This window comes from Aplidium turbinatum, chromosome 14 (assembly GCF_918807975.1).
Source record: "Aplidium turbinatum chromosome 14, kaAplTurb1.1, whole genome shotgun sequence".
NCBI classification, from domain to species: domain Eukaryota; kingdom Metazoa; phylum Chordata; class Ascidiacea; order Aplousobranchia; family Polyclinidae; genus Aplidium; species Aplidium turbinatum.
In genome coordinates, this window is record NC_137485.1 from 2,177,951 (window position 1) to 2,322,129 (window position 144,179).

Genomic DNA, 144,179 nt, shown 5'->3' on the forward strand with positions numbered 1-144,179 from the left:
TCTCTTCTAGCCAATTATTTAATTTCGCAATAGAATGATCGTGGATTAACTGTCGAACATTATGTAGTATCAAAGAGTGATGCAAAATTAGGTCAGCGCGTCATAATCGCCACTGTTGCATTGTGCGGGGAATATTTGTTATTGATGGAATATATCCATCATCCATCTGCGATCGCCAGCGCTGTAAGTCTTGTTTGTAATTCCCGACGTTTATTTTAACAAAGTCTTAATCCGAAGTGCTAATTTACATCGACTGGCAATATTGTCGTTTTTATGTCGATTCGATGTTGTCGGACATTGAACCGTTGTTAAAAAGGAGAACTTCACCCTCGATTTTAAACAATTAGTTCATTATACAATGACATTCATTGATGTATTCAAATAAACAGTGCAAATAACTTTTTTGTAAGGAATTGAAAATATAAATCATAGCGCACCATCGAAAAATTTTTTAAGGGGGGCGGCACTTTTCGTATCTACCTAGGGCAGCGCTTAGGCTAAAGCCGGCCCTGTGTTTTGAACGTTGCCATTCTGTTTGCTTTTATTTTTCGTGTACTTTTGCATTATCAAAAAAAAAAACGTCCTGTCTGAAAGTGCCGCCCCCCAGACGTGCCGCCCGGGGCGGTCCGCCCCCCCCGCCCCCCCCTAGCTACGCCACTGGTTACACGATCTAGATTCTAGACACTGCGTACATTCAATGAAAGGGTACCTAAAGCTCCAAAACCACAGTGAGTTGTCATTTGCAGCTTTTACGTTTTGTGTTGCTACCAAATAGTGATTGATTGATGGATACCACTGATCACGCCACCGAAAAAATTTATCTATTAATTTTATTCCCCAATGTTGTTAAAAGCCATTATTCCCTTTTACCTTTTTGTACACCCAGCCGCCGAGTATCATTTTAATTTCTCTTGAAAACTCTGTACTCGTGAAAAAACACTTTTCTGTAAAGAACAACTTAACCATCTGCACATCATTCTTCACTGTCTTTGTTTTAACCTACACAGACATAAGAGTTTTGTTATTTCTAATTACGTTTTTATCATAATGATTTTGGTCCTATAAATAAAAAGAAAATGTAACAAATGTTGTCTATTTGGTAGAGAATGAAAAGAAATTGTTAGCGTAGATATGGCAGTTCCAAGTCATCAGTTAGCTATGACAAAATTATTAGTAAGTTCTTGCTCATTTCAATGAACATTTGTAATTTTACCCAAGCACGGCCAGCAATAGACCTTTCCCGCAGCCAACCAATGAAGCGTGACGTTGAAAACAAACCACTATTAAGAACTGAAATCGTCTTCTTCGTCTTCGTTTGAACTTTCTTCGCCACTCCAGGGGTCGAGGGGCTCTGCCTTTTACCACCCTTGAGCAATGGCGGCGACTCGGTCTAGATGTTAGTACTAGTAAAGCACAGTTTTTGAACGTTTTGATCGAACCATCGCTCATTTTAGTCGTACATTTTGTACTAAAAGTACTTTTTTGACTGAGTATTACAATTAAGTTATGTATTTTCAGAAATAATTTAAATTTACTATAGGGCCTTAGCCCACACTGTAAACGAAAAAGGCTCGAAAAAGAACCTATAAGGGAGCTACTGCGAATGGGGTTCTTTTTAAGAAAAGAACCCTTTAGGGGGTTCTTGAAAGAACCAATGCAGGGTTCTTTCATTAAACTCCAAAGGGTTTTTTTCTTAAAAAGAACCTTTTTGAGGTACTATAAGCAGATACGCAACCGACATTTCGTTCACATTGTGCAAACACGTGGATCGAGTGCGCAACATTCGGTCGCGAATCAAGCCGTTGTTGCGACGGCTCTCCCCCTTCGCCATCTCCCCTCTCAATTGCTTCAAATGACGCTCAATGCTGAAAGCAGTTTCTACCTCGCCAACCAACTGTAAAACACAACAATTAGTACGCACACAACCATAGATACAAGGTTTGCAGTAATAATGTTTATAGTAGAGTAGACATTGACAGTTGACGGGTATCCAGATGCGACAGTTTCTGAAGACAATATTATAAATTGTAAATAGAAACAGAGAATTAACTGTTGTTTTACATGTATAAAGAAGACCACGTTGCGTAATCACAAAACAATAGACGAGAACATTAATCTAACGTGAGAGGATACTTAGAATACAAACTTTTAACCAGTATATCGCCAAAGTACGACATAATTAATAATATAAAGAACAGTATCTTACCAACTAATTGTAGCATACAGATCTTCACGAGTTCATTTCTGCACTTCGATAGCTGGCATAATTACTGATACTATCTTATATACGCAGCAGCAGATGTCTTGACTCTATGTCTATACACTAATCTAACTATCGTAAACTGTGAAATGCGTTGTAGTCACCACATGCACTGGTTTGACCCGTAAACGTAAGATAACTAGTAGAAATTAGGGGAAAGTAACCATAGTTGAGCCAAATTTTACATTTTTGGCGATAAATTCTAACCGGTAATGTTTTCACTAAAAACAAATGAATACCGTAAACGAAACTCTTTAAACTAGCGATTTGTGTTTTTACATACCTCGTAAGTAACTTAGTTGTAGCATTTTTTTCACGTATAAGTAGGCTACTCATTTGGCTCAGCTATGGAATCGCAGCGCCATAGTTGATCCACCCAGTGTCTTTAGTTGAGCCACTGTATTGTAGAAAAGGGAATTGATAAACTGATGAACCTGTGCGTTTTATAGCTTAAAACAAACATTGAGATTAAGTGGTTTCATTAAAGGTGTATTGACAATGAGCAATATGAAAGAAAGAACGAATACAAATAGTCAGAGAGTGTCATTAAAACTTATGTCAATTATTCAAAAAAATCAGTTTTTCAAATGCTTTAGTCAGTTATTGGCAATACTGGCATATGAAAATAGCTGTATCATCAGTACAAGCTTCATGTGCCCAGCTCTTACATGGACCTGCACTGCTGCAGCTGCTTACCTTATTCTATTTGAATAAGGTAAGTCTCACGAGCCTTATTCAAAGTGCGAACGATTATTTGCGACCTGGTGGCCAGTGGCGTAGCTAGGGAATGTGCCGCCCGGGGCGGATTCAGATTTTGCCGCCCCTTCAAGAAAAAGCATGTGAAAATGAAATGCGTTTTCTTATCAGCACTGCAATACGCAACGTGCTATTTTCAATTTGCGGTGTAAAGTCAGACGAACGTACCATTATCAGTAGCGTAGCCAGGAATTGTAAAAGGGAGAGGTTTTATTCCTTGTCTAGGTCTTCGGCGGGCGAAGCCCGACGGCGTACTCGCCGAAGGACACTAATCGGCGGGGGGTCTGGGGGGCCTCCCCCAGAAAATTTTGAAAAATTACTTTGAATTTGGTGCATTCTGAGAGCATTTTCAACAAAAATGTGGGTATGAATATTCCTGTAAAATGGTGCTGTCCGGTGGCATAGCAAAAGAATAAGATCATGTTTTCTTCGGCATTTTTCGAAAATAAAGCTGAAGTCTTTATGTTTTCTTGTTGCTAATTCCTGACTGAGATATTTAAATGTTTGGTATTGGCAAAACTAGCTCTTTTAATGCAGATTCGTTTAAAATTAGGCAAACTTTTTTTTTAGAGACATAGGTTGATTGCTTTTTTTTGCGAAGTTATTACAGTTTTATTATTTATCAATTTTCTCCTTAGTTGATCCAAAAAACGATCTTATTACTTTTATGTTTTAAAGTTAACCCGAAGTTTAAAAAATGTAACGTCATAGACGTCATACATCTTAATGAGTGTCAGACAAAAAGCTTTGAGACAAAGAAGTTACTTTATTTCTGATATATTCAAGTTTTGTATAACGAATCACTGGAATCGGGTATAGGCTGTAAAAGGTTAGTGCAATTTTTCACAGCTGTAGATATTGCGGTGTTTCCATCGACTGCACGAATTAACTGGATACCATGGATACTGAACAGTTGTAGAGCGGTCACACCCTGCTATATGAATTATGAAAGGTCATTCGAATTATAAAGCATAATATGACACACAAGTTCTTACTCATTTTAAAAGATAAAGCACCAGAATTGCTTTAACATGTCGAATTAGTAGAATCATGCTTACAGCTAACAGCTATGAAAAATTCATCGACACAAGCAATAAGAATGCAAAAAATCATTGATACTGATGAAACTAAAGGGAAAAAGGAAGTCGACGAACCTTTTCACACATCTTGTTAATGACATCCTCAACAGTTGGGACCAATTTTCTATACAGATTAAGCAAAGCCAAACCGTTTAATCGGTTTTCAGAGGTTGAATTTCTTAAATAAGGTTAAGTCTTCGAAGAGCAGAAAAAGATCTTTCATTGGTGCAAGTGGTAGGCTAACTGGAAGAGTAGCCAGAATGCGGAGTAAAATATTAATGTTTGGAAACGTTGACTGCGGGCAAAATGGCAATGCACTTACAGCACTTTTTGGCAAGCTGGTTCGGGAAGAATTGAAAAGACATCGATACCACATATACGCAGTTCAGATATAATAGCAAGGGCGTTTATACACGGCAGATCTGCTTCGTAAAATTCAAAGAGTGATTCAGTTTTCTCCATTTAGTTTTTCTCAAAAGGGGGGGTTGAAACCCCCAACCCTCCCCCCCTTTGGCTACGCCACTGACCACTATAATTTTGTAAAATACTGAATGCAAAAGCACAAAAACTGCTGCAGAATTAAAATAATCAATTTGTAACCTTTTACAAGGCTACCCAAATTTGAAGAGCATGTTTCCGCCTCTGCTTAATAAAGGCTAGTAGGAATTTTGTAACGTATTAAAAATATAACAGCAGAAAAATTCATGAAAATTTGAAACGTTTTTAGATATTTAAGATGTCTTGACAGGGCCGGATTTAGCAGTAGGCAGAGTCAGGGGCGCCGGAACGATTTTTGACTGGGGGGGGCAAGATTACGAAAAAAGGGCACTTTTGTTTACTAAAAAGGCATTTTTTTTTTCAAGTTTTAAGATAAAATATAGCGATAATGATAATCCGGTGTACAAAGAAGGGCACCATGCTATGTTATAGTGATGTAACCTACTGTCAAGCCTTAAAGCAGCCTGCGGCCATGGCCGCTAAGTAGTGCTTGATTGAACCGCCGGTGCTACCTCCTCAATCGGCCAAGTTTGGCCGCCGGTCTCTTCTAGCCAATTATTTAATTTCGCAATAGAATGATCGTGGATTAACTGTCGAACATTATGTAGTATCAAAGAGTGATGCAAAATTAGGTCAGCGCGTCATAATCGCCACTGTTGCATTGTGCGGGGAATATTTGTTATTGATGGAATATATCCATCATCCATCTGCGATCGCCAGCGCTGTAAGTCTTGTTTGTAATTCCCGACGTTTATTTTAACACTTTGCTCCTCAAAGGGGGGCCAGATTTGGCCCCCCCCTCATATTTCCTTTGATTATTTGAAGCACAGTAACGCCATGCACTTGGTTTTTCTTGACTTTTCCTAAAATTGCCAGGCGGATCTGATGATATTAAATTTAATGCTAAAAGTTGTGTAGTTTTCTTGTAAATTCAAGATTTTGGTGAAGTTTTGCTATTTCTAGCTCACTTCCAGCAAAGCGTGAAATGGATTACATTGCGATAACAAGCCATAAGCTCATAATTGCTTCGTGCATCGATATGCGCGAGCAGAGAGAAACATCCTCTTGTTTTCCTTTGTTTGGTTTGACATCAATAATACAAAGCGCGTTATTTCTTTTGCCACAAAAGAAAAGCCAGTGATCACAAAGCTGTTAATTAGAAACAATAATAGCAAACGTTTTTTGCGTTATCAGCTCTACAAAGAAGAATAGCAATCCACGATCAAAATAGTAGGCTATGTAGGCCACAAACTATTCAAAACAGTTGTTTCAAGCAGATAATATTCATTGACGAATAAAAAACGTTACAATAAGAAATCTTCTCTTGGGTAAATGCACGAAAACCTGGTTTCGAAATAAACGTTCTATGGAAATGCTCTCATTGACAAAACTTGCAATTGAGGAAATGTATCACTGCAAATGCTTTTGGGAGAGGCCGAAGAAATGGCGTTTTTGCAAACAGTAATTGTGAGATACACTCAAAATTATGAGATAGGCTCCATTTATACGTAGCAGCTAACTCGATGGCTACATGTCCCTTCCCTGCTTTATGTTGCCTACTTCTTGTTATGTCCTGCATTTTTGTTTCACAGCGCACTGTGTGTTGTTCCAAAGAGCGCAAAATAAAGATGATAATGCCTCATCTACATTACAAAATATTTAGTAATGTAGATGAGGCATTATCATCTTTATTTTGCGCTCTTTGGAACATAAAGCTAGGCGTCACATCAGACAAACAACAAATCAGCTTTTTTCATCATTGATTCAACATCTGAATACGTTGCGCCAATGTATAAGAGGCCGGCTATTGTAAAGACCCGCCATTTATAAACGATCCGATTGTACCAAAAGTGGGACAAACTAGTGGATCAAAGAATGAATAAACAATGCTGAGAAAACTAAATCTAAGTGACCAACAATACCGATGTCTTCATTTATCTTTGAAAAATGCTGCCTAAACTTATCAACAAAAAATACCGTAAATAACGGCAAGGATCCCGAAAGCAGAATTTGCTCGACTTTCAGACATCTACAGTAATAATTCCACACATACAATAACGGGCTCTCAACGGCTGTAAGATACATAATAATCACTCTGGTTCTGGGCGGTTTGTGTAACAGCTTAGGCGAAGACACTACTTGAAATGATGCACCACACAAAAGATTTTCAATGAAGACTGAGTCTAAAAACCGATGTGGATTGTGCTGCACATTGACTTCAAGTTTAGGACAGAAAAGGCACAAAAATATCATGATAAAAATAAAGACCTTGTGGGAAATTTTCGAGAATCATAACACGATGCAAATACCATAAACGCGTAGTTTGCATGCTGCTCTAAGCTGGCCGGCAACCACAAAGGTAGACAATACAGGCAGTTTATAATTAGAACAGCGCAATAAACATTATAAATACGTAAATCGACAATTTTCTTTTACAAACGTTTTACGTCTAATAGTAAATTTTCCCCCAACAATTTTTTGTGAAGCGCTTGCAAACCACGGTTTTGTAAAATAATTCATCATTATTATTTTTTACTTCTCGGATATTGTAAAACGTCATCAGCAAAATCACAAAAAAAAATTTCATTACTTCAATGCAGTAGGCCTAAGAATTTTTTATAGAATTGTAGCCACGTTGTTTCAACAAAGAAGCCATTTTTTGGCAATATAAAGTTATAGAAAATAATTTGCAATCCTGCAAAAATGTTTGGAAAGAATCTAGGAAATCTTCTCACAATCTGGCACAAAATGATTATGTTTATTGTATCTCTGCAATATTTTTTACGACAACATTTGAAGCTTCGTTATAATCATTTTTATCTTTGAAGTCAAAAGTTAATTTTTTTTGGGCCAGAAACATAATCGCTGCCTTGCTGATGTTGTCGCCTTTACGCGTATTTTTTGTGTTTCAAACAATGACGACCCAGTCAGCAAACCAGTCCTTTTACATGAATTCAACATTTGTAAACGTTAAATTTATGTAGCTTTGCTGACTGTGGGTTATTTCACATTTCCTTTGTTTACGCATGTTGATCAATTCGCTGTTCCATTGTTTCGACGCTGGCGGACTAAAAATGTATTTTCAAATTGATTGACACAATCTTCAATAAAAAGTTTAGCTTCGAACTTAGCTTTGTTGATGTAAATGCTGTATTGTTTGTGGATGTAATTTATGAGTCATGTTTATAAACACCCGTAAGCGAAATGACTTATGATGTAGCCTGCATGATATTTGTGATGCGACTTGACACAAATCCACAGTTTCAAAAGCATCTAATTTGAACTTAAAAATTTCAGATAATTTCAACAACTTGTTCAATTGTCCTCTCTCAACTAAAAATATTCATACTACAAACTCAATTGTAGACCTAAAATACACAAACGAAGATGTAAACAGCTATTCAAGCAGGCTAAGGTGTTACTTATGAGAAATTTGGTTCCATAAAACTAGAAGCTAGCCATGAGTTTGGAAATGCATTAGTTTAGGACAAAAATGTAAGACAACAAACGCAGTTTTGTTTTTTTTCAAATTCGTGTAACAATATTACTCTGATTGTAACTATTTTAGAATCAGCGAGTAGCTTACAATAAGATTTGCTTGCAAGTCGTAAGTAAATCTTTATCAATGCAATGATTCGGCACACCGCACACACACTTCGTGCCTTCGATCGAGCTCATTGTTTTTCAGAACTTTGCATGAAATCGGATTAGCACGGTAATTAAATAGCGGCAAGATAAATCAAAATTGTCGTTTTTGGGTACCTTTGCAAAAATTGAAATATCAAGTTTAACATATAAAATTTTAAAATAATGACTTTTCAAACTTATAGACAAATGATTTTTTTTCACACCAGTGCAACTTCTGTTGAAATAGCACCAGCGGATAACACGTAACAGCTGATTGAATCTGATCCAAAAACGGCCCCCCCTTGAGCAGTTAACTTCCCAAAAAACGTTGAAAAGCAAAGGGTTAACAAAGTCTTAATCCGAAGTGCTAATTTACATCGACTGGCAATATTGTCGTTTTTATGTCGATTCGATGTTGTCGGACATTGAACCGTTGTTAAAAAGGAGAACTTCACCCTCGATTTTAAACAATTAGTTCATTATACAATGACATTCATTGATGTATTCAAATAAACAGTGCAAATAACTTTTTTGTAAGGAATTGAAAATATAAATCATAGCGCACCATCGAAAAATTTTTTAAGGGGGGCGGCACTTTTCGTATCTACCTAGGGCAGCGCTTAGGCTAAAGCCGGCCCTGTGTTTTGAACGTTGCCATTCTGTTTGCTTTTATTTTTCGTGTACTTTTGCATTATCAAAAAAAAAAACGTCCTGTCTGAAAGTGCCGCCCCCCAGACGTGCCGCCCGGGGCGGTCCGCCCCCCCCGCCCCCCCTAGCTACGCCACTGCTGGTGGCATTGGAGACAGTGCTGCCAAAAGCGATTAACAGCAAGCCTTGCTTTCCTCGCTAGAGCGAGCAAGTGAAAGCGACACCGGCCTAACTTTTACCAGCCTTTTTAGATTTTTTTAAAAAGTCAGCTAGATAAATAAATAACTAGAAAGTTTAGAAAATAGCCTAAGTCAGCTAGATCAGTGGCCCCCTGCTGGGAACCACTGATCTAGGCGAGTAGTTAGCTTTTTTTCCCTCCCTAAATTTTTTTTTGGTATCAGCCCTTTCCCCTTAAGGGAATTAGCTGATTACCACGTAGAAAGGTCAGGTGAGAATAGCCAGTTAGCTACAGCGAGTCTAGACAGTACGTGACCAGCTGTTAGGGTGTGGTCAAGCCAGAATTAGCTAAATTTTCCTTCAGAAGGAAAATTTGAAACTTTAAAAGCTTGAATTACGGTAAGTCCGTTTGAATTTATTTCTTACTTACCTTAACTAACATCTCTACACTATACTTACTTCATGATGGGCAATTCTAAGGCCAATGAGTTTAAGTATCAAAGAACCTTGGTTGTGCAAGCATCAAGCCAGTCCTGGCTTGATGTAAGCACTTTCATAGGTTTCTTTATGGAAAGCGGTTTCCTTGCCAAATATGGAAAGGAGCTAAAAGCTGTGCGTGCCAAGAGCCTGCGGCAGCACATTTTCACCGTCACGTTCTCAGCTTCTGAGAACGAAACAAAATCCTTGCTGATGGAACAGCTGGCGCTAGACCATCAGTCACCCTTGACCTACAAGTACAAGGAAACTGATTATGTAATCAAAGGATGGCGCCCTATGCCACCATGCGACGTGATTACTTTATACCCAGTGCCAGACGAGTGGCATCTGGACTTAATCAACGAGTTTGCTTGCTGGGGAAAAGTCTATCAGATGACCAAAGGTAGACATAAGCAGCACCCCACCATCTGCAACGAGTTTCTGCATGTCTACCTGCAGAACACTCAACTGAATAACATCCCAGAAAAGGTGCAGATGTTTGGTGAATGGATATCCATCACCAAGCCTGGGGAAGGACATTTGCCTCTCTGCCAAATTTGCAAAGTCCGGGGCCACTTAGCTTCCAAATGCCCCACGAAGCCGAAGAAGACCCAGACCAACCCACCTCGAGACCCGGCGCCCAAGGCCGATCCACCTCGAGATCGAACGTCCAAGACGACCAGAAATCGGACGCCAAAAAGAAAATCAAAACGCTCTCGGGACAGGAGCGAAAGAGTCTTATATCAGGAAACCGGTTTCCTTGTAAGACGAGTAAAGAACACATCAAACAAAAAATATGTGCCAGATTCGCCGTCGACCAGGCAGATTGCCTGTCCTGTATGCCGATCAACAGGCTGCCAACACAAACCGGACTGCAATGCAAGAGAAAAGTTCCGGGAAAACAGTAGGAAGCGAAAGAACCCCCTACGAGCGACGATGGCTTTACCACCGTGGGCAAAGGAGGGAAACACAACCCCAAAACTCCCGTGCGCAGCATCTTCTCACCAGATGCTGAGATAATGGATAAGCCCAGGTCCAACATAGAGTCCAAGACATGGACTCCAAAAGAACCATTGCACAAGCGGAGATCGGTTCCCCAACCAGCATCTCCCAGGACGACGAATCCTACAGACCACGACACATCCTACGCCAGCTCCAAGGATGCGTCGGTCTCAGTTGACAATGACAACTCGTCAACTGACTCGGAGTCCGCTTCTTCGAGAGAGTCTCCGCGGGCTGGACTGCCCGGGACCTCTCCTCCCCATCGAAATGTCTTCAGTTCGATGGGTAAGTTCACGGACTCAGACGGCGACGACCCAGCCATCTACACGGTCTAGTCCAACCTCTTTAACTTTAACCTGCTTTTTCTCTATCTATAATCATGTTCGCAGATACGGAGAGTGACGATTCGGACGCCGGACTGGGCAACCTTAAGGTTGGCTCAATGAACATCAACGGAATATCCAAGAAATTGCGAGATGTCAAAAACTTCTTTACATCTCACAGACTCTCTGTACTGGCAATTCAGGAAACACACAGAATCCCCACCGATCAACTCGAGACGTGGGCTCAACATAACAATTACATAACATACAACAACATAGAACCTGACAGAACCCCCTTCTATGCAGGGACAATGTTCATCGTAAAGAAAGACATACACGACAGGTCCGAAATCACACATCACAACATACTACAAAATCGAATACACCACCTTAACATCAAATGTGGTAAAAATAACATAAACATATTCAATGCATACCTTCCGCAGAGCAACGGAGAGAGAAAGTCATGTTTTGAACTGCTCTCCGAGGCTATGCTGGAATATGAACATCAACATGTGGTCTTACTTGGTGATTTTAACGTGACCTTTGATCCGTTAGACACTGCTAAGCCGCAATTTGTTTTCACTAGACCGGATAAAACAGCACTTAGAACACTAATACGTCATAACCAACTGACAGACATATTCAGACAAGAACATCCATACAAACGACTGTTCACGCACAAAAACCACAACTCTAAGAGCAGGATAGACAGAATATACATAAATAAACATACACATGAAAATTACCATAACATAACACATGAATACTTCACATCATCCGACCACTGTACATTACCGATAATTCATCTCCAATATCAACAACATACCAAATGGGGTGAATATTCATACAAAATTAATAACAGCATATAAATGCTGTTATTAATTTTGTATGAAATAATATTGAATTAATATTAATTTTGTTATTAATTTTGTATTAATTAATCTCAACAGCATATAAATAGCATATATGCACCATCATAACAGAGCTCGAAACGGCTTGGGAAAACTGGACTATAAACGTACCACAAATGGAACCACCAAACATGCTTACATGGTGGGATCAAGGCAAACAAATGCTGAAAAATCGTCTGATCGAACTCTCGCAAGATGTCGCACTCAAGCGTAGAGAAGACTACAATCAGGCTAAAAATATGCTCCTCACTCTGGACGCTCATCCAAACCACGTCTTGGAAAAACGTCGACCGGAATTCTTGGAGAAAATCCAAAATTTCTACGATTACAAAGCAATCGGATCTCAAATCAGATCCAGAACAACTCCAACAAGCGATGAAAAGCCCTCCAAAAGCTTCTTCAAAGCAGAAGAAAAAAATTGTAAAAGTAGCTCTATCACTGAGATACATGGCACAAACAACACAACTCTAACCAAAAAAGAAGACATTCTCAAAGAAGTACACAGCTTCTATCACTCCCTATGGGGTGTGGAAGATGACATCAACCCTCAAGAACAAGACAACTACCTGAACATTCTTGGAGAGGCCAAAATTGAGGAAGACGCAGCTGAACAAGCGGAACAGCTGATCAGTCTAAAAGAAGTAAAAACCGCCATCGATTCTCTTAACAAGGATTCTGCACCTGGATCAGATGGTCTCGGCTCATTATTCTACCAAAAATGCTGGCATTTCCTGAAACACGACATTCTAGAGATGCTTACAAATTGCTACTTGAAAAAAAAAATGACTCCCTCAATGAGAGAAGCAAAAGTGAAATTAATCTTTAAAAAAGGTGAAAAAGAAAAGCTCAAAAATTGGAGACCGATCTCTCTGCTCAACACAGACTACAAGATCTTGAGTAAAATCCTCTCCAACAGACTCACACCCATGATCACAAACCTGATTTGTCCGAATCAGAAATGTGGACTGCCAAACCGCAGAATAGAGCATGTTATAATGAATACACAAGCTGCCCTGGAAGCTTCTCAAACACAACACAGGGACTTGTACATCATGATAACAGACTTTGAAAAAGCTTTCGATAGAGTTAGTCACTCCTTCCTCTATGGAATCCTGAAGAAACTCGGAGTAAAACCAATAATGATGAACTACCTGTCTTTGGTTTACAACAAAACAAAAAGCAAAATAGAAATCAACGGAGCTTTAACAAAACGAATCAACGTCAAAAGGGGCATTCGACAAGGTTGTCCCCTCAGCATGCTCTATTTCATAATCTGTGCCGACGTGTTGACCCGTCGCATAGAGAAAAACCATCTTATCAACGGTTTTCGCTTTTCCAAGCTGACAATCAAAATCCAGCAATATGCGGACGACACTACATTCATCACAAGAGATATTCCATCTCTCAAAGAAATCAACAGAGAACTAGCCATCTACCAGACGATGTCCGGCCAAAAAGTGAACCAGGGAAAGACCCAGATCCTGGCGTCCAAACCTGACCTGGCCCAAAGAGCTCAGCAGCTCTTTCCAGAAGCTGCGATCTTGAACAACGTCAAGATCCTGGGCATCTGGCTAAGAACAAACAAAGCAGAACTCGACAAGATGAACTGGCAGACCGCCATCAAGAAAACTCAAATGATCGCCAACATCCACAAACCACGAAGACTCTCCCTCTATGGAAAGATCTCGATCATCAACACTCTCTTGGTACCCGTCACTTTGCATCTCAGTAGAGTGCTGATGCCAACGAAACAACACATCAAAGAACTAAACAAAACCCTCTTCGGCTTCCTCTGGCATCCTTCACCATTTGAACAACTCCAGAGAAGCAAGACACTTCCTCCTGTCAAAGATGGAGGCATCAACATGGTGGACATCCAATCAAAATTCCAAACTAGTCGAATCGACAGAATTCGGCACCTCTTCCCACTAGAAGACGCCACCGAAATCTGGCACGAATGGGCCATGTTCAATTTGAGCTACAGAATGAGACACATCAATCCTCATCTGTTCTCCAACAGCATTCCGCATGCCCCGATTCCAAACGAAATGTATGCGGACATCTTCAAGTCCTTTTGCAAACTCAAAGGCTTGAAACACGGCTGGGAAAATACTTCCTACAAAAACATCTATATCAATCTGAAAACGCAAAATGAAAAGAAGATTGACAAGATTGATCAAAACGGAAAGAAAATTCCTTGGAATGAGATCCTCTTGAAAAACAAGGGAATCAAACTCCTCTTTCCGCCGTACCTATCCTCCATGTCCTTTCGGATTGCACATGGAGGATACAAATGGGGAGAATTTCAAAGAAGACTACAATCTGACAGAAAAACAAATTGCAAATTCTGCAGAAAAACTGAAGACAATGTGACCCACGTCCTCACCGAGTGCTCCTTTGCACAAGGAATATGGAAGCGCCTGAAACAACAATATTTTGACCTAACCAAGGAAGACATAGAAATAACAAAGGACATCATCCTCTACAACCAACTCCCTGGAGGACAAAAGAACAACCTGATCTTTCTGACCATGATGAATATCGCCAAGCACACCATCATCCAAAAGAAGATATCTCTGGACATAGGCGACACATATATACAGGACACAAAACGGTCCACCATTCAAGCCCTGTGGGTCATCATGACAAAAACGAAAGACATAACACAAAAGCATAACATTCCTTTGTCATCTGACATTTCTACTCCTTTCAAACCTCCTCCTACGGTCAGAAGAAAGAAGAACCAGTCGAGATCCACTCTTCAACCGCCCTCTCAGTCGTCCTCGGTGGTAGGGATGACTGATTGCAGCGGTGGGTCTCACTAGCACAGTACGGTCGTAGATCATCTTTGAAGAAGTTTGGACAGTCAAGGGCGTAACAACCCACCTTTAACCCGTCCCTCTCACTCATCTACAACGGCCTGATGCCGGAAGAGTGATTTCAGCGGGAGATCTTTAACCGCCCCTCTCCGTTGTCCCACTCGCCCTGGGATGACAGGATTGCAGCGGCCCATTCCAAGACGACTCTGGGGTCAGCGAAAGCTACCCTCCATCTGGCCGCTCCTCTCTGGCATCTCCGCCAAATGAGGTGTCAGACTGCAGTGGCCCGTCTCCCACAAGCAGGTGCCCTTCTTCAAGCGGGCAACAAGAAGATACATGCACACAAACAATTTCAAATAAAATTAAAATTAACTCTCTACCAAAAATGCGCTAGTTCTTGAGCTTGATCCGCCATCTCCTAGACTGCTCCAAGATCAGCAAGAGAAAGTTGAGACAGGCAGATAAGCTTGAGGCAGCCACTAACCAAACATTTACATCCACAGATTACCATCTACCGCGGTGGGTCCCTTCGGTCGTAGTGAGTCCCTCGCCTCCCTGGTAGGTATCTCCCATGTAAGTATGGTGTGCCTGCTGAGTGTTTGGGTGTGTGGACGGCTCCCGGAGCGGACGCACTAATGATGAGACAGGAAACAAATCCATTCCATATGGACAATTTGTAAACCTGCAAGATGTAGTGGTATCCATCTTGAACTCTGAGCGTTGCGCGAATAATAAAAAGAAGAAAAAAAAAAATGCAGCTGACAGCTGATGGATTGCAATGAACACAGCTCGAACAAAGGCATTTAACCCATTCCTCCACATTTTTAACGTATACTTCAGAGCAAATGCAACAGATGTTTTCATCTTCAACTTCATCAAAATCAGAGCTATCATGCAGGCTCATAGTATCAGATTCTTCTGAGGAACTCTCGAAGATGATTGATTTCTTTGCCTTCTTTGTGTTTGCTTGTGAAAGTGTTTTATTTTTCTGTTGAGCCCGTGTCATCTTGGGTTGACTGCTTTTCTTTGCCATTCTGTCAGAATGCCTCCTTCGTTTCTTATCTATAATAGCTTTTGCTTCTCCATGAGGCGATTTTTCTCTGGTGTAGCCTACTTGTTATAACAGCTGATTTCATTTTATTTTTTGATTGACTGAAACGCTTTCGAGGCAAGGCTTTTGGAAAAGGAAAGATATCGGCAGGTGAAACATAATTAGAATTGGGAAAATCATGTTCACTTCGAATCGGTGTCTGGTAAATTGACGTTCCTTCACTTCTACCCATTTCAGAAGCATTTTCCTGCACAGAGGGAACATCCTGATGCACATTTTGCATTTGTAAAGAAGAATCGAGTTCTTGAAGTATGTTACCAGTCACTGAGGGATCAGCACAATGTACATTGTACAGTTTCTTCAATGAGCTGCTGTTCTGTAGCGGCAGGGTAGGGTCTATCAGTAAGATCTGATGGCAAAAAATCTTCGTCTGTGTAGATATCTCTGTTAAGTGGAAAAACTCCAGTTGCTTTGAAAGCAGATTCAATGTTGTTTTTGCTAAATGAAACGTTGTATGCTTCCTTAGCAATGCCAGCAACACCGTAAATGGTGCAAGGGATTCCAGGGTGCGATTTCATCCAGCTGTCCAGAAACTTGTTGTAATATTGTTTGAAGGGTCCAAAAACGGCTTTATCTAGTGGTTGAAGTTTATGCGAAGTGTGTGGATGAAACGTGAGCATAACAATCCTATGCTCTCTGGCTCTTTCTACGGCTGTTAAGGAGACATGTGAATGTGATACATGATTGTCAAGAATAAGCAGCACGGGGTTTTCCATCGAACATTTAGTATGTTTTATAAAATGATCTAACTAATGGACAAATAATTCTGTGGTCATCCATCCGGATGGGTTTGCGACACCCAAGGAACCAACTGGATCATTTTTGAGCATGTACAATTTGTATCGTTTACGAGGAAAGACAAACATCGGTGGAATATCGTTATTTAGTAAATAGCCATAGTTCAGCCACAGTTCAGCCACTTGGCTCAACTAAGGGTCGGTGAAGTGGCTCAACTATGGAGCAGCGCTCAGTTTGAACACAACACGAAAATTTTGTCAGTTTCTTTTGATCCAGCAGTTTAAATTCTACGCAAATTAAAACTTGAAGCTTTGGTACATACATACAAAAACTTTCGCCTTTCCAACTGCTATACTTCCTGAACAGGGCCGTTGACAGGATTTCTCGGGCCCGGTACCAATTTATTTTTGGGCCCCTTTTATCGACAATGTTATGAATATAAAGGTTGCTCTTAAAATGGGGATGACACATGCCGTTCAAAGTAAAAAAATTAAGAGGAATAGATCAAACCCGATATGCCAAAAGCATGGTTGTTTAACACAGGGGTCCGCAAATAGTGGGTCGCGACCCAAATTTGGGTCGCGAGACCATCCACAGTGGGTCGCAAAACGGTTTTAACTTACCATAAATATAACTTGTATGGCAAAAATAAATACAATCATATAGTCTTTGATGTGCTGAGTTTCGTACAATTTGGTAGGCTACAAGAAAATTTATACTTTGGATTGTAGTAGGCCTACAGTAGTTAAGCCCACGGTTATATAGCCTGGAAGACAGCTTGAGCTAGGGCATGAAAACCATCTCAGCTTATCTCCAGAACTGGCGACAAACTCAGCGAAACCAAAATTTGCGGCAGCTTTCCACCTACACAATCGGGAAGCTGATCGTGAGCTACATATTCAGAACAATGGAAAACCTCTGTACTTCTGCCCCGAACCAAAATACCTTGGGGTGACACTACACAGATCGTACACATACCGCCACCATTTGGTGTCACTGCGCAAGAAAATGACATCCCACGCTGTACTACTCAAGCGCCTGGCAGGCTCCAGCTTGGAGCGAGGGCTGACACTTTGCGTATAGCAGCCTTAGCCCTTGTCTACTCTTCAGCAGAGTACTGTGCACCTGTTTGGTGTTGCAGTGCTCACTGTCATAACATCGACACTGCCATAAACAGCGCCCTGCGCACAGTTACCGTATACATGCTTCCCATACCATTGGACAATTTTGCCATTCTCGCTGGCATCCAACCTGCTGAGCTTCGTCGTGAAGAAGCCACTCTGTCTCTCGGTCGTCGGGCACTGGAGCCTAACTATCTTCCCCACCACAAGAACTCTGCTCCTCCAAACCAGCACCCCGTCGACTAAAATCAAGACACCCATTTGTGCCAGCCGCTCAACTTCTGATCAACGAAGCAAATGAACTTCATCTCTGCGGCTACTTGGGCGGACTATAAATGAAATTCTGAATGGAAGTCAAGTACCACCAGACTCCATTCGTTCATCCCCAACGCCGACACATGCCCCATCGGCTTGACACTACAAAGACAAGCGTGGGTGCGCCTCAACCGTCTTCGTACGGACGTCGGGCTTTTCCGCTCAATTATGCGCCATTGAGGAATTGGCCTCTTCCTCCTCCCATCAATGCGGTGCCGAGGAACAGACCGCAGACCACATCATCAATGACTGTACCATCTTTAAGCCACCTAACGAAGTGGAAGGTCTGCGTGTCATGGATGAAGAAACTAAAGACTGGCTGCTCTTTAGTAGCCTTCCAGTGTAGTCCGGGAACATCTTGAGTCTGGAGTGATAAAAGCATAGAGTAGACCCTCGGCCCCAGAGGCTTGCACGACGACGAAGCCCACGGTTAATAGGTCCACCCGCTTATTAAGCCCAATTTGGTCCATTCCGGAATTACTGAAGGTATTGGAGCGGTAGAAAATTGTCCCCCGCTTAATAAGCCAAAATCGTCCGGTCCTGATGTGGCCTTAATAAGTGGGGACGACCGTATTGGAATTGATATTAATTTGCAAAGTGTTTTGCGCAAAACTATATACTTCCTAAACGTTTGGGTCGCGAAGATTTCGAACGATTGCTTTTTGGGTCGCACCAAAAAGTATTTGCGGACCCCTGGTTAACAGATCTTGCACAATCTTAAAATTTCCCGAACAGCGAAACTTACTATCTCTATTTAGCGATTGTTTTTTTTTAACTTTTATTTGTCACATGGCGCTAGATTATTACTTTCCGATTCCATTGATGTTTCACTGGTCATTCTAGGCTCACCAGAAGAGAATTTACAGCAAAGTTAGTGCAGACGATCAGAAAGTTTTCAATTTGATTTGGGAAAGGTTGGGCCGAACTCAAACATTTGATGATTGCTGCAATCTGAAAAGCCATTTTGGTCTAATTTTTAGTCCATAAATAGGGATGGCAATTAATCTTCTTACTTGTGCCATTTCAGTTTTTGAGTTTAAACAAACATTAGTTTATATAATTATTTTGAAATTCGTGTTTTGGGTTAATATTATTCGTGGTTTGGGAAATCACTATACAGTACTAGACTAAACTAAATTCTTATTTTACTGTTAAGTGGCTGAAGTGGCTATTTTAGCACCACAGAGCTGAAGTGGGCCCGGTACTCAGAAGGGGGCCCGGTACTTTACCATCTGACGGTTTAAGGGGCTGTTAGTGTTTTAACCTCTGATGCCAATTCCTTTAGATCTTGATAATGTTTAAAGTCGCGACAAATCTTTTAAATCCGGGCCCCTTAAATATTTCGGGCCCGGGTCCAAAAGTACCATTTAGACCCCCCTGTCAACGCCCCTGTTCCTGAATGAGCTAAGCTGACTTTTTCTCAAGAAAAAACGGTTTTTAGTGAGAAAAATACATAATCTGAGCTAGCGAACTCATTTTTCGCAAGAACCGCTTGAAACTAACAAGGAAGAACAGCCATTTTACTGCAAACACTTTGATGTGGTCACGGTGCAATGATTTTGAACAAATCGATAAAAAATCCTGGTGGATCAACTAAGGAACCGGCTCAACTGTGGTTACTTTCCCTTACGTCAAGAGACGCACAAATGCTTCCTTCAGCTTTACAAAGACGAAAAAAAAAGTTTTCTAAAGGACAATTTCAAGCTTGACTGAACAGCAACACAAAACGATAAAAACACAAGGTTACATATACAAGACGTAGTATAATATAAACGAATTGTAACATAGCCTACCCCTACAAATATATGAATTCAAATTAATTTATTTTAAAACTTCAATATAGGGGGAAAGCGGGGCAAAACGGACATACGGGGCAAAACGGACACCCCGTTATTTTTATACTGAAAGGATTGATGGTTCCGTTTTGTTTTGCGCAACAGCTGGAATTAAGTCCAATAAATCGTGTGTAAATGTTTAGCAACAGTGCTGCCAGTTTTAAGCAACTGATAGTCCGAAGCTCGTTTTGCATTGGTTTTTCAAAAAGAAGTACGTTAGGTTGAGGAGATTTGTATACCGTTTGGATTTTTTTTTAATTTGGTCAAACTAGCATTAATTCTGCGTGTGTGTAGCAAAAAAATATTGTTTTAAGTTTATTAGTAATGCCAGAAGAACCATTTTTTTTTTTTGCTGACTTCATTGGGGCAAAACGGACATGTGCTGCTTGGGGCAAAACGGACACACTCAGCAAGTTCTTGGTTTTTAGAATGCCGGTTTAAAACACGTGATATCTCATGTTTGATTGCATATTTTATCAATAAAGCCTGAAAATTTGCACATGTAATGCACATGCAATCATGATGACCTTGTTTTTTTCTTATTGACAATTTTATTGTTTGCTAAATATGGTTCATAAAAATTAGCCGTCATTCGCGTTTCTTCTTTGCAGGTAAAAACAAATTTTAGTCAGAAAAGCATGCTAAGAGTGAGATTCATTTGCTAAGAACCAGCCTTTTATACTAAAAACATAATAAAAACTAAAAACATCACACCCTGACCGTTTTGCCCCATGGCTGGGGCAAAACGGTCACCAACGCAAAAATAAAGAATTGCAAATAATTATTGATCTGAATAAATAATCATGTTTTAAACATTGCAAATGTGTTCTTGTTTGGTGCCTCAATGTACCTAACGCATTAAACGCAAAATATTGTAAACAGAAATTAAATTAAAGAACTTTAAAATAAACATGTCCGTTTTGCCCCGCCTTCCCTAAGTTAGGCTACATCGAGTGCACAACTGTTTGACCTGTTGAAAGGTTCACTTAACCTTTTATTCACCAATAGGCCTACCATCTAGATCAGGGCTTCCCAAACTTTTTTGCTCGCGACCCCTTTTAATCTCCTAAAATTTTCCGCGACCCCCTTTACGGTTAAAGAAATAAACAATGCGAAATATACGTTTGTGACAGGGTTATCGGTATTTTACCCGACCTAAAAAAACCGGGTGGTTTTTTTTGAAAAAACCCAGAGCATCATATTTGTCCAGTTTTTATTAGAAAATTAAAAAAATGAACAAAAACATTACAAGGCACTTAAAACAAACTTTAAATTAGGACTTAAGGATGTGATTGTAAAGTAAATTTCCAAGAATAAACTGAAAACGCAGTGGATATTGTACAGTACACAAAAATCAAGTAATGCCACTGTTTGTATACTACAAACTTATTCATGCAAGAACGCCTTATAGTTAAACTGGTGAAAGTACTACTCTACTGTAGACTGTATGATGTGAAATGCAATTTAGGAGGCTATTTACCAATTACAGATTCTGGATTCTAACGCATGGCTGTTTCAGAGCATTTGCCTAAATGGCCACGCAATCGCTCAATTGCTCATCCATTACTATATATAATGTATATATATAAATGATAAAAAATATTTAAACATGATGGCATAAATGCTCCTTGCCTTCAAATCTAAAGCAAATGATGCAATAATGTGATTCTACCACGGTAGCATCAACTTGGTATAGAAATCAGTGGATGATGCAACATCCAACTTAATCTTGAAATTAATGGATGATGCAACATTCATGCAACAACAGCCCTATAGTGCATTATTTTATTGAGTTATGCAAGCATGTACTGTGAGTGAAAGGCACTTCATTTGTAAAAAGTAGCTTTGAGGTGAAATAAGCATGAATCTACCTTTTTTTGCATCTTTTTAAAAAAAACCCAATAAAACCTAAAAAAAAACCGGGCTTTTTAAAAAAAACCCAGGCGGGTTGGGCTTTTTTAAAAAAACCCGGGTTTTTCTCAACCCTGGTTTGTGATATATATTGAAAGGTTTAATTTGAACGAAAACTAAAAGCAAGCTTTCCGTACGCGAAGCCTACTACTTCACTAGGCCTTGTAGCCTGCTGGAAACAAAACCAAACAACAGTAAACACATTTATTCAGTGTGATGGGTGCGACTGCTCTCTGCGACAAAGCAAGTCTAGCCGTCGCTCGATGTTTGTCAATGCTGGTCTCAAGGCAGCTTCAACGTTATTTGCGCTGAAACGGTATTTTATCCACATTGAAAACACTGACACGCACATATACGTGGAGACAAACAGCAGGAGTGCGGTTACTGCTAAGCCATATAAGCCTAATGGTGAATATTCCAGTCTAACGTTGGGCTAAGCCAAAAAGTGTGAAACTTTTTTCCAGAAAATTCAAGCCACAACTTAGTTAAAAGATAGATCTGCAAATTTTTCTTGAGATTTGAAAGAGAGGTAATCGGTACTTTGTTTTTGCATGATCCGCCCCGTTAGCTCAGTGGTTACGCGCCCAGCTCAAGATCACGCGGCGCAAGTTCGACTCTCGGGGTGTGCGCTTGAGCAACGCATTTCAGGACAGCTCTCCATTAAACGGCATCTAGTGAATGGAATAATTCTTCGGCAACAATCGGAAAACTTCACTCTGCCAATCTCGGTAACCGGCCCTGTGTCAAGAGCCTCTGCAAGTATGCGAAACTACCAGGAATAACACATCAAGGCTTTGTCAGTCCGAGGATAAAGATTCAAAACCAACCAACCAAATGGGTTTTGGATCGAATCTAAAAGTATTGTCCAATTCTGGAAGAAAATACTTTTAAGCTCTTTCAACAGTCTTGAGAAGTGTCGATAACCAGAGAGGTTTAATATAATGTTTGATTCCATGCCATTGTTAGCCAAAAAACTTTTCAGTAAATGAGATTATTTCAAATAAATCATTTTCAATGTTTTGTTTCTAAATGTTTAATTTTTTGATGAACGCTCCAACTTTAGGTTTCCATGTAAAAACATAAATGTTTTCTCCTTGGAAGGGCAAATTAAATTCGTACCTGTTTTTCAGGCAAACCTGACAAATAACATAATTTGAAAAGCCTTTCCAAAAACGTCTTTACAAACACAGTGGACAAAGGCTACACTTTTTCCGTTGGAAAATTCACGACTTAATTTTTTAACACTAATAATTTGTTAAAGCATTGGCTTTAGTTTTGAAATCCACATTTACAATGCATAAAAGAGGATTTTAAACTCCTATTCCATATTTCAATAGGTTATATAAATTTAAAAAATACGGGTAGCCTATTGAGTGCACGACTCTTAATAGTTAATAACTTTCACAGCATTTTGCGTATAAGTGATAATATGCAGTGCTTTGTGTAAAATTTGTATACTTTCTGCGACCCCCGAAGTTCGTTACGCGCCATTTGTTTTTCTAACTCTTGGCCTTTTTTATACGCGCATGTCTTGTGTAATGTGAATGGCATAATTTAAACCAGCAACAAGTTGTTTTGATAATTTTACGTTAGTTTTTTGTTTCGCCTACTTGTGTTCCTTTATTTCGTCATGCGTTCTTTACTGTTTTGCACTCTCTTGCACTGATCGCTAAAAGATAAAAGGATTCGTAACTGGTAAGTCGATGTGTATTCGTTCTAAAATTGCTTATTTCAATATTTCATAATTTCAAAGGCAGTCACAAATCGAAAGCTCAAAAGTTACAGCGCAAGTGAAACTGTCTAACACGCACATTAAAGTAGCCTAAGTTAATGCACATCAAGCATATTAAACGCACAAACAATAACCAAATCAAAAATCGTGTGTCGTTTCATCTCATTTTACAAATGTTGTAGAGTAAGTAGACTATGTTTTAATCATCATCATCATTCGTTCAGTCGATTGGAATTGTCGGTCACTCAATATGCCTTCTCTCTTCACAGCTGTACAGTTTTGCGTTTATCAAACAATACTGTATCAATATAGGATTGCCCATGCACAAACTGTGCAGTCTTGCCTTTACCAAAATGTAATGCACCAATATCAGAATCAACATATCCGGTTATACGGTTTGTAGAAGAAGATGGCTTCCCTGTCACGGTCGACGGGTGTCAAGTAATTGGCATGGATAATTTAGTGGATGCTGTGGCCGTGCTGTTGAGTACTTACTGGGTGTTTAACATCCAGTACCCCAAATCCATTAAGCATACCTTGTCTTTTTTGTCTACCCACATTTTACATTTAGATGTGGAGGTAACAAGCAAGGTATTGCGTTTTGTGAATAAATTGTAATGGGCAGTGATTATACAGGATGCTCGGAAGATTTTTAGGAGATCAGAAAACGTGTACCGGTATCTCGTTGTTACAAGCACGTTTTCTGTGCTTTTTAAACGCTATCGATCATCCTATGTAATTTTTGTAGTTGTTGTGGTCTGTATTTTTTTATCGTCCTATGTAAAGAATAAAGATGCTTCATCGTTTTTCGTTTTCTAAGATTGGTACCTCAAAAAGATACTAAATACGAAAAAACCTTGAAAGGTATTTTATCGAAAGTTCATAATAGTACCTCAAAAAGGTAGCCTACTAAATAAGAAAAAAACCCTGAAAGGTATTTTATCGAAGGTTCATAATAGTAGGCTACCTCAAAAAGGTACTAAATAAGAAAAAGCCCTGAAAGGTATTTCATCGAACCTTCAGAAGGTTCATTGTAGTACCTCAAAAACGTTCTTTTTAAGAACCCCCATTCCCAGTAGCTCCCTTATAGGTTCTTTTTCGAGCCTTTTTCGTTTACAGTGTTGTTGCTAAAAGAATCTCAAAGAAAGGTTAAAAAAAACCTTTTCGAAAAGAACCTTTCTGCAGGGTTCTTTTCGAAACAAGTTCCGAAAAAGAACCCTAGGCTTAGGGTTCTTTTGGCACACAAAGGGTTCTTTTTGCAATAAGGAACGTTAAAAGAACCCTAAGCCTAGGGTTTTTCTCGAAAAAAGAACCCTAAACGAACCTTTTTCATTTACAGTGCATGGGCCTAACTACCGCCGGCACAGCGCTATAGCCTACTGCACGGGACCACTGAACGAAAGGACCTCGCATTGATAGTTTTATTTCAAAAATATTTGAGTTAACAACTAAAGTAGGTAGCCTAATCGTGTTATCATTTCATTTAGAATCTACACTTATATCTTTTTTCGTGCAGCATTTCCGTTTATTACTTGATGTTTTTGTCCTAGCTTAGGCTACCCTATGCTTTGGTCACTTCATGTTTCTAGCCACCTAATGTTTGTGTTTGGTTCCTTTTATTCTTATGGAACTAATATATTGACACAGAATGAGACAGCATAGGCCTATGTATTTTTGGCAATTATTACTTTCTGTCGAAATAGGAATAATCACATCACAAGTTTGCAATTGCAACACACAAGCATTTATTTTAAATTGGACTACAGCGCAAATGGAATCCCAATACCATACTTTGTGGTTAGGCTAGTACAATTTTATTAAATTATTAGCCTACTAACTGTTGTCTAAAATCTTAGTAAACTTTTTAACATTATAAAACTCTAATTAAGTACAAACAATTTATAGTAGGCCTTAATGTAGCAACTGCATGGCTGAGGGATGAAAACGTTTGCGCGACGTTTGCAAAGGACGTCGGTTCGACACCGCTCCAGAGTTTGCGGCTGTGTCTCGGCAAAGACACTTTAAGGATAGCAGCTGACTCGACAACTAGGCTATATATCTTTTTGTTGCTTCTTATTGTGTTGCATTTGTGATCGCAGTGAAGGCTACGTAGGCTATTTTATACGTTGTTGCAATGGGAGCAAAAAAACGTGATTAGCCTATTACTGGAGTTCATGTCAACTTTACTGGGTGGCTTATATGAAACTGGGTAGGCTAAACAAACAAATCATTGAAATCCTTCGGTGGTCGGACAAGAAGAATCAAACGTAGCTTCGATTTCATATCTAAAGTAATCACCAAACTTAGTTTTTCTGCAGCTCGTGCGAGCTTTAGCCTACATATGTCATGTCTACGTTCTATAATAAGCACAGAAACAAATGGAGGCCTCATAATTGTATCGAAACCCCAACTGACGAAGTTAGGCTACGCCCTGATTGAATGGCAATCCAGCTTATTAGCCTACTTCAGTTGGTTCATATTCAGTGCAAGTAGATCATAAGTGATAGGCTGCATTGCTTTCACAAGTAAAGAAGCAAAAAAGGGCTACAAACTGAAGCCCACTTAGCCTACTTATTGTAGCAAATAAGACAGTAATTCTCACTTATCATTATAAAGACATAGTAACTAAAGCAGAAAGAAATTTTAAGTCTATCAAAATTGCAGACCAACAGCGTTTTGCTTAGACATTAACACCAGCAATTCCTTCAAGCGCCATAGCTTATGCGCAGTTAGGCTACTAGAGCCCATTAAATAAGTGGCGTATCATTGTATCACTTGACTTGTTTTTCATAAAAAAGTAACTTGAATAAAATTTAACAGTCAGATCCTTGTTTTTTAACGTTGATTCCATGTTTTTACGAAGATTCTACTAACTACTCAACGAGTTATCCAGTATTCATAAGCAATTTGGTGCTTGCCTATGAAGCAGCCAGTGTGATTGCTTTCAACGTCACGCTTCATTGCACAGAGCTAAATATTTTAAAAGGGGAACAAAGAATCTATTTACACTGGTGATTCACCGCTAAAGTTTAATGGAATTCATTCTCTTTGCGGTGTTTCAATATCTTTTGACGTAAACTTTATCAGATTTCTTGTCTCGTTAAAGAACCAATTTCCTTACAAGAGAAATTCTTTGTAGTGTTTGCACATAAAGCTGATGTAACGTCAGTGCGCCTGTAGAAGTGGCTCTTGGATTGTAGGCTACAGTTGGCTGTTGTAGATAACTAACAATCATTAACTTTAGGCAACCACTGTAGGCCTACCTGTAAGTAGGCTACTTATAGAGCTTCGGTAGAGAGTTTGCCTTGTTGAACTATAGGCATACGAAGCCAAGCAACGTGATCAAGTTTAACATCTTCAAGTTTAATACATTTACATAAACATAAAACTACGCAACAAATTAAGTATCGTATCAAACGTTTTCGACATCACAAGATGTCCTCTTTAGGAATAATATACATACAAATTAACTACATCTGAAAAAAATACAATGGTTAACTAAATCTATAAACAGAAAAAGACAAAAACTGCACAGTACTTCTGACTAGCTCAAACTCAACGATATAGGCTCCACGAGAATCAAAGGTAACTGCATCAAAAGGTGTTAAACAGATCACATGATATCAGTGGCGCGGGAACTATTTTTCTCTAGGGGGGGCTGAAGCTTCCGTAGTGTTGTTAGCTTCTGGGGGGCTTCGCCCCCCAGACCCCCCTTATGCAGGTGAACTTTAAGAGCGGGTTGTAAGAATTCGGTCCACTCCTGTGCAAAAAACGACGCCAAATCACACACTTTGTTATTGTAACAAATGAAGAACGGTAACAACAAAGCAGCTGTTCAGGAAATCAATATGAAATACGCTTCCGAAGAGTGCTTTTCGCTCAAGTGTTTTTTCTATAAACTGTGTCATGAGTTCTTTGACATCGACAGTGTTTTGGTGGACATAATCATGTTTTTATTTGCGCCCATTGCGATAACATACAGTACTGCGATCACAGATGCGATACGACAGGAAGCAGCGAAGTGACATATAGTTTTCGAGTTAGCTGCTCCCCTTATTTTGGCTTGCCTTTAAGTGTCTTTCGCCGAGACACAGCCGCGTGCTCTGGAGCGGTGCCGAACCCACGTCCTTTCGAACGTCGCGCAGACGTTCTCACCACTCGGCTACGCAGCCGACGAACGCCGACGACTACGCAGCCGGACATGCATCAACGCAAGATGAGTAAGTCTTTTTTGTGTCATTGAGCTTCTCAAGCATGTTTTCAGGCGTTTAGAGCAGAAAAAGAACGTTCTGATGATGCAGCTGAAATCGGGAGGCAAAGACAGAGCTCCACGAATTTCCGCGTTTGTTTGAAAAGATCTAGTGCTTGGAGGTTTAGTTGCGATAGTATCTCAGCAACCTTTTTAACGGAGTTTGCGATTTTTCCACTTACAACATCGCTGAGCAAGGTAAGTTGCGTTTTTAGGAGATTATTCTGATGGCATCGGGTAAGCTGATCTCAGTATCAGACCTTTCTTCACCGTTTGCACAGCTCAGAAGGGCCTTCTCTCTGTTGGCTGCTGTAAGCAGATCCGCCTGATTGAATCTTCGATCAAGCTCAGCTTGAACCAAATTAAGGGCTTTAGTGTATTGCCGTTTCCACGCTCCTTCTCTCGCAGACGACTAAGCATCCGATTCCTCTGTGTTTCGAAATCTTACTGGAGTTTTGCTCACTCCGGGATCTTTTGGCGTCTTTAGGTTATTAGCAGACGTACAGACGTTCGCTGCTTCCATAGGCTTGTAAATGGATTCATATTTTCTGAGATTTTTGATCCGTTTGTGGAGAATGGTGATGGATTCTAAAGCTGTAGAAGCAGAGATCTTCTTGTTTTGGAGCTATCTTGCGACGGCTTCTGCAGGCTGAAAAACTTTACCCCTGCAGGTAATCGCAAAATAAGGTAGCATCGTGCGTGCTTGTTTTACCAAGCCGAATATTTTTGTACGTGCGTCTCCTCTCATTGCACTATCTTCTGTCATGTCTGTCAGACATTGCAACAGGAGAGGGTAGCGCTCAACAACACGAGCGAGGGCAGAAGCACGAACGCACCAACGAGTAGGACACAAACCCAGCAAATTGCAGGCAACTTTATCGGAACCAAAAAGCGACATGAATAAATATTTACGTTTAGACGATTCACGAATTACAACTGCAACTGTTTAAACGAAGTGGGCATCGGCAACAAGCCTCACCTCCTTTACAACGTTATGTACCTTAAATTGTCAGAATTTTCTAGGGGGAGCTGAAGCAATTATCGAAAATTCCAGGGGGGGCTGAATTAGCTCTAGGGGGGGCTGCAGCCCCTTGAGCACCCCTACTTCCCGCGCCCTTGCATGATATGGTAGAAAGGCAAGGTGCGAAAAAAATAATTTTAAAATACAGAGAGCAAGAAAGACGAGCCGCAAGCATACAATTATCTGTTCAAAAGTGGATTGTGACGTTTTATGTAGGTACAAGGCTTCCAAGATCTTAGTTTGATACTCAGACCTGCCTCTAGACATGATCTCAAACTGCTTGATAGAAACGTTATTTTGGCATTCTGTACATGTAAAATGTGATCTTTAATTGCGCTTTCCAGTATAGAATTCAAATTCAGGTGTTCCCCAGCTCTAGTCGATAAATGTCTTGTTGACATACCAATGTATGTCAGGCTTGCATCACGCAAACAACTGAATTTATAAACGACATTAGAACATAGAGCAAAGGGCGTAGGCGACTTCAGCTGAAAATATCTGCCTACTTTAAACGTTCTATATACAGGGTAAAATACAGGGTTCTATATACAGGTGTTAAACAGATCACCATATCATGTGATCTGTTTAACACCTTTTGATGCAGTTACCTTTGATTCTCGTGGAGCCTATATCGTTGAGTTTGAGCTAGTCAGAAGTACTGTGCAGTTTTTGTCTTTTTCTGTTTATAGATTTAGTTAACCATTGTATTTTTTTCAGATGTAGTTAATTTGTATGTATGTTATTCCTGAAGAGGACATCTTGTGATGTCGAAAACGTTCGATACTTAATTTGTTGCGTAGTTTTATGTTTATGTAAATGTAATAAACTTGAAGATGTTAAACTTGATCACGTTGCTAGGCTACTTATGTTTAAAGCGGATTTAGTGGCTAGCGTAGTTCAATTTAGTTTACACTTTATTGTCGGAATGCAGGAAAGAAGCAGATGCTGTAATTACTGACATATTAGAACAAAACGAAAAGATGGTGAAAGCACAATCATGACGTACTAAAACACGGCCAAATATGTTGCTATAAGAGGAAATTTCTAAGAGTCTGAATTGTTACAATCATAGCTATGACCAACCTGTCATCTTTCCATTTCCAGAAGTAAGTATAATAAGCAATATTTGTACCTAGACACATGTTTGGCTTGTTTAACCGGAGATTAGGTATGAACGTTGAGCACAGTTTACACAATAATAATGTAATATGTAAGACTTTCCAACTGCACCCTGTCGGTAGTATGGTTTGGTGTATTGCTTTTGGTACAATTGCATGATCCACTTAAAATATCAAGGATTGTTTGTAGATTCTATGTTAGAAGCTGTTCATTTGATGAGCCAATTTAAATTTTAGTTCGTTTTGTTTTTGTCCAAGTTTAATATTATTTCCAAGTAAAATATGGCCATATTTGGCGAAAGATCCTGCTATACAAAAAGCTATTCTAGCATATTATCGTAAGAAGAAGAAGAAGATCGTCTTGTTCTTCTGTAATTTCCGTAGAGACTTCATATATAGGTTTTGTCTTCAACAACCTATATAACAATTATTTAATTCTTCATGGGCGTCATGTGATATTTGAACAGCTCCTACTGCAATGTCCAATCTTGTTCGAACAGTCAAACTAGGCTCAATACTTGGTATTGTGGTTGTTTCTTGCAGGGTAACAATCAGTTTTTCTATGAAGGCGTTTCAAGGTATCAGAAACCGATTTAACAAAATAAACTCCATTGCACCATTTGGACAAGTCTTAATTAGGTTACAAAACGTAATGTTTCAGTATTTAAGTAATATCTACTTTTCTATGTCGATCAATTTCCTTCTGGAGCTGGTTGAACATATGATGAAATGTCAAGTAATTTAGTGGGAAACTTATTCACTTTTAAGTCTACGAAATAATATTAGTGCCAATAAAAATGAGAAGAAGTCGAAAATGTTCACTAAGTCTAAGTCTAGCGGTGACACTTCAGCTACAACAAATTACTTTAAATCTTAGTGGTGAGAACCAAAACTGGGTGTGGCCCTTTTATGACAAAAGAAAGGATTCAAAACGAGCACGTGACTGAGTGCATAGCAAGACACGTAATAGGCACATGAAGGTAGACAGGACTTTGCCGTGTCATTAATTTAATGTTACCAGGGCTGTGGAGTTGGGCGAAACATTTAGAATTCCGACTCCTCAATTTATAACTGGCCAACTTCAGTGTTGCCAGATTTTGAGCGTGGCCATCTTTTTTTTGTACTTTTTCATTATTTGTTTGAAATTTTATTTCACTGAAGTTATGATTGAAATTAAATTGACGACTATTACAAAAACTGACAGGAACAAACGCTTCTATTTTTCATTTAGAGCACAATAATAGCAAAAAATAATATATTTAAAAAAGCTGCAAACATAAATTTTATTGTTCATCGTTTTGTATCAAACTGGAGTCAGCGTCGGCCCTGTGTTTAACGGCTCCGACTCCAGACACGCCAAAATCACTCTGACTCCGTGATTAGCCTACTGTGATAACATGTGAGGGTTAGGATTTGATATCATGTTATTTTAATTATTGAAGTCTTGAGAAACAAATAATGCAGCTCACGCCATAGTGGCAACAGGGGATAGGTAGGCTATACGCTATAGTAACACCCATACCTTTTATGTTGATATAAACATGTAATAGATTCGTAGGTTAGAGGAGGGTAGCAAAGCCCTTTAATTTTCTTTGATATTTTTGACAGCCATACTGAAACTTCACAACATACCACGGCTAGATAGGAAGAGACTATAATTGTGCCATGACAATTTTTTTACGCGACTGCCCATGATAAATCTGAGCCAACATTTTATCGTGTTTGGAAACCTAAGTTGAACCAATTATTTTGCGTGGATTCGCTGCTATTTATGTGGGATATTTATATACAGCAGTTATACATCAGTAATAAGCTGCTGTGATTGCTGCTGTTGCTTTCATTGTTATTGTTGCAGTTGTTTCTTCTTGTTGTTATTATCGTCGTCACAATGAGCATCATTGTGATCACTCCGATGACAACCAATCTGCCACCCTTGATGATCATGAAAATAAACCTTTTCACCCAAACCGCGTGGCAAGCAATCACAGCAATGGTCTTCCAAAAGATGCAAATGGAGTCAATTCATTGATCAGTAGCAACGGAGTTGATACCGCTGACAACATCTTCAGTGGAAGTACAACAGATCAACATCATTCCTCTTCTGAGGAAGATCATGATCACTCATCTTCAAGTTCTGCAAGAGACAAACTCAATGCAAATGATAATGACTCTTTGAGCTCTAGCCAAGGAGGCCCTGCTACTAGCGGGTATAGTGATAGTAACTTGTGATTTTTTAAGAATAAGCTGCTTTAGCTGAATTTATTTAGCAATCGCTGTGTTATGCAAAGAGTAGCAACAATATTGTTTGTAATATTGTGTTGCCACAAGACAGTGCATCTCAACTCCGCAAGGATACTGCGCAAGACATCCATCAGTTTGGACAATGACGCATTTGTGGGACGCTAGAAAGAAATAACCAGAAATTATTTTGGTCGGCATTAGTACAAGCAATCTTGTTAAAAAAAAGTTGTTTCAATGTTGTAGTTTGCATTATGCCTATTTTTTAGGGTGGTCCTTAAAAATCATTTTTTTGAAATTTACTGCTCCTAACCGTTAAAAAGTTTCGTCCTTACAAAAAATGAGGTCTTGCAAAATTTTTTTAAATTTGAAGATAATTTAGAGGGTGCACAAGACCCCTCAAGTTCCGCATCTCCCTAAAAATGCAAAATTTGGATATCTCGAAAACCGCTTGAGCTAGAGGTGTGCTTTTGGTGTCTAAAGATGCAGAAGACAAGGTTTTCTATATGCTTTCTGAACATTGAATATGCCTATCTTGAGTAGAAAAGCAGTTATTTTGAAAAAACTACTTTTTAAGGGTTTTGCGTGTAAGATTCTTAGTTAAACAATAGTGTAGACCAAAAAAACACAATTCTACAATTTACCTTTCTAACCTGTTAAATTGTGATGTTACAAGTAAACAAATAGAACTTTGCAAACATGTGTTGTAGGGTAATAGGGTGGTCCTTGCACAAATAACAGGGTTGGGTAAGGTGGTCCTTACGAGAAAATTCACTTAAATTCTAAGACTCGATAATTTGTTTTTGAAAAAAGCTACAAAATCACTTCTTGTAATCAAAAATAGGAAAAAATGCGCAATAAACTATATTATACAAAGCATAAGCTTAGCATTATGACAAATTATTGGGCTTTATCAGAATATCACTGACAGCAAAATTAACTAGCTTTTCGCATTGGTTTGGTGTAAAAATCACATAGTTTTTCTGTCCGCATTGTTAATTGTTTGCCAACACATGCTTGTCAGCTAAAGTGGCTTTATTGCAGTTTGGAAATCGTTTCGGAAGGTCTGCAACCACCTGCATCAGATACTGAACCTGTTCTTCATTGTGAGTGAGGATGCGGTCACGATTTCTTTCTATCTCTTACCAGGAAAAAGACTTGGAAAGATTCAATGACGTAGTTTAATGGGTCAACCGAAAAGCAGTCAATTAAATGTCGAATAATTCTACTAGCGAAATGATAATCTGACTTCTTGAAGAACTTTAACGAACGGCTTCTCAAATAACTCTAATTTCTGCATCAACTACCAATCCACAACTCATAGCACAACTCTCATAACCAACTCATAATAATCACCATAATAATCACCATAATAATCATCTCAGAATAATCAGAATGCAAATTACACCACTATTTATAGAAGGTGGCTTCGGTCTGGTAACATCGAGAAGGTTACGTAATGTCACATTGTTCTGTCAAGTTGCAATAAATGTCAACAAGCAGAAGCTTATAGAAGTCTAAAGAATGTCACGTTCGCAAGAAGATTCTTACATAATAACGATTTCGCAATCGGACATTTACTGATAAACAACCTTATGACGTCATGACAAACGACGCTCAGAAATCATGAAAAACAACAGAACCTTCTAGATTTGCATGCTTACAGATGATTCTAGAAATACGTTACATAACACAAATTTCTCAATCAGAGGCTACTTCAGGTCACAACCGACAATAACACAACGCACCAGAATTCCATAATGAAAACAGCACATTCGTTGAAGATACAAAGCAAGCCATCGCGAGGCATTGCACCTTGATTGTGACATCCCTCTTATGAGAGCTACACCTCGCTCAGTGTGGTCATCTGTGACAGTTAGAGTGTCTACTACCTTTGATGCCTCACAGTAAGCATCACAGATTGCCTAGGTTTCTGGATCCTGTTCCATAACCTCAGTTGATATGTCCAGTTCTTTGAACAGTGACAATGACCCCTTATTAACCTGGTCAGACAAATCCAGTCGATCAATCATTGCAGAATTGATTGTCAGTCGTTAAGGGGCATCCTCAGTTTCTTCCCGCTTTTGTATTGCTTTAACCATGAGTCTTTTGGTTTGGGCCGACACAGAATGATTAAAAAAGGCAAGAGCAGCTACTGTTTCAGACAGATACCACAGGTGGGAGGAAAACGTGGATGATACAGCATTCGACACTGCAGTGTTAATACTGGAATATGCTTTAAAAGACTTTAAAAGATCTAGACCGTTATTCGGGGCTGCAGCAGGAGATTCTATCCATGCCTTAAGGTACAATTTTGTAGCAAAAATACACATTTGCAAGAGCCCACTCCTTTCTCTTTCTGTAAGTTTAAACTGGTCATAAAACATCTAAACTTTTAATGAGTACAAAATCTTTGACATTTCTTTATGCATTGGGCCAGGAGTCATAAAATGAACACTCCTCGGAGAAATAGTAAATCGTAACTCTTTTCTTTCCTTCAAAGATTTTTCAGCCCAAGCTATTAAATCCACATCGATGACTGTAGCAGCTATTTGTTTGTTTTCAGCTATTGGGGTGAACCTTGTCGTGTCTATAAACTCCCAGCGTGTTTGAAATCTTTTAAATACTAGAACATCTGGTGAAGAAATGCTTCCCATGATTGTGGTAAAAGCTGTTTGTACTAGCAGCTCATGAATATGATGGCGGCATGCTAGATACAATAGGTCTTTTTGCAGCTCTTGTTCAATGAGAACACATGAGCCAAGCTTTCGCCCTGTGTTGGAAGCAGTAGTGTCAAATGATAGCGCAATCACTTGTTCTTTTTAGGCCCCATTCATTGAGAGCTTCTACAGCAGCTTTTGCTTGTTTTGATCCCGTTCCGTTTGGCAATTTTGCTACTTGCAGCAGCTGAGAAACCCCATTACCAGTTACAATAATCTGCAAAGTGCAAGCGGTCGACATGCTGTTTGGTTGTCAAGTCTCTGAGAAGCTTTCCATCCCAATTGACAACCACAGGAACATTAGCTCAGAACTCAGCTTTAAGTTTTACATGAATTTCATGAAGTTTTACATTAGCTCGGAACTCAGCTAGACTTAGGGACATGAAAACAGTACTTACAGGTTGTTAAAGATTATGAACATTGTGTATCTGCTGCCCAGGTCGCTGGATTTCTAGTCACTTTAAACAGTGTTTTTTGTTTACTTGTAACATCACAATTTAACAGGTTAGAAAAGTAAATTGCAGAATTGTGTTTTTTGGTCTACACTATTGTTTAACTGAGAATCTTACACGCAAAACCCTTAAAAAGTAGTTTTTTCAAAATAACTGTTTTTCTACTTTAGATAGGCATATTCAATGTTCAAAAAGCATATAGAAAACCTTGTTTTCTGCATCTTTAGACACCAAAAGCACATCTCTAGCTCAAGCGGTTTTCGAGATATCCAAATTTTGCATTTTTAGGGGAATGTTTTTTGTAAAACAATCCAATTTTACCGATTGTGGCACACAATCGGTCACTGTGAAGCAGATAAACTGGGCCTGTTGTTATATAGATTGTTGATGTTATGTATTAATTTCAAGACACTGTGTGCATTCAATAAAAGAGTACCTGAAGCTCGAAAACCACAATGAGTTGTTATTTGCAGTTTTTACGTTTTGCGTTGTTACCAAATAGTGATTGAATGATGGATACCACTGTTTACGCCAACGAAAGAATTTATTTGCGGGTTTTTCTCCCAATGTTGTAAAAAGCCAATATCCCTTTAAACGATATGAATACGGGTTACATGTGAGACTGGCTGGACAAATAAGGGAACAAAGAGTGTGGTTTACGTGCGCGTTGTGCCGCTGAAAATAATGACATTCACTCTCATTGTGATGTTTCAATGTTATTTAACGTAAAAACAATAAATGTTTTTTCGCCATAAATGCTGTAAATGATTTGCTAGCAAGAAAAGGCCTTGTCGTGTTGACAACTAGCTACTGAATCTGTAGGTAGATTATTTATTTTTAAAAAGAGCACAATGACTAGCAGTAGTTCAATTTAGTTTATACTTTATTATCAGAATACAGGAAACAAGCAAATGCTGTGATTACAAAACATATTAGAACAAAAAGAAAAGGTGGTAAAACCACAACATGTTTAAAATATGCTTACGATCTAGACCAAGAAGTTATAAAAAATGGTTGAAATTTAGTGAAACCACCAAACCAATTTTAGTTAAATGGACACTATGCCAGTATGATTTGATCCCAAAAAAGCTTTTGTACTTCTAATTTTAAGCAGCTGTTTTAGCATAATGATAATATCGTCTTGTTCTTCTGTAATTTCCGTAGTGACGTCAGATATGACGTTTTGTCTTCAACAACCTGTGTTACACCGTTATCTAATTCCTCATGTGCGTCATGTGATATTTGTAGTTTTGAACAGCTCCCACTGCAATGTCCAATCTTGTTAAAACGGCCAAACTGGGCTCAAATACGTGGTATTGCGGCTGTTTCTTGAAGGATAACCATCATTTTTTCAGGTTATCAGAAACCAATTTAGCAAAATAAACTCCATTGCATCATTTGGACAAGTCTTAATTAGGTTACAAAACGTAATGTTTCAGTATTTAAGTAATATCTACTTTTCTATGTCGATCAATTTCCTTCTGGAACTGGTTGAGCATATAATGAAATGTCATGAGTAATTTAGTTGGGAATTTATTCACTTTTTAGATAATATGAAACCAAGGAAGTTTCCAGAAATATTTAATAAAACTACTATTTAACGTTTTATAGGCAGAGAAAGCTTTTTCTCTCTACATTAAGAAATTCCTAGTCTGACTACTTAGATTGCTGGTTTACGAAATAATATTAGTGCCAATAAAAATGAGAAGATGTCAAAAATGTTCACTATGTCTAAGTTCAGCAGTGACACTTAAGCGACAACAAATTACTATAAATCTTATTTAATAGTCTAATTAGGTCAAGCTGTGCTGGTTCGAGTCTGGGATGTGCGCTTGAGCAACGCATTAAGGACTGCTCTCCATTCAGCGGCACCTAATGGGTGGATAATTCACAGACAACACTTCAACAATCGGAAAACTTCACTCTGCCAATCTCGGTAACCTTGCGTCAAGAGCTATATAAGTATGCGAAACTATCAGGAATAATCTATCAAAGCTTTGTCAGTCCGAGAATAAAGATTCAAGACCAAACCAACCATACGAGAAAAGAAAGCAGTGATTAACCGAACGTCGTCACACCACTCGGCAATCGGCATGCGACAACTCAAGTACATTTCAGCTACTGCCAAGTCAGCAAATGAAATTTATGTGACCACGTCGGACTTGCTTCGTTTTGACTTGCGTCGGACATCGCTTGTCAAACTCATTTTGATGACTTGTGACATTCCAAGTTTCGGCTTGCTCAGTTGTTAGGCTACTTGCTCAGTTTCATCATTTGCTAACTTCAGCCACTTGCTGAAATATTGTTAGTTCGGCTGTCACTTGCTCAGTTGCCGCTTGCTCAGTTCACAACTGCTAACTTGCAGGAGACTCCAACCGACTGACTGTTAAACCTATTTCAGGCCTATTGGGTCTTTACATCAACTCCTTCACAGCGCGCTCAGCAAACTCAATCGCCAGTATTCCGTTTCTGCAAATGCCATCGCTTCCCAGCTAGTGCAGAACGAGTTGTACAAGACAAAGAACCGCAAGGCATCTCGCCTTGTCGGTAAAGAAGTATCCCGTGTTCCTTTTAAAATCCTCGAAACAACGATCTATGCCCGCGTCAACGCAATCACCGACCTGCTTCTTTCAAAAGAGCAAGCTGGGTTTTGGCGCGGAAAATCCACCGTGGATCAGGTCGCACTTTTGACCCAAGAAATCGAGGACTGCTTTGAGGCAAAAAAGAAGGCCGGCGCTGTCTTTCTAGATCTCACAGCTGCCTATGACATCGTATGGAACCGCGGCCTTACTCGCAAGCTGCTTCGCCTGCTTCCTGACCAACATATGGTTCATATGATTATGGAACTTGTCAGGAATCGAAGCTTCACCCTCATCACTGGCAAATCAAGGCGAAGCAGACTGAGATGCCTGAAAAACAGCGTCTCACAGGAATCGATCCTGGTTCCATCTACATCTCTTTAACATCTACACGCACGACCTGCCGAGCATGGTCTCCGAAAAATACGCATATGCAGACGACCTGGCAATTCTCCACTCCACAAAGTCGTTAGAAAACCTGGAAGACACCTTGAGCCAGGACATGAAAACACTCTCACTTTATGTTCAGAACTGGCGACTGAAACTCAGCGAAACCAAAACTGTGACAGCAGCTTTACATCTACACAATCAAGAAGCTGATCGAGAGCTGAATGTCCATAATAATGGAAAACCTCTGTTCTTCTGCCCCGAACCAAGGTATCTTGGCGTGACACTGGACAGATCGCTCAAGTACCGCCACCATTTGGTGTCACTGCGCAAGAAACTGACTTACTGTCACAACATTGGCACTGCCATAAACAGCGCCCTGGCACAGTGATCGGATACCTGCGTCCCACACCATTAGACAAACTCCCCATTCTCGCTGGCATCCAACCAAGCCACTCTGTCTCTTGGCCGACGGGCACTGGAGCTTAACCATTTTCTCCACCACAAGATCTCTGCTCTCTCAAACGAGCATCCCGTCGACTGAAATCTAGACACCCATTCGTGCCAGCAGTTCAACTTCTGATCAACGAAGCTGATAAACAAGACATCTCTGCGGCTAACTGGGCGGACCATCGCTTAAATGGAATTCTGAATGGAAGTCAAGTACCACCAGACTCTATTCGTTCATCTCCGACGCCGACACACGCCACATCGGCCTGACACTACAAAGACAGGCGTGGGTGCGCCTCAACCGTCTCCGTACGGGCGTCGGGCTTTTCCGCTCAACCATGCACCAATGGAGAAATGCCTCTTCCTCCTCTTGTGAATGTGGTGCCGAGGAACAAACCGCAGACCATCATCAATGACTGTACCATCTTCAAGCCACCTAACGGAGTGGAAGGTCTGCGTGTCATGGATGATGAAACTAAAGACTGGCTGCTTTCTAGTAGCCTCCCAGTGTAGTCCAAGAACATCGTGAATCTGGGGTGGTAAAAGGATAGACCCTCGGCCCCAAAGGCTCACACGACGACGACGATTAACCAGTTTTAAATGCAATAAATAACTTTGATACATATTGACATTTGTCGCCGCATACGAGAAAATTTATAACATTTCACAAAAAACAAGCCAACATTGTTTGGATTTTACGGGGAGCATGCTCTCCAATCCTTAATTCTAAAGCTAGACTTCCTTTCAGCTGGTTATTTTTTTATTTTATCCCGTTTGGCAACCTAAGTTGAATCAGTCATTTTGTGTAGATTTGCTGATATTTATACACAGCAGTGATACCTAACTGTTCTTATATGTTTCATGTTGTAGGCACAGCCTAATTATACTAGATTTGTGAGTAATTTACAAATTTGTATAGTTAAAATGAAATTCGCTATGAAGATGATCACTTTGCTAGTTTTTGCAATGATGCTTGCACTGCTCTGCCACCTGCTAACTACGGATGCCACATCAATAAGAAACATAAGGGTAAGCAATAATTTATTTAGTAGGATTAGCAACTATTGTCACGATGAGCACCAACCTGATGCCAATATACCTTAACGTTGAAACAACAGCAGTGTTCGACAAATATACAAGGTATATCGTGTAAAATGCGAAACGGGTTATTGTAGAAATTCTAACCTAATTTATTAAAAACGGTATTAGTAATTGTGTCATAATTGGTATGCACGTTAAAGTAACAATCGTAATAAAAATGGGTGTCATATGCCATTGAACCAATTGCGGTCATTTGTTATTTTCAGCATTTTTAACCTTTAAACTTGAGCAATAAATCACCTTATTTGTCTTGGCTTCTGCTTTCACTTTCATCAGATGAACGTTGCAACTATAGCGCTAGAAACGATAATTATTCTGATAAACATCCCAACTTTTCAGTATTCTATCAAGCTTTTGTGGTCATTGTCGAATTTAGTTTTGAATTTTGAAATTGGTTGTTATAGGCCGTTGGATGCAACATGGACTGCAAGGCTAAGGGAAACAAGGCGGAGATGAAGAAGCCATATTGTCATTGCGATTACTGCAACAACACTCAGTATTATGACGACTTCCAGTGCAAATCTTTTTTGCCAGTGTACTACAAAGAATTGTGTTCATATAATCATACCTTCGGAGAGAAAGATTGGGTTTTTTATTGGTCTTGCGATATAGGAAAGTGTAAAACATATGGAGAGAAAGGTGCTCTAGGGTGAGCCAACTAAGGCTGAAAAATGTTGACTTATGTTGTTGATGCTTGATTTGCATATTTACGCTAGGCTATTATTGGAATTAAAAGTAACCTGCGTTTAATTTTACCTTGTAAAGTCTAAAATCAAATAAAAAATAATGGAAAATTCATTGTTGCAAGTGTGTAGGCCTAAGCTTCTAACTTACATCTCTGCCAAAGCATAGCAAAACCTAGTTTAAATATAGCTTATTTTATGTATGGAACGTTCGAATCATGCTGTGTATTGCAATGCAGCTCGATCGATTACCAGAAAATTGAAACATGTTCTGCATACCAACACCACTAATTAAGCTTCAACACATATGAACAATAAACCAACCGCTCAAAAAATAAAAAGAACGAATGATAGAAAGAGTTCAGCAGAAACGGTTCGTCCTTCTAATATCTACAAGTTAAGCCAGCTGGTTTATTCCTGTTAAAATGCTTTTAGGATATGTTGTGATGGTAGGAATAACAATCCTTCTTGTTCAACCAAACCAATCAATCCAACTTTGAAGCCAGTACCATCAGCCACCACTGAAGGAACGCCAACCACTGAGCCATTCACACAACCAGTGGTCAACAGAATAAATCCAACGCCCCCGTCTATCAACGCAACAGGGAATGATACTTCAGTGCTAGGACAAGGTAATCACAATTTATGCGCTAACGTACAGAAATTGAAAGTTTAATTTTATTTTCATATTCCATTATTTGAGTTGACTTGAGCATGTCAACATTCAAGCAGCATTATTGTTTAGCCTCTTGTATTGACGGCCTGTAAAATTTGAAGCTTACCTTTGTTCTAGTGACCATAGCGAAGTTAGAGAGTAGGCCTCTAACTGATCATACCTCTAACCAGCATCCTCCTCTTCATACCCCATGCAATTGAGTATGGGGTATGAAGAGGAGGAAGCATGAGCAGTTTACATGTTGATTCACTAATAGCGTCAATGCTTACTATAAAGGTGGCAGCATCAATAAAGAGATTCTATTTCAGCTGATGATGCCACAATGGTGATCGTTGCTGTCATCATCGCTGTGATCGCCGGAATTGGAGGAGCTGCCGTTTTGTTATATTGTATCTGTTGCAAAAAATCCAAACTAAATTGTTGCAACACAAATGCAAATTTTCAATCTCCATATCTACCGAGAGAAGACGAAACACCCGATGGCGATGAAGCTGGGTCGTTGGTGCAAAGTCATGAAGATGACGTCGCCTACAATTATGATGACACAAGCGTGTGATGGAAACTGCCTGTTATTTCTAACAAGGCAAATGTTTGTAAAAAATAACGAGTTTGCTTGTGGAGAAGCAGTGTTGTTCCTGGTGGTCAGCACAAAGCTGAGTACTCACTACAACAGCCAGTTACTTGCAGTTCGCTAATCATCACGGTACCAGATAGTAAAATCCATCATTTTACATTAATTCAACGTCTGAAGACGTTATTTTTGACGGATGACGAAACTGATGGATGACTGAATGATGGATTTTGCTATCTAGGGTGTAACTTCTATGCTTGCCACTAAGACCAGGAAAAACTATTTGGAGCCTTGTTTCACCGTTATTGAGATCATCAGATGGTTCTCATTCAAATAGAATTCTCGATTTTTATATGGAATATATCCAATTTCTTTGGTTGATTGTGAGCTAAACCACAGAACTCAAATTCTATTGGAGCGCAAAACCAGTGACTTAACTGATGTATAACGTATCTTTGAAATCCAGATTTCCTAACCTCGAAGTAGTATCTCTGTCCGAGAAGTTTCCACAATCACTTTACTCGTTAATAAGCTCGCCACGTTTATTTTTAGTTGTTAATATCATGAATGGTTTACCATGTTAGGAGCAAAATGGTTTCAACGCCTGGTTAATCAAAAATAAAGAGCCAAATTAAACTTATGTTTTGAAAACTATACTGTATAGCACTGAAGATGAAGTTGTTTGAAGATGAAGACAGTGTTGTTTTCTAAACGTTTGCTAAACACGAGTCTAGTATCTACAAAATTTGAGTTTTTTATTTTTTGACTAGGTTTACAATGATCTTGTCTTTGTTGGTATTGTGACTGCGGTGACATTATTTTAATTTACACTACACCACGTCTTGGTTTGTCGCGAATTGATGTATAAGACCGAGGCCACTGTGACGCTGCCATTGTGAGTTGTAGCTACTGCACCATACGTTTCACTTGAAGATCCCAAACACTGTGCACACTGAACGAGACATGTTGTAGCCTACAATCACAAGATCTTTTGACCCACAACTTTGTCAATTTTTTTGTGAGTCTTTGTTATCAAACACAATTGCAATTCGTCGAAGCTATATTACAGCGGTCAATAATTGTTTGTCTTCGTGTAAACTTGCCAGTGTTATCTTTTTCCAAATGTTTCCTTCAGTGCAACCATTTAGTTTTGTAACGTTCAATCCAGTATATATTTTAGGTCTATTGATATTTTATAGGAAGTTATTAAACCCAGATTATCTTATTGGCTGAGAAAAGTCTTATAAAATTTAGCCATCTGATTTCAAACGTTTTCCACATAGTCTATTGCTATTTTAGCCTAATTGTATTAGTTTTTCAGAAGGTATTCGCAAATTTGTAGGTTTAACGAAATGAATTTAAGTATTGTATTATAACAAAAGTAATTTTTATTCACTGAAAATTGCAGATCCGATGAAAGCGTTCAACAAATTTTAATTACAACAATTTTTGTCGCTTCTACCCTTTTCTAGATCTCTGCTATGTTTGGCATATATTGTGTTTCGTTGTGATGGTCAGAAATAAAAACAAAGTGAAGCAATCAATACATAGTGTATTACGTATAATATGAATTATGACGATGAGGAACGTACAGTTGCCCAGCTATCAGGTAACAATGGAACGGAGTGGCATTGCACAATTGTGGTTCGTTGAAATGATCAGAAATAAAAACAAACTGAAGTAATGCTGCTGATGTTGTCATAAAAAGAAAGAGCTTTTCGATGTTATTAAGAAAAATATTGCGGTAAAAGAACTCAACACATCAAATTAGAGTAGAAATCTACGTAGCCTAGTCACTTGTGTGTGCTTTATTGCCATCGCAAAAGGATCCGTTGGGAGAAGATGGATCGAGTGGCAAATGCACTTTTAATAAAAATGTTTAGAAAAGTGGATCGTCGTTTGAACCTCTGGGGCGAGGCCCGAGGGTCTATCATTTTACCACCCCAAATTCACGATGTTCCCGGACTACACTGGAAGGCTACTAGAGAGCAGCCAGTCTTTGGTTTCATCATCCAAGACACTCAGACCTTCCACTCCACTAGGCGGGCTGAAAATGTTGCAGTCGTTGATGATGTGGTCTGCAGTCTGTTCCTCAGCATTACACTCACAAGTAGAGAAAGAGGCTCTTCTCCATTGGTGCATGGTTGAGCGGAAAAGCCCGAGGCCCGTATGGAGACGGTTGAGGCGCATCCACGTTTGTCATGGTAGCGTCAGGTCGGTGGGACGGGTGTCGGCATCGGGGATGAATGAGTGGAGTCTGGTGGTGCTAGACTTCCATTCAGAATTCTATTTATTGTCCGCCCAAGTAGCCGCAGAAACATCTTGTTCGTCAGCTTCGTTAAGCAGAAGTTGAGCGGCTGGCACGAATGGGTGTCTTGATTTCAGTCGATGGGGGTGCTCGTTTAAGTGAGCAGACCCCTTGGAGTGGAGAAGGTGATTGCGCTCTAATGCTCGTCGACCGAGGGAGAATGGATTCTTCACGACGAAGCTCAGCGGGTTGGATGCCAGCAAGAATGAGGAGATTGTTCAATGGTGTGGGACGCAGGTATACGGTCACTGTGCGCAGGGCGCTGTTTATGGCAGTAGGCTATCGATATTGCGGCAGTGAGCACTGCGGCACCAAATAAGTACACAACAATCTGCTGAAAAGTAGACAAGGGCTAGCGCTGCTACACGCAAAGTATCAACTCTCGCTCCCCAGCTGGAGCCTGCCAGGCGCTTGAGTAGCGCAGCGCAGGATGAAAGTTTCTTGCGCAGTTACACCAAATGGCGGCGGTACGTGAGCGATCTGTGCAATGTCACCCCAAGGCACAATTACACCAAATGCACTGGTACATTACATAAAAGTGAAAGAGGAAGGAAGCGAAAGACCTTGTGAGGTCACCAAGTCAGCTTCCACCCCGGCGATCCTACAAGGCAAAACATAATTACCACTTGGTGAAAGTGTTAAAATGTTGTTTGTTAAAGCATTTGTGAATTCACTTTTTTTTGCACTTCTAAACTGTTTTGCTATGTTATGGCTATAGGCATTTAAAACTAATAGGTTAGTGAAATTTCAAATGCCAATTGTAATTTTTGGAAAAAATTGCTTCCAAATGTAACTAACCAATTTAAAATTCTCATAATTTTGTCAATTCTTGTTCGATGTAAAAAATTGTATGAACTCAATGTGATAAGCATGTCAAATTTTTATGCTAACTTCTACTGTGTGATATAAGATCTGGGTTGAATGACCCCTACGCTTCATGACCGTTGCCAGTATGTTTAGAAATCGTTAACACTTTTGGCTTTCATTGCAAGCAAAGGTGTAGCTATGACTTGATAGACCTGTGTTTGCTCTTATTTACATTTGTATTGTTTTCTTAACTGGTGAGAAAGTCTAGTGAAATAAACCACCTTTCCATATCAGTGCAGTTAACATATCCACTATATTATCATAAGTCTGCTTGCCGATAAGGGGCCCAAAATTATTTTGGTCCCAGGGCCCACCAAGGGCTTAACACAGCACTGCCCCAAGGTATTTTGGTTCGGGGCAGAGGAACAGAAGTTTTCCTTTATTATGGACATTCAGCTTCCTGATTGTGTAGTTGGAAAGCTGCTGCCACAGTAGTGATTTCTGGAGATTAGCTTGGAGGGTTTTGTGTCCTGGCTCAAGGTGTCTTCTAGGCTTTCCAACGACTTTGAGAATTGCCAAGTCGTCCGCATAGGCGTATTTTTGCGGAGACAGTGTTTGGCAGGTCGTGTGTGTAGATGCTGAAAAGAAAAGGAGTCAGGACAGATCCCTGTGGGACACCGTTTTTCAGGCGCCTCAGTCTGCTTCGCCATGAGTTGCCAGTGGTGAGGGTGAAGCTTCGATTCCTGGCTAGTCCCATGATCATATGTCGGTCTGGTCTTTCTATTGATAAAAGCTAACGACTCAACTTTAAAATCAATAAATTAGTTCGCCAACTTAGCATTTTTGTTACCGTATTTGGATAGGCGGCGACTTGAACAAAGCATCGTTAATCGTTTAAAGTCTAAATATTTCACTCCCCGCAACATTTTGGGCTGATTGCGCCAACAGGTCATTCTTCTAAAAGCAATTTTTACTGGATATTGGTATGAAGTCTTCTATGAATTGAAGACATAAATATATCAAGAAGTAATTTAAAGGGGTGTTGTGGGGGTTTGGGGTGGAAAAAGGCTCTTCACCTATCATAAAGACGGGAGATTGTTTTCAAATTAAATCTAAGGGAGCGGTTCCATCAACTCCGCCACGTTTGTACATTCCCTTCCGTAGCCAGGACCGCACCAGATGGGACTTGGCCACGACCGCACCAGATGGGACTTGGCCAGGACCACACCAGATGCGACTTGGCCAGGGTCGCATCAGATGGGACTTGGCCAGGACCGCACCAGGACCTTCTGTAGCGATAACTCCTCAGCACAGCAACTCACAAAGTTTTCCACAATTCCTGATTTATTTAAATAATTCTAAGGGCAAATATAGTAAATTTACGTCGATCTAAGGTTATCACACGTTAACTTAACATAGAAACTCTTGTATTTCGTTACGATGTTACAACTACGGTATGGCCTAAAAAAATCAAACCTGGAACTGAAAAAAAAAACTGTTTCCATCATGGTGGTTTGACACTTTCCAAAACCATTCGGATAATTTTTTGTTGATTTCGCGTTAAATGACGGTAAATCTAAGAAAAAAACGACCACAATGGTGAACTTGGCGTAAGATAATTGCGACATAAATAGCTTTTATGACGACAGGGATTGCCGCTAGTAACGTAATAGATAGCCTTATGACGACATAAAATTGTCACTAACGACACAATAGAAAGAGCGACAGAAACAAAAAAACACAAATTTGAACAAGATGCTTGGCGAATAAAACGAGACATGATCAAAAGTTTGGAACTTGTAGCAAAACAAAACGTCGATGAAGATAATAATGCACCTGGCAGATGAAATCATTTTGTAGCAAAATAACGAATATTCAAATAACTTCTTAGGGTCAATCAAGATGAAATAGTTTGCTTTTCCATGGCTACCTGGAGATGCGGCTTGATTTGTCACATTTTGTTGACTCGTAATCATATAAAGGCTTTTAGTTGCCTTGGTGAAGCAGTTAAAATGAGAAAAAGGTGAAAATACGCTTCATCAGACTGTGAGCAAGCGAATTTCAGTCTGACTGAAATATTCAAAATCAAACTGTCTTTGTTTTCCAACGCCTAGTGATGTTAAAACCCAGTTTGTCACCTGGGGAAGACAGTTAAAAATACGTTAAAATACTATTTTTAGAAAATTCATTCAGACATTTATCAGAAGTTGGCAAAATCTGAAAAAGTTCAGAGAGAGTAACAAATCAGGCCGTAGTAGATAGCCATCGCTCTTAAGCATTTGCGGGATTGTGATAAATTGCATCATAGGTTGCTATATAGTCACACGAACCACACTAACTTTTCGTATATTACATCCATTCGCATCCTCAAAGCGCCTAATGTGGTGTCTGAGGCATTTAATGAATAGATCTAACACAACTTGTAACAGCCATTTGATTTGAGAGAGGTAATAGGGGAAAGGTGTGTATTTTGAACCCCTTAAAGAAAAATAAGCACAACTCAGCCAACTTCCGGTCAATGTGTATTATTTTTCACCCAGATACAGTCTAGGTACTTGCAAACCATTGTAGAAAATATAAATCACATACAATAAAAAAATACAGAATAATTAAGCAATAAAAAATGTTCAAAAATGGTCCAAATTACACATATGGTGTGTATTTTGGACCATTGGGGTGTGTATTTTGGACCATTGGAGTATGTAATTTCAACTGAAGTTGCTTTAGGTCTTCGAAATGAAATTTCTGGATGACGGTTCAAGAATTCCTTAAGACAATTTTTTTCAGCCAGACCCTTTTCACTGTTGAAGCGGGTATTGATATTATTGGAAAACGCAATGTCATATGCAAGCTTTCTTAAATCTATGGCCACTAAACCATAAAATCTTCACTCCATTTCCAAAACATTTTTGACCAGTTGATCTTCAATATTTTCGGGAAGATCAAGTTGTCGCCAATGGTTTTTGACACTTGTGTAGCATATTTATTGGTAGCCTGTTATGGACATGTTTTAACACTACAGCTTTGGGAATTTTGAACTGACGCGATGCTGCATAGGTGAGATGACTGGTCCAAATTACACACTGTCATGCACTGTTAAAAATTACCAACTATGACTTCCACACTTGGTTACAAGTCTTGTAATTGATCACAACATCTCCTTATAGGTTAAAGATAATACCAACATCATATCAGACTCAAACGTCATGCAAATAACGTCTCAGCGCTTAGCAATCAACTCCCCAAAATAACATCAGCATACCCAAAACCACAAATTCCAATCTCCCGTCCACGTTTCTAAACCTAATGAGCTGAGTTTTTCACATCCGGGCTATTATTATTTTTTCTTTCAAGCTGTTCAAAAATACTGACAAAACGATTTTTATTTTTTGAGTTAGGGGACTGGTCCAAATTACACACTGGTCCACGTTACACCACTTTCCCCTAATAAAAACGTTGATAATTAAGTAAGGGCAATCCAATCTGCTCCATATTTGTTACATCCCAGACAGCAAAATCCATCATTTTTACATTGGTTCGACGTCTGCAGACGTTGAATCAATGCAAAACGGACTGATTTGCTGTCTGGGATGAGCACTGTTAGAAAAGAAAAGTTATTCAGGTTAAGAAAATATAGTCTCTAGCGCTAAAAGTGTCAAAAAGTTGAACTTATTGCGCTTGCTGTGGAAACGGGGAGTTTATGAACTAAGAAAGTAAATTGAGATGAGAACTATCTGGCTTCTCCAACAATAAAAATTAAGTGACACTATGCTGGAAACTTGTCACGTTGAATTGATGTCAAACGACGCAACCGCGACGCGTCTAAAACAACAATCTATGCAATCTATTCAATACGATAGATTGTGACATCATATAATCGTAGATAGTTGGTCGCCTGTGATTGGACGAAACGAAGGGTGTGTCTTGCGCCCCATCCAGGGCCGCAATTCAATTTCATTCATAAAGTTTGTTCAAGCCAAGTTCGCGGTTCATCCTTCAACCAGGCACGGCCTCCGCTGTCGGCGTGTGATTGGCTGATTACGCATTCGAACGGGCGCCGTCTATGATATGTCATCCGACCCTTTCTAACGATGCACACCAGGTGCTTCAAGCTAACTTCTCCTTCACCCTTTCCCGCTCTTATTGGCCTTCATATCGGGAAACCCTCGCTTGAGTTGCTCCTTCTCTCTTTCAATCCTCATCTTCTCAAGAGCTCCCGTCTTCTCTTTATCCAGCGTCACATACTCCACAGCGCCTTCCGGTCTCGGTAGCCTGCAACAACATCGTGTACTTTCGCTGGTGCTTTTTTAGATGCGTTTATGACAAACAATCAATAAAGAAGGTGTGATGCTGTGTCAGCAAATTCTCCTCCTCCGACAGACAGACAATTGGAAATAAGAAATGCTAAATCAATGCCGCCGCACAATATCAATTGGGGACTGATCGCAACAAATAAATATTCATTTAGATCAATGAGTCACTCCAATGAGATTTAAAACAAAGTGCATTTTGCGCGGCTTCTACTCCTTGTTCAAAAAAAACAAACTGCATCCGAAGCTTGCAAGCTTGAAACAAAAAAGGTGTGACGTCATAGTCACGTGACTTACTTTTCAAAGTTCCCTGAGATGCCGTCAGCATGGCCGCCCGATGTCGCGTCGCCATGAGAGATGAGGGTGCTGTCGATCTCAACGTACTTCAGCTCCTTCTCCACCTGCTCGATGGGAGGAGGAGGAACAACAGAAGATCTTGGGAAGAGAGAGCCGTTCCCATGCTCCGGAAGCTGGAGGAAGAGATGATTAGTACATCAAACGTGGTAGAGCTTTGCTAAGTTTATTGTGACATGAACAATCAGCAGACCTTCGCATTATTTACCAACAAACTTTATTGAAATTTCTTTTACAGCCATTTCATGTGAACCAATGTTGCTTACCTCACAATGTAGATATTTCATGTGAACCAATGTTGCTTACCTCACAATGTAGATATTTCATGTGAACCAATGTTGCTTACTTCACAATGTAGATATTCCATGTGAACCAATGTTGCTTACTTCACAATGTAGATATTTCATGTGAACCAATGTTGCTTACTTCACAATGTAGATATTTCATGTGAACCAATGTTGCTTACTTCACAATGTAGATATTTCATGTGAACCAATGTTGCTTACTTCACAATGTAGATATTTCATGTGAACCAATGTTGCTTACCTCACAATGTAGATATTTCATGTGAACCAATGTTGCTTACTTCACAATGTAGATATTTCATGTGAACCAATGTTGCTTACTTCACAATGTAGATATTTCATGTGAACCAATGTTGCTTACTTCACAATGTAGATATTTCATGTGAACCAATGTTGCTTACCTCACAATGTAGATATTTCATGTGAACCAATGTTGCTTACTTCACAATGTAGATATTTCATGTGAACCAATGTTGCTTACCTCACAATGTAGATATTAACGACCTGTTTTAGCCTGATGCTGCGAGTTCGCTGTGGTAATAGCGAATTGCGCTAGCTTTCACAAGTAGACAGAATCCAAAATCAACAACCGTGCCAAAAGGAAGAACTACGTCACCTAATCTATTAATTAACTGATTCAACAAAACTTTACAGCAATAACGCTTAACAACACAGAAACTCAACTGCCAGCAGCATCAAGCCAAACACTAAAGCCTCATAAACAACGACCCACTGACTTCAACACCATCCGTCTTAGCACATGACAAGGAAACTGTATTCCGAAAGCTAGTGTAATTTGATATTACCACAGCGAACTCGCAGCATCAGGTTAAAAAAGGTCGTTAACATCTACATTGTGAAGTAAGCAACGAGCATGCTGCTAAAAGCGAAACTCAACGTATTGCAATGTTGAAACGATGCAACAAAACTTACCAAAGGATTCAATCGGATAGATCGCGAAGAAATGTTTCCAAAATCTCTCACGTGTCTCCCAGGAAACTCCTCTCTCAACCCGGAACTGGGTGGGGTTCCCTGGATCATGCTCATGGGTTTCGGGGGGCGACCAGGGACCGGATTGGGGGCACTTCTCTGTCTCGGACCTTGATGAGTTAATAAGGGGCTATGGGACACTTGGTTGTCATATACAGCTTTGTAGGAGCGATCGGCCCCATACGAAGGGGGGTAAGGTCTCCCAGGAAGATGAGAGGCCGCGGCTACAGATGGGGGAGTACGAGGGGACAGACTTGACTGACTTGTATGTTTAGGGGGTCGTTCAGGGGGCATGAGGCGATCGTGGGACCTCATTGAATACATGGAATCGACAGGGCGTTGGCCCGAGACAGGGGTAGTCGGCATGGTGTGAAGGATCGTGGTATGAGGGGGAGACAGCGGTCCGTCAGGGGTTTGCGACTGAATGGATGAAAGGTCGCTAAACGCATCATCATAACTTCCCTTTGGCATGTGCGGTTTGCTGAAACAATGAAACAAACAATGACGACTTTACAATCTCTTTCACGCAACGATTCAAACAACAATAATGTCACATCTGCATTGTGAGGTCACAAAGTGATAGCGTTATGTCGCTTACCTTGAATCGGAATCCGACCCGATGCTTCTTCTACCGGGCTTCAGGTCGCGTTTCACAGGTGGGGGCTCGGATGTGGCAGGGGGGCGCCCAACGGGACTGAGGGCTTTGTTCTTGGTGAATACAGGGGTGCTAGCCATTGCGGAGGTACCAGCCATGCACGTGTACAGCTGTACATCGTCAATGCCTGGAGAATGGTATTAAACAATCACAACTTAGAACAGTGGTCGTCAAAGTTTTAAACGCTTCAAAACCTCAAAATTTCCGTTAATGTGGGCACTCCTTCAAAAACACGTCAATCTAGGGATTCTTGGGCGGTTGAGATAAACTTTAAGAACCCCTGACTTAGATGTTCCCACACACAAATGACGACGTGGTGCCAGTTTTGCAAACAAGTAGATAACAGTTGATGGACGTGTGCGTGACGCAAAGAACCAAAATAATGTGACAACGACAACAATCAAAGCCTAATTGCGCTCAGAGCATGAACTTAAATTCACAGTGCTCTCAACTGCGCTGAAACACCGTGATAGAGTAGTGCCTTGCCAGAACAACCAATGACCTCTTTGAAAGTGGACACGAAAACTATTTTACTTGCTTTCCCGTCCAATTAATCAACTCTTCGACCACCAGGCACCAATCTGTGCACTCAGTTGAAAACACAATAACACGTCATAACGCATGCACTATTGTCATGGTAACTGACCGGGTAATGACGTCATATCCGCTTGGTCCATCATCATTTCGTAACTCGAAGGGGTCTCGTCAATGTCAGGAAAGCTGACCCCGCTGTCGGTGGGAGGTTTGGGGTCGGTCGATGCATCCTGGTTCTCACAAGGAGCTCGTAGTTTGGGGGAGTCATAAGAGGAATACCCGTTCTCTGAGTAGGTTGGCGGGGGTTTGGTGGGGGTGTCGTAGGTTGAGTACCCAGATAAACCATGCGCGCGCTGTTTCGGGAAGTCGTACAGATTGTTGGCCGCGCTCCCATCCGGGTTCTTCGGTGTGTCGTAAACGCTGAACCCTGGACGGTGTACGGCCGCTGGAGGGAGCTCGTAAACCGCCGAGGGCGACTGACTTCTCGATGATCCTGTGACCAACAATGCATCAAGCGCGCGTTATTTATGATGAGACAATATGGGCCAGAGCACGCTAGTCGTGCAGGGGACACTGGTTTAATACCAACCCAAGACAGAATGACAAACAAACTAAATTTGGCTGTTTAGCTGAGTGGTGAGCCCTAGTTCGACGTTCGAAAGGGCAACGGTTCGACACTGTTCATGAGCATGAGGCGTGTCTTCAGCAAGACACTCGATACCATGCCTGAAGGTGGACACGAAGATTGGCTTCCTTGTTTTACCGTTCACTTGATCGAAATCTTCAAGCCTGGGTAAAACAAGTTAGCAAACTTGGATCAAACATAAAACAGCGATTCTGACCACAGTGATATCAATCAGATGTGACAATTGTTTTGGAATAAAATGAAGAGGAAGTGAATTTATTCAATCAAGTGAAGCTAACCCCGACGTGAAGTTGTTACGGAAGCATGAGGCCTTCCTGCAAACTTTACTCAGCATTTCAAAACGTGAAGATCAAAATAAAACTATTGAGTCGTCATTCAACTTCGTTGGCGGAGACCCACCCATCAAAGTCCATTATTTTTTATTTTTTACATTAGTAAAAATGGTAAAAATTGCTGCTCACCTCTAACCAGGGCGCAATAAGTTATTTTAGTTGCACTGGCTGCCATTTAGAGTTGATCAGCCTCAAATCAAATTTAAAGCATGCAAGTTGACATAGCCTGTGTGTAGGGTGTGGCCATAGTATAAACCATAAGACTGCCTGCACCTAAACAGTCATTGAAGAGATGCAAGCATACGTTGATTCAATGTAACCATCGCCCACTCACCACTTGTGCTGCCACTGTCGGCGCTGCTGTTGCTGCTTGTCGAATCATGACGTTGCACAGGACTAGACGTGCCTGGAGTGCCGCCCTGAGGTGAATATGTGACGGTGAATAATATGCGCCACGCAACAAAAACGTAACAATTGTCGTTTTTATGACATTATAAAGGATGAACTAATGACACAGACAAACAATCATTGATGTTCCAGCCAGCTGCAGTAGATGCGACTGAACGTGGGTTGAGTTAAGAGATCACCAAGTTGTATGGCACCTCGGTTACTACTACAAGCATAGGCAATGTCTGCAGACATACTGTGTAATGAAATTAAATTCTATGAAGACAAAGGCGTGAGGCAGTGGCAAGCTAGAAATTTTGAAATCTCGCCTATAAACAAAGAAAAATAGTTTCATTTCTAGCAGTAGCTGCAACGTTTATTTGATGAATACAAAAGTAAGCAGTTAAAATCTAGAATATAATAATCCTAATGAACACCCAAACTTTTCAGCATCCAAACATAATTCTTCAGAAAAACTGATGACAAAGCTCATCAAACATCAATATGCAAATACTCTGAGATAAATAATGAAAATACTTCTAAATTGACAAAGCAGCAAAACAAGACATACTTTCCCCGATGCGGATAAAGGCGGCGAGATGGGGTTCTTTGAGCTGGTGGCTTGACTAGATGAAGGAAAAGTATCAGCATCATCAACTACTCCTACTATTTGGGTGTGGAGAGGTGAGTCCGGGATGTCAAATCCCACCATCACTGATGTGTGTGGAGGAGATAAGGAGGGATCTAGGCAAGGAGGAGGCACCATTTCATCAATGCTGTGGCTCCTCATCAAGTTAGAGTACTCAACAGTGTCTCTTTGGTTGAAGACTGGAGGAGCAAGTCCATTCAAACTCTGTTTAACTGTTGCTTCGGATTTCGGGGGCCGGGGAGGGGGGACATTGGATTTGTTCACCGCCTCGACTCTTCCCGGACCAATTTGAGCACCGTAAAAGCTGGCTTGGTGCGGAGGGGGCCTGAACATGCTTCGTTGATGACGATGATCGATGGAGCAGCGGCGGCCATAATTTGGAGCGTGGTTGTCATTTGTTTCAGCAGCGAGATCATTGGCTACATTCTCAAGCTGCCCCACACTTGAACTCCTCCTCATTCGGGGGTTGTGGTGCTGGGGGGACATATAGGGACTGCTCATCTTCATTGGGGAGCCTTTGTTGCCATGAGGTGATAAGGTATTGGCGGAAGAATAGATAGAACCTTTGGAAAGCGAGGAGTTGTAAGCGCGCCCACTGCCAGGGGAAGCATACACGGGGACAAGAGGAGAGGGGACGTCATAGAGCTGACCACGCGCGTTGTAAGGTTCTTCGCTCTGAGTGGGCGAGTTGAAAAACACTGGTGAGTTGAACTGTAACAGAGATAATGCAATGATCAGCATTCTCATCGTATAAGACGAAAAACAGACTGACACTGTTTCAATGCAATGAATCAAGGTCCCTCAGAGCACTCACCTGTGACGTCGCGGATTGGTTTGTGGGAGATAGAAAGGGGCGGCCAGGGATTGGAAATTGTTGCTGGGTGGCCTCAGATCGGTTGAATGACGAGAAGTTGGCAAAGCCGGCTTCTGTTGTGAAAAGAAGATACAAAGTCAGTGGTTACATTCACTGAATGGCTTTGCAGCAGAACCACCTCTATTAATAATGATCGTCTGATCGATCAAGAGTATCAGTGGTCAACTATGACGTTTCAGGATGAAGACCAAGCTTCTTTGAAGCAAAATTGAGAACAGTAGAGTCTTATTGGTTCACTGCGCATTGCCAGCTATTTATAAGATCTTGAAACTTCTACATCACAGTTGCTTATACTTATCACAGGATGAGCATTGTTACATACAGAACTAGAAAATTACACATACAGTCATACACATTACACATACAGAACATTATGTTAAATCCGTTAAAGTTACTTTGCTTTGTCTGTCTATGGCTCTGTCTCTGACTATGGCTTTATCAGAAGTAGAAAAGTCAGTTAGAAAAAAGATTTAAAATTAGTAATACCAAGCAAAGCCATTCCGTGTGGTGTGTGAATAATACAAAAAAAAACATTTTTGTTGTTTTGTGTCGAGATGACGATTGGCTTCGCTTGCTCATGGTAAAGAAAGTAACCTCTCTACCAAAACTGTAAGCCAGTAAATAAGTCATAAAAGTGGTTATGACGCGTCCCATTATGCGATGACAATTGCAGCAGACAAGCACCGGCATCGCTGCAGGGCACCGGCACAGCTGTGTGCTGGTGTCGTGAATGCAGCGAAGTGAGATTGTTTCCTGGAAGGCCGCTGTACGAGCAGCGTAGCTCACGTAGCAATGCTGCTCAGCCAACAGACAGGCTTTCGGGGAAAGCTCATCATATTCGCGTCGTTTTGATGTATATTAACGTTGATTAAACGCTAGCGCGTGCCAACGCACTGCAGTGCTAATATCCCCTTAGTGACGTCACTGCCATGATAAATCATCAAACTCAGATGAAACAAACAATGAATTTGGAAATAAACGCGACCCTACACAAGATTGATAGCAAAACCCGTTTACAGACGTTGAATTAACGTAAAAATGACGGATTTTGCTTTCTGGGTAGGTTCTCAACCTTTTCATTCATTCTTTCTAACTAACTTTTGAAAGGTAAATTGATATGCAACTGTGACGTCATTTTGAAAATAATTTCAGTGCATTTAAAGAAACAGCCAGCAATAAATCAATGAATGAGTTGTGCGCATGCGCATACCCACCAGCACTGGCATCGGCCGTGTTGATGTATTCCGTCCCGCTGTCCTGACCGCTGTAGCCTCCAAACCGCGACGAGCCTGGACTGGTGGGGAAGCCTGTGACATAGTGACGTAATAATGTCATTGCACAACTGATGCTGTAGTCATTGTATAAATATTATATATTTTATTACCAGTATACATTGCAGTGTTGAACGTTGAAGATTATTGATAAGTTGCAACTAACTAATATTAAAAACATATTAAAAATAACTAATATTAAAAGCAAAGACAAGAATTAAACTTGTTCAATGTTCATATATTATGAAACAACATTAATATATTTCCGCGGTATTTGATATGCGGTTGTATCTCCACTCAATTGGTTGATGACTTGGACTTATGGCTTGGACATTATCAGCAACTTGCTGAGGCTGAACCACACTCTACAATAACGTCACAACCACAAGGTTAGCGACAAGGTCAGTGACATTATAATATTATTGCCGCAGAACACAAAGCATTATCGTTTGAGTCATTGTGGCCAGTATGGTGGGGGTGTTCCGAAGGACACTATCGGGCGATAAAAACTCACATCGGCATGACAAGGTTTGGTTTAGTTAGAGGAAGAGAATATTAGAGGGAGAGAATCTATCCGCAGGCGTATTGACAGTTCAAGTGACAGACCAACCAATCACAATAATCGATAATTGTGGCTTCATTTGATCAAACAAGCAACTCCATGTAGCTATTTAAAGGTGCACACTGCACAGTGATTGTTGACGTCATCAATGCAGCCTCGAGGCAGTGCCAGCTACAATTAATTGATTCTCATTCACTGACTGAACTTGTCTGTTCTTCTCAGGTGAAAAGTGAGCCATTATGACGTAAATTCAAATCTTTAATACGTTAATTGTGACACTTCAAATGGACCATTAACTGAACACATACGTCATGCACACAGAGACGTGTGATGGCAACTTGGCGAACCAAACTGACATTGATGCGCCTCGGTTTTAATGGGAGAAGAATAACTAATAGACAGGGAACCGAACCTATGAGCAGTCATCAAGATTACCCCAAGGAGCAACACAACAAATCGTTTCACAGAGTTCCACTACTTCTCCACGGTGTTTTCTCCTTTGCTCCCCGTATTGTGAGGGTTGAAGGCCGATAAATTTCGATCCCGCTTCATGACGGCTCTCAACGTGCTCTGATCCTGGATGTTGACTACCGCATGTTCCTCGTCCGGAGGTTGTCCGGCACTATCACACAATCTCTTCTTTGATTGCCTATGTCGATTGCCTATGTCATCCACCTCTAGCGCCCAAACCTTCTTAACCCAAACGTCCTCTTCCATTCGTTCCATTCATACCAATGGGGTCTCTCTTACTGCACGGCCTCTTCTCCTTGGTCGTTACCAAGCATTCTCAACTCTTCACTTGTACTCTATTTGCCAGTCGCTTTGAGCATATCCACCTCACCATAACGCAGCCATTATGACTCAAACGCTTGATGTCTTTCACAGCGATTGACCGCGTCTCACCAGTATAAAGTACACGTGTCCTCGAATTTGTAAGAGCACGCTCCTTTGCTGTTGAATAGGAATTCGAACAAAACAACTTCTTTCCCTTTATTCGTGGATCGTGCTGTTGGCATTATTAAGTTTAAAACTTCCTATCCTCTCTAAGACCTGGCCAATCTGAGAATTGTGATTGGAAAAACTTTAAAAAAAATTCAAGTGTGAGTTAAAACTGTGATTTTATCAAGTTCAAGCCCAAGTACTTGTAAATTTTTTGTCCTATCCAGGCTTACACCCGGTGGTTGAAGCTTTAAATTAAGTGGGCGGGAAAGCAAGGAAGCCAATCTTCATATCCACCTTCAGGCATGCCTTTAAGTGTCCTGCCAAAGACACAGCTACATGCTCTTGAGCGGTGTCGAACCGGCGCCCTTTCAAGTGTCGTGCCAGGGCTTTTATCAGTTGGTTTTGCAGCTGACATACAATTCAAACATTACATTTGACGAAGTGAACTTTTCATTAAAAGTTCCCTGCGATATCGCTCCATGCGGCGCGAATCCATAGAGGGCGATTGTGATGTAATCAATGAAAACAAAGTGAAAGTCGCCCCCTACCTGGAACTGGGTTTCCCATCTCGTCGACGTGGAACTCGCGCTGCATGTTCAGGGGGACTCGGTTGTTGTCGGAGTCATCAATGGGGGAGAGACCGCGACTCGACTGCGCACAAAAAAGGTCAAAGGTTAAACCAAAGCAACCAATCAGGTGAGATTACGTCACACATCAAAAACATGATGGGATGCTTAGCCTACACTGTCATAGGTAAATAGTATTAAGAGATAAAGCACAACAAATGTAGAAAAAATTAATAATAGCCACAAGGTGATATAGACGTGACCAGGACAAGAGGCAAACCAACAGCTAAAACATACGATATACCAGTACGCCCATACTTGAGAAGTGAGATAATACAGTAAGTCACTTCAATGATGACAAGATACATGTCTACGGTTGGCGCCACGTTTTACAGAGGTAAATTTTACACCAAGATATGAAAAACAACTAGCACCTTCTCATGGCTTCAAAAGAATTTAAGAGATTTCTATCTTTACGTTATACTGTATAATGAAGCGCAAAATACAACAAAGTTTTATCTCACCCGGCAGGATCGCTTCCTTGCTTCTGTGACGATGTCGTCGTCTATGACGTCATCCGGCGGATAGTGGTATCCTCTCTCGTCGGGGTATGTGGCGCCCACTACTGAAACGTGTGATCCCGTTAGTTGGGTGATAAAGAAGGTTAGATGACCCACATAATATTACGTCGTTGGCGGACAATGAAAACATCACTCGCTCTTCTGACGTCACGACCAACTTCGCGCTCGTCGCAACGTCACAAACGATAAGGACACCATGGCCGCGATCTCAATTTATTACATAACATACAGATTCGTTCGGCCTTTGACGAAAAATTTAAAGGTCAAGCGTTCCAGCAAATTGAAATTATAAGACGAAGGTGGAATGTGACGTACAACGACACAAAACAAACGAAAAACACTCTTAAAAAATAAACTCTTCTATTTATCGTAGAGCTTTCGTAAGCAAAATGGTGGATACTAAACATTCATTAATTTCCATTTAGTAACAAGGGCCTGGAGATTACTCTGAATCATCAGTGAGGCTTCCTTATTGGCTTATTCAAATAGAACAGGACGCCTACTTTTAACAGGGGGCGCAGGTGGAGGACAATCAGGCATCGAGTCGAGCCGCTGTGCATGGATGTTCGACGCGAATCGAAGCGGGATCGACTTCAATGGCTGCTCCATGATAACGTCACTTCCGGTGTCGCTGACAGCTCCCTCGTGCTCGAACACGCTGTCGGTAGAGGGACGACGCTCCCCCATCTGATGACAAGCAACCATTATGCGATGACAATGACCCACTGCGCCGTGGACGACACGACGGATTCCAATAATAGAGGCAAAATATTTCCCATCTATTTCATCAAAATTAAAAATCAAAGTTTCACAGTTCTAAACTAACCAACATTCTACGTCTACTGTGAACAAAACGACTCGCAATATGCGCCACTCACCGCGCTAGTGGCCGACAGCAGCGCGGCATCGTCAGCATCTTGTGACGTCGGTGCTGTCTTGAAATCAGCGAGGAGGAGATATTCGGAAGGGCTGCCCTGAAGGATCAAAAGGTTATAACTAGCCAGAGGTAAAAGTTCAAAACTAAGGATCTTTGTAAATACTTCACACTGGCAATCCTTGGACTGAGAAAGTCTCTTATGAAGCTGGATCCTGGAACTAACGTGTCTAAAGCTTTCGAACTAAGGTTGTGGGGTCGGATATTCTCAATCCGTCTCTGCAGCCCTGACTCCAGCTCGATAACCGAAGGTGGCAACTTCGCAAATGATGAGCATCTCAGCTTCGGTGACTGATCAGATGGCATGATGGATGGACACTTGTGGAAAACTGTCCATGAATAATTAAAGCTAAGATTCCTTGATACAAATATAGCAGGTCAGAGGAGTTTAATTATTCATCAAAATGCCTTTCCATGTTAGATATTGTTATGTATTACATAGATAAGATAATGAAAAACGCAAAAACGACGTTGATCTTGAGCATTTTGATGTTAGTTGGTGATATACGAGGGTCGGCGGTTAAAATCGCCTTTTAATTTTGGTTATTAGTGTCAAAGACGGGAAGTGCAGAGCCAATCTCAACACACAATATACAGGGAAAACAACAGATCGAATCTATTGCTGCTACGAACAGAAGGCCTGGCAATCTATAAGAAGCAGATTGGACAAAGATTCTAATTGCATGGCGTCATCAATCGATGAAAGAGACTTCAATTGTTGACGTCAGCAATCGATAAAAATGCAACAATGACCAGGTGGCGAAACAATCTACCAAGTCCGCTCCTTACCTCTCGATCTTGCTGCGACGATTCCCCCGCGTAGTTGTAGCCACCGTTCTTGGCAGCGGGAACGGATTTCCTTGGGGAACTCGGAGTACCTGTATGGAAATGGCAACATGAGAACGATGAATCCAACATGACGTCACTTCTGCAAATGACGTTGCAAGTGAGATGACATATAATCTAATATAAGCAAAGTTGACTTTCAAGTTAGCTTACAAAACGTAAAATCGTAGCAACCCAGGTACCTGTGGTTGATACTTGTCCTGACTCTGCGGATGAGGATCCACTAGGAAGATTCGCCTCCGCATTCCCAACGTTGCCATTGGCATCCGTCTTCTTTCCACGGATGAGCACAGAGCTCTTGGTGATGGTCCTGGAAGGGCGTGGGGCAGGAGCAGGAACATCATCACTTAAAGGAGATCTGGAAGAAAAGCGGAAGTTTAGAAAAAGGAGTTTTCTTCCAAACACTAAACCCAGTGAGTGTGCGGCAGCCGCATGCCAGAAAACAATACAAAGATTGTGGCCAATCCAAAGCAGGTCCACAAACCACTCGGTGTGTTGTACTAGAAACATGACCAAACAAATTTGCAACAAATAAGAATGACTTAGTAGTGGAACTGTATCTATGAACTGTTTCTAGTTTCAACAAAAATCGTTTAAGGGAAATCTATATAAAACGAAAGATGTCATAAGGCAGGAGCTCAACCAATGGTATTACAATTAATCTCCACCAGGAGCGCACACAAAGCTGAAATGGAGTCTGGGGTATTTTAAACGAATACGCTTATTTTTGCAGTCGTCTGTGCAAAGTGGAGAACCCGGTTTTCACACAGGTCATTGAAGGAGCCAGTGCAACCGTGCCCTTGCAAGTTAGGTCTTTGGCCGACACAGTTCAAGTTAAACAAGTTCCCTGCAGTAAAACCAATGATATTAAATAAGATTTCAAAACATGAGAGCATGTTCTGAACGCCGCATATGTGTGTGAGTCACAAAACGTTGATAACTTACTCTTGCTCGTGTTCCAAAAGCGATGAGGTCCCATTCTGGAATCCTGTCCGACTGCGGATGGGCTGGACAGCTTTAAACGTTTGCTGCTGGGAGCCGAGGTCCTGGTTTTCTGGGTTGTCTGAAAACGTGTAATTCAAAATTAATACAACGCTGCAGTTATACGTAAAAGTGAATGGAGAAGATGACAACTGCGGAACTGAAAGAGTGCCATTGATGAACCATGGCCACCTAAAGATACGGCCTGATTTGTCACATTTTGCAGAAATTTCCAGGTTTTTCTAACTTTGGACGAACGTTTAAATAAATTTTTCTAAAAATTAGATTTTTACGCTTTCTTTACTCCTTGCCCCAGATGACACAATAGGTTTTAACATCCTCACATGTTGAAAAACAAAGAAAATTTGATTTTGTAGATTTTAGTCAGACTGTTAGTTTTCAATAACAGTCTGATTTTGCGTTTTTCAACTTACTTTTTCTCATTTGCTACTGCTTCCCCAAGGCAACAAAAAAGTTTTATGTTATTAGGAGACAGCAAAAAGTAAAAACATCTCAAAAAATGTCAGTGAAGCACTAGCAGTAGCTGTAATCAAAATCTGCAAAATGTGACAAATCAGGCCGCATCTCCAGGTGGCCATGGAAGAACATATTTTGATTATGATGGCATTGATCGCATTGATGCAGAACAATGGCAAGAACTGGGTCAAAAACGTGATGTCTAGCAGGTTGAAGAGAAGAGCTACAGAAGAGTGTGGTCAATGGAGAAAAGCAATTTCGATAAAATTCACTCGGTCCCGGGAACACAGCCGTGAAACAAAGATTTTAACATTTTAGTATCATGGGTCTGAACTGTATTCATGATTCCAACCTGAAACTGCCCAGTGCCGGTATCAACATATTATACATCGCATTGATACATCCACAAAACTTAACAAAATCTTGTGACGGTATATGCTGCATTCAAGCATCGTTAGCTAAACAACACTTCAAAACTAGTGTCATTGTTGGCTTGAGCAAAGTGAAGACTGCAAGAACGTACGATAAAGCAACTGGCGATAAGGTTATTTACTACAAGGTTATCACTATTATGGTAGAAACATGAATTTTTGATTTCTTACCAGTTGGAATAATTTCTACACAAAAGAAAAACTGTTAAAACGGCAACATTTGGCAGAAACTTTCATCTCTTACCATGGTTGAAGCCACATAACTCGCATAGGAATCGAACCCAGGACGACATCTCCAGACGACTTCCTGCCACGAGATAGTAGATCCTTGACTGGGTGACAATATCGAACACAAACTGATGGTCGGGATCTTTACGATCGTACTTTATCGGGACGTTGGCGTCGATCTGGAAGCAAGAGAAGATCATCAACAATCGGCGTGAACCAACCGCGCGATTGAAAACGCGACAACGACGATTATTATTTTAATGTTTTACTCGGCACCGATTTCAATCGCTTTCTAAATAAAGTGCAGGCATCCATATACCGTAGGTGTTCTGCAATACGGTTCTCTGCCGGGTCGTAATTAGCCTCTTAAATAGGTTCTGAATGGTAAAGGTCATGAACTCAAATTATAACCTTTGAGTAACATACATAATTACATATTTAAATGAATTGAAAAATCAAAACTATTACGCTACGTAATTTCAGATTAAATCAACTTAGCGGTATCAACTGTGCCGAAAATCAACTTATAACGACCTATGTGATGTTGGGGTGATTTATTTGGCTAGAAGCTTTAAGAACGAAGTCCAAAAGCAAACTTTTTAGGGAGTTGTTAATGCACCAAGTCTCTAGAGGTTTATGAACAAAGTGCGCTCATGGTAAGTACAAAGCTTCATAAATGCCGACAACACAAACCACAACCAACACCTTTCACAACCGTAACCAAAATGGACATGTACAGTTTACACTTCTTTCAAACGGCACTTGGCTCAAACCCTATCTTATAATTATCTCCAACTTGATACCAACTCTTGCGCTTGGCCGATATTTAATGGCCGCCTTGGTCGCAGGAAATTACCACAGAAGTGTCAACTTGCAACCAGCACTAACTAAATGCTGTCCACAGAATGCACATTTTAAACAACAACCTGTATGATGGCCGAAACACTGCTGTCAATTCTTGCTGCACTTTTGGGGCCAAATATAGGCTACCACCGTACATCCAGGATCACCAGGTTGGCATTTTGAAGACCAGGTTTCTAAAATCTAACTCCCTTTCTTGATCCTCGAATCAATTGATATCAGGACAGCGAAAATTTTCAACCAAGGCCTCAGGAAATTGGCAAACCAAAATTAGAAAGGTTTCTTATAGTCTTGGACTAGTTTACAAAAACTATTTTAAATAAGGACAACAGCTTGGAAAGATACAACTGTCCGTCCCGATAGCTCAGTTCGTTAGCGCGTCATGTCGTGAACAAAGGCGCTTCAAGATCAACCGGCGCTGGTTCGACCCTCGGGGTATGCGCTTGAGCACCGCACGTTAAGGACTGCTCTCCATTCAGCGGCAACTAATGAATGGAGTAATTTCTCGGCAACAACACTTCAACAATCGGAAAACTTCACTCAGTCAATCTCCGTAACCAGCCCTGCGTCAGTGGTTCAAAGCCTCTAGTCTACAAGTATGAGAAACTGCCAGGTCTCGAAGACGCATTCCGAGGATAAAGATTCAATCAATCAATCAACTTTCTACAAATGTCATAAATATTTTCAATGTGTGCAACGATGCATGACGTTTTGGTTAGTATTTTAAAAAAACGAGCTACCCATTCTCTTGGTTTCAGGTTCAGGGTGACCATGATAATTTGAACAAAACCATGTTGGTCCAGAAAAAGCGCTGGCACAGTCATCACCAGAATCGTCTGTTATGTAACAACGGTATGCTGAACGAACCGTGCCTGCTGCTGCCTGGCGATTGCAGCAAGAAGTATTTAATGAGAAACGTAAACAAATGATGCCAGGCGGCTTGGCTAAGAACCAGAGCTTTAGGTGCATGAAGAACTTGTTTATCCGAAGCACAGCTCTTTTTCACAGTCACGCATGAACAACTTCGTGACGTCAAAAACACTTTGGGCAAACAGAATTTCAATATTAGACATGGTATTTTGAACACAATCAATCAGTTTGCGGAGATTCCCATCCAGACTTGGACAAAAGATGCACAAACAAACAGAGAGAAGTTAATTACACTGGAAATAGCAGGGTTGAGTCAATGCGATTAGGGCTATGTAGGTTGTAAAACTTAATTACTAAGGTACCAGTGTACCTTCTACCAGTGTACCAGTGTACCTACCAGTGTAACAATCGAAAACATGGCAATTCGCTCAATGGATATAACTGAACTCACAAGCATTGTCAACCACTATTAGGTTTCCTTCAATCACCACAACAAAGTATAAGGCAATTATTATGCACCATTCAAGAGTCTAGAGTTGCTGCACCAAAACACAGTTAGCTTGCAAGATAAGCCTAATAACGGCATCACACGGTGATGCGTTGCCAGCGTTGTCAGTTAATACGATTCGTTCCACGATAGAAAAACCCCACAGGTCCCTATGTTACGTACAATCAAACAACGGTTTATATGTCAGAAACAAGAACATAGTACATTTTCCTTCTTGTTGATGAACAGGGACCTGGGGTCAATTGTGATCTTTTTAATTTTAATTATTTTATTATTTGTTGAAAATATATGATGAATTACTATTTGTTAGGTCCAAAGTTATCGTTTCTTTTCTAATCCGAATTCACACAAAATGAAATCACCTCTCTCTCGGCACGAAACCAAAGACAAAGGGTTTATCATCAAAACGAAATATTCCGAAAAGTTTCGTTTCAGTCAGCCCTCCAAGAAAGCGAGAGTCGCTCAGTGCCGCGTGTGAATGTCAGAACCAGGGATTCATAGTGTCGGGATGACCAACTCGGCTGAATATCTGACAAGCGGAGTGTGAAAGTGTTGCCAAATATTTTTAAAGTTTTAGAAGAACTATTTTTTTTGGGCATTTTTAAGGAGTAGTGCTCGCCCAAAGCTTGTCCGTTTATTTACGGAAAAGTTATTGGCAACTACTACTGTGTCCAAACATTTCTACCATGGGACAAATCTCTACTTCAGGCTCTGGTTAGTGATTAGCAACTGCATGCGATTGTGCCACTTTATGACGCCAGGAAAGCCTTCATCATTACGTCATAAACTGAGATCAAAGCCGCGAAACAGCAAGAAAGTTCAAGAAACTCAGGTATGCCAACCAAATGCTCACGAGGTAAATTAAAGGTTATATCACTATCACGGTTATTAATAGACGCTAGATTGTAGACCATTAAGATATTTAATATATTTAAGACTATTTTCAGAATTAAGATGAGCAAGGATTTAAGTAACTTTTAACTAACCAGAGCAAAGGTATTTACATAAGATTCCAATGCAACTCAGCAAGTGAGTTTGTTAAACACTCATAGTTTAACCTAGCCTCCGGCGGCCTTCTATATTTGGCAAGCAACGGTTGCCTTACAAGCATAAACAGCTAAACACCACGGCAGATGAATACAATTAGAATAGAAAACTCCATGCTGTTAATTCAATGATGAAACTGAGTTCAGTATTTCAATACAGAGCGAGTGAAAAATAAATAGTTTGTAATGCCTCTTAATCCACAAACTGCGGCTAAGCTCACGACAAAGTGATGCATATAAAAACGCAAAGTTCAACCAATCCTGACCTTTATGTCAGTAGGTCGCTTGTTGTTATAAAGGTACTTGCACACCCAATTATAGACGGCCTAGCATTCTTCGAATAAGTGAGAAGCTTATCTACCGGCACATAACGCCCGATAAGGTACAGAATTTAGAGATATTGCTAGCTGTGTTACAGTACAAGCAAACATTGAAAAAAAAGTGAAAGAATTTGAAGAATTTTGTCATTAAATTCCTCATGTTTAGAATTGCATGTGAACTACGCCTTCATGTTCTGCAGTCGAATCCCAACAGACGACTGCTGAGATATCCAACACTAAAGGACAACGGGAAAAATAAAAGTTTTAAATCAAAACAAATCATGCAAATCCCATGTCGTTCCACTAGCATACACTCAGGGAAAACATGAGGTAATTCCCTAAAATAAATCAGTAATAGAAAATTAGGCAAACATGAGAAAATATGGACATGTCAAAGTTTAAACAAATGATGATGATGATGGCGTATGAGCGATCTTTCCAGGCTAGATTGAAGGACAGGAAATCATCAGCCACTCAACAGTCTCGTCGTCCAGGACCCTCAGACCATGCACACCGTGTGGAGGCCGGTGGGTTAGGCAGTGGTGGATGACATGGTCTGCGGTCTGTTCCGTGGCACCACACTCGCATTCTGATGAAGCAGCCAGGCCCCACTTATGCATATCCGAACGAAAGCGGCCGAATCCAAAATCCAAATCCAAACAAATGGTGAGTTCATGATAAGGGTTTTATCAACTCTTGATAGAGCTGCAATAAACATCGCCAACGAGACTGAAGATTCTGACCAAAAATGTCCAAATCTTCAAGTTTACAACAATAACTTTTACTCATCGGTGAGAAGCAAATCAAAACAAAAGAAAAGAAATAAAAGATAATGAAATCGTAAACAAATTAACAAAAAGAGACTTGCAGATTTTAATAATGCTTCATATTGTGTCAATATCCAATCTACTTAAGTGTGTTAAAATTTCAAATTAGATTGTTGTGCAAATGCCAGCATTTGATGAATGCAAAATAGCAGCACCAAACTAGATAAACAATAGACTTTTTAGGTAGCTTAGAATTAAAGGCATTGGGTTTGTATCCCAATCTTAGTCAACGTTTTGGCGTTGGTATTCTAGCCAAGTAATCACTCCTACCTGAGTGCATTCATCAAGGCTGATGGCCCGCAATGGCTTCTTGGATCCTTGGTGTTTGTAATATTCCAGAAGGTTTGGATCACCAGAAAGTCGACCAGAGCGAAGCACAAACCATCGCTTCTTCCAAGCCTAAGTAACAAGAAGGTGATTATGACGTTGTTATAAATATAACACAGGCCAACATTTTTTTTTTCAAAAGGTACCTGCGGCATGTGTGAACAGTTTTACAGTGGTATTTTAGACCACCGATTCCGAAAATGCACTTCCTTTTTTCGAATTGGCTCTAGTTTTCAAGGTATTCGACAATGGAAGTAATTTTGAAATCGTTGCCCAAGAGCTTTTATTGCAAGTTACTCACTTCCAGCACTGTTTGTCATTATGATGTCATAATTGCGTTTGTCAGGAAAGTTCAAAACACAAGCAAAGATTGAAATGAACTGTGATTTATGAAAGGGATGCAAAGGGTTGTGAATCAGCACATCACAAGAAAAATACCCTGAAAATCATATGTTTATGTATTAATGCAGCTTTGTATTGAAAAGGTAGACATATTAAAATGGGACAGCACCCTTCATGTTATAGGCATATTTTATTAGCCTATATCACCTATCAGCCTGTAAATCAGAAAAAATTCCTTGCAGCAAAGAGTAGACATTAGAAAAGGCTTAGTATAAAATTTCATTTGTAAAAGTACCAATGTCAATATGTCTACCTTTTCAAAACAAAGCTGCATTAATACATAAACATATGATTTTCAGGGTGTTTTTCTTGTGATGTACTGATTCACAACCGTTTGCATCCCTTTCATAAATCACAGTTCATTTTAACCTTTGCTTGTGTTTTGAACTTTTCTTTAATATCAACCAATTGAATTGGGCAAACACAATTATGACATCATAATGATAAACAGTGCTGGAAATGAGTAATTTGCTAGTTAAAAGCTCTTCGTCTTGGGTAACGATTTCAAAAGTAATTTCTATGTCGAATATCTTGAGAACTAGAGCCAATGCGAAAAATCTAAGTACATTTTCGGAATTAGTGGCCTTGAAATACACTAAAATGACTCTCACATGCTGTACCAAATTTTTTTTGCTGGCTTGTGGGAGTGCGACATTAGATGGCCACTTTTCCTTTGAACAGCTCACCACACACCTAAAAAAGATCCTTTTCACATTACACGTCTAAATATGTTGAAGCAATGTAAAAAGAATTAATCTTTTGTAGCTGGGATGGCTCTTTGATCAAACCACCTCTGTGACTCTGCTAGCTACATAAAAAAGCAAACTGCTGAAAAATCTATCCCTGCTGATGACTTGGAGCTAAGATAATAATAAGTTAAGGTCCGCAATTGCAGAAGGCGAAGCTGGAAATGTGAACACTATGGATGGAATGAAGTAACTGCCATCAACGACCTGATTTTTAGAAGAAAACTGCAGCTTTAGCTTGGATTTATATCTAACAAGTCAGATAATGAAAAAATCCATAACGACCAATTTCATTGTTTGGATTATATATTTATTTTTGGATGAAGACAAGACATCCATAAAATGAAAAAATATTCTCTGCAGTTGTCACACTTAGTAAGCAGTAAGCACAGTTCTAAAAGCTATGCCAATATTAATTAACTGAATAACAGAAGATACGATGGTACTTTTTCAACTCACGTCGAAAATGCTCAACTTAGTTCCGGTCGAAAACTCTGTGTGTGGGTGAGTTATATGTGCACTGTGTAACGATGCAACTGTACCGCTTCAAATACCATAGAAATTACCTAGCTCAGTAGTTTTGAAACGGTGTGCTTAACTTGCCTGCGACTTGAAACAAACCTAGAGAAATACCAAAACCTGCAAATTTATCAACTGTATGCTGAACGTTGCAACAAAGACTGCTTCACTTTATAGTTTGACAGTGGAAAGTGCAACCTTACATGAAAGTTTCACTGCAGAAATCGAACCACCATTTCACGATGACGCCTCGTGACAAATGTTAACGAGGAAATTGGGTTTTCACTGAAACGACCAACTAGTAGACTGCGCCAGGCAGGCAAGAACAAACAAAGACAAATCAACACTGTTCTACAAAGAACTGCAGACAAAATAATCAAGTCACCTTGAAACGATGCGGAATTTCCGCGTCAAGTCAAAGTAAGCACGCGCAAAGCCAACGTCACACGACAAAATACGAAATAACATGCTGGGTAATTATTAACCCATCTTTTTGAAATTCATCGGGAGGAGGAGCAGACAATAATGAAAACAATGCCATATTTAGACGCTCAGCGAAATCATGCGACGTTTTGACGTCATCATTTGATGACGTTTAGACGTTCAATCAATGCAAAAAATTGTACGTGTCTGATATGTAGTTTCAATTTTTCACAGCAGCAAATAAGCGCAGACCAACAATAAATAAGTGAACACTGAAAAACTGCTGCGAGCTACTTAAGTCGCTAAAGTCAGACTAAGCAGAGAGGAAGCCAGGACAATTCAAAACGTTTGGATCGAATCAAATTCATATTTCACAAACGAAACCAATACAACAATTTTGTGCCGCGATGTTTGTTCCGGGCAGTCTTAACGGCGGCAGGAACAAAATGAGCGCTGTAACGTCAAGACTTTGCTCGAATGCGTTGTTAACTCCAAAAACGTCATATTGGCAAGAAAACCACTTCGCTGGTGGTTCAATTCTGCCCGTTCTGATGACTTGAACGAACGCCTCCGCGTCATCAAATGTCAACAGAACAATACAAATAATAAAAATATTCTCGAAAGACTTCTGTAGACAATGACCGAGCGGTCATGCACGTCGCTAGTGACGCGGCGACGACAATTCAACATTATGAGTGACGCAATTACGTCATATCCACGTGACACGCACGTGGGAGAACACAGCTAGACGCAATACTTCCCAGACAGCTGGGTCGGTGTTGGGATCTTGGAGGGCCGTCTTCATAAACACTGCGTTAAACTCAATTACACGCGCAATGAGATGCAGATTAGTTAAACTAGAGCGCCTGCCTTGCAGCAAAGAACAATGCGCATTAACAAACTGCAGATCATGTCATTCTGGGTGAGTGTTCAATTACTATCCATATATACCGCGCCAAACCGAATACATGGCAATACAGCATTAGACGAAGCTGCCCTGACCTGGCTTTCAACCACTGCCCTGAATTGTAAGTAATCTCATGTCGGAAAGTTGGGGCATTTGGCCGCAGAATAACAACATGTTTTGATCTGTGCAAGACCATTTGACCATTTCTTATTTTCAACTTTGGCAATTTATGATCGAGTAAGTTGTCTCTCTACACCAGTGATTCAACTGCTCTCCACGCCAGTAACACCCTGAAAATATCAATCAGTTCTCACACACCTTTTAGAATGACTGAAAAGTAATGATCACCCAGCATCCAGAACTGTATGAAACGTTACAGCTTGATATGTCATTTCAGAGCTAATCTTAATTATTCAGCATTCATGAACCCCCAAGGAAGAAGGCTCGCACTCCTTAGTTGTGCATTGTGCAAGCACTCGTTGCAAAGAAGTGGTTTATGCTTTAACTAAGACTTTCTCAAGAAGCTGCGCTAAGTTACACTGCTGATGTTAAATCAATGCAAAAGGGAGAATTTTTCTGACTGGGATACGTATAAACGGTGAGAAAATACGGGAAGTAAATAGTCTCGATAAAGACCAGGTCAGCGCATCTAAAAAGCGGAACCAGCTGGCTCACAGAAAGCAACTTTCGACGAGGAAGTATACAATGAGAACAAATGCTACTGATCAATGATGTATGGGTTTGATGACCAGTCGGGTCTTACCAAAGACTTTTTAAAACGGTGGCACTGAAACTTGTTCCTGCTTGCTAGGCTCAGCTGAAAAATTGAATCGGGTTAATAATGTACTCGGCTGCGCCTCTATATTGCTACACTGACACTGTCTGCTTCTTATAAGCACCATATGACAACACATATTTTCATTTTTATCAAATGAACTTTTAAGTAAATACAGAAGTTAACATCGCTTACTTGGCAACCCTGCAGTGAGCACAGAAGCAAGGACAAAGAATTTTAGTAAGTTCTTCAATCAATCTTGACAGCGATGATTAAAGTTCTTCACAGAAACAGAATTACTTTCGAAAACGTTCACATTGAAAAACACCCAATCCACTGCTAGTTTGGATGGCTATTCTTAAGCTACCTGTCTCAGACTTCTGTCAACGTAACAAAGACCAGGATTTCAATAACTTTTGCTACCTCGTTAAGGGCTCAGGCAATGAATGAAGAAGTCAATAACCACGAGTCATAATCGCGGGAAACAAACATGTGATTGTGACGAGACAAACAGTGCGCCATGTAAACAGTCTGGAGGCCGAACCGCGTCGGCGCATGATGGATTTGCTCCATTGCGACCAAGCTACCGATAATTCGACCAGGATGTTTACGCAAGTGTTGGAGAAAAGTGTGAAAAGGGCGTTTATGTTGTGTGCCAGCTATACATCTGTTCAACATCGTTTGACGTTGAAACGAAGGAAACTGTCACACAGTGAGAAGCCACACTTTGATTTTCTCCATTGATAACTGTGAGCATAACAATAACAGAAGCTCACAAAATCGGTTAAACATCCGCAACGTCCTTCTTCGTTAGGGCTTCTGGGGCAAAGGTTTCACACTTTTATCGTCCCAGGTTTGATTTTTTTCTTGAACTACGCTAAAATGCCACAAGAGAACATGCGGCCGTTGGTCTTATCATTGCAGACATGCAAGCCTTCAACTTTATTCGGTGGGCGGAAGAAGGTACCATCCACCAACGTTGAAAACGCACAATGACAAGTTAACAACTCTGCAGGTTTAAAAGCAGTTCAGGGTATCATTGGTATTTGGCATCACCTGGATGAGAACAGCAAAAGACAGAATGGTGTGGAAACGTATGTGGAGGCCATCTGCCAGCAGTGGCATGACTGGCTGATGATGATGAAAGCAAAGAAGTTTGCTATGGTTTGTGACCAGTTGCAGTAGTAATGATACGTACTGAGCTTTGAAAAAAAAACATTTTGTGCCTGATTATACTGATTACAACCGAACCCAAAGCAGCTTCGGTTGTACGACCATCTGCTTTTTCACTTGAACTTCAGGAATGGCCTGTCATATTTGTTTGCTCATTCACTGAAAAATAAAAATCCCTGGTGCAATGACGCGAAAGTACAATGAACCAACAACACAAACAATCTAATTCTCGGGCAAACAAACGACACCTTCCAATGAGGAAGTTCATTAAGTGGAAAGTGCAATATGCAAATTACTGAACAATGTCACACAGCACGCAACAAACCGGTTAAAAATAGACCTTGAATCAGCTGAACTCAGCAAAAAGAAACCCATGAGTGACACAATGCACTTTTTATACAAATACGAAAGCAAAGTCAGAAGTTTCTTATTTTGTTTCCATTGAATTCAGTTCACCTCAAAAGGGAACATGAAGCTACCACGAAATGGCTCTATACAAGGTAATGCAACAGCCTGATGTTAGTTAACAACTTTTTTGAAGTGATAGGCCGCCCTTTCTGACATGTAAAGTTGTGTTTAATGATCCTATTTGCTTATTCAACGTAACAATTAAAATGAAGCAACGTCAAGTGGTCAGAACCGATGGACGTGACGTCACTTGAACTTGGACTATTGGACCATTGATAATCTAGACTTACACCTTGTAGTTGAAGATTTGAATTACTAAGTGAATGAGAAGGCAAGGAAGCCAATCCTCATGCCTACCTTCAGGCATGCATTTAAGTGTCCTGCCAAAAACACAGCCGCATGCTCTTGTGCGGTATCGAACCGGTGCCCTTTTGAGCGTCATATCAGCGATCTCACCACTCGGCGATGCGTAACTATTCGGACAATTGCAGGTGGGGTTCAGTGACAGCCTCTGCAAAGCAATAAGAGCTGGACTCTCCGTGGGGGTCTGCTACTATTCGGTGAGTCTGATTCGGTGAGTCTGATTCGGTGAGTTCCTAACCTCTAACCCTTAACCCTAACTCCAAACCCCTAACCCTAAAACGGCAATGATAATTAGGCTACGGTACCCGATAATTAAAAAAAAAATTGAAAAAATCCCCCGTTAAGGGATCGGACTCACCGAATCGGACTCACCGAATCGGACTCACCGAAACGGGCCATTCCGCTCCGTGGAATAGGTTTATGAATATACTGCAGCGGCGACCTATTTTTACCTATTTTTGCAACAATGATGCACAATTTCACAATAACACATAGTTCACGAAACGTTAATGTTGCAACTTCTCGTCAAGGCCAAACATCATACCTCAAAAAACCTGATGTCACAGAAAGTTCTGTTCAATTCAGCAGATTAAAAAATGGCTCAAATTATTATTTGCCATATTCATCTGCTCACATAATAATCCATCCATTGTAATAAAACAGTATAAACGTATTCAATGTTGGGGCTTCATTAACCTGCCACTGACTTTCTGGATTCAGGGAGCGTGTGACAAGTTTCTAGCATGCTTGCCAAGGATTTTAAAGCTCACTGATTTTACGGCTACTGCTATTTTGCATTCATCAATTGCTGGCATTTGTACAACAATCTAACCTCTTACTGTAATTTATCAAGAATCGATTTCGCTATAGTAACAGCATCTTCAGCTTATTGAAATAACTTTTACGGCTACAAAAGATGTAAAGATTTACTAAAGATCACCTAATTTCTTATTTTTATATAAATTTTACAAAAACATATTGGACAAACCAGACACATTATTTACAAAAAGATAACTCGCTTGAAACACAATAAATTGTAACTCAATCGTAGACTACCGTACCTCTACATCTGACAGATTGCTGGTGAAAACAAATCACTTGAATGATCAGCCACACTTCACAGACCATTTTACGCTTCAGTAAAATCAACACAAAATATCCAATTTCCTTGGCTTGAAAACTCACTTTGTGAGTCACAAGCACCGCTAAGAACACTTCATCAAGGACACGAATCTTCTTGTGAGGGCGCGTCAATCGATGGTATAAGACCAACCAGGCTGATCAGATGAGGATCATGATGAAACAATGCGATAGAAACCTGCTTCAGTTACGTTACGTGATAAACAGGAATCGTTCTTTCACTTAAAGTTCACTGCAACCACAGTGCATGGCTGTGTTGTGCTCTACCATACATGCCTTTCTTAACTTGGCACATTGTAAATGTTCATTAGAACCTTAGAAATTCCCAGCCAGCTGATCAGTCCTTTTTTGCATTGATTCAACTACTACAGACGAAAAAACGATGTATGTAGAGCTGATTTGTAAGCTTGGGTATGGAGTTTCACATTGATCGGTTTCAAGAAAGCGTAGTTTAGACATTGAAAACTGAAAAAAAATCTTAAAACTTTGAAAGCAAAAATATTGTTACACAGAAGGGCGATATTTTCAGCAAAGGTTGCCTTTTCTGCATCGTTTCGTTGTGGCTAGATGCTGAAACGATGTAATTGGCAATTTAGTTATAAAGCAAGAGATGGATAGTTAACCATGCACCGGCTCCACTGCCATTGGTGGGCGAATAGGTGGGTGGGGCGAATAGTTAGGACTAGTGCTTGGAATAAGATTAAATGACGGTCGAACCACTCAGCATGCGGCAATTCAGCAAGTGCTTCAACTCAGCAATTACAATTCAGCTACTACCAAGTCAGCAAATGAGATTTACGTGCTCACGTCGGACTTGTTTGGTCATCGCTTGTCAAACTCATTTTGCTGACTTGCGGCATGCCAATTGCCAAGTTATGCTTTCAGTTGTAACTTGCTCAGTTTCATCATTTACCAACTTCAGCCACTTGCTGAAATCTCTATGCTGAAATGTTGCTAGCTCAGTTGTCACTTGCTCACTTCATCTCATTAGACCAGCATGTTCCGGTTGACTGATCATGATGCAGCAGACCGATCTGTCAACACTACAAATGAAGCGTGGCTAGTCATGCGCGACAGTGACAAATAAAACCACACAATAGACATCGAAGCATGGCAGCGTAATGTTCCCACAGTGTATGGACTTTAGTGTTGTGGGGACTAGCCAATATTACGTTTACAAACGATATTTTCGTTCCATCAAAGCAACTTCATGAAAACACAGTCATCGCCTGAAGAGATTTCGTGTAATCTCTATATATAAACCTCAGTGTTGGAACGAACGATGCTTCATCATTTTCAGTTAAATCAATGACGTCATTAAAGCGCAGGCAATTGGTTCAACACGATCGGGCGAGCTTTGAGCTATTTCAGAACAGGAGGCTCCAATTTCAGGAAATTCTGCATTCTTGCTATGTATGTGCCGCAAACGCTATTTGACAATAATTTAATTCATAATGTGGTAGCAACTGATGCACTTGCAGACGCTGTTTGGCACATATCAAAGACCACTTCAAATACTTTCTGCACACGTCAAAAAAAGCACATCACTAAACCTAAATTGTATAATATAGATGGAATTATAAACTTATAAACGATAGGTACAGTGCCATCATTTCAAGCACACGGGATCAACTTTTCAGTTAAACAAAAGTTACTTATCAAGTCTAAGCGGCACTATGTGCCAAGGTAAACAACTATCAACTCTGCCCAACCTGGCACGTCGCACCAGCAGGAATGCGTTGAAATATGCAAAAATCTAAGGTGTTGCAATCGCATCAAATTGTAAACTGAACATCCTGTATCGGTGTCAAGCATGTTTTAACGTTGGCGTTTTGTCGTTTCTACCTTTTTCTAGACCTTTGCCATTTTTTGGCATACATTGGTGTCTTTGCGATGGTCAGAAGTCAGAACTATAAACAAACTGGATTGGCAAGATGCGGCGAAGGTGAAAGGACGACAACTCCAGGGGTATAATTCTCTATGAGACAACGCAATCGAAGCTCCAACAACTCCAATAGGCGCCTCGCCATAATGGCGCCACAATGGCCTTGTATTGACGCCATTAAATACCATCAAGGCATTATTAAATCACAAGATTTGTCCGAGACAATATCGTGATGCCCAATCCTTTGAACTTCAAATTTCTAAAAAAACTTAGTTTTCACATTATTTAGTATGACTTTAAAGTATACCAATCAAAGCAACCCCTTGTAAGGCAATAATTAATGCGAATTATGTTTGGTAAAAATTCCATCGTTACTTTCGAGAGGGCAATTAGTTTGAGTTAAGTGTATACAAATGGCAAATTAATCATTGAACAAATACATTGTTAAAAGGAACAGATTGGCAGATTGGAAAGCAACAAGCATAATACATGGGCTAGAGAAGAAATTAAAAGCAACATGTATTTTGTTACCTCACAAGCTATCTACCCGTCAGCTCTGTCACATCATAACTAAGGAATAGCAATAATTATGATACTTCTCAAAGAGCCGTAACAATATTTTAATTTGTGCGGATTTGATTCGAAATGAAGTAATGAAAGGTCGTCACATCATATACAAGCGGCTCTTCAACGCACCCAGCTGGTGTTGCAAACTGGATAGAACCCACGTGCCTCTCACACGTTCATTGGGTGACATAAAAAACGAGCGGAAAGGCACAAATAATCAGGGCACTATTCACTATGTCCTATTTATAAGCAAACTCTCACGCCACAGTAATTTGTAGTTGTGACATAACAAAAATCACAACGCGGCCATTGCGTAACGTCATAGCATTGTGCTAACTGCTGTCACACCGCTGTGGGTATGATTATGATCCTTGTTTGCTATGTCTGTCTACAACCAATCTCGAACAAAGCCAAGACTCGAGACATTACAGAGAGTGTTGAGTTCATCAAAGTGCGCTTTTTTGGCTGTTAAGCCACAATTGAGAAAGCTTTGTTGTAACACGAATAGTCGGATATCCACATATGCAAATATCTGAAGCTTGGCTGCCGATGCAACAATGCAACCACAGAAGACACAAGATTGATTATGAGACAATCCTGTCAGCAAGTCAGTCATCTTCTACATTAATTCAACGTCTACAGGTGTTCAATCAATGTAAATAGAACTGATTTGCTGATTAAGAATGTTCTAATAATCTTTTCATTGCATGCACATAAGAAAAGAACAAAATTGAATTGCAAGAATTGAAATTGCACTCAGTTGTCTCGCAGGGTATGACAAGTCAAGGCGGCTTTATGGAAGTGTTGGCTTCTAGTTTTTAGCCTAATGAGCGAATCACGTCATCACGAACTTAAAACGTCATCAACTACTTAGAAATAAAAAATCATACCAAAATATTAACAATCTTTAAATAACGTGTGTTAAATGGCGAATACTGGTTAGAAGGGTATTTCCCAGCACTATTGGTCGCACTTGCGACACGGCAGGACTCCCTACTCACGAGCTGAGATATTTTAAAAACTGATGTGCTAAAAATAGCTCCATTACGTCACAATTTGATGAAGCAATCATCGTGGGCATTGATGAGCCAACTTTTGTTAATCTGCATGACTCAGACAGGCATCGTGCAACAACCAATCTTCGCAACACTTACAATTCCAATAAGTCTATCACAACCACATCGAACAAATCCTCTTCATCTTAACTTGACATGAATTATTAGTTTATAAAGCTTTGGTAGAGAGTTTGCTTTGTTGAACCATAGAGAAAGTTTGAATTATTAGTTTGCTGCAGACATTTGTTGTCCCATTATTTGCGTGGTGATGTATTTTAATAACCGACCTGTGGGCGTACAATAAGATATCGTCTTGAAACCAAAACAGTGCACACGACCTGTGGCTGTTTCGTCTAATCTTTCAACTTAACCTTTGAAAGCAATTTAAAACTGATCGACTTAATTTAACGAAGGCTTAGTATAATCTTTATATAAGGTGGCTTCCCACTTTCACGTTGGTGGAAGACGTTTCTATGACACAATGAAAACATCAGCGAACAACTATGACGCAGCAAACTGCCGCTCTATGCCACTGGCCAGCAAAACACCAGTTAAAATGTCATTCAAGAGCCATCACTTCTCATCCTCTTTCCAAGAGTTATCGAGCCTCCAAACTTATAAACTTCCAAGGCTGACCCCAAGAAATAGTTTTCCAAAATCAATTTTAAACATGCAAATTAGTCCTTATTTTTTTTTAAAACAAGTAGTCAAAAAACGTGAAAACAACCGCTGCATGTCACCAAAACACTATTTTAAAATTATTTTAATTTTTCCAATAAATAGTTTATCAATTTTGTAAAATTACTTGTAAATATACAAATTAGTGCTTAAAATTTACTTCTTTTTCAAAAAGTCTATGCATTCTCGGACGCCTATGCCGCTGCGATCTACTTTTAATAGCAATTATTACCTCAATAGGTAGGTTGTAGAATTGTAGATGGTATGCGAAAATATGCACTTTTTTATTATAAGTGATATCACCTAATTCAAATAAAAAATGAAATCACTAGCGTCAAAGTAAGCAAAACAGCCTGTTCCGCTCTGAAACATCAGTGATTCAATGAAAAACTACCGCAAGAGATTGATCGCCCTTTATCACGTGACACACAGTGCTTTCACAAGGCCAAGTGCTTTATCAAGCCGACGCAACTACCCGATGGCTAAGACTTGAAACTGTGGGGATCTTCATGCATTGTGTATCACTGAGATTTCTTCAACTCTGAGTGGTACCCTAGTTGGGAATACTAGAACTAACAATCATCGGATCCAAAATTGTCGAGTGTCGACCATGCAGTCGGTTGTGGAACATCGTTTGAAACGATTCGTTTCAAAGTCTAACGACGTTGAAACGATGTAATACCAACTTTTGCCAGCTGGCACAAAGCTGCAGTTTGATACAAGAACGACCGGAAACACAGAGCAGAGAAACAAACGCAGAAAGGTAACAGTGATGGAAACTAAATCGTATTCGAATCTCAGATTCAACAGCGACATTAGATACGGGGACATAAAAATGAGCCAACCATGAGACGTTTATCTTATGGCAATGTACGGGTTTGTATCCAAGTTATGATGGTACACAGCTAAGGAAATGCTCGGCTACTTCTATGTGATCACGTCCGTATAACGTTGCATGGCGTGAAGATGACGCGAGCAGACACGCGATTATCACCCAATCATATCGGTAAACAAGAATATCAGGTGAGGCTCCCATGTAAATGCGTCTGATGCGTCACAATGACCGCACGCGTCAAACGAGAGCAAAGCAATTACCAATACAAACGATCAAAACTAGGGGTTCACTTCGGTTGTGACTGCAGTGCGAGCGTGTTAACCATTTGTTTCATGTTTGACCAATCAGTAAATGTTGCACTTTTTACATCATTTCAACGACTCCAGACATTCAAACGATGTAAAAGAGCATCTTTTGCTCGTTTGGTTTACTACCAAGGTAGGTGAATATACCAAACTGCATAACACGTCGTCGCAGTATGTTGGCAAAGGCGTAGTTATAGCACAGGATTCAGCTCGCGAAGCAAAGCCTGAAACATTCCAAAACTCGACAAATACTTTCACTTCTTTAACAAAAATTACAATGTCTTGCCAGTCAGACTTCGGTACTTCCTGGTAGTGCGACTGGGCAAGAACCAACGGATTATTTAGTGGCGTTAAATTAGCGCAAACACAACAAGGCTGGCATGAAACGAAACTAGCACTTTTCTTCCCAACTACCAATGGAAAGACTGGAATGCCACTATATGGTCTACGAAAACTTGTACAATTTATAGATGAAGCTTTTGCCACCTTAAAAAACGTCTTTTAGTTGTTGCTTTTCTCTGGCATGGAAACGTCTCTTTCCGTCGTGGAGATGTGTCTCTGTCAACTATTTTGTTGGCGTTTATACAAAACACCATTGACATAACAAATCTTATAAATTAATTTCTTGCGTTCTTCCGGTGACTGTAGACTAGACTATCACTATAATTTTACCTCTTAATTTATGGAAATTACTCAAAAGTTGGAGAGTTTTACAAAGCTCACAATCTACCAAAAGTGTAAACAAATGCAACAGCTTGTCACTTCGGCAAGCCAAATCATTTGTAACTTTGACTCTGTAGCACCCAACACTGGGCTATCTATGTATAATTAGACCATTGCAGCGGTCCAGAAATCGAGATGGCACTAATGGTATAAACATTCACATCTCCATCATCCGTTGAAAAAATTTGTTTGCACTGAATAATTTTAATGCATTTTCAAAAGTAAAAATGGAAAGAAGTAGATAATCAGGAAATTAGCCCAAACCGCCTCGCACGCAGCAGTGGCCCTACGTGAGCGATCTCATGCAAGTGGCCTCATGTGACCGAGTGATCTCGTTGTAGTAACCAGATGATGACAGACGTGGAGAACTGACCTACCAGTGCCATCCACCAACAAAATTGGATGTTTTTACACTTACTCAACGACGTATCATCTCGAAAATTAAAGACTTAGCAGAAAAGCATCACATGTTTACTGCAACGATTATGGTGTTAGAAAATCATCTGTATCACAAGCCATCACTAGTCACTACCTATACCATGCAGTTGAACATGATACAAAACTGATGTTAGTTGAACACACTTGGTTAGAATGGGAAGTGCAGACAGATGCAATACAGAATCGATCATTCTTGTCTCAAACAAATTTCCAAAACGTGAGAGAAAAATGTTCCACTTTCCCAGCATTTATATTTTGCAGATTGGATACAATGTGAACAGGTGAGCACAAGCAGAAAAAACATTCAACTCGTAACAAAAATCAACAGAGCTTTCATAGCAGGTGGATTGAAACAACCAGTTCAAATAATCAAAATCAAGCCATAAGCAAACACTGCTGGTGCTCATATGTCACTGCTTTGTTAATAACAATTACTTGTCTTCTCTGCTCCATGATCTAAAGACAAAAACACCTGTAGCTATTTTCGGATATAAAGCAGCATTACTTTGCAAAAAAACTATGCTGTTGTGTAAAATTTCGCCGATGCGGATTATCTCATTCAAATGAAAAGAAGCTTTAATAAGGAACTATTCTATCAATATGGTTGTATAAACTCGGGTATCTTTCTCTATGGATCTATTGCTCACCAGTCATCCAATAGCAAGCTAAGCAATCAACTTGGTTATAAGAAAACAAACTTCCAACTGCAGAAAAACAAGAAAAAAAATGGATGTAGAGAAGAAGAAGTTCCTCAGTTCCATAATTATTTTGTGGAGAAATTGTTGGTGAAACTATATATCATACTGTACAAAATATTGAGTTGTCAATACAATCCAAAACGAGCGAAGAAAATGTCTCATATGACAATCTTCAAAAGCCTTACCAGAGCAGAAAGCATCTATTCAGTCTTCAGAGACCAATTGTGACTCATTAATGAACTGCTGACTTTGACAAGTTACATTTCAGCCCCCCAGTCATCCAGCTTCACACCAAACACATCTACTTTAGACATGAGCAGTTAAATACCCTATTTCTGTGCAATCACTCAAACTCAATGAATACAAAAATACTTCAAAGTTACTTCTCAATCTCTGCTTTCCCATTAATCAAAATTTCTTGAAGGTTCAACACGTTTCCTGTAAGCCTGACACAGGATAGTGATGTCAACAGGATGTTAAGTGATGCAAAAGTAACAATATCCCAATCTGAGTGAAACAAACACCAAATTGTCTGCCATGTTGTTAAGTATAAATTCACTCAAACATCTGTTCGAAAAAGAGTAACATTTGGCTTGTTTATTTTTAGATAAGTTTATGAACATGATAACATGTAATTTTAGAACGAAGTTTCATGAAATGACACTAAGTTACATTGGCTTCTCCATTGTAACAATGAGCATTATTAGATAATTTTATAGCCGTTTTTGCTGTTGTTGAATTGCAGAATTTACAATAAAGTAATATCAAGCCGAGAGAAAGTTGCCCACCACTTGGGATCAACCTTAACATAATTTGCAACCTACGGTAGACAGAATAATCTTGGTTAAATTCGCTTTGAAGACTATGACAGTTCCATTGTGTAATAGCAACCATTCCACAAGACAGTCCAAACAACCTATGACAATAAAGCAAAATGCAAATTCATAACAAAGCTACACTTCGTTTTATTAATGAAATGAAAGTGAAAATTTTAGCAATTTAAGCTCTCAAGATGCTGAGCTGAGCATATTTTATATTTGTTTCTCACTTTCCATTACAACAATAAATCCCTTTATCATCAAAATCAAATACAGAAACGAGAAAAATTAATTCACTTACTGTAAAGTTATCTGGGCATTGGACACAAAGATTGGCTTCCTTGCCTTCCTGTCCACAACTAAATGTTCAATGAACAGGTGCAGGCATGGACAATGAACATGACAAAAAAGCTTAATTTTTTTTAACTATTGAATTTTTGTCTGAAAAAACGCAAACATAAAAATTAAGACGTGAATAAAAAAATAACAGTTAACCTCTCAAGTACATTATCCTCTCAACTCTCAAGTACAAGTACATGGGCCAATCTTATAGATGTTTGCTGGTACACCCTTTCATTTTCTTTGAATAAAAATTAAGCTTTTAAGATGACTAAGATTTCTATTATTCACATTTTATTTTGTTATTCCACTTAAACGTTGACTGTGCCATCTAAGCGGGACAAATTCTGAAGAAGTTGTTGGCAACCTTGTGGCAATCTTTCATTAAATGAACATATCTTGACGTCTGTTAAACAATTTTTTTTGTACTGTCTGGGCCTCTGGGGTATGTAATCAGTATATACATCATGCCTGCTGAAAGAAGTGTACTATGCATCAACAATTTTCCTGAGACAGATTATATCACTTGCAATAGTTAAGTTAAATCATAATAGAAAAACTACATAACAATTAACCAAGTGGCTCACATCTCCTTGATCAGCTTACAGCAGCAAAATGTTAGTTGTTTAAAGAAATATTCTTTTTTAAGTTGCATTGGTCAACATAAAAGGAATAACATGAGCAGACAAGTAAATCACCACAAGAACAAAAATATCTGACTCCAAACATTGATAAATCAATTCAACAAATAAACTTAAATGTTTGTAGTGCCCCTAATTCTATGGTAAAGTTACATTGCACTCTGTGAGCTCCAAAAGAACCCACCAAGTAGGCTAACTAATACCAAGATAAATATCCATTAGTCAATTGAGTAGCATCATTTCACCTACATCTAAAAATGACTGATGAATTGTGATGGCTACCACATTGCTAGCTACCGTTAGTTACTAACACTTGTTACTGTGTTTGAGCAAATCCAACGATTTTAAGACAATTCACTAAGTCTAAGAGATAACTTATTAAAATGTAAGTCAAAAGCATATTCAACACAAAGGTTATCACAACTAAGTTGAAGAGCAAGAAGCAGTAACCAAGACATACAATTCATAAAATGAGACTTTACTGACATCGCAAAATGATATCGACAAGACTGATATTGAAAATGCAGCATAATCCACTATCTATTAAACAGTTTACGAATGCATCAACTACAAAACAATACAAAAGTAAAGCACCATTTTCAAGCGTAAACTGCAGTTTCTGTTTAAAAAATTGTCAAAAGAATCAATCACACAAGTCTAATACTGTAATGATAAAATACAATGAAAATGAACATCAGGTCAACTCAATGCATGAGACTTTGTTGCAGATATTTTACCGATTCATTATCTTTTACACAATGCAAAAATATATAGTTAATTGACTAGATAGGACCAAAAATGACCGAAATAAATAAAATTGACCGCATTTTTTCAAGTCATTTCAGACAAATGACCGAAAAGTCCCAGCGAAAAAAAAAAAACCAGCTGCTAGTCCACTAGTTACAAAACAATCTTTGGAATCCTATTGCATGAATAGAATTATTCTATAGCCTATTCAATTTAACATAAAACATAACAAACAAATATCATGGTTAAATATCAGCACCTTGTCTGATAAACAGATTGCAAGTGGCCAATAACTAATTGTAAACAAAGAAAAGCATATTATAAGTTACACTAGACTGTCCTTTTGTATGTAACAAAAATGGTTATAGCATGTTTTAATCAGATGATTTGAAAATTGCATTGAACTTGAAACTTACATGCTTCCGAAGCTTCTTCTTTGGAGGCGACTTCCTGAGCCAGCCGGAGAGCATAACTCCACTGTTGCTCATCTTTGAATCTTTAACTTTACCGGTACTCCAAATTTACAAGATAGAAACACAACAAAAACTGTCAGTTTCAAAGACAAAAGTCCATCCTAATATTGACTGCTAATGCTAAACTCAAGTAGCAACTTAGGCAGCATCACTAATGTACCTGCTGATTCAGATTATGGTTGGTATCTGATATTCTATTTACAAACTGTGAATTACGATTTTGCAAACTCATTTTAGTTTCATCAAAAACAATCAAATGCACAAAACAGCAAGAACAAACAAACCGATAGGTGGTCTACACTTTAAATGGCAAAGTATCATTGTACGAGCCTCAGATTTTGACATTTGATTTAGCATGAAAAACGTTTTTTTGGAATAACGTAAATTTTAATGCAACTAGGATAAAAAGTTTTTTTTTTAAAGACAGACAGAAATTTTGTTTTTTGTTTCTTTTGAGCCTTGTTTAACTCTTAGTTTTTGAGATATAGTGATTTGACCTTTTGGGCTGGATGACACAGACGTCAGAAGGGACCACTCTCCAAAATTTTGTGAAATGAGTTTTAGATCCATTTGCCAGCTTTTTGGAACAACTTTTTTTTAAACTAAAAAAAAAGTTTTTCAGCCCACCCTAATAAGGAAAGACTAGGCCTATTGAATGTACAAATGTGTTCTTTGCAATTGTGCATGTTAGCTCAGTTGGTAAACACATGACATCACGAATAAAGAAGCTTCAAGGTTAAGCGGCGCTGTATTGACTTTTGGGATGTGTGCTTGAGCAACGCGTTCTAAGGACTGCTCTCTATTCAGCGGCACCTAGTGGATCGAATAATTCCTTGGCAACAACACTTCAAGAATCGGAGAACTTCACTCTGTCAATCCCAGTAATCGGCCCTGCGCCAAGACCTCTACAACAGTAATTCCCATTCTTTCTTGAATGACAACTTTATATGTTGATTTTAAACATCTTGCAAACCCCCACCTCTTGACGGATGCAACCTAGTTCGTACCATGAACAGTTCGGACCGTCAGTTCGTACCTTGAAAAGATCGAGAAAAAAAATTAAAAAATACCGAAGTCGCTGATCGCAGTTTCCGTAATCATTTTAAAATTTTCCCCCTGAAAAGATCGAGAGAAAAAATAGCTCAAAACCGAAGTCCGCTGATGGCAGTTCCCGAAACATTTTTTCGCAGTTTCCGCTAACTCTAACCATAGAGTAGGCTAATCTATGCTCTAACCCTAACCCTCGCTGATCGCAGTTTCCGCAAAAATTTTTCCGCAGTTTCCGTTAATCCTTACCCTAATTCTAACCATAGAGTAATCTATACTCTAACCTTAACCCTCGCTGATCGCAGTTTCCGCAAACATTTTTCCGCAGTTTCCGCAAACATTTTTCCGCAGTTTCCGCTAACCTTTACCCTAACCATAGAGTAATCTATGCTCTAACCATCGCTGATCGCAGTTTCCGCAAACATTTTTCCGCAGTTTCCGCTTATCCTAATTCTAACCATAGAGTAACCTATGTTCTAACCCTAACCCACGCTGATCGCAGTTTCATTTTTGCAGTTACATTTTTCCGCAGTTTCCGCTAACCCTAACCCTCGAGTTTGTTTCAAATTTTTTGCGTTTGGGGTAACTCCGATCAGCGACTTCGGGTTTGTGCTATTAAACTGCGATCAGCAACTTCGGCTTTTTCTATTTTTTTTCTCAATCTTTTCAGGGTACGAACTGACTGTACGAATGGTTCAAGGTACGAACTAGGTTGCACCCCCTATTGACAACTATTTGTTCTTAACAGCAAGATTAAGGTCTATGGTTGCAACCCCACAAAATCTTTGAGCGACTGCTTTGGAGTTCACAACTCCCAAGTTGGGAACCACTGCTCTACAAGTATGCAAAACTACTAGGACAAAGATTCTAAACCAAACAGTATGCACAACTGCAATAATTTTTTTTAGCTTAGCTATTATTATACTGAAAGTGCTATTCACCACGACTTCAAACCTCTGCAATTCAGAAAAAAATTTGGTGTTACTGCTTGACATTTGTCACATTAAGAACAGGGAAGCAACTCACTCGATGCCTGATACAGTCTTTCGCTGCTTCCTGTTTGTTGTGACATCTACATTGCTGTGGTGCTATTTTATACGTATTATCTGTGGTTTGATTTGGATTTGAATCTTTATCTTCGGACTGACAAAGCCTTGATTGTTTATTCCTGGTAGTTTCGCATACTTGTAGAGGCTCTTGACGCAGGGCTGGTTACCGAGATTGGTAGAGTGAAGTTTTCCGATTGTTGAAGTGTTGTTGCCGGGGAATTATTCCATTCACTAATTGCCGCTGAATGGAGAGCAGTCCTGAAATGCGTTGCCCAAGTGCACACCCCGAGAGTGGAACTTGCGCCGCGTGATCTTGAACCGGGCATTTGTGATTGTACCGTACTATTCTAACAGACGAAATATAAGTTTTCTCTCTTTTTCTCTGTCAATTCACAATCATTGCAATCAAACTGTTCCAATCTTCACTAAACCTAGCTTCTGCTTTTGCATACGAAAAAAATGCATAATCTTAATAAGCTAAGCTATTTCACAAAATTTGTTGTTCTTAACTTTGCAGAGTTGCCACATTGAAATATGAAAATAAAACTGTCAATGCAGCAAAGAGACAAAAATTAAACATTTTGATAACGATGAATTTCAAAATCATATTGATTTTTTCGCATCGTCAACCTTTTTTTGACTTATTCGCATTTTTTTTGATTTCTGTAATAAATAAGGCTATGTTTTTTGTAAGGATATCTATAACTACGAGCTTAAAAACTCTGTAGGCTGCAACTGAAACCACTTTATACAATTCAATTTTGATTTTTTTTTTTTTGGCTGGCGCGAACATGTGTGATAAGAACATGAGCCGAACATCAATTCTTGTCCGTTATTTCGATAAAACCTATATATTAGAATGCCAATAACTGAAAGCTCCCTAATCAGGGCCGTTGAGAGGATAAATTGGGCCGGTACCAATGAGATCCTGGGGTCCCAAATTAAGACGCTTGTTAGAATAGTGCAGTATATCCAAAGAATACGCGATGGCTTTTTCAAGTTCCTGAGCCCCTTGGAAAGGTTACGGGCCCCAAAAGTCATCTCGGGCCCGGGTTTAAAGGTTGGGGAGATCGTTGACCAGTGGGACGCTTTGGTAACCGGTGGTGAGCAGTTGAACGCTTTACCAATGGGACACTATCGTTTTCTTGAACTGTAGTGAACGTAAATGACTGAAATTCAGCCCCTTGGAAAAGGTTACGGGCCCCAAAAGTCATCTCGGGCCCGGGTTTAAAGGTTGGGGAGATCGTTGACCAGTGGGACGCTTTGGTGACCGGTGGTGAGCAGTTGGACGCTTTACCAATGGGACATTATCGTTTTCTTGAACTGTAGTGAACGTAAATGACTGAAATTCTGCGTGTGTTACCTAGATACTGGTCAATGTCGTTTAGCATAGTTTGATGGTGAAAATTTTTGTAGCCTACTTCAAATATAGCATCCAAAACAAGTTTTTTCACTTGTTGAAGTAAATAGGAGTGATGAGATTTTTTTTATTTGGGTTTTTGATTTAACAGTAACTTTGCCGGAAGTTCTTTTTAGATTGAGTTAATCCTTATAACTTGCTAGCCTACTTCCACCAAGCACAACCTGCAAAGTTAATTTTTTTCAAGTTTTCTGCTGAGAAACAAAAATATTTCAAAATGGAGTTCAGGCACCAGTGGAACATTTTGTTCAAGGACCTGTGGGACAGTATAAAAGTATACATATACGACATAGAAACACAATATGACGGTGTCAAAGCCTTCTCGTCAAAACAATCATAGGATATTTAAACAACACTCCATTGTGTAAGCCTATTCTAAGTTATTTTCTTTTCAGTAATGTGTGTTTTGTAAGTTTCAGGGTTTTGCTCAGTGTTGATGTAAAGTGTCGAAACAATGCTTTGCAATATACAAATGCAAGCATGAAAGCAACGTAAAGTCTCCTTTTTGTATTTACAACTAGTTTTTTGTTGCACTAAATGCATTTCTAAAGTGTCCATTGCTCGCTTAGGTTAGGCACCAGTGGGACAACTTAGTGTGGCATTTAAAACTTCAAAATAAACATTAAAATTTTTTGTTAAAATATTTCTGAAGATGTGAGCAAATGGTGAAACTTTATAAAAAATGTGGTCTAGTATAGATTGTTCTTAAATTATTTGATTTATTAATAGAAAAAGCCATTTTCTCCCACTGGTCCCATATCTCCCCTACCCCTTAGAATCCCTTGTCAATGCTACTGTCTCTAAGAGAAAAAACTCATTTCATTCCTGGACCGTGATTGTGACTGTAACAGTGTGGCATGGATCTTTGCTTGATTTTATTTGGTCGATGACAAAATTGGAAGCAAAATCACATGCTTCGAAAGGAATTGTGAGACGGTGGTGAAGTGACCTAAGCTGAAAAGTTTTGCAGGTGGGGTTTCGATAATAAATTAAGATAGTTACAATTTAACGGAAGTTCACATAGTTATATTACCCCCAGCAATGTTGTCAGCCACGTTCAGTAGGCTACATGCTGTGCGAAAAAGACAAGTGATCTCATAATCACAACGTGCTCAGGTGCGCCACAACAGACTTAAATATTGATTCCCTGTTTTAGATAACCTACAAAGAAGCACGCTGTTGTACAACAATGATTTTCAGCAAAATGAATAATTTAAAATTGATTTTGCTCTATCTTGGATACGAATTAAATTGAGACTAGAGATTGATATTTTCTATCGGTCGTAATGTCGTTTGTAGCCTGAGGCTAAACGTTCAGCAACATTTCTTTTCCATTTTTGTGTTTCCAAACTTTGTGACGAACCTTGCGCAGTCTGTCTGACTGGTTACTTGTTACAGCGATTCTTTTCAGCTGTGATGTCGCCTGTGACATTAAGCGTGTATGAGCTCACAATATGACGTCATTCACAATGATTTCCGTTTTTTTTGCAATATTTCTTTCTTGACAACAGCAAAGTTAATCCAGTCATCCAAAAGCACGATCAATCTAGAATCTACATTCTACAGTAGATAGTCGGTCGCTTTCATTGCTGAGCTTGCTGTTTAAAATTGTTTAGTTGGAATGAAATAAGGTATAAAGGCAGATGCGTAGGCTAGTTATTAAATGTCCAGCATTTGTGTTGTGGATTGGCTAGCCTACATAGACTTGAGTTAAGATTTCAAACCTGTCTTCAAAGACTCTACGTTTTACTCAATGTAAAAGCTGTGAGATGGCGCAGCGGATATGTTTCGATACCTATCTTAAACTAATTGCTAAAGGTAGACGTAATTGCTAAGGCAAAGACGACCTAGCTAGATGGAGGAACTGGACACCAGGGGCGCCGGAGGCGGGGAGGGGGGCAAAGGGGGGGCAATGGTGCCCTTTTAAAGTCATGTAAGCTGCTGCACATTTCGCAATACGATATAAAAATTTCAACTATTAGCTTTTAGCCTAATTATAATCTTTCATTTCCGCCTCAAAATAATATTCACGACACAAAATTCTGTATCCCAGTAGGTAGCCTAATTATACTAACTGGTAGGGCGATTGTTTGTGACCTAAAAAACTCAAAAAAAGTGACTTTAATTTTGCGAAAAAGTAACCAAAAAGTAACTTTATTCAACAAAAACAAGAAAGCGAAAAATGGCAGCAATTCAACATAAAAATGAATCTAAATTAGTTTCAATTTGTGCTCAAATCATAATTACACACATTACACATTACACATAATTACACATTCTCTGGCAGGAAGTTTCTTTCAATTAAACACTTTAGCTGTTGCAGGGAAAACAAGTGGTTAAATATAAAGTAGTTAACACAATTTGATTTTTCGAAAAAAATTACTTTACGTTTACGAGTTTTTGGGAATAGGCTACACGCGATACGAACAAGCATGGGCTCGTCCAAACCTAAAATCTGTGCCATAGTAGAAGATATATTAAAAGTCTTGGCATTAGGCCTACATAGAATGTAAATTCATCCCTCCAATAACAATGAAAGATAAATAAATAGGGGAATTAGGCAAAAAAGTGTGCAAAATAAAGCGACCTAACAAATGAAAAGTAACCTAAAAACACAAAAAGTGACTTTTGGTAACTTTATAACATCTTAAACATTGACCCCCCACAACCATGAAATTTTGGTTCTACATTTCTTTTGTTAATTGGCACAACTAAAAAAAAGTAACTTTAGTAACAAAAAATCGCCCTACTTGTTATCCTGCATCATTATAACATAGCATGATGCCCTCCCGTGCCATTGTTCTTCTTATACCGGACACTTGTATCATTACTCGATGATGAGCTGATAAATGAGCATTATCGCTATATCTTATCTTAAAACTTAAAAAAAAATTGGCCTTTTAGCAACAAAAGTGCCTTTTTTTCATAATCCTGCCCCCCCCCCTCAGTCAAAAACCGTTCCGGCGCCCCTGCTGGACACCCTACTCTCAGGCCCGTAACTAGCTTGGAGCAGCAGGGGGGGCAAAAAGTATTCTAGAGGGGGCCCAACTTTTACCTTCCGTATCATGTACGAAAACGACGTTTGTACACAATGTGGGTATATTTACGCAAGAACATTAATCGTAGGCCTAATAAAACGTTTACATTAGACTAGTTTATCATAGAAACAGTCAGTGACGTAGCCAGGAATTTTGAAAGGGGGTGGGGTTGACGGCCGACGGGCAAAGACCAACGGCGTCTTCGCCAAAGGCGACACCCAGCGGCGGGGGGTCTGGAGGGCCTCCCCAGAAAATTTTGAAAAATTACTTTAAATTTGGTGCATTCTGAAAGCATTTTCAACAAACATGTGGGTATAAATATTCCTATAAAATGGTGCTGTCCGGTGGCATAGCAAAAGGATAAGATCATGTTTTCTAGGGCATTTTTCGGTAATAAAGCTAAGTCTCTGTGTTTTCTTGTTGCTAATTCCTGGCTGAGATATTTGAATGTTTGGTATTGGCAAAACTCGCTCTTTTAATGCAGTTTGTTTAAAATTAGGCAAACTTTATTTTAGAGACAACATTCTACCACACCCTTAAACACACAATGTTTACAATTAAATAACACAAGAAAATTGAGTATAAAACTGAAAAGTCAGCAAACAGAGCTAATTAACATAAATTTTTCCAGGGGGTGCCAACATTTTTGCAGGGGGGCTTTGCCCCCCCCCTGCGCCCCCCCTAGTTACGGGCCTGCCTACTCTCGTGATTGATTGATTATATCTTCTTATTCCCCAAAGCTCAGCAACTGAGCATGGCATCACTTGTGTCAACACGAAAGTGCTAATGCTAGGCAGCATTCTTGAAATATTTTTATTTTCAAGACATGTTTCCTAATTTAACTGAGAATCTTTTAAAGGCATTTTGCTTGAAATTAAATTACTAATTGAAACCACAGAGCACCGGTGACTGAAGCTTGGTCATAGTTTTGAGTTGGACTTTCAAAATCGCTTTCACATGAAGGCAAAGTTATCCACCCGTTAGCTTGGTGGTTATGCGCCCGGCTCAATATCACGCGGCGCTGGTTCGACTCTCGGGTGTGCGCTTGAGCAACGCATTTCAGGACTGCTCTCTATTCAGCGACACCTAGTGAATGGAAAAATTCCCCGGCAACAACACTTCAACAATCGGAAAACTTCACTCTGCCAATCTCGGTAACCCTGCGTCAAGAGCCTCTACAAGTATGCGAAACTACCAGGAATAACCTATCAAGGCTTTGTCAGTCCGAGGATAAAGATTCAAAACCAACCAAGAATATTTAGAGGTGCGGCTGGTTTGCATATTTTCTAGATTGTTCCTCATAGACAAACTACTATGATTTTCTAATATCAATCTTGTTGACTTGACGTTCAAATTTTTTTATAATTATTCAAATCAGAACTATCCAACTACAGTATGTTTATCCATTAGAAGCTTTTCAATTCTTGTGCACAAGTAGGCCTATACTTACTGTAGATGAAACTGCTAAAAAAGCAAAACCCATATCTCGTGGCCTTCTCTAACAAGCCACAGATTTTTCAAACACCGATCATTAAAATTCTAAACTAACACTGTTGCTATCAATACATTTGTAAAAAAAAGATTTGATTCTTCAACACTAGTCTCTTGACATAAAAGCTCACTTATGGAACTAATTTATTTCATGAAATTTTTCGTGTTTTTGTGTAAATGGAATAATGCGTAGTTATAATAATGTTCCAGGAAATTATCAGTTGATAGTGTAATTATTTTCCAGATGTTGTCAGCCAAGAAGAAGTGATTATGAATTGTCATGACATACCCGAAACGTGTCATCAGCTTACAGTTTCCCGACGTCGAGTTCAACAAAAGAATCAAGCTATTGTTGAACAACACAATGAACAAAATATGTTTGTTGCGTTTGAAAGAAAACAGTCGTGGATCTATGACGTCCAAAATAAAGAAAAAAAAGTTCTTCCAAAATTGTTGTACGATTATAGTGGAACATCGGTTGTGAGTCATAAACGAAACGTTTACATGATAAGTGGAGGAATTGGAAATGTGGTGATGAGATTGAACTTGGACGACCAGGCGTCAGGTTGGAAGGAATTAATTGTTACAGAGGTGATAACTGGCGGAGCTTCTGCTGTTTTCGATGATTGTATTTACACTTGTGGTGGATGGGAGCGTCCATCATATGGACAATGTTATAACATTGACATTGAACAGAATAGGTACAACAAGATTGCTTACATGAAAGAAGGACGTTACAACTTTGCCTTGGTTTCCACCAGCGGAGGAATATATGCAATCGGTGGTCGGGACAATTGTGGTGACTTAAACTCAGTTGAACATTATGACCCTCGCGAAGGTGTTTGGAATATTCTTCCTTCAATGAAAGTTGCAAGGCATGGTCTAGCAGGTGTTGCTCTCAATGATGAGTTATACGCAATAGGTGGAGATAAATATGAACACCTCAAATCAGTCGAACGGTTTGATCCACGGAACCAAACTTGGTGCAATGTTGCAGAGATGAATTATGCAAGATGGCGTCATGGAGCTTGTGTTTTAAATGGTAAAATATACGTCGTTGGAGGAGGATCAGATGCTGTGGAAGTTTATAGCTCAGAAAAAGATATTTGGACAATTCAAACGAATATCCCAGAATTTAAAAGAGTTCAATATGTCGCTGATGCTTAGGACGTAGGTTGTTAAAACCCGTTATATTGTTTTCCTGGATACATGAAAAGAAATGTTATCAGTTTTGAATTGACAAAATTCCGTATTAAAATCAATGCCATCATATACTGCAGACAGTGGCACACCGTTTCGGCCTTCCGGCTTTCTCAGTGCAGTGAGTACAGTGGTACACTAGGCAGTGCCGGTCTTAGGATATTTCGGGCCCTGTGCGGAATATGCTTTGCGGCCCCAATGACAATGATCCAATTCAGTAGCGTAGCTATAAATAGGTATTTTGAAAATGGAGGGGGGTTGACGGCCGGCGGGCGAAGCCTGACAGCGTGTTTGCCGAAGGCGACACCCAGCGGCGGGGGGTCTGGGAGGCCTCCCCCAGAAAATTTTAAAAAATTACTTTGAATTTGGTGCATTCTGAGAGCAACTTGAATTTTTTCGATTGGAAATGACAGAAATTACTGCATTTTCTGAGTAAATTGCGGGCCCCCTAATTTGCGGGCCTTGTGCGATCGCACGGTTTGCACACTCCAAAGACCGGCACTGCACTAGGTATAGCCACAGAGATACATACCGCCGTTTGACGTTTCCCATTTGTGGAACCCAAGCTCCAAAAAATGGTACTACTGCCAACCTTGCCAACTCATCAAAGCGATCTTAAAGTACTGAGCAGAAAATCTCCTGTTGCTAATGACAACATCTATTTGGATAAAACAATGCGCAAAAGACCAGGTAAACATAACAGAGACTAAGCAAAAATTGAAATTGTGTGTGATGGGCCCTAGGTTTGTCTTGCTCCGTGCTTGTTCTGGTCTGGTGTTGATGTCCAGGATCCATCTGGAGTGATGTAAGATTCCAAGTAGCCTACTTGAATTTCTCCACCTCTTGATCTCCTGACCATCAATGAAATAAAAGATATGAAAGACATTGCCACTTTGCCTTAGTTTTTGCTAGCGGAGGAATATATGCAATCGGTGGTTTGTCTAGAATTTAACATCACGATCCTTGCCAAGGTGGTTGGAATATTGTTCCTTCAATGAACGTTAAAAGGCAAGGTCATGATCTTGAGCCGGGCATTTGTGATTGTACCGTACTATTCTAACAGACGAAATATAAGTTTTCTCTCTTTTTATCTGTCAACTCACAATCATTGCAATCAAACTGTTCCAATCTTCAATACACCTAGCTTCTGCTTTTGCATACGAAACAAATGCATAATCTCGATAAAGCTATTTCACAAAATTTGTTGTTCTTAACTTTGCAGAGTTGCCACATTGAAATATAAAAAATAACTCTGCCAATGCAGCAAAGCGACAAAAATTAAACATTTTGATAACGATGAATTCGAAAGTCGTATTGATTTTTTCGCATCGTCAACCTTTTTTTAACTTATTCGCATTTTTTTGATTTCTGAAATAAATAGGCTATGTATTTTGTAAGGATATCTATAACTACGAGCTTGGAAACTCTGTAAGCTACAACTGAAACCACTTTATACAATTAATTTTTATTTTTTTTGCTGGCGCGAACATGTGTGATAAGAACGTCAGCCGAACATCAATTCTTGTCCGGTAATTTGATAAAACCTACATATTAGAATGCCTATAACTAAAAGCTCCCTAATCAGGGCCGTCGAGAGGATAAATTGGGCCGGTACCAATGAGATCCTAGGACCCCAAATTAAGACACTTCGTAACAAAAGTGCATTCTATCGAAAGAAAACGCGGTGGCTTCTTCAAATTCCTGAGCCCCTTGGAAAGGTTACGGGCCCCAAAAGTCATCGCTCAAAAGTTGGAGAGATCGGTGACCAGTGGGACGCTTTGGTGACCGGTGGTGACCAGTGGAACGCTTTACCAGTGAGATTCTACCGTTTTCTTGAACCGTGGTGAACATAAATGATTGAAATTTTGCGTGTGTTACCTAAATATTGGTCAATATCATTGAGCATAGCCTAGTTGATCGTGAAAATTTTTGTACTTCAAGTAGAATATAACATCAAAAAAAGTTTTTTCACTTGTTGAAGTAAATAGGAGTGGTGAGATTTTTTTTGTGTTTTTGATGCAACTTTGCAGGAAGTAGGCTAGTTTTTAGGTTGAGTTAATCCTTATAACTTGGTACTTCCAAGCAAAACCTGTAAAGTTTTTTTTTAAGTATTGGGCTGAGAGGCAAAAATATTTCAAAATGGAGTTCAGGCACCATGTAAAAGAGCCTGTGGGACAGGATAAACGTATAGGCTACATATACGACATAGGCTATAGGCTACTGCATAACACAATACGATTGTGTCAAAGACTTCTCTTCAAAAAAATCATAGGATATTTAAACAACTTCATTGTGTATTCTGTTTTCTTTTCAATCAATAATGTTTGATTTGTAAGGTTAGGAGTTTTGCTGAGTGTCGAAATAATGCCTTGTAATAGCCTACACAAAGGAAAGCAATGTAAAATATATTTTTTTGTGTTTGCAACTGATTTCTTGTTGCACTAAATGCATCTAAATTCTAAAGTGTCGCTTAGGTTAGGCACCAGTAGGACAATTTAGTGTGGCATTTAAAACTTCAAAATAAACATTAAAATTTTTTGTTAAAATATTTTGAAGATGTGATCAAAAGGTGGAACTTTATAAAAAATGTGGTTTGGTATAAATAGTTCTTAAATTATTTGATTTATTAATAAAAAAAGCTATTTTTGTTCCACTGGTCCCAGATCTCTTTTAACCCCTAGACTCCCTTGTCAATGCTACTGTCTCTAAGAGAAAAAAACTCATTTCATTCCTGGACTGTGGTTGTGACTGTAACAGTTGACATGGATCTTTGCTTGACTTTATTTGGGCAATGACAAAACTGCATCCCACGCTGCACTACTGAAGCGCCTTGCAGGCTCTAGCTGGGGGGCGAGGGCTGACACTTTGCGAATAGCAGCCTTAGCTCTTGTCTACTCTTCTGCAGAGTACTGTGCACCTGTCTGGTGCCGCAGTGCTCACTGCCACAACATTGGCACTGCCATAAACAGCGCCCTGCGCACAATGAACGGATGCCTGCGTCCCACACCATTGGACAATCTCCCCATTCTCGCTGGCATCCAACCTGCTGAGCTTCGTCGCGAAGAAGCCACTCTGTCCCTCGGTCGACGGGCACTGGAGCCTAACCATCTTTTCCACCACAAGATCTCTGCCTTTCCAAATGGGCACCCCTGCCGACTGAAATCAAGACACTCATTCGTGCCAGCCACTAGGCTTCTGATCAGCAAAGCTGATGAACAAGACATCTCTGCGGCTACTTGGGCGGACCATAAATGGAATTCTGAATGGAGGTCAAGCACCACCAGACTCCATTCATTCATTCCCGACGCCGACACACGCCCCATCGGCCTGACACTAAAGAGACAGGCATGGGTGCGCCTCAACCGTCTCCGTACGGGCGTCGGGCTTTTCCGCTCAACCATACACCAATGGGGAATGGCTTCTTCCTCCTCCTGTGAATGTGGTGCCGAGGAACAGACCGCAGACCACATCATCAATGACTGTACCATCTTCAAGCCACCTAACGGAGTGGAAGGTCATGCTCGTCATGGATGATGAAACTAAAGACTGGCTGCTCTCTAGCAGTCTTCCAGTGTAGTCCGGGAACATCGTGAATCTGGGGTGGTAAAAGGATAGACCCTCGGCCCCAGAAGCTCAGACGACGACGACAAAACTACGATTGGAAGGAAAATCACAAATTGCTTCGAAAGGAATTGTGAGACGGTGGTGAAGTGACGTAGGCTGAAAAGTTTTACAGGTGGGTTGTGAAAAAAATGAAAATAGTTACAATTTTACGGAAGTTTACATAATTATATTCCCCTAGCAGTGTTGTCAGCCACGTTCAGTAAGCTACATGCGGACAAGACAAGTGATGTCATATTCACAACGTGCTCAGGTGCGCCACAACAGACTTGAATATTGATTGCCTGTTTTAAATAGCCTACAAACAAAGAAGCACGCTGTTGTAAAACAATTTTTTTGTGCAAAAATGAATAATTTAAAATTGATTTTGCTCTATCTTGGATAGGCTACGAATTAAATTGAGACTATTAAGAGATTGATAGTTTCTTTCGGTCGTAATTTCGTTTGTAGCCTGAGGCTAAACGTTCAGCAACATTTCTTTTCCATTTTTGAGTTTCGAAACTTTGTGACGAATCTTGCTCAGTCTGTCTATCTGGTTACTTGTTACAGCGATTCTTTTCAGCTGTGATGTCGCCTGTGAGTACATTAAGCGTGTATGAGCTCACACTATGACGTCATTCACAATGATTTCCGTTTTTTTTGCAATATTTCTTTCTTGGCGACAGCAAAGTTAATCTGATCCAAACGCATGATCAATCTAGATTCTACAGTAGATAGTCAGTCGCTTCCATTGCTGGGCTTGCTGTTTATAATTGTTTAGTTTGAATGAAACAAGGTAGAAAGGCACATGCGTAGTTAAAGTCCAGCATTTGTAGATTGGCTAGCCTACACATACTTGAGTTAAGATTTCAAACGTGTCGTTTAAGACTCTACGACATAGCCGTACGAGCCAGGGGGGAGGGGGGGGGGCAGCTGCCCTCCCTGTTGTTTCAAAACAGTGCGAATTCGGGCAAAATCTTGCAATTATTAGGGCAAAAATTGCTATATAAAAAGCTTCAAAATTGCATGAATTAAGAAAAACTACAAATTAATATATTTTACCTATGAAACTAAGTACAGCCTCTTATTTGCACAAGAAATGTGCGGCAAAATTTTCATTTGGCACACCCGTATTGATGTATTGTATTGCATGGTGATCAAACTGTAGTACGAAATGCATTTAACCAACTGCATCATGCCAATTTGGACAGCCACCAAAATATGTCTCTAATACTTTTGTGAAACTGCCCAAATCAAAACACAAAATTTTGCTAGATAGCTAATTTCATTAATTTTTACAAATGCATCGTGTTGATTTGGGCAGCTGAAAACATGACATTATCTGATGAAACTGATTAGTCTGTTTATGCAACTGCCCAAATTAAAGTGAGGCAGTTTCCCCAAAACGACAAATTCATTAATTTTTCCCATTTACATAACTGTATCGTTTAGATTTGGGCAACAAAAAAATATGAAATTATCTGATCATAGTAGCCTATATTTATAAAACTTCCCAAATTTGCATGATGCAGTGGCCTCGGCATCAAAATTTACAAAGTCTTTAATTTTTTTCATAATATCCATAAATGCATCATCTTGATTTGGGCAACTACAAAATATGAATTTATATTAATCTGGTGAATAGCCTACTTTTATACAACAATTCGGGTGGAGAGGTTACAGTACTTTTTCAAACATAAAGGGAGATAGCTAAGCAACACCACAACGTCAACATTTAACAAAAAATTGTTATACTGTACCAGTGTACCTGTTAAAGCTAATGTTAATGTTGTGGTGTTGCTTAGCTTTGTTTGTTTACTTTTATAAAACTACCCAAATTAAAATGATGCAGTTGCGCTCCAAAATAAAAAAATAAATATTTAGTTTGTTTATGCAACTGTGTCATGTTAATTTCACCAACATTTAAAATGCTACTGCTGAAATATATAATACTCCTAAATGTTACTCCTACCTACCATGCCAAAGTGCAGAAGCATCGAGCAATGCACAAGCAAGGTATATTCATAGATTAATTCAGTCGTTCTACCTTGATTACTTTGGTAAGAAATTCTAGCTAGCTGGTGATCTTGTTATGTTAGTTTTTCACTGTTATCATGCACCGCATACATTATATTTGGGCAATTTCTATAAAAGCGTGCAGATTTTGGCAAATTTACGTTCTGCCCCCCAAAAATGGTTTGGTCTCGTACGGCTATGCTCTACGACTACGTTTTACTCAATGTAAAAGCTTTGAGATGGCGCGCGGATAAGATGTTTCCCCACCAATCTTAAACTAGTTGCCAAAGGTAGACGTAATTGCTAAGGCAAAGACAACGTAGATGGAGGAACTGGACAGTCTCGTGATTGCCGAAGACTTAGTGTGATAAGAACCTTATCTTCTCATTCCCCAAAGCTCAGCAACTGAGTATAGCACCACCTGTATCTTAAAGTGCTAATGTTAGGCAGCATTCTTGAAATATTTTTATTTTCAAGACATATTTCTTAATTTAGCTGAGAATCTTTTAAAAGCATTTTAATTGAAATCGTGATTATTGAATTTTTAATTGAAATCGATTTTAATCGTGATGATGGTCTGGCTATTTTGCGTAATTTATCCGGCCCTAAGATTGATCGTTTGAGAAAGAATGTCATTCAATTATTTAAACAACATGGCTTAAATATTACTGTGGATACTGGTCTAATTGAAACTGATTTTCTTGACGTCACTTTGAATTTGCTATCTGGTAAATTCTGGCCTTATAGAAAACCCAATAATGATCCAATTTACATCCATGCCCAGTCCAATCACCCACCCAACATCAAGAGACAAATCCCGACTATGATTTCAAAGCGATTGTCCGCCACATCATTTGGCCAAAATGAATTTGATAAGACCGCATCTGTTTGTAATGATGCCCTTTTGAAAAGTGGTTTTGCGGAGAGAGTTTGCTACAACCCTGCTAATAACTTACGAACATCTATCAAAAGGAGCCGGAAAACTTTATGGTTTAACCCTCCTTTCAGCTTGCAGGTTGATAGCAATATTGGTAAGGAATTTTTCAAACTTGTTTCCATACACTTTCCACCCCATCATAGATTGCACAAAATATTCAACCGTAATACTATTAAGCTGAGCTACAGTTGTACTCCAAATGTTGCAAGCGTAATATCCTTCCACAATAAAGCAATATTGCAGGCTGATAATGTACCATCGCAGCCTGGTTGCAATTGTAGAGTGAGGCCAGATTGTCCTTTGAATGGGCAATGCTTGCAGAAGGCCGTTGTTTACAAAGCTACCATTGATAACAGCCCGAAGGTTCTTAATTACGTTGGTTGTTGCGAAACTACTTTTAAAAAACGTTTTTCCAACCATAAATGTACCTTCATGGATAGCTTTAAACGAAACAGCACCGAACTATCCAAGGCAGTTTGGGAACTTAAGGACAAGGGTGTTGAACTGTTGATCCTGGTTTGTTTGTTTGTTTATCTTTATCCTGCATTGCGCGAAAGCGGACTTGAGCGCTATGCATCGGTGTACGCCTTCCGACATACACCTGACCCACGCTGCAGCCGACGGCAATGTCTGTTTTCCGGTTGTCTACTTGACTTATGACTTAAATTTGGTACTACCCATTACTCGAAATCGATCACTAGGTAGAGGCAATTATCGTTAAGTTTCTTGCCCAGAGAAACAACAGCAAGTGCGGGTGGCTGGAGTCGAACATGCAGGCTCTCGACTGCGAGCCCAACGCGCTAACCACTCGGCCACGGCTGCCTAAAATAACTTGGTCCATCCACAGCTGTGCTCGACCTTATAGTGGTGGTGGTCGTAACAATTGTGGCCTATGTTTGGCTGAAAAGTGTTCTGAAGGCTGATAGTGGCCTCCTTTTGAACAAGCGTTCGGAACTGGTCGGCAAATGTCGTCATAGAAACAAATTTAAACTCAAGTACTTCAAAATAAAATAAATTCCTTTTGATTTTCACAAGTTTTTAAAAAAATTTCATTTGATTTTTACAGGCTATAAATCTCATTTAATTTTTACAGGTTTATAAACAGATTTCATTTCATTTGTTCAGGTCACTACAGGTTACATCATCACAATTCCTTGGAATTTTCACAGGTTATAATTTTGAAAAAAAATTAAATTTCATTTGATTTTTACAGGTTATAAATCTCATTTAATTTTTACAGGTTTAAAAACAATTTTTATTCATTTTGTTCAGATTACTACAGGTTGCGCCGATCATCACACAAGCATTTTGCTTCTTTGTGATGTCATAGATGTTGCCATCATGTTGCTTGGTTTCCATTGGGACAAATTGATTGAAACTTTGTCGTGGCGGATGGAGGTTGTCCTTAGTAATTCTGAAGTTTTTTTTCTGCAGATTGGATTACGGTTATAATATTTAATATCTTTTCAGGAATTCAGGTTTAGAGGGTTTTTTTGCAGATTAAATTACAGTTGTAATATCTAATATCTTCTCAGGAAGTACAGGTTTAGAGTTTTTTTTTGGCAGATTAAATTACAGTTGTAATATTTAATATCTTTTCAGAATTATCGATTTTTTACTGGTTGCATGTTTTTTCAGACCTTCTGATGATCCGTTAGGTGAAACAATTTGTAAAGGCTTCAGATAGTAATAAGTATGTTCAAGTTATATGTCCAAAGAAATTATCAGTTGATAGTGTAATTGTTTTCCGTAGACACTTGACTGAGCTTTTCAATTTGTTGAAACTTGATAATTTATCTTGACATTTCTTGCGTGATGCTGTCAGCCGAGAAGAAGTGATTATGAATTGTCATGACATACCCGAAACGCGTCACCAGCTTACAGTTTCCCAACGTCGAGTTCAACAATACAATCAAGCTATTGTTGAACAACACAATGAACAAAATAAGTTTGTTGCATTTGAAAGAAAACAGTCGTGGATCTATGACGTCCAAAATAAAGAAAAAAAAGTTCTTCCAAAGTCGTTGTACGATTATAGTGGAACATCGGTTGTGAGTCATAAAGGAAACGTTTACGTGATAAGTGGAGGAATTGGAAATGTAGTGATGAGATTAAACTTGGACGACCGGGCGTCAGGTTGGAAGAAATTAATTGTTACAGAGATGATAACTGGCGGAGCTTCTGCTGTTTTCGATGATTGTATTTACACTTGTGGTGGATGGGAGCGTCCGTCATATGGACAATGTTATAACATTGAACAGAATAGGTACAACAAGATTGCTTACATGAAAGAAGGACGTTACAACTTTGCCTTGGTTTCCACCAGCGGAGGAATATATGCAATCGGTGGTCGGGACAACTGTGGTGACTTAAACTCAATTGAATATTATGATCCTCGCCAACGTGGTTGGAATATTGTTCCTTCAATGAAAGTTGCAAGGCGTGGTCTAGCAGGTGTTGCTCTTAATGATGAATTATACGCAATAGGAGGAGATAAATATGAACACCTCAAATCAGTCGAACGGTTTGATCCACGGAACCAAACTTGGTGCGATGTTGCAGAGATGAATCATGCAAGATGGCGTCATGGAGCTTGTGTTTTAAGTGGTAAAATATACGTCGTTGGAGGAGGATCAGATGCTGTGGAAGTTTATAGCTCAGAAAAAGATATTTGGACAATTGAAGCAAATATTCCAGAATTTAAAAGAGTTCAATATGTCGCTGATGCTTAGGACGTAAGTTGTTAAAACCCGTTATATTGTTTTCATGGAAACATGAGAAGAAATGTTATCAGTTTTGAATTGACAAAATTCCGTATTAAAATCAATGCCATCATATACTGCAGACAGTGGCACACCGTTTCGGCCTTCCGGCCTTCTCAGTGCAGTGAGTACAGTGGTACACTGGATATAGCCACGGAGATACATACTGTATCTCCGTGTGACGTTTTCCCATTTGTGGAACTCAAGCTCCAAGAAATGGTACTACCGTCAACCTTTCCAACCCATCAAATCGATCTTAAATTACTGAGTACACTATCTCCTGTTGCTAATGACAACATCTATTTGGATAAAACAATGCGCAAAAGACCAGGTAGACATAACAGAGACTAAGCAAAATTGAAATTGTGTGTGATGGGCACTAGGTTTGTCTTGCTCCGTGCTTGTTCTGGTCTGGTGTTGATGTCCAGTATCCATCTGGAGTGATGTGAGATCCCAAGTGCTTGAATTTCTCCACCTCTTGATCTCTTGACCATCAATTTGGACCTCTCCATTTCCATGCACAATCATTAAAGCAGCTGTCTTGGCGCTGTTAATTGAGAGACTCATCTTGTGCGATTGAGTTCTAATGATAGTAATGAGTTAGAAACAACAATATTTTCTCTACAAGGTAGGCTACTGTTTTTTATAGCCTAATAATCCTCCGTTATTTCATCGGATCTTTTGATTATTGTAATCAACATTGTCTTTGGATTGTTGCGTTTTTCAGCAAACTCTTTGCTGTTTTTTATTTCTACTCATTTATGCTTTGTGATGTAACAATGTTTTCGTTTTTTAGCAAAGTTAAACATTTTAACTTTTTAGGTTTTAGTATCGTTCAGCTTTTATCATTAGGCCCACAGCATATGATATGAAACATACCATTAACTTGCTTAATGATCAATGTGCAGAATTTTGAAGATGTAGATTTATTGTCCAATTATACTTTCAATGAAGAATAGTATCAGGAAAAGTGCAATGTCATCAAGATGGCTGCTAACTGTTAAAGCACAGCAAATAAACTAATTTGGTTCTATGCCCTAGCTAGAAGAACTATAACGCAAAATAAAAAATCTGATGTTGTAGAACACAATCTGATTGGACGACGATATCGGTATTTAATTACGTCATACCTTGCTAAGAATGGAATGCCATTGATTGTTGGTAGTTATTGTTTAAATAATAGTGCCTTGGTAAATTGCAACTGAAAACTATTTTTAGAGCCCGGTATCCATGAGGTCCGGTGGTCTTGTTCGCAATCACATCAACATTTGTAATATCGCGGCATCGCCTGATTACATTTCTGCACCTTTATTTTCTATGTATTGGGCATGGCAAACTTTATACACCGGCCATGACCACGTGCAGCTGAAAATTTGACCAAAGACCAATCTGTTAGCTGAAAATCCAAAAAGCGTCTGGTAACAATGGTAATTGGGAAAACGATTTTCATTTTTTTACCATAAAATTAAGAGTTTAAGAGTGATTTGAGATTCAGTGATTGCACTTTGGCAATTTTAATTCTCAAAACTATCATTTCAAAGGGATATAAAGTAAATTTAGCTAAGAATTCAAAACCGAAATTACATCGGCCTGCAGTTAGGCCTCCAGCTCGCACGATGTCACTAAGCGGGCGACCGCATCATTATAAACTCATCATTATCTAAACTCATTATATATTTTTGACTTTGTTTTTTATTGGTTTTGCATATATGTCTGCAAACATAAAAAAACTACAAAATTCTCAAAGAAAATCAAGATATGTTGTAAGACTATCGGTTTCCATCTTAGACGGGCCGGTTGAGTGAGGACCACTTCACTAACCGCTAAGCCACCCTATGCACAATGCCAATGCAATCTTTTAAGAGTTATGATAAACTTCCCGTGACAGCACCTAGTATTGAACACGGGCCGGTTGAGTGAGGCACCACTTCACTAACCGCTAAGCCAATCTATGAGCAATGTGAATGTAGCTTTTCAAGAGTTATGTTCGACTTCCCGTGACAGTTGTGTTATTGTTAGTCATCCCTCCACTAACCGCTACGCCACCCAATGCACAATGCGAATGTAGCCTTTTAAGAGTTATGTTAGACTTCCCGTGACAGCACCGAGTATCGAACACGGGTCGGTTGAGTGAGTACGGTACGCCACTCAATGTGCATATTCATTATTCAATTCGGTTTGTTAGTGCAAGTAAAACAAACTAATGCTTTTAGCCTTCAAAAAAGTGCTCACTTCATCATCCTAACAGCTACATGTTATCAAATAAGTATTGTATAGACTAAACAAGATCAGGATATTGGAATATAGTTTTCCGGCAATTTCAAACTCTAAGTACATTTTGCTTTGTCCTGAATTCGGTGAGACCAACTGTGCTTTGCATTTACTTTGACATGTATTCTACAAATCTACAGTGTTTTTCTGGCAGCCTGCTGCCACTGTATATGGTTAAATGTGTTTCTTCTGTTTTTTCTTCCTCCATATCGCATATTTATTTTTCTTACCTCATAAGTGGTTGATCTTGTTCAATTTACTTGTGAGATAGAATTTCTTTCAGTTGAGCATAAATAGCTTGAAGTAAGCACGAACTTACAATATGACGTCATCGGAATAACTTCCGGACTTTTGACATAGGCTATACTCATTTATTGACACCTGCCTGGTTAATCACAAATTTTAATGGTGAGTTCATTCATGTGATGAGCTTGCTTTTCGAAATTGTTGGTTTGATTTGAACAACATATAACACCATGTGGTTGAAAATGTCAGTATTTAAAGTAAACTAAGATAGATAGATAGATAGATAGATAGATAGACAGACAGACCGACAGACGGACGGACGGACGGACGGACGGACGGACGGACGGACGGACGGACGGACGGACGGACGGACGGACGGACGGATGGATGGATGGATCGATAGATAGATAGATCGATAGATAAACAATAAATACTGTTAATACTACAAAAAGTGCTCAATGCCAAGCAGAAAGCCAAGCAGAGCGAATTGAATCAAATATGGTTATTAATCTCTGAAATCCTTAATAGGCTATTTCACCCAAAAAATGTGGGATCATCAGAAGGTTGAATAAGGACCTTCTGATGATCCCACATTTTTTGGGTGAAACAACCTGTTAAGGATTTCAGAGATTAATAACCATATTTGATATAGATAGATAGATAGATATATAGATAAATAGATAGATAGATAGATAGATAGATAGATAGATAGATAGATAGATAGATAGATAGATAGATAGATAGATAGATAGATAGATAGATAGATAGATAGATAGATAGATAGATAGATAGATAGATAGATAGATAGATAGATAGATAGATAGATAGATAGATAGATAGATAGATAGATAGATAGATAGATAGATAGATAGATAGATAGATAGATAGATAGATAGATAGATGTTTTAAACATTTTCAAGACATGTTTTTCCGAACAAGCTGAGACATTTCAACGTTTTGTTCAAAAACACTGTTTGAAGCAGCAAAGTACAGTATTTAAAGCATAGCATCTTTTCACGTATAAACTAGGTGGGCAATTGGCCAATTGCCCACCTAGTCCCTTTGCTTGCCCACCTAGCCTTTTCTTTGCCCACCTAGTTTGAAACTAGGTGGGCAATTTTTAAGACTTAATTTTTGTTTAAGTTAGATCCAAATTTTATTCAAGTTAAAGAATGAACAGCTAAATGGAAAGCTTCAGCATACATTTAGAACTTATGAGCCTACCTTTGACCTTATACTTATAATATCCTTAATTTTCCATTCAAGTAGATTAATTAGCAATTTGTGTTGTGAGTAGGCCTCAGGGCCTCCGAGAGAAATCAGGACTGGTCGGGAAACAATACGAAAAATGGGCCTCGGAAAAAAAATTTCAGCAAAAATAAAAGCAACCACTTTGTATCATGCGTTGCATTGCATCATATGCTTTAAGCTGAACTTGGCTTTCCTCAGCGTACAATTAAATTCCTCTGAAATTCAAATTTAGCTAGGCTACCTATCGTCAAGAAAAAAAACTTTCAATGTGAAAATCAACAAAAATCACTCGACTACACTTGCAGCAAAATTGCTATTGTTGCTCACTATTTTGTCTAGAAAAACTTGTAGCCTAGTAGGCCAAGGGTCGTATGGTGTGCACATCTCATGTGCGTTGCAACCAGTGTATAAAAATATCGGATGTGCTGTTCCATATCCACCACTGATTTGGTGGTTGAGCACCCCTTTCTTGACCAAGTGATCGATGTCCTGAATGTTGGATTCGCAGTGTGAACATCCAGGGTTGCTGAGAGTAGCCTACCCCACCTACCAGTATCTAATGTTTGGGCAGTGCGAGCTTGTTTGCTGATGATCTTGTTAGCTGTGACACATTCTTGTTTGTTTGTTGCGTGGAACAGAGCTGTTGTTGGGTCGGTGATAACTGTCTCCTCCCCTTGACAAATCTACGTGACAGGCCAGTAGCCTAGGCTATTGGTTTCGATCATGATGCGAATCGAATTTGTTCTAGGTGGTAATTTTAGTATAGAAATTGTATAAGAAATTGTAAACACACAATACAGGCATTGAAAATAGCTCAACAAATCATTCAATTCGTTTCGGACCTTTTGCAATGCAACGTTACGGATCACAGCATCTTTGAGTAAAGATGATGAGGTGGTGCGTTCCGGTTTACAGCTCAGTTAAATTTACTGTGTAGATTTCTTTCAAAAGTACCAACTTATCCAAAATTTCATTATTGTAGGGGATATTATAACATTTTAAAATTTGTTCCACATGCCCGCAACTACACATCAGACATACGATGATATTTCCATAAAACTTCAAACTTATCGAAAATATGTTTGAGTTTGTTGATACATTTGTTAATAAACTGCCAACAGCTAGCGAATCCTTTGCAATATAGCACACGGTAGAATAAATATCATTTGTATGATTGAGCTGGTGAAGTGGAGTTGTTGGATAGTTCTGTCCCCAATAAAAGAAAATTCTTTTCATTTCATAGTTCCTACAAGAACTTAAGCTTGCGAGCAGCCAAGTACATCCAACTCTTTCCAGCTTTCTCTAACTTTGATTATATCTTCCTATAATTTCATTCAATTCTTCTGATTATCCATTAAACAGTTCTTCCAGTTCTTTATCGCTGTATGAATTGATTAGTCGTGTGAATCTCGTTTGGGACTGCAATCCACATCGTGTAAAGAAGCATAGATTTTAAGCAGCTCAAGTAGTCAACTTGGACTATGGGACAGCTTTCTTTAGAATTTCCTACCTGGCCGAGTTACTATCGAAAATGACATAAGCTTACAGTCGATCAATTACTCTTAAATTGATATGACATCTGGACAACACTGTACACTATGAACTCCAGCTAGATTTAAGCAATGCCATCCATCAGAAAATAGGCAGAAAGGTTTACTTCTTTTGATCGTGCTTGAACATCGTTCACCTTTCCAGACGTGTTAGATCAATATGCCTGGCCAACGCAGCTTTTGGAGTCAAGATTCGGTTGGTCAAGCAAAAATAGGCTACACGCTTAACAAAATCAGTTTCTAAGTTAAAACAACAGAAACTGTTTAGTGATACAGAAATCAATAGATTTAAAGCAGCATATTTTACGCCTTAAAGCAATCATAGCCTACCTCAATACGAAAACGATTTGTTCTTGATTGTAGCGTTTACAATGATCGAAAAATACTTGAAACATTTCACCCAAAATTTATTCATTTTTAAGTTCATACATTTTTTATTTTAAGAGCAAAAATAGGCCCCCTTAAAAGTGAAAAAATAAAAACTACTCGTTTTTCCTTGACATCGTTATCCTAGGGGGAAAGTTGCCCGACTTCCTCCCCTCTCGAAGCCCCTGGTAAGCCTACCTCAAATTTACCGAAGTTTGTTTCCAGATTTTCATCAAAATAAAATACCAGCTCTTTAGAATGATCTAATTCGCAAAGATTCAACCCATTATAATATTTTATCAGTTGTGTTTCATACATTATCATAGTTGTTTCTTTTTACTTTAGTACAAGAGACCTTTGCAACTAAATGTTGCTAGATTAAATTTTATTACATTATTATTTATAAGATATTGTGGGGGGGGATGAACATAGGAATCAATTATGGGTCTCAAAAGTTTAGTCTAGGTATAATATGCCTTTTTACCCACAATTTGCCTGAGAAATCTACATTTTTAAGCTTACATGTTTTACGCTCGGGAAAAAAAATGCCCTTTTCCCATCATTTACGCGCAAAAAGTGCCCTTTTTAACATAACTCTTGCGCTAAAAGTGCCCTATTTTTGAAAATTTGCCCACCTAGTCCCAATTTGTGAAAAGATGCTATGATTTAAAGCCAGGTTTGTTTTCCCACGTTACCAAAAAAAAACTTAACCACGTATATTTAGAGGTAAGGGCTGGTAATCTGTTGGTTTGCAGATTTAGTAGACTGTAGCTGATAGTCTGATTACTTGGGTTCTCAAATGTTATTCTTTTTGATATTTTCTACGATCATCTAAACCAGGAGCGTGTAACTGCTTTTGTTTGCCGGCCGAATACACTTAACTGGATTAAACGACTGGCCAGATCTTTATTTTATCATACAGTAGGCCTATAGCAGAGTTGGCCAACGCTATCGACCGCTCGATCGCCAGGTCTTCACTGGTTGATGGCGTCGGATTTTGTGTTGACTTGACAAGATTTTTAAAAAACATCTTTTTTCATCAATAGACTACCGGTAGTCTTGAGAGAAAACTTGTCGGTCAATTCCAATCATTTACTTGGTTCAAGGCTTCAGTAGGTAGAAAAACAAAAATACCTGCCTATTGAAGCACAGTGTCATGTAAAAAGGCTAAAAAACAGGTTCCTTGGCAAAGAAATAACAATAACTTTCCAATTTGATAGTTGCTTGCGTTCTTCTTCATCGTGTGTCCCACGACCGCAGCCCAGAACATCACGCAAGCGCTTGCTCTATCGTTGAACTCGGCCAAATCCTGTGCAGAGCACCTTGCTTTTAGGTCAGGGCATTCGAGTAGATGTTGCATCGGTTGCTCCTGTCCGCATTTGCAACTTGTGCTCCCCATGGAATGCCCCCAAATGTCTGCGTTGCTACTTGCGTTAAAAGAAGAGGCTAGTTGACAAGGGTTGTTACGTGCATTTATTGCAGCCATACTGTAACCCTATCTTCATCTTTTTTACTAAATTAACTGAAACATGAATATCGCCTACTGCTCACTGCTGACAAGTATAGGCCACTAGGCAGTTAGGCACTCGTTGGGATTATGGTCTCAACAACGATGCAATCCTCGATCGCGCTTGGCAATCCTCGATCGATATAAGTTGAAACCAGGTCACAATCACTTATAGTAACCGTGATACAAAGTGAGAACCGGAAACTGTTGTCAATGTTTCTGTTCATGACTTGTAAAATACAAAATATACCCGCCTACCAGCCTAACTAGTAAAACAGCCTACTTACGTTCGCGTTCCCCTTGGAGAAACTTTACGCCCCCAAAGAGCGGCGGCAAGCCCCCCACCCCTCCCTCAGTTGAACCATTGTTCAATAAGAAGTATAGGATAGGTGAGGTAGAAGGAGATATTTAGTTTTGTTTGCTGTGACATCACTGCTCTTCAATGCTCTGCTATGCATTTTATATGATATATTTATATATTTACAGGAACACATGGCATTTAAATTGCAATGAAGACTAAACACTATAAAAGCAATCACGCTTTGGACATTTTGTCCATGCTAAACAATGACAGAATCAATATGAATAACTACTGTGACGTCACTTTAACTGCTGGATCTAATGACTTCGCTGGACACAAATGTATCCTTGGAGTGTTCTCAACATTTTTCTCAAAAATGTTTTCCATTGAAATGAAGGAAAAGTATAAAGGAAAAGGAAATGTCCAAGGAGTGACTGAAGAAACACTTGAAGCTGTTTTAAACTTCATTTACACTTGTGACATCACAATCACAAGTGAGAATGTTTACAACTTAATAGAAGCAGCTAATTACATGGGGATTCCCCACTTGAAGGAATTCTGTACGGAGTTTTTACTTGAGGAAATTGATGCAACAAACTGTCTACACATTCGATCATATGCAAAGTTGTATAATCTTGATAAAGTTGTTAAAGAAGCAGATTTTGTGATTGCAAACAACTTTGAAAGTCTAATCAAGGGAAAAAAATTTAACGAAATGAAATTTGAAGATATCAAAGAAATACTTCACATGGAAAATAGACAGGTGACGTCTGAAGAAGTTGTTTTCCATGGAATGATTGAATGGATCAAACGTGACGTCGATGCACGTAAGCAACACTTGACTGAGCTTTTCAGTTTATTAAAACGTGAAAATTTATCTAAAGATTTCTTACAAAATGTAGTGAGCCAAGAAGAATTGATCATGAATTGTCATGAATGCACCAAAATGTGTTTTCAGATGACGGTTTCCAGAGTTCAATATCAACAAAACAATCAAGCTACTGTTGCACAACAAAAACCAGAAAATCACTTTATCGCATTTACTAGAAAGGAAATGTGGAAATATGACTTAATGAACAAAGAAATAACCAAACTACCATACCCATTGTTTGACCATAGTTGGGGATCAATTGTAAGTTACAAAAGAAAAGTTTACGTCATAAGTGGAAGGAACACCAACGCAGTGGAAACACTGGACTTGGACGACCAGGCGTCAGGTTGGAAGGAATCAGCTTCTACAAATGTAAAGAGAAATGGTGGTGGTTCTGTTGTTTTCGATGATCGCATTTACAATTGTGGTGGATTGAGTGGTCTACGATCTGGAGAATGTTATAACATTGCCGAGAACAAATGGAACAGGATTGATGACATGAACAAAGGTCGTTGGAACTTTGCCTTGGTTTCTACCAGCGGAGGAATATATGCAATCGGCGGTTCGAATCATAGTTACTTAAGCTCAGTTGAACATCATGATCCTCGCCAAGGTGGTTGGAATATTGTTCCTTCAATGAAAGTTGCCAAGCAAGGTCTAGCAGGTGTTGTTCACAATGATCAAATATACGCAATAGGAGGTTCAAAGAATGGAAAACTGAAATCAGTCGAACGGTTTGATCCACGGAACCAAACTTGGTGCAATGTTGCGGAGATGAATTATGCAAGATGCTATCATGGAGCTTGTGTTTTGAATGAGAAAATCTACGTCGCTGGAGGAGGATCAGATGCTGTGGAGGTTTATGATCCAGTGAGAAATATTTGGGAAGTTAAAGCAAATATTCCAGAAATTGAAGGAGTTGAGTTTCTTGTTAGCATTTAGAAACATTTTTATGCTTAAATTGTTTTGTGTTGATTAAGCTGATTTTTCGAAACGTTCCTTTTCCTACAAAAGAAAATGTCATACAAAGAATTAATAGTTTAGTTTTGAATCTCTATTCTCGGACTGACAAAACCTTAATAGGTTATACCTTGTAGCTTTGCATATTTGTATGGGCTTTATGACACAGGGCCGGTGACCGAGATTAGCAGAGTGAAGCTTCCGATTGTTGAAGTGTTGTTGCCAGGGAATTATTTTATTCATTAGATGCCGCTGAATGGAGAACAGTCCTCAGAATGCGTTGCTCAAGCGCATAGCCAGAGAGCCGAACCAGTGTCGCTATCTGAGCTCTCGGGGCAGAGATGACATCATCAATCAACGGCATTATTTATTTTTGAAATCTATCTAAAAGCTATCGTCATCATATTTCATCATCAACATCATCGGCCATGCCTTAATAAGTCGTCGGCTACCGTGATTCTCCACAACAACCGATCGTTCATTGTTCTTATTCAATTTAGAAAATCCTGATTTGTCCATGTTAAAAAACTCTTAAAAATTTCCAAACGTGGACTCCCCCGGAGCCTCAGACCAGGAAGCCACCACACCATTACCGAGTGCTTAATTGCGCACTTACAATAGAAGTGCCCGATCAATGTTATTTGCCTTTTTATAGCTGTTGTAATGAGGACGCCAGGGGTACACCCAGAGCGCCCCACACTTCTTCGTTAGTGATCGTATAAATCCAGTTAATTCCCATCATTCTCCGTTTAAACCAAATTTCAGCACTGTTAATTATTTTTTTTATCTGCGCACATGTAGTCCAGGATTCATATAGTAGAACTGACCAAACATACATTGGTAAAATTCTTATTGTAGTGTTCAAAAGAGATTGAGTTTGATTTCAGTACTTTGGCCATTTTGATGAAAGCTTGTTTGGATTGTGCAATTCTTGATTTGACATTGCTCCAGCATCCACCATTCGAAGTGACTATAGAACCCAGATCGTTGAAACTATTTATTTGTGAGACCGGTGTATTTTGTATTTTGATTGTGCATACAGAAATTATTTCATTTGCCGAATTTGTCATGCAGGAGGTTTTCGTTGCATTCAAATCAAATCCGAGGTTTTCGCTTTGTTTAATGATTATTTCGAGTAAGTTTTGTAAACTGGAGTTTGATGTGGCGATTAGTAAGCAGACTATATTTAAGTATCTTATGTTACTTAAATATAGTCTGCCTACCGAGATGTTTTCGTTGCCATCTAAATGTGCAAGATCATTTTGCAGTAAAGTAAGAAAAGATCAGGTGAGACTACGTGCCCCTGTCTCACACCTCTTTGAATTTGTGTCCACCTGTTCAGCTCGCCATCTATCTGGACTTGTGCTGCTGATTGATTCCAGTAGAGATTTCTAAGAAATCGGAGATCTTTACCTTCAGTATCTAGGCTTTCAAGCATCTCAATAAGTGGCTCATGTCTAGCACGGTCGAAGGCTTTCCTGTAGTCCAAAAAACAGAGGTACAGGTCTACCTTGTGTTCTATCAACCTTTCAGCATTACTGTTCTTTTATAGATTGTTCTGTTATATACGATGATAGAAAACATTTTAATATTTGTTCGAAAACATGCATGCTTATTAACACGGTATAGGCTACATAGGCTACTCGTTGGTAGTGTTAGGAGTTCTTGTTAACCTGTTGTCGGTAATTAATTTTTTGCAACTCAAGTTATTGTACGCATTTAATTTAGCGACTCCCAGCATTTTTTTGTCACATAATTACTTTGTAGAGTGTTGGGGAGTACCCAGCTCACAGCGCAACAAGTTTTTGTTTTAATTTGCTTTTGTAGTTTTTGCTTCATTTTGTCATTTTGACTATTCCGGTGAAGTTAATATTGGACTATTATTTTCTGATGTGATCGTATTATCGACCAGCAGTTTTCGTCGCATTATTACTTCGTAGACTAGAGTATTAAGAAGTCAACGGTATCGTATTTTGCTTATTTGTTGTTTTGATTATTCCGGAAAAGACAATATTGTCCTATTTTTTTCTGATGTAATCGCATTATCACTGCATTATTTCCATCAGATTGCAATTGTCATTGGAAACAATATTCCTTGGTTTCTTCATAACGCCGTTCAGACAAAGAGGAAAGCGAAATTAAAAGAGCCGTGAATAGAATTATATAGGCTAGTGGGACGTAATTGTATAGCAAACAATTCTTGCAACGATCCTTTGTTAAAATAGCCACTTTGATATACTGCATATTCTTTTCGGCTTCTTACAGACAAATATATTTTGCTTGGTCGGCTGTAATGATTTGTTTAGCCTACCCTTCGACTGAGAGTGTCTTATTGGGAGCTTAATCATTGAAGCATGACCAACTGGAGCATGTTTCTTGACGTGGGAAAGAATTATAAAAAAGAACATTAAAGGGGCAGACAAGTCCATTTTCAAATGCAAATTGAGAGTTGAAATACATAAAGGGGATATTCAAAAACACGTTGCACTTGTTTTTACGAAAAAATACTCATTTGTTCTCACACAATCTTAAAACAAAGTTTTGGTTTTGCAATTCGAACGTACACCGCATCAACTGTTGTCGAAATAAAATATTTGCTTACGTGACGTCATAACCAGAGTTTGGCAAAACCACTTTGCTGGTTTAAGGTGTGCTATGCAGCTGTAGATAAGGTTTGAGGCGTTTGCAGCAGTAGATAAGATTATCACAAGTAACAATTTTAGCTTAGATTTAGTTTATTGTAGCCTTGATACCAGCTTACATCATTTTTTGCACATTTACACTAGGCCTTGCACTTCAGGAAACAAGCAAATGCCAGTATTTTCCTTCAGTGTTACAGTATGGTTTTGATGGGATTTTAATAACAAGAGGTTTAGACAGTCAAGGGTTGTAGGGGGTTAAATTTATTTATTTTTCATGTTTAGTCATGTTTGTGTGCACAACAGGCCTATCAGACAGGCTAAACTAGTATGCCTACCTCAATATACATGCTTTTCCAGTGCTATACTAGCATCGTACATGAATAGATTAAGCTAAACCTGTTACAGTTTTGTACTCATCATGACAAGTCGATGTGTTATACATGACTGTTCAGTGTTCATCTGTTGGTTCTTCTGTCGATAAAATTTCTTTGTTCAAATTTCCAAAAAATCTTACAAGAAAATTGAAATGGGACAAGTTTGTAAGCACCACAAGAGTATGGCCAGGAGCAACAGAGACCAGCATAATAATGCCGACTCCATTTCAAGGAAACAAATTTTCAAAATCTTCTTCAATTTAACATGGGACTTGCCACACAGCTTAAATTAAACCGTAATGCATGCCCTTCAATTTTTTTCAAAAAAATCTATTTCAACAACTCTGCAACCTTTGGAGTCAAGGTCCAGTGGGGAGACAACTCCACAACAAAATTCCAATCCATCCATACGACCGGCTGTCAGGAAACATCAAGTTCTTGAAGTAATTTAGAGTTAACAATTATGTTACTACATGTTTGTTATAAAGTACCGTACATAAGTTAGGGAATGGGGAGTACTGTACCATCCTTGAGAAATTGTATTTCATATAATTTAGAATATCTTCCGGCTAAGCCTATTACATTTTAGTTTCTGCCTGCTGGTATAGCGATTCCTAGCTACATGTAATTTTAAAATTACCCATCTATAACTCGTGTAGTGTATTAACAAAAACAAGTCCTTGACAAACTGGTGTGGTACTGGCTAGCACTATATGCAACGGTAATGTAACAGTGCATAAATGTGAGTTTTCTTTATTGCTGTCATTGTGCTGTTTTGTAATGTGCTTCTTTGGTTCATAGTTGTCCTTTGATTCAACGTTTTGCAGACGTTGAATCAATGTAAAAATGACGGATTTGACACAAATTTTGTCATTTTTATTATTCATTTATTTGACGCAAAATCTGTCATTTTTACATTGATTCAACGTCTGCAAAACGTTGAATCAAAGTAAAAAGAACTGATTTTGCTGACTGGGTAAGCATGTGCGGTAAAGTGAAATGTGTGCAGCAATCATTGTGACTACCATACATGTTTATTGATTTAAAATGCATTATCTTTTTTAAAGATCATGTCAAGAGCCTCTTGAAGATTGCATTGTGTAAAAGGGAAACATTGGCAGAACACCGAGAAGAATGGGAGAGCACACCTATTCCTATGCATTTATGCTTAGACGTTTGCATCCAGATGTTTCTGATGCAATTGCATCTTATTTTTCACGATTTTCTAACCAAAACCCGTCTTAAATGATGTAGCAATACCTGAAAATGGGCAATCATGTTGTATTATATTCATGTAACCAAAAGTTGTTTTTAAATATGCTATAGGCACATTGTCTACAGACAGTTTGTTCCGTGGATCTGGGGTTACCTTGGTCATTCAATCCGTGTGCCTCTGCTGTCATGCGTTGTTTCGGCCATTAGGTCGAAATTTTCAAGTGAAGATAGAAAATATGTTGGATTTAAATATCCTGATTTGAAATAAAAAGAAGTCACAATTCAAAGTCTGCTTCAAGAAAAGCTTTGCCGTGTGCATAGAGAGAGTGATTTTTGTACTTGTACAGTAAAGTATAGGCTACCTATCAGAGTTCTTGAGAAAATGTTTCTAGTTTTTTATAAACTAATATGGTGCTTGCCTGAAGCTAGTTGCTTCCGGTGTTCATTTTATCAACTACTGAGCTGCTTAAAATCGACATAAATAGTTCCATGGTCACCTGGAAATGCGGCCTGATTTGTCACATTTTGCAGAGTTTGATTACAGCTACTGCTAGTGCTTGACTGACATTTTTTGAGATGTTTTTACTTTTTGCGGTTTCCTAATGACATAAAACTTTTTTGTTGCCTTAGGGAAGCAGTAGCAAATGAGAAAAAGTAAGTTGAAAAACGCAAAATCAGACTGTTATTGAAAATTAACAGTCTGACTAAAATCTTCGAAATCAAATTTTCTTTGTGAGGATGTTAAAACCTATTGTGTCATCTGGGGAAAAGAATAAAGAAAGCGTAAAAATCTAATTTTTAGAAAAATTTATTTAAACGTTCGCCCAAAGTTAGAAAAACCTGGAAATTTCTGCAAAATGTGACAAATCAGGCCGTATCTTTAGGTGGCCATGATAGTTCATTGCATTTACTGGAAACGACACCATAAGCGATTTCTTACTCTGCATTTCAAATGCATCTTGCGTGAACATACGAGTAGCTTGTACCGTTATGACGTCACGTCCGATTATCGCACGGTTCAGTGAGCACGCGGCGCTCTGAAACTAAGGGCTAACAAAAACTGCCCTACAAAGGAAACGCAATGAAATTAAGGGAAAATTTCAACGACAACCACTTATTTATACATGTCTAGAGCACTTATAAACAAAAAAATCGAAAAGTATGATTTGGGGTTTGCTGCCCCTTTTAAGGAATGTACGAAAATTATAAACAATGTGGAACATTTAATATTTCTTTGCAGCAGCCACAGGAAATGGTGTTTAGTTGATCGGCAGCGAAATTACTGCATTGAGAGAAAAATAGATTTATTTATTGGCATTTTAAATACGAATCGAGAAAAGATTTAACACAAAAAAATAGCACTTGAAAGGAGTGGTAGCAATAAATTACCATGTGGTTATCTAGTTAAAATTTCACGCCAGAAGTGATGATTTGAGTTGGATACAAAAAATGTGAAGTAAAACGATTCTTGACTTCAATTAATTTCTGTTTTATTCGTAACCATCATTTGTTGCTTTTGCCAACAAATTTTCGATAGACGTTGTGAGAGGTTGCCAGGTCCAACAAATGACCTAAAAAAAGCCAAATAAGCAAACCGCTGCAAAATCGAAGGTTTCTTCATTATTGAGTAATGGATTCGATGAAAAATGGAGAAAACCTGCAAAAAAGCTCAGCCTACACTTAGGCTACTGCAATCGCACAATCTAGCTTTGTTCATTCTTGAGAGTAGCCTACTGTATACTTCAGAAAAAAGAAGCAACCAAATTCACATAGCCTACATCATTTTTATCCCAGCTATTACCATTAAGCAGTATCACTTCATAGAATGCCTGAAATAATTGAAAGCCAGATATAAAAAATTATGGAATATGAAGTTGTTTTCGTCACGTTTTGCAAGCACGACAATAGCATCATAACAGCAACATAAAAAAGGTTCATGAAAGATTTGAAGATAATACTTCAACTACCAAAAATTATCGGTAGCCTGTAGCGCACCCAGCATGGGGCTAAGGGGGATCAAGCCCCCCCCAAACCCGCCACTAAAAATAAAGTTTTTGTATGCTTCTCATTTATAAATTTTGCTTACAGGTTAGGTCTGAATAAGACACAACAATACAACAGGGCTGAGCATTATAACAATATATTTTACATAATAACTTGCAAATAGTTTTAACAGTTGAACGTTTTCTGTTTAACTTAAGCCCTCATCAGGAATCTGAAAATTTTTATAAAAATGCAATAAATTTCAACTTCTTGAAGGTAAAATTACATTAGGAAAAAGCAACTACATAAATAACTACGAAAAAATTTGCTCCACAGGGAAGGTGATACATCAAGTAAATGTTGAAGAGAATGGACTCGCCTCCAGCAAATAATTGTTTGTTTAAATTTGAGTTATAGCGTTTGATTAACAGTGCTTCCTAAATTTTGGTGTCAAATTGGGATTTGTCTTTGCGTAAAATTTTAAATGAGTCGGCAGAGAATTTTCGATCAGAGCAAAAAGAACACTTCGTGATATCTTTAATGGCACCTTTCTTTAACTTCCTAAAGTTCAGATGCTCCTGCATGTACTCTCGAGGTCAAATGTCTAGTGGACATACGTACCGTTGTACCGTACGTCAATGCCGAATCACATGGACATGTAAAACTGTATACGACGTTTGAGCAGAGAGACGAAGGCGTCTGGGACTTTAATTGAAAATACGAACTACATTTGAATGTTTGTAAGTAGATAAAACGTCCACATCAAATTTATTGTTTACAAAATTAGTGTTTTATTTCAAACTGTTTTCGTGCTAGTTGTTGTTTTCGCACTTATTTGTGTTGGCAAACGGAAAGCTAATTCTATTTTATCATACATGACGAAAAAGTAGAGATCTACAGAAGACTGCAAGAGTGGAGGGTTTCAACACTCCCCTTCCCCCTTTGGCACTCGTGTTACGTCACGATATTGAGAATGATGCTTTCAATCTCTTTATATCTCTAAAACAAAGTCTGCCTAATTTTAAGCAAAACTGCATTAAACGAGCGAGTTTTTCCGATACCAAACATTCAAATATCTCAGCCAGGAATTAGCAACAAGTAAACATGGAGACTTAGCTTTATTTCGCTAAAAAGGCCGAAGAAAACATGATCTTATCTTTTTGCTATGCCACCAGACAACACCATTTTACAGGAATATTCATACCCACATTTTGTTGAAAATGCTATCAGAATGCACCAAATTCAAAGTAATTTTTCAAAATTTTCTGCAGGAGGCCCCCCAGACCCCCAGCCGCTGGGTGTCGTCTTAGGCAAACACACCGTCGGCCTTCGCCCGCCGGCCGTCAACCCCCCCCATTTTTAAAATTCCTGGCTACGCCACTGGCTGTGAGTGCCTTTTATTGTCACTGTCACTATTGTGGCAAATCACTCGGCCGACATTTCTGAATTAGCCCCCCCCTAACTTTTTTTCTGGGTGCGCTACTGTCGGTAGCCTACTAGAAACAATATTCGTAAACACACCAAGATAATGTTCACAAATACATGTGAAATGTATTGATTTGCCATGTCTATGGTTTTGTTGAAATTGCCAATCACAATTAGTCATGTGAACAAATTGCCAAACAAAATTTTTCGCGTGAAAAGACAACAAAAACTGCCAAATTTTGAAAAAATGCTAAACAGCATTTTTTCATGCCAAACAACATAAAAACTGCTAAGATGAATTACAGTACATCACAAAACTTTTCAAAATATAAAAGTCAAGTTTTAACTTTGTCATCAAACCATTTGTAGTAATTCTAAACATGTGGGTTACAACACACAGGTCATTGCTTATTAATTTTATTTAAATTTCCTATAAAATCGTAATTTTACAATATTACAGTGGTTACGCGCCCGGCTCAAGATCACGCGGCGCTGGTTCGACTCTCGGGGTGTGCGCTTGAGCAACGCATTTCAGGACTGCTCTCCATTCAACGGCACCTAGTGAATGGAATAATTCCCCGGCAACAACCCTTCAACAATCGGAAAACTTTACTCTGCCAATCTCGGTAACCGGCCCTGCAACAAGAACCTCTACAGGTATAGGAAACTGCCAGGAATAGCTAATCAAGGCTTCGTCAGCCCGAGGATAAAGATTCAAAACCAACCAACCTATAAGGTGGTATACTTACAGTCTCTGGATTAATTTTTGGGGTTAGGTGATATTTTCCAACTTGATACCGGTTGAGTTAAAAATAAATGAGGCGTGCATTAGAAGCTGAGACTTTGACTAGGGAAAGGAGAACTTAAAAAATTACGGAGTTTTTCACGGCAGGATCACTCTGCAACTACAGAGGACTGTCACAAGCACGTTTTGTACTGGACGATGTCTTGTTTGTTGCGCTTGTTCGTAGCATTCAAGTAGTCGAAGCATAGTTTCAGTTGAGGTAGCATAAAGTGAAATAAAAATGTTTTCTTTACAGTATTTACACTCAAGTTGGGAGTAATTTATGAACACTCGAAAAGCATTAGACCTAAATGTCTGAACAATCTCTAATCAAATAAGAAGTTTGCTTCAGTGCGTCTAATTTAGTGATTAGCATTTAGGAATAGAAATCAAATCAAATGGTTTATTGTTTAGAGCAAGTGTTAAATATAAAACTTTGCATTGCCTAATGATTTTGCAGTAGCCTACTGTTGTGTATTTTGGTTTGTTTTCGTTTAAACAATGTACTTTGCTTTCCTTCCCCTTAGGTCTTCTCTTTTGCGTTTTTGTTAAACAGCGCTTCTCGTTTTGTTTCACAGTATATTTTGGTGGCACGCTTTTTGATAGTACAGTTTCTTTCTTGCAAATTAAAATACAAGTAGAAAACCTTTATATGACTCTGGTTGAATGAGTTAAAACACAACAGAGTTATTTGGCGACAAGGATAGGATTTCTGATCGACTGAACGAGAATATGGAACAGGTCGTGGAATTGGTGCAGTCGCAGCTAGAACATATGCGACAACAGAATGCAACAGCAAGAAGAACAGGCACGACAACAAATGCAGCAGCAAGAACGTCATCATGAAGAACAACTGAAGGAGTTAATTTCAGCCCTCAAAATTCCTGGCGAATCAGAAAACCAAAATCGGGTATCTCAAGCTATTCCTAAATTTTGTGAGTTTGATTCAACTTTTGAACTTTGGTCTGAATTATTGGTCCCGTTTTTGCACATTCGTAAAAGCACAGTCTATTCCTGATGATAAGAAGGCTCAAGTTTTCCTCACCAACCAGTCAGCCAGTATCTACAAGATGATCCTCAATCTGGCCGCACAGGAGTCTACAGCAAAGCCAATCAATGAACTTACAATGGAGGAAATTTCGAATTACATGAAAGCACAGTTCGACCCTAAGCGCTTCGTTATTCGTGATCGATTTCGCTTCTGGAGCAACCTGAAGCGAAAACCAGGTGAGAATGTTCCAGAATTGGGTGCACGAATAAGGCAAGCCGCAGCCACGAGCGACTTTTCTTCTATTGCTAATCCTTTAGACGATACTTTGCGTACTTGTTTTATGTGCTCGGTAGGAAACGAAGCAGTTCTTAAAGCTCTCTTTAAAATTACTTTTTCACGTGCTCTTGCAATAGATTGAAACTGAATAGAAACTGAAGACGCTGCCAAAGTGGCTAAGAAGACGGTGTTTGGCACTGAACCGTCGGTGGTACATAAAGTTAAAGGCACCGATAAACGATTTTCTTTCCAGAAAGCTACAGTAGCCAATGCCTAGCCTACGCTTTGGTCGTCAGTGCTAATGCGAACAAAATTTTAATGCAACTTCAATAACATAGTGTTGCAAAATGCTATTGAAGTTGCTGGTTGACTTTGGAATGCTGTAGTAGCTTTTATTCAATGCTTACGGACCAGTTTTTGTGCATATTTTAACAGATGTAAAACTAATTTTTGTTTCTACTTTTTACAAGTTGTAGCCCAGATATATTGTATTGGTTATTCATGTTGTGTTCCTGGCTGTACTGTATGACTGTAGGGTATGAATCTAAAAAAAAATACAAGTCTTATTACAGTCTTACTGAGTCCACATTGCTTTGTTGTGATTGCACTCGCTGGGCAATATTGCGCTGCACTTTGAGCAGAACAAGCTAATGTTGAACAAAATTTTCACGGCGAACAATCAAAAAGTTATTTTTTCTAACAATGTTACTTAACCAGTCGTCGTTTAGCAAACCACTTGACGTGACATGCTCTAAAAATCAGATTGGCCTTCATTTAATCATAAAGTGTGCTTTTCCAGTGGTGGCTCGTGATGTTTGTAAGCAGTGGGGCTGCAAACGACTTTGCGGGGGTCTCCGCTCAGAAAAATTTGAAAAATTGCATTAAATTACATTTGTTGCGTTCTGAGCATGTTTTACCCCAAATTTTGAAAAAATGCATTCAAACTTTGTTGAAAAGTTGATGTATTCCTAAGCTGTATTTAAAAAAAACTAACAGTATTGCTTTGGAGACAAACTTTACTAGTATTGAGCTTAGTCTTGACTAGCCTAGCCGTTGCATACAAGGTTCAAGTGATTTTGAGATGCCCTAGCACTTTCTATAACTTGTGGAATACCCCTAACTCTACAGCTAACACTTCTACATTCATGGCTCATCGCTACTCTGCGAAATAAAAACTAACTTTAAAAAGTCTGTAAAGTTATTCGGTTGGGTGGGGCTGTTTTCCATGCAGCCCCAACAGATTCAAAAATTGCTGTAAAATACCAAAAGAGGTGGAGCTTCAAGGATAATTTTTAGCCAATCAGAGCGCTTGAAATCCCTAATCTCGGGCTGCAAAGAAGTTTGCCCAAAATCGGTGTTGCCAAACGAAACTTTTAATATTTTAATTTTCGATCCGCAATTCTTCAGTGAAAAAAGTAACCGGGTCGGACAAACACAGAAGAAAACATATTTCCCCTCACTTTCTTTCAGGTGGGGCTGCTGCAGCCCTATGGCACGAGCCGCCACTGTGCTTTGCATTGTTTTGTAAAATGAATTGAAACGTTTCAACAATCGCTTGATCGATCAAAAAACAGAAATACCGCTTTAAAACTCCGTCAAGTGCGAAAACTGACTCCTCAAGCGTCCTGCAAAACATAGAATTTGCTATTGGCTTGAAAGGTCGTCTATAATGTCCCTGGTCTGCAACGTCATTGTACTTTGTTTGAAACGTATCTGCATGCACTGAAGAGTTTATTCACACGGTTTTGTTTGTGCAATGAACTATTTTATGGATGACAGCTGCGCCTCTTGATAGGCTACGCTGATTACAACACTTCACTTTGTAATGTCACAAATGTCGCACGACCCTAAATTTCAACTTGAACGTAATTATTCGCCATTGAGGTCGGAACTTCACTTCACTTCGTTCCTGTTGAGTTGATTGCCATTGCCAAGTTAAATCAAATCATCGGCAACCCTGCTTATGCCAGACGGAAAAACTGAGTTCCTCGTCCCGTAGTAAAGTCCTAAAAGACAAGATTTTATAATCACGTCAACTATATAAGGATTACTCTGAATGACAATAAACAAATAAATGCATGTGATTCCACTTCAGACAATTGCTGAAAAACACGATTTGGTTCAAAATCATACCTGCAATTAGTCAAAAACTAGTTTTTTTAAGAACTTTTTTCTACAGTTGACAGATTTTTCGATAATCAGAAGCGGTCATAGAAAACCATTTCTTTTGCGCATAACAACTTTGTCACTTTACAAATAAGTAAAAATTGGGGTATTTAGAAATTCAAGGGCCGTGCTCCACATTGTTATGGCTTTGCCGTAGTCTTGAGTACTTCATCGGGGTCATTTATTTCTTTAATATTTTCGTCTGATAAATCTATTCAGCACTTCAGTGTTGCACCCCGCCTCCTCAATTTAGTGGCCATCAGAGATGAAACTGCATCTTTTGATACTCACGATTTTAGGACAGAAATGCAAAATTGTTCTTTATCTTGAAATGGGACTGCAATTATGGGGCGATGCCTCTTTTTTAACATATCTCTATTGTTGCTGACGTTGTTACTTCCTATCAAATATTCATCATTACGTCACGTTCTACAATAGTATGACTTTGCAATAAAAAATACCAACCATATTTGAAAATAGCGTGCACCAAAAATTATCATTCAAAATTTAAAATTTACTCCAAAAACTAGTTTTTAATAATTTTTTTCTGTTTTCGATACGATTTTCGGCTCGTTGAAGTAGTAATAGGAAACCGCATTTTCTGCATTTTGACACTAATTTTCTTCCTCTACCATAAACAGTTTTTAAAATACGTGAAATTATGAGATTTAGAACTTCATTAACATCTTTATATCGTCACAATAAGCTAAACTTTTGGGTATTGAATTTTTACCCAAAACCTCACTGCATCAGACTCCAGACTTTTTGAAAATCGAAGGTGAAATATGAAACACTCTAAATTGAAATCTAATATATTCGCAACTTCAGAAGCGTTTAAGCTTGAAAAAGGTCTATTCTACTTTATATTGAACTAAATTTTGAAGGAATATAGTTTAATTTCTTTTATTAACTTTAAAATAGCAAAGATTTACTGTTTTTGTCAATTCAAAAGTCAAACTTCAAAGTTTACGGCAACAAACACAAGTATTTAATAAAATACAATTTAAAAAGAGTGTAAATTTAGTCCTGTTGTAAACCTTTGGGCTAAATGTTCTACAGTCTCAAACCTTATACATCATTCTAGAGCGGGCAAAAATCTGTCTCAATTTAAATTGATCAAACAACTTTATTTAAACAATGTGATTGTATTTGGTTTGCCCATCTCATCTATACGAGATATGACGTATTTAAATGCCACGTCTATCTCCGTTGGCCAATCGGATTGTTTTACGCCTATTTCTATTCGAGCAAATACGTCATAACCGGCAATGTTTGCAAGTTTTAGAGAAAAACAAAAACAAATGTTCTATTTTAAAACAGGGAGTATTTTTAAAAGACAGTCTAACAACCTGCATAGCTTTCGCAAGTCACAATCAGGCGTCAACGAAGACACATAAAAATATTTACAATCACAGTATCATCATCATTGTCAGCCATTGTTGTTCCACTGCAGGATGAAGGCCTTCCCCATATCTTTATAATTTTGTCTGTCTTTGCATGTTTGTGTCCAGCGTCCATTCCAGATTTTAATCACAATATACCGAACAGAATTTTATAATATAGACTTTAAGAAGATCAAGGAGAAAAATCGATGATGTCACAAACACTTGACATGTGACTTGGTGTTTTGGCAAACTAAATCCTTCGACACATTAGAATTGAACACAAAATCAGACATAAGAAATAGGGTTGGGATTTCGGAATCAAATTTCAAATCACGGGATTTTTACTTCTTAATCCCGGGATTTGTCGGGATTGGCAAAGTAGGAAAATGCACATGCAAGCTACACAAACCACATTTACTTATTGCAATACTGACGCAAAAACATGAGAGCATCGAGAGTATCATCGTTAAGACGATTTCTAATTTTGCTGGCAAAATATCGAATAGCTGAAAATACACGTTCAGCCTCAACAGATGTTGACTTAGTACTTTTCAATGCCCCATATAAATTGTTCAGGTTTTTTGGCCTTTTTTGCTTGCTTCATATAGCAGCATTTTTTTTGCATTACTCGAACGCTACATCAAAGTTTTATGCTTCTTCACTTTCATCTTCTGCTACGAACGCATGCAGCTCATGAGCTAAAGTCATTTCAGTTTCATGGCTACTATCTTCTGATAATATAATATAAGCGATATGGCGCTACATCTGCTTTTGTAGATATTTTCTGAAAATCCCGAGATTTTAACAAAATTAATCCCGGGATCGGGATCAGAAAAATGGGTTAAAATCTCGTGATTCCGGGATCGGGATTTCCCAGGGTCCCAACCCTCATAAGAAATTAATCAAATGTCAACCAAATGCTTGAGGTGTTTTAATTCTGGTATTTCCTTAAATTTCCAAACATTCCACTCTGGATCATAAACCTCGACAGCACCTGATCCTCCTCCTGCGACGTATATTTTTCCATTTAAAACGCCAGCTCCATGACTGGATCTTGGATAATTCATCTCTGCAACATTGCACCAAGTTTGGTTCCGTGGATCAAACAGTTCGACTGATTTGAGGTGTTCATATTTATTTCCTCCTATTGCGTATATTTGATCATTGAGAACAACACCTGCTAGACCAGACCTTCCAACTTTCATTGAAGGAACAATATTCCAACCACCTTGGCGAGGATCATGATGTTCAACCGAGTTTAAGTAACCATTGTTCAAACCACCAATTGCATATATTCCTCCGCTGGTGGAAACTAGTGCAAAGTCACAACGTCCTTCATTCATGTCATCAATCCTGTTCCATTTGTTCTCGTCAATGTTATAATATTCTCCAGATCGTGAAGCACTCATTCCATCCCATCCACCACAATTGTAAATGCAATCATCGAAAACAACAGAAGCACCACCTTCTCTCTTTACATTTGTAGAAGCTAATGTCTTCCAACCTGACGCCTGGTCGTCCAAATTTAATGTTTCCACTGCATTGGTGTTACTTCCACTTATGATGTAAACTTTCCTCTTGTGACTTGCAATAGATCCCCAAGTATGAGTAAACAATGGTTTTGATAGTTTGGTTATTTCTTTGTTTATTAGGTCACATTTCAATATTTGCTTTCCAGTGAATGCAATGAAGCGGTTTTCTGGTTTTTCTTGCACAAAAACAGCTTGATTGCTTTGTTGAAATCGAATTCGGGAAACTGTTATTTGAAAACACATTTTGAGACATTCATTGGAATTCATGATCAATTCTTCTTGGCTGACAACATTTTGTAAGAAATCTCCAGATAAATTTTCAAGTTTCAACGAACTGAAAAGCTCAATCAAGTGTTGCTTACGTGCATCGACGTCATGTTTGATCCATTCAATCATTCCATGGAAAACTATTTCCTCAGATGTCACCTGTTTATTTTCCATTCGAAAAATTGTTTTCATGTTTTCAATTTTCAATTCGTTGAATTGTTTTTCCTTAATAAAATTTTCAAAGTTGTTTGCAATCACTAAATCTGCTTTTTCTACAAGTTTGTCAACATCATACAACTTTGAGTACGATCGAATTTGTAGACAGTTTGTTTCATCAATTTCCTCAAGTAAAAACTCCACACAGAATTCCTTCAAGTGAGGAATCCCCATGTAATTTGCTGCTTCTATTAAGTTGTAAACATTCTCACTTGTGATTGTGATGTCACAAGTGTAAATGAAGTTTAAAACAGCTTCAAGTGTTTCTTCAGTCACTCCTTGGACATTTCCTTTTCTTTCATACTTTTCTTTCATTTCAACAGAAAACATTTTAGAGAAAAATGTTGAAAACACTCCAAGAATACATTTGTGTCCAGCAAAACCATTGGATCCAGCAGTTACAGTGACATCACAAAAGTTTTTCATTTTGACTCTGTCATTGTTCAACATTGACAAAATTTCCAAAGCGTGATCACTTTTATAGTTTTTAGATTTCATTGTATTCACACCATCAAATTATTTTGCTCCTGCAAAAATTATAAATGACCATTGACGTGTTCTGAGGCAATGAAAATGACATTCTCATATTAAATGGCCTCAAATATTACTTTAATATAGTTTGATGGGTTACTTTGCTTTGTATGAATGTGACACCTTTAGTTGTTTTGATAAGAACAGTGATGTTTATTTGTACTAATTGTCGACCTGAAGCACATTTTTGCTCGTTTTGTCCGACGTTATCTCTGCAACTAAATATGCATGAATGATTACTGAAATCTAACTCAATCTTTCTGAACACTAGAATAATAATTTTAAAGGTGTACATTTGGTCAGTTCTTATATGGCTGTGAGTCCTGGTCTATTTGCCCGCAGATAGAAATAAAGATTAACAGTTCTAAAATTTTGTTCACACGGAGAATGATTGAAGTTGACCGGATTGATAAAGTCACTAACGAAGAAGTATGGAGACGCTCTGGGTGCACCCCTGGCGTCCTCAATAGAACAGTTGTAAAATGACAAATGACATTTATCGGGCACGTCTACGGCAAACGCGGAATTGAGCATTCGGCAATGATGGGGCGACTTCTTGGTCAAAGGCACCGGGGGCGTCTACGTTTGGAAATTGTAAGAATCTTTCAACATGGACGAAACATAATTTTGTAAATTTAATAAGAACAATCGTTGTAGACCAGGGGTTTTCAACTTTTTTACACCGTGATCCCTTCAGAGCAATCAACGTAGACTCGCCACCCTCATAAAAGCAGATTTAATGCAAAATTTAATCAAATTTTATTCATGCTGACATCCAGTTATGTCTCGTTTCTCTGTTTTAATGCTAACTCTTGAAACCAAAAACGTCTTTTCGCGATGTTACTTCGACTTTTAAAACATTTCCATCGATTATTATTTCCATTTCCTATCTAGCATGGCTAGATTACAGGAGAAAAATAATGACCATAAGCTCCATTTTCGCATTATCACTAGTTGAATTTAATGCAATTTTTTATGAATTTATTGAAACCAGTTTCAATGAGATGGTTTGTGTAGCATCTTTTCAACAAGCTTAATGCGTGGAACTGTTGCTCAAAGAACTTTCGAACAAAATAGTCGACTCACTGAAATTTTCCAATGCCACTGGAAGCGTTGATGACAAATCCATGCTTGACATAGGATGCCAAATAACTTCGTTTTTTTACCATAGCGTGGTTACTAGTTAACGTTAGTCTGCACAAAGCAACGAACAAGAACTAGGTAAAAATATTGAATGCTTTCTTATTGTAAAAGCCTTCGCAACGTCTCAAAGAACAGCAGAGTAACTCCAGGTGGAGAAATGGTCAATAGGGAAAAAACACAATTTTTAATCTTTTCTGGGAAAAAAATAATTGATTTCGATGCATTGGGTTATCAGATGTCTCGCAACCCCCCAAAAAACGGCTCGCGATCCCCAGGTTGAACACCACTGTTGTGGACGATCGGTCGTTGGGAAAAATTACTATAGTCGACGCCTTATTCAGGCATGGTCGATGATGATGATCATGAAATGGAACGTTAAATATCTAGTAGCAAAAAATTCAGTTTGATGAAAATTTATATAAAATCAACAAAGGATATAAAAAAGAATTCATTGATCATTAGTGAGTCGCATCATTGTTACGTCACTATGGCTGTAACCGGGAACAAAACAATTGAAAAAAAAAGCACCGGTGTGTTATAATTATTTTTCCAGCTAAAATTCTCAAGCGACGTACAAAATTGTTATCAGCATGCAAAAACGTCTCACGCAAAATGTCGCATATTTGTTTCCGTTTACAATTCACACCAAGAATACATTAAACTTCTCGACTTGAAAGGCTCGCTCTTAACGATGAGATTATGCATATACAAAATGACATTGAGATGAAAGCCAGATAAAAAACATCCTCTCAAATTGGAGAGCATGTCGTGTTTTGGAAGCTACAGATGGATGGATGAGAAAGTATCCCAATCTCAGAATATGTGCCTTAAACTTTTTTGGCCTTTTTTGGATCAACTTATTTGTGCGAGTCTGCTTTCTCGCACATGAACATCATCAAGTCCAAGTACAGATAAACAATGACTGATGACCCTCGCAGCCTGCCTACGCCTTGCAACCAGCTCCTACACTCCCGACTATCAGAAGCTGGCATTTTTGTCCCAGTATTAGATCTCGGACTAAAGCAAAAATTGATCTCCATTTTTTCAAACTTAAAGATCTACAGTGCCTGCTTTTCTCGGGTATGTTTTTTCTTTCTACTTCTGCAGAGCCACATTAGATTTGCGAAAAAACACGTTTTATTTAACAGCACATGTGCAGTACATTGTAGTGGCGTTGATTTCACTGGTAGTTTTTGATAAATCTGTGGACAGTTAACATTGTTCTTATTCGTTTGAACTGCATGTGCTCAACAAGCTTTCCTGTAGCCTACTATGTTCTGGATTACTGATTTTAGCTCTGAAAAAAACATGACTAAGATTTAAATACCGTGCTGTTACTTTGCTCTTTTAAGTGGTGCTATTCAGAAAAATGATTTCCCTAAAATTCTCAGTTTATTCGGGAAACATGTCTTCAAAAATGTTTAAAACGTGTATTTTCAAATTAATTTACGTTAAATCTTGGCCTTGTTTAACAACTAGTGCTGTTTCATATTATTTCACTCCAACTAAACAATTTCCAACAGCAGCGTCATCATTTGAACCAACTGACTTAAAATTTGTGATTAACCAGGCTGCTGTTAATAACTAAGTGTTGCCTACGTCAAAGGCCCGGAAGTTATTCCGATGACGTCATATTGTAAGTTCGTGCTTGCTTCAAGCCATTTATGGTCGACCGAAACAAATACGTTTCGCAATAAGAAACTAAATTAATCAAGATCAGCGCAGTCATGACACCAGAAAAATTAATCTGTGATCTAGAGCAGGGGTCACCAACTGGAGGGCCGCATGCGTCCGCCACGCTGATTATGTGCGGCCCGCGGAAGGTATCAGCACACAAGTATAACCAAAAATACTTTTCTGGAGGAGTTAAACAGCATGAGGCAAAAATTACTTTCCGGGAAGCATATTTTCGCTTTGCATACGATTCCACCAACCAATCAAATTGTAGTTCTCGGTAGGGGTCGTTTAAAGTTATTCCAATGCGATGTCCAGCCACACTGTTCCAGTGGTTGTTTTGAACGTCTGTTTTCGAATTTCGAAAATGTCTGTGAGCATAGGGTTGCTTATTTTAAGTTTGTAAATGTCCTGTAAACACTAGTGTGCGTTTCAACGTTATTGTGTTTCACGAGCAGTGCTCCTTTGTGCAAGTTTTTGTTTGCAAAATGGGTCGGTGTGCCAACTCAATTTATAATAAATTGGAATAATATTATATATAAATTTAAAGACTTTTTCTGGTATTATGAAAATATTTAGCTTAGAACTGTAAAATGTTGTTAATCAACAATTCTTGCCATGCTTATAAGTACCGCAAGCAGGGCCAGATTTAGCTGATGGGGGGCCTGGGGCACTTTTAGATCGGGGGGCCCCCGTGCAAAAAAAATTTTGCGCCTACGGCGCGAAAAACCATCTCTACGTCTACAGTAGCATCAGTCCAGTACTGCACACCATTTTGCAGAAACTTTGAAGGCCAAAAGGGAAAAAAACACAAAATCACATTTATGGATATTATGAAAAAATTAAAGACTTTGTAAATTTTGATGCCGAGGCAACTGCATCATGCCAATTTGGGCAGTTTTAAACTATAATCAGATACATTTTGGGTAGAGAGGTAACTCTTTTAAACCATAAACAGACATAACTCAGCAACAACACTACATTTAACATTATAAAAACAAAAAACAACAAGCGAACGTTTTCGGCTAGTCATATAGCCCTTTTCAAGCCTATAAGAAAAAATACAAAAGGAAATATTAAGTTGACTATGACTAGGCTAGAGCAAAGATTGACATCAATTCATTTTTGCATATGACTATGACTAGGCTATATGACTGGGCTATATGACTAGCCGAAAACGTTCGCTTGTTGTTTTTTGTTTTTATAATGTTAAATGTAGTGTTGTTGCTGAGTTATGTCTGTTTATAATCAGATAATTTCATACTTTTTTGTTGCCCAAATCTAAACAATACAGTTATGTAAATGGGAAAAATTAATGAATTTGTTCATTTTGGGGAAACTGCCTCATGCTAATTTGGGCAGTTGCATAAACAGACTAATCAGTTTCATCATAATTTTATGTCTTTAGCTGCCCAAATCAAAACGATGCATTTGTGAAAAATGAAAATTAAAAAAATTGGCTGTATAGCAAATTTTGCGTTTTGATTTGGGCAGTTGCACAAAAGTATTAGAGACATATATTGGTGGCTGCCCAAATTGGCATGATGCAGTTGGTTAAATGCATTTCGTACTACAGTTTGATCACCATGCAATACAATACATCAATACGGGTGTGCCAAATGAAAATTTTGCGGCACATTTCTTGTGCAAATAAGAGGCTGTACTTAGTTTGATAGGTAAAAGATATTAATTTATAGTTTTTCTTAATTCATGCAATTTTGTAGCTTTTCATATAGCAATTTTTGCCCTAATAATTGCAAGATTTTGCCCGAATTTGCGACGTTTTGAAACAACAGAGTGGGCAGCTGCCCCTCCTGCCCCCCTGGCTCGTACGGCTATGTCGCAGCATTATATGTTTGTGTCTTTTTTATTTTGTAGAATCTAGCCAAAGTAGCCAAAGTGTCAAAGTAGCCAAAGTGTCAAAGTAGCCAAAGTGTCAAAGTAGCCAAAGTGTCAAAGTAGCCAAAGTGTCAAAGTAGCCAAAGTAGCCAAAGTGTCAAAGTAGCCAAAGATTAAAAAAGAGCAAATGCAGATGCGGAAGATTCAAAGAAAATGTTAGATGAAGACTTAAAAGCTTCACCTGTTAAGTTACGTGCTTGAAGAAACGATATCTAACAAAAATAAAGTTCGTACGTTATTGTACAACATGTAAAATGGGTTACTATATACTACAGTAGCCTACCTACGTTTAATTTTATATTTTAGAGGATCGAAAGTAATGGGTTTCTAAGCCTATAGTTTTGTTGGTGATAAAATTTTATATATGTTGATAATTCAAATATCTGAGCCTGTTGTGACATATTAATGCAAATAGGCTTCTCAGTGGTATCTTTGCATTGATGACTATGATGCTAGTATATAGTATGTAATCTACATTTGAGATGGATTCACAAAATGATCTACTGCAGGGGTCACCAACCTTTTTTGCATGCGGGCCACTTTGGCACTAAGGAGAGCTGTGGCGGGCCGCACTAATAAAATGTTAGGTAGGTTGACTCTTATGCTAGAAAAGAACGCATTTCGTACCCAGTATCCAGCGTTACATGTTGTTCATAGTTATGTTAGAATACCGTAGCAACAAAATTAATCGAACAACGCTACTGCTAGGCCAAGCTCCTTTTACAACACTTTTGACTTTTTTAACAATGCCTAATAAATAGAGGCCACTTGTTTTGTGCACTTATAGCGAGGCGAGCGGTTTCATCAGAATATTCATCGCCAAGCAAGAGTGGTGTTGTTACTTCGCTTCGCAAAAGATATCTTGCAATTAGGGAACGTTCAAATATTACGTAACGCCTTCGAGGGGGAGGGGGGGTTTATGCAAAGCGTTACGTTAGCGTCACATCGGGGGGAGGGGGTTCAAGCAAAGCGTTACGTAACGCTTTCGAGTACGAAATGGTAGTTTTTTGTGCTGAATTCGTAGTGAAAAAGCGTTACATGGGGGAGGGGGGAATTGAAAAAAGCGTTACGTTGGCGTTACATGGGGAGGGGGGGTCAAAAATTCGGAAAAAAAGCGTTACGTAATATTTGAACGTTCCCTTAACAGTTTCAGTAAACAAGGAAATGTTTGACACATCACAATACAGGCAACAATAGTGACCTGCAAACATATCAGCGAAAAATAGGCTCCAATAACAGGGAAAAAGAAAACAGGTACCATCTTCTCTTCTCTCGTGTTGTCGCTATATGTCAGGGCATCTGTTGGCTAACCACTGCCTGGTGTCGTCATCGATAGAAACTAGGCCTTCCATACCATGAGGAGGTCTGTATAGCCGGCAATCCTTGATAATGTGGGCTGCCGTCTGCATTTCACCACACTCACAAGCAGCACTCTCTGCCGAAGAAAGCAAGTACCTCCACCCGGCCGCCCCGGCAAGTACCGACTTTGGAAAACTAAACTTGCTACAACTGTCGCTATAAAGTTATGCGGAAGAACAATCATCAGAATGGCACCCCCAGACCAAGCACAGCGCCCTTGTCAGGGCGAACAGCACCAGCTGTTGTAGGTCAAGGAGTGACCATTCTGCAACTAAATGTTGAAGGCACCACCAACGCTAAACTAGACATCATCACACCAGGTGCCATGAAACAAACGCTTGTGGAAATCACCGAAAAGTCGTAATTTATGAACAGTCTTCCCTCAAAAAAGCGATGAGTTGGTTTTTCATCCTTTTTGTGAGAATCTATAAAACCGTCTTTCTTTTATTATAGACAACTGTCACTTGCGGTGCTCATCAGCGTGGCAAGAATTTGTTGATTAACAACATTTTGCAGTACTTGCTTCGGCAGTACATATACTATAATTGGAACGATACAGATTAGCATGGCTCCTGCGCAAGGATGACACGCAAAATCGTGAAGCGTTTCATATTTCTTAAAAAAAAAAAGTTTTGCAGTAGGCCTACTAAGCTAAATATTTTCATAATATAATCAGAAAAAGTCTCTAAATTTATATGTAATATATTACCAATTTATTATAAATTGAGTTGGCACACCGACCCATTTTGTCAACAAAAACTTGCATAAAGAGAACACTGCTCGTGAAACACAATAACGGTGAAACTCGCACTAGTGTTTACATGACATTTGCAAACTTAAAATAAGCAACCCTATGCTCACAGACAATTTCAAAATTCGAAAACAGACGTTTTAATCAACCACTGGGACAGTGTGGCTGGACATCGCATTGGAATAACTTTAAGCAACCCCCACCTAGAACTATAATCTGATTGGTCGATCGGTGGAATCGTATGCAAAGCGAAAATATGCTTCCAGGAAAGTATTTTTTGCCTTCGTGCTCTTTAACTCCTTCAAGAAAAGTATTTTTGGTTATACTTGTACGCTGATACCTTCCGCGGGCCGCAGCGATACAGCGTGGCGGGCCGCATGCGGCCCGCGGGCCGCCATTTGGTGACCCCTGATCTACTGCAATGGAAATGGAGTAAAGTTAAGTTCTTTAACCAAAGCCTTAAAAAGCAATGGTCGACTATGACTAACAATGCAACCTGTTGTATTTTTACTGCTGTAGATCACTTCGCAGTTCGCATGCAGATTGCATGTTATAGCCTAGCCCAGAGTGGTCCAACTACGTTTGACTTACGGGCCACTTTACAAAAACGTGACAACTTGCGGCCATTTCCAATAAAACGATAGTGAGTGTTTTATAGTTAGCGCGTTGGGCTCGCAGTCGAGAGCCTGCATGTTTGACTCCAGCTACCCGCACTTGCTGTTGTTTCTCTGGGCAAGAAACTTTACGATAATTGCCTCTACCTAGTGATTTTTAGTTGAAAATTTTAATTTGGTTAAATTGTCATGAAACTAAAGATGATTTTATGCATAAAGTTTTAACCAACTTAAAATGCGGCCACCCCAACTCAAAACATACTAAAAATGAAGGCAGGTAGCTCACAACAACAAGCAACACAAAATAGAGAACAGCCAGAAGGACAAAACACGCCAACGAAGTAATCATTAGAACAAGGAGCAGTACAGAAACAAAGTACGTAGAAATAACGTAAAACAATATATTATAACAGGTAGTACCAAATTTAAGTCATAAGCAGAGTAGACAACCGGAAACAGACATTGCAGTCGGCTGCAGCGTGGGTCAGGTGTACGTCGGAAGGCGTACACCGATGCATAGCGCTCAAGTCCGCTTTCCCGCAACGCAGGATAAAGATATGAAAAAAAGGAGTGCGTAATCGAAATTGTTAAACAATAACAAATAGAAATTTATTGCAAATCTCTAACAGTGAGATGCCTGTGGTCGAGGTTTCTCTGATACTATCGTTTCTCGACATCAATTTCAATGTTAGTGGTAGCAAGTCGGAGACTATCCTCCAGTGTTTCGTCTATCATTCGATTTCTGTTTTTAGACTTGACTTGCTTCATTCTAGAAAATGTACTCTCACACATGTATGTGCTTCCAAACATAGGTGTAGGAGCTGGGGGTGCGATCGCACCCCCAAAACTTTTGATTTGTCGAGAATTTGGGCAAAATTGCAGAAAATTCGGGCAGAAAATTTTTGGATATTTTGTCGATTCATCAAATGTACATTTCTTTTTAGCTTCTTGATTTAAAGAACTAATTAAAACTGCATTTAATTTTAAAAATGCGTTAATTGACAAGAAATTCAACAATTTGGATGAAAGATTTGCATATCTAATGTCTTTGAGTGACGATAGGCCATAACTCAAGTATGAATAGGCCTATAAACTTCGGGCAAAGAAAATTAGCCAAAAAAATTTGGGCACCGTTAGTCAGAATTGTGTGGAACGCATATTTGTTGTAACCTAGTTTCGTAAAACCATCGAAACTCTTATTATATGACTTTTGGGCAAAAAATTAGCTAGTCATTGCTTCGAGGAAGATTTGGGCACAGTTAGTCAGAACAGTGTGGAACACATCATTTGTTGAAACCTAGTTTTGTGTGCGGTAATCTTCGAAACTCATACAGTATGAAATTTGGGCAAAAAAGATTTAAGCCAAAATTGTTTTGAAGAAAATGTGATCACAATTAGTCAGAATAGTGTGCAACTGTGCAATACATATTTGTTGCAACCTAGTTTTGTGTAATCCTCAAATCAATAATGAACTTTGGGCCATCAAAAATTTGCCAAAATTGTTAATAATTTTGGGCACAATTAGTAAGAACAGGGTGGGATACATATTTGTTACAACTTAATTTTGTGTAACCTTCAAAACTCACATATGACACATAATTAATTAAACTCAAATTGTTAGTTTCATCAGAAAGCTTTTTCAATATCATTTTCAACAACCCTACTCCCATGTGGTATATTTATTGCCTGCAAATTTGTGTTGAAAAGATATAACCATCCTGGTCTATAATTGAAAAGAAAATGAAAAAACAGACGACAGAAAAAAAGTTATATGTGGAAAGCTGTTATTCTCGGATAATGTACATTTAAGAACATTTGAAAGGAAGCATGCCGGTGATCACCAGCTCAGTGGCCGAGTGGTTTCGCCTTCGGCTCTGGTGCTGGTATCGATTCTAGTGCTGGTATCGATCTGAGATCGATTCCAGGTCGGGTCAAACCGAAGACTTTAAAAACGGTACCGATTGTGTTCTATCCTGCATAACACAGTGAAAATAAGTCGGGTACTAATGTGATAACAACGTAAACCAGATAAAAAAAATAAAAAAAAAATGCCGGTGATCACTGATCAGAGTATAAGGTTTTCAGGTGTAGATGATCCAAAACAAAGAAAATTGTCATTTCTAGCACATTCTAGTTTACAAACAAGATGTAAGTGTGACTGTGAGTTCAAGTAAAGAAGTGAATTTTAACACAGGCTCCACCAATGTATCTCAGAATCAACTTCTGAAAGTCAGTGAGTGGTCTGTGGTAGAAGATTTAGGGTTAATGCCAGTAACTGTTAGCAATGATTTTGTTCCTGTAATTGAAAATGTAGTGTAGTTTTGCAGTTAAAAATGAAAATGTAGTTTTGACACACCATCAACTTTAAGCTATAGGCTGGGGCTGGGTTACCATTCTATGCTTATTTCTAAAAGTTATGCTCATTTTCAAGAACAATGTCTTAGAAAATACTACTGTGCTTGTTTTTTATGAAACATGTTTATTTTTGAGTTGTGTGCTTGGTTTGTTTTAGTTCATTCCTCAGAATGTTTTTCATATTATAGATTTATTGTGTATTTTCATTCAATAAATCAAATTTAAAACTAAGCTATTTCTTTCTTGTATGTTAAATTCTTCTTGCGAATAGCTACTTCTCTTGATGCTAAGCATCAAGAGGCTCATGATAAGCTTTTATTCAAAACTGTAGCAGCTCAATTTTTTTTTTAAACCCAACAATTCCAATAGAAGCATCACGTAAAAGCTTGCATTAAAGAATTTTTTACAAGTATCCCAAAGCAAAGAGCTTTTTTTTTGGTGATGGTAACCCGGGCTATGGGATAATCATTACTGTTGTACAGTTCCTGTCAAAGAAAACAAATGACACAAAAGAGTTTATGCAAAGAAAATGATGTCAGATAATAATGATACACAAATGTACTGCAACGGACTGAAAACTAAATTGTGTTTCTCTTTGTATTGGTCTAAAACGGTTGAAATTTACTTGATGGAAGATCTGTTCATATATTTCTTGACTTTTGTATCAGTGCATTGTTAGAACATCATTGGGAGAACATCAGGCTAAGAGTTAGTCTTAGGCTTTTGGTTTGACCATAATGTAGGTCTAACCATCTATTAAGAACAGAATTTTTATGTGTGTTTGCTTTATTTGTTTGTTTTACATATTTTTCTTTTTTTACATGTGCTAGCTGAAGATGCTATTATTATAGCGAAATTGATTCTTAATAAATTACCTTCTCTAAGAGGTTAGATTGTTGAGCAAAAGCCAGGATTTGATGAATGCAAAATAGCAGTACCACCAGCATTATGGCATATGCTTTGAAGGTAGTGATAAATGACAGGGTAACACACCACAGACCAGTTAGACCAGCGTTTCTCAAAGTGGGCGAAATCGCCCCCCTGGGGGCGATTTTGAGCGCCAGGGGGGCGAAAAAATCAAAGGGGGCGATCGGGGGGCGAAAACACTCAAAGGGGGTGAATTTATCAAACCACCAATAACAGTCCAACGCGCTAACAACAGTCCAACGCGCAAACCATTTACTGCAAATAGATGATTCTACCTTGACTGACAATGTATCGCTGCTGCTTGGATATGTGCGTTTTGTTCATAATATGAGAACAAGAAGAAAGGATTTTTGCGCTCAGTCTTCCCACAGATATTTGGGCATCAAGCATCTTAAATGCAGTGAAAAACTTCTACGAAGAGAAGGGGATTCCACTGAAGAATATTCTACAATGCGCAACTGATGGTGCTCCGGCAATGGTTGGAAAGCATCGAGGGTTCATTGCACTGATGAAAAGAGCAATTCCTGGACTTGCAATACATTGTGTAATTCACCGTCAGCATTTGGTTGCCCGTAGCCTAATCTCAGTCCTGAACTGCACGAATCACTGAATATTGTGATAAAATACGTCAACAACAAGATAAGTGCAAGTCAAAATGTCTTAACTCAGTTTCCCAATTTGAGCGAGAATGTCATTACAGAAGAACAACGGCAAAAATACTGCTCACATTTAGACATGTTTCATAAAGACATGAAACTTCGCTTTCCAGATCTCGTGGACTTCCATGTTCCAAACTGGGTGTTACAACCATTTTCTACCGAACCTACATGTAGAAGAAGTGGAACTTCAAGAGCAGTTCATTGATATGCAAACAGATGATGAGTCAAGTGAAATTCAGAAATGATCGATACGATTTATTTTGGTGCCAGGTTGCTGGCAAATATGAGCTTCTCTGGAAAGAAGCTAGAATGTGGATTTTGTCGTTTTCTACTTCATATATGGTTGAAAAGGGGTTTTCGGCTGTGGCATTGATGTTTTCAAAGCAAAGAAACGCTTGCTAGTTCATAAACGGCATGATCTTCGACTCTATCTTACGAAGATGTCGCCAAACATTTCAAAACTTTGTAAAAGTCGCCAAGCTCACCTATCCCATTGAACATTATCATGTATTTATGTTACTGTCAGTTTCGTTGATTAAATTCCTACAACTAAATTTGTCTATCACTCTATTATCAATGTTTATTTTACTTGACAGAATTAGGGGGCGAAATTTTATTTCAATAACGAAAAGGGGGCGATGGACTAAAAAAGTTTGAGAAACACTGAGTTAGACTATTAATAACTGTTTCAGACTGTGTTCTATAGGCTACTCTAAAGCACCTAACACAACAGTAGTTTTTTGAAACCGTAACTTATTCTTTATTATCAATGTATGTTCTATTTGATTTAGGCTGTCTCATATGTAGACTATCTTTCTGCAGATTTAGTGTTTCACATCCATGTAGTAGTAGCATTATTGGAGTAAGTTGCACCTTTTTGAAGATGTAGGCTACTGCTAGTACTGCACCACAGCAAAATAAATGTAACTTTAATGGATCCAGGATTGAAGCTATAAAAAAGAAATCACAGGTGTGATGTTGTATTTGAGTTTGTTCCTGGGTGTCAATGATAAACTGAGACAACTATGTTATAATGTAATGTTTATTAGTCAGCAGTCAAGATTAATTGTACCTACGTGCAAAAAAATGGGACGTGTTTTGAGATGGAGCATATTTCATCGCAAATTTTTTTCGGGCACAATTTATCATATTTGGGCAGAATTTCTTTCGCACCCCCTAAAAGTACGCTTCTCCTACACCTATGCTTCCAAACATTGAGCGCATTTTTAATGCAAATTTTTTCAGTTTGGGAAATCTATCCTTGCTGGCTAATTTCCAGAAGCACTCTGAGGTTTCATTTTTCCTTGACAGCAAGAATTGGTTGCACTGAAGCTCGCAGAGTTTGAGCTGAAGTTCTGCTAGCTGTGTTTCCACATTAACATCCATAAGATTGTTATACAAAATAATGGAGATTAAGTTTTAATCTGTCAACATCTTTAAATCTATTCTCAAATTCACAAGAAAAATCCTTAATATCTTTCACAAAACGGGAGCATTCCACTTCTTAATCATCTACTTAAGGAAACAAAAACGTCCGGAACACTAGGTACATATCAACCTTTAAGAAGCCCAGTTGTACTAACGAGACCTGATAGGGTGAAACAGTATAGGCCCTGCTGTCTACAACTTTGAATTAAATTTTTGACACTTTTTATCCAAATGCTATACTTGTTCTAATTGAAATTACTTTCTATAACATAAATACAAATTAAATCAATACTGTGAAAGCTCGCGGGCCGCAAAAATTCTATCCGCGGGCCGCATGTGGCCCGCGGGCCTGTAGTTGGACCACGCTGTAATTGCCCAACGGTAGGCTACCGATGACTGTGTTTTATAATTATGTAAATGTAAGCTGCTTTGCTTCAGCAGTCTTTCGGTTTATATACTGTATATTTGAGTAATTATTCCGGTCGGGTCTTTACTAAAAGGATAATTTAAATAATTTTCTTCATAATTTATCAAGATACTGTAGATGCATGAGCAAAGTTATATAAAAAAGAATAATTAGAAAAAGAATCCATTTCAACCGAATAACCAGAATATGACCGACTGACCGTGACCTTCGTGATAACATGTTATGTCGAAGGTAACGATATGACTGGTGGCAATTGACCACTAGACCGTATGGTCGTTTTGTTGTCTTGTTGTCAGAATAGGAACTTGTGCCACTTTTGCAGCGTATGTAGCCTACATCGTACATATTTCAACCATGTACTGTTCCTGTTTCTGGCAAATAAACCATATTGATTGATTGACCGAAACTAATAGCAATGCATGCAGTTTTGTATAAGAAGAATTATTGTTTGGAACCAAATTGGCGCGTAGCTAGAATGAAAACTATTTGATTATAGAGTTCTGGAAACAAGTGTCAAAAGTAAACATTTCTACTTAAAGAAAATTAACAAGCAACTTCTTTCGATATTTAGTGCTACGAACCGTTGTGATAGGTTGATTTTAATGTAAAATTTAAAATATTGTGGAAGCTTAACTAATGAATAATGATCACTGAGCAGAAGCGGTTTGAATTGCTGAACTTGAACCGTTTTTTGCAACAGTGCAAACAAACTGTGTGCAGAATTAGACCAATTACATAGTTTTCAATTCAATTGCATTACAATTACACCATCAAAATGTTTAATTACAGTTTCTAGCACCAGTTGCAACGTTTATTTGATGAAACTGAAAGTAAAAGCGAAGACAAACAAGTTGTTTCATTGCTGATCTTGACGTTTCGCGCAGTATGACAATAGCCTACGCATCCCCAGAACGAATATGATATATAAACGTAAACGTTTTTAGGTGAATAAAACAAGACATAGTCTACTTTTTTTAATTTGTGTTGGTTTGGTATTTTTATTGTAAAAATTGAATTGATGAGAGTTGGTACAAAATGTTTGGTTGGTTTTGAATCTTTATCCTCGTACTGACAATTAAAGCCTTGATAGGTTATTCCTTGTAATTTCGCATACTTGTAGAAGCTCTTGACACAGGACCGGTTACCGAGATTGGTAGAGTGAAGTTTTCGATTGTTGTTGCCGGGGAATTATTCCATTCACTAGGTGCCGCTGAATGAAGAGCAGTCTTTAGAATGCATTGCTCAAGCGCATATCTCAGAGTCGAACCAGCGCCGTTTGATCTTGCAGCTTTTCGCGCACAAAGTCACAACCAACTGAGCTATCGGAGCTACAAATTGATGATATTTAAACTTTTACAATATTTGTATAATAATACAATAAATAATATCAAGAATCCAAGTCTGCCGTTGCCGCATGTAGCAAACAAGTAATTGACTCGCCAGCCTCAGCTTTGAAAAAATCGGAATGAGGGAACTAAGATTATTATCCAGTGAAGCAATTGAAGTAGCCACATTTATCAAACAACGATTAGTAAGCCATAAGGCCTAATTGTTTTACATTCTATTGTTTAATATTTTGTTTACTGCCCATTATCAAATCGGTTCAAAGTTTGTCCTAAAATTCTCTGTTTTAAATTCAGTTGTTTTTTAAACTTTTCTGGATTAGTGTGTGAATTTAGCTTTTATTCTTGGGCGTCGTCGGGGTTAAATTAGAGACTGCAAAGTTCACGTCACGGGGTATTTTATTTTTAACAAATTTAGCTAAATTTTTTGAAAATGTTATTGAATCTTTTTCCAAAAATCGGCTACATCAAAAAAGTTGCTAATATCGTCTTCAGTACCGTAAAAAGGTAAGTCCTATAGCCTACTTGAATCCGAGCATCGGGGGATGAGAAGATAAGGTTCTCATTATAGTAAGCCTTCGGCACAAACGAGAGTAGGGTGGCCAGTTCCTTTCTCTGGGCCGCCTTTACTTCAGCAACTACGCCCACCCAATTTATTACACCCTAGGTAGAGGTGAGCGGTGTTAACAACCAGCATAAGCCGGGAGTCGAACCAGGATTGAAAAGTGAGCGCCTTACCCGCTGCGCTATCCCACCGAGCCTATTCCACAACTGCGCTATCCCCACTCCTTCAGTAAGCGGATTTAATGGCTCCTGCTCCAACTCCGGCTCGGCGGTCCTGGTGGCAACACATTTGTCGTTATTTAGTATAAAGTAGTTGTGTAGCAGAGAAGAACTTCTAAATGATAATTAAATATTAATAAATTAAAAAAATTGTTAAGGTACTAAATAAAGTTTTCTGGCAAAATGTTATTACCTGAACCCTGGAAAAGTACGATCGTGAATTGTCATCAGTGATGATTTTAGTCGGATATCAAAACTCAAGTTTGTTCATAATTCTTGATTACCAGCCAAAAATCAATTCACGCTTACTACAGTAGAAAGAATTGCAAGAGGTTTAAGCCATAGGCCATGTTGTGATGAAACGCTTGAATGAGTTTTCTTGCGATGAGCTTTCACAAGGTTTACTGACAATATTCCTGTGGCATTTCTGCTTGGATTCACTTAACTGAATTTTACTTAGAGCTGCAACAATAAGGTATTCACTCGCCTTTCTAACTTCATACTTTAGTTGACAGATTATTTAGTTGCCAGTTTTAGAGAGAGAGATGGAATTAGAAAGCAGTTCTAACTTATGTGCTCTGCTCACCGGAGCGCAGCCCGGAAGAACTGTGACAGTTGGCTGAAAATCGCCAATGGAGAATTTTAATTGAAACCAGTTTGCACTCAACTGGCGTGGAATAGATTATTATTATTATCTAACGGTTCTACCTTATGTTTCTCGGAAGTCGAGTGTAGCAAGAATTGACAGGGATTGACATGTGTTTCGCCCATG

At 39.0% G+C, this 144,179-nt stretch overlaps 4 protein-coding genes and 1 non-coding gene across 7 annotated transcripts; 3 read left to right on the top strand and 2 right to left on the bottom strand.

Moving 5' to 3' along the window:
- The first annotated feature begins 39,450 nt into the window (after positions 1-39,450).
- On the top strand, positions 39,451-43,196 carry LOC145783484 (uncharacterized). Its single transcript, XM_082595370.1, has 4 exons — positions 39,451-39,586; positions 40,063-40,307; positions 40,777-40,973; positions 41,326-43,196. The coding sequence occupies exons 1-4, from the start codon at positions 39,482-39,484 to the stop codon at positions 41,571-41,573; spliced, it is 795 nt and encodes a 264-aa protein (XP_082451496.1). The 5' UTR covers positions 39,451-39,481; the 3' UTR covers positions 41,574-43,196.
- A 2,839-nt stretch (positions 43,197-46,035) lies between these two features.
- On the bottom strand, positions 46,036-84,437 carry LOC145783311 (uncharacterized). Of its 3 annotated transcripts, none has more exons than XM_082595155.1 (19): positions 84,319-84,437; positions 67,261-67,389; positions 62,575-62,737; positions 61,387-61,504; positions 60,620-60,799; positions 60,385-60,469; positions 59,540-59,635; positions 59,165-59,348; positions 58,605-58,702; positions 58,063-58,165; positions 55,954-56,046; positions 54,680-54,792; positions 53,788-54,576; positions 53,164-53,248; positions 51,964-52,344; positions 51,261-51,444; positions 50,606-51,143; positions 49,311-49,483; positions 46,036-48,975 (listed from the first exon to the last, which is right to left on the bottom strand). In XM_082595155.1, the coding sequence occupies exons 1-19, from the start codon at positions 84,388-84,390 to the stop codon at positions 48,828-48,830; spliced, it is 3,732 nt and encodes a 1,243-aa protein (XP_082451281.1). In that variant the 5' UTR covers positions 84,391-84,437; the 3' UTR covers positions 46,036-48,827. The 3 variants fall into 3 exon arrangements, with proteins under 3 accessions (XP_082451281.1, XP_082451280.1, XP_082451282.1); XM_082595154.1 differs by having other exon boundaries at positions 58,605-58,705; XM_082595156.1 differs by lacking the exon at positions 84,319-84,437 and adding an exon at positions 69,188-69,284 and having other exon boundaries at positions 58,605-58,705.
- Positions 84,438-110,707: 26,270 nt separating this feature from the next.
- Positions 110,708-112,240, top strand: LOC145783618 (kelch-like protein 12). The gene has a single exon (XM_082595510.1). It carries the CDS (start codon positions 110,708-110,710, stop codon positions 112,238-112,240), a length of 1,533 nt encoding a protein of 510 aa, XP_082451636.1.
- A 14,161-nt stretch (positions 112,241-126,401) lies between these two features.
- LOC145783619 (kelch-like protein 12) lies at positions 126,402-128,012 on the bottom strand. The gene has a single exon (XM_082595511.1). The coding sequence runs from the start codon at positions 128,010-128,012 to the stop codon at positions 126,402-126,404; it is 1,611 nt and encodes a 536-aa protein (XP_082451637.1).
- Positions 128,013-134,635: 6,623 nt separating this feature from the next.
- Positions 134,636-134,737, top strand: LOC145783733 (U6 spliceosomal RNA). The gene has a single exon (XR_014290952.1). It is a non-coding gene; the product is annotated as a U6 spliceosomal RNA (small nuclear RNA).
- The last annotated feature ends 9,442 nt before the right edge of the window (positions 134,738-144,179 follow it).

Bases quoted from the DNA above. Each gene is read 5' to 3' on its own strand.
- LOC145783484 (XM_082595370.1), top strand. From the start codon at position 39,482: ATGAAATTCGCTATGAAGATGATCACTTTGCTAGTTTTTGCAATGATG. The intron at 39,587-40,062 runs GTAAGCAATAAT...TGGTTGTTATAG, and splicing joins CATCAATAAGAAACATAAGG to GCCGTTGGATGCAACATGGA. The intron at 40,974-41,325 runs GTAATCACAATT...ATTCTATTTCAG, and splicing joins TACTTCAGTGCTAGGACAAG to CTGATGATGCCACAATGGTG.
- LOC145783619 (XM_082595511.1), bottom strand. From the start codon at position 128,012: ATGAAATCTAAAAACTATAAAAGTGATCACGCTTTGGAAATTTTGTCA.
- LOC145783311 (XM_082595154.1), bottom strand. From the start codon at position 84,390: ATGAGCAACAGTGGAGTTATGCTCTCCGGCTGGCTCAGGAAGTCGCCT. The intron at 58,166-58,604 runs GTGAGATAAAAC...TTTTGTGCGCAG, and splicing joins CAAGGAAGCGATCCTGCCGG to TCGAGTCGCGGTCTCTCCCC. The intron at 54,793-55,953 runs GTGGGTATGCGC...TTTTCACAACAG, and splicing joins CACGGCCGATGCCAGTGCTG to AAGCCGGCTTTGCCAACTTC.
- LOC145783618 (XM_082595510.1), top strand. From the start codon at position 110,708: ATGAATAACTACTGTGACGTCACTTTAACTGCTGGATCTAATGACTTC.